At 60.1% G+C, this 136,010-nt stretch overlaps 5 protein-coding genes and 1 long non-coding RNA gene across 13 annotated transcripts in view; 4 read left to right on the top strand and 2 right to left on the bottom strand.

Annotated features, from left to right (window-relative positions):
- Positions 1-5,197: 5,197 nt before the first annotated feature.
- LOC116798136 (digestive cysteine proteinase 1-like) lies at positions 5,198-8,792 on the bottom strand. Its single transcript, XM_032710307.1, has 10 exons — positions 8,762-8,792; positions 8,533-8,625; positions 8,228-8,400; positions 7,715-7,969; positions 6,984-7,177; positions 6,519-6,712; positions 6,326-6,417; positions 6,079-6,240; positions 5,674-5,863; positions 5,198-5,543 (listed from the first exon to the last, which is right to left on the bottom strand). The coding sequence occupies exons 1-10, from the start codon at positions 8,790-8,792 to the stop codon at positions 5,356-5,358; spliced, it is 1,572 nt and encodes a 523-aa protein (XP_032566198.1). The 3' UTR covers positions 5,198-5,355.
- Positions 8,793-11,231: 2,439 nt separating this feature from the next.
- Positions 11,232-17,642, bottom strand: LOC116798089 (digestive cysteine proteinase 1-like). The gene is given in 13 exon segments (XM_032710219.1): positions 11,232-11,676; positions 12,320-12,509; positions 13,052-13,213; positions 13,299-13,390; positions 14,033-14,226; positions 14,328-14,520; positions 14,632-14,875; positions 15,740-15,912; positions 16,002-16,094; positions 16,327-16,386; positions 17,459-17,543; positions 17,545-17,621; positions 17,624-17,642. Coding segments are annotated over 13 exon segments (1,764 nt in total). The 5' UTR covers positions 17,637-17,642; the 3' UTR covers positions 11,232-11,488.
- A 1,620-nt stretch (positions 17,643-19,262) lies between these two features.
- Positions 19,263-30,896, top strand: FGR (FGR proto-oncogene, Src family tyrosine kinase). 3 transcript variants are annotated; one of them, XM_032710217.1, is made up of 14 exons: positions 19,263-19,279; positions 19,390-19,437; positions 24,248-24,308; positions 24,509-24,761; positions 24,868-24,970; positions 25,261-25,359; positions 25,493-25,596; positions 25,667-25,816; positions 26,252-26,416; positions 27,924-28,103; positions 28,248-28,324; positions 28,410-28,563; positions 29,455-29,586; positions 29,733-30,896. In XM_032710217.1, the coding sequence occupies exons 4-14, from the start codon at positions 24,521-24,523 to the stop codon at positions 29,939-29,941; spliced, it is 1,614 nt and encodes a 537-aa protein (XP_032566108.1). In that variant the 5' UTR covers positions 19,263-19,279; positions 19,390-19,437; positions 24,248-24,308; positions 24,509-24,520; the 3' UTR covers positions 29,942-30,896. The 3 variants fall into 3 exon arrangements, with proteins under 3 accessions (XP_032566108.1, XP_032566107.1, XP_032566109.1); XM_032710216.1 differs by lacking the exons at positions 19,263-19,279; positions 19,390-19,437 and adding an exon at positions 20,143-20,264; XM_032710218.1 differs by lacking the exons at positions 19,263-19,279; positions 19,390-19,437; positions 26,252-26,416 and adding exons at positions 20,143-20,264; positions 26,843-26,998.
- A 6,405-nt stretch (positions 30,897-37,301) lies between these two features.
- AHDC1 (AT-hook DNA binding motif containing 1) lies at positions 37,302-88,487 on the top strand. 4 transcript variants are annotated; one of them, XM_032709957.1, is made up of 6 exons: positions 37,302-37,403; positions 37,917-38,037; positions 81,593-81,755; positions 82,587-82,627; positions 83,192-88,252; positions 88,380-88,487. In XM_032709957.1, exon 5 carries the CDS (start codon positions 83,269-83,271, stop codon positions 88,207-88,209), a length of 4,941 nt encoding a protein of 1,646 aa, XP_032565848.1. In that variant the 5' UTR covers positions 37,302-37,403; positions 37,917-38,037; positions 81,593-81,755; positions 82,587-82,627; positions 83,192-83,268; the 3' UTR covers positions 88,210-88,252; positions 88,380-88,487. The 4 variants fall into 4 exon arrangements, with proteins under 4 accessions (XP_032565848.1, XP_032565849.1, XP_032565847.1 ...); XM_032709958.1 differs by lacking the exon at positions 37,302-37,403 and adding an exon at positions 37,475-37,577; XM_032709956.1 differs by lacking the exon at positions 37,302-37,403 and having other exon boundaries at positions 37,864-38,037.
- Positions 88,488-89,031: 544 nt separating this feature from the next.
- LOC116797945 lies at positions 89,032-90,512 on the top strand. Its single transcript, XR_004360788.1, has 3 exons — positions 89,032-90,013; positions 90,288-90,377; positions 90,469-90,512. It is a non-coding gene; the product is annotated as an uncharacterized LOC116797945 (long non-coding RNA).
- Positions 90,513-104,782: 14,270 nt separating this feature from the next.
- WASF2 (WASP family member 2) overlaps positions 104,783-136,010 on the top strand; it is a 32,191-nt gene continuing 963 nt past the window's right edge. Inside the window, exons 1-9 of one of the 3 annotated variants that reach the window (XM_032710068.1) lie at positions 104,783-104,896; positions 121,770-121,923; positions 125,748-125,882; positions 126,378-126,531; positions 127,624-127,741; positions 128,524-128,654; positions 130,057-130,212; positions 131,974-132,494; positions 132,939-136,010. The exon at positions 132,939-136,010 is cut by the window's right edge and continues 963 nt beyond it. In XM_032710068.1, the coding sequence (XP_032565959.1) occupies positions 121,794-121,923; positions 125,748-125,882; positions 126,378-126,531; positions 127,624-127,741; positions 128,524-128,654; positions 130,057-130,212; positions 131,974-132,494; positions 132,939-133,096 (1,503 nt within the window). In that variant the 5' untranslated portion in view covers positions 104,783-104,896; positions 121,770-121,793 and the 3' untranslated portion in view covers positions 133,097-136,010. Of the gene's footprint in view, positions 104,897-121,376; positions 121,474-121,769; positions 121,924-125,747; positions 125,883-126,377; positions 126,532-127,623; positions 127,742-128,523; positions 128,655-130,056; positions 130,213-131,973; positions 132,495-132,938 lie in introns of those variants that run through there. The other 2 variants (XM_032710070.1, XM_032710069.1) reach the window with 2 other exon arrangements.

The raw sequence follows: 136,010 nt of genomic DNA on the forward strand, positions 1-136,010 counted from the left end.
GAGTGTGGGGAGGGTGGGGAGGAGGAGGAGATTTCTCCACCTTTAGGGGGAGCAGAGCCACGAGGAGACAGGGGCAGGGCAGAGGGAAAACTGTGGCTGGAGGGGTTGAGAGAAAGAGAATTGGAGGAAGAGGAAGGGAGAACGAGGCAGGAGGTGGTGTCTGCAGAGAGAGGAAAACCTCCACCTGAACTTGCTTCCCCCTTTGCTCTGGCTCCAGCAGCTGCAGCTGCTCACCCACCAGTCCCAGGCACAGCCAAGGCTGGGATTCCAGGGGTGGATCTGCCCCTGCTGTGGGGAAGGGTCGGAGCAAACTGCAGCTCCCTGTGTTTGCAGCTTGGCAGCAGCTCCAGGTGGGAGCACGGGGGGAGATTTGGCCCTGTTTCATTTCTGGAGTGGGGTTGGACTCACTGCAGCCAGGGCAGGTCACATGCTGCACACACACAATAAATGCTCATTTTTCTCATCCAGTAATTGTCATTTTGACACAGGGGAGGTGCTGTGAGCCCACAGCCCGAAGGAATGGGGGAATTACAGCATTTTGGAGTTAAAAACTCACTCTAAAGCCAAGACAGAGTGAGCAAAAGGCTACTCACTACTCACACACTACTCACAGTTGTGTTAATAAACCCACAGTGTGATCTGCTCCCTGTGCTCCTGCACCCTTCCCTCTCTCAGGCATTCAGGGATACCTTGGAATCTTTGGGAAACTTCTATCCTTATCTTTTTTTTTTTTCCCTTACACCAGATGACAGAGTATTCCCAGTCCTGGCTGGTGCACTTGGAAGCTGAAATCTGAGCTGCTCAGGCTTTCCCAGGAAGGACCGGGGGAGTGTCTTGGGTTTTTAGCTTGGCTGCGTGGGTGTGCATAATAAACCCGGCTTCTGCTGTGCTTGGCTACCTCGGGGACTCGTTCTAATCACCGGGCAAATGTGCTGTGTGTAGGAGAAATGCTTAATTTCATGAAATTAGCCGCATTGTGCTGGATGCCGGGCGCTGATTGGGAAACATCCCGGCGGTGGGAAGCGGGAGGCAGAGCTTGGCAGAGGCGGGGGATGGCTGGGAACAAACCCCGCCTCGCTGCTCAGGGGCTGCCGCGCTCCCGGGAAGGGTTTTGGGGGGCGAGGAGGAGGCGGAGGGTTGGGGCCGCCCGGGTTTTGGGGTTTGACAGCGCACCTGGAGGAGGGAACCGCCCGCGATCTGTTACAGGAAATCCTGGAATGATTTGGGCTGGAAGGGACCTTAAAGCTCATGTTATTCCACCCTCCTGCCGTGGGCAGGGACACCTTCCACTAGCCCAGGTTGCTCCAAGCCCCGTCCAACTTGGCCTTGGACACTTCCAGGGATGGGGCAGCCACAGCTTCTCTGGGAAACCTTTTCCAGTACCTCACCACCCTCTGAGTAAAGAATTCCTCCCCAATACCCAACCTAACCCTGCCCTCTTTTAATTTGAATCTGTTCCCTCTTATCCTACCAAATAAAGCCTAAAAGTCAGGGGGTGGGGGTGTGTGAAGTGGCAAAATACCTCGGGCTGAAAGGAGAGGGAATGGTTTGGTTTGAGCCCGTGAACAACAGACCTGCCAGAGCAGGCGCCAAGGGAGAAACATTTGGCTGAGGGAGAGCGTTTGTAAAGCTGCTACTGAGGGAAGTGTGAGAAGGAACCTTTAGGAAGCCGCTGCCTCGGTGATTTTCCAGGAGAGCTGTGCTGGCAGCAAAGAGGCTCCGAGCTTTGCAGAGCTTGGAAGGCTGCTCAGATTAATTGGATGCACCATTTCATCATGGAACAGTTTGGGCTGGAAGGGATCTTAAAGATTAGCTCATTCCACGCCCCTGCCATGGGCAGGGACACTTCTTTGTGCCCCAAAGCCCTCTGGCTACCGTGTAAGACAGCAAAAGTGATGTGGGGTCCCCTGGATTGTGGTCTTTGCCATCCTAAAGGCTCAGGGTTTTAGGTAAAACACATCCTTCCCCTCTGTGAATCACCTGCTCTGTCCTGGGGAGATCCAGCCCCCCCTGGAACCCCTTCCCCAGGGTGTAGGAGTGTTATTGGGAGCTCTCCATCAACCTCTCCAACTCCCCCCCCCCCCAGGTTGTCTGGAGCATTTGGGAGCCAAGAAGTTGCCAAGGCAAGTTTGATTCAGCCCCTGTTCCCTGACACCGTCTGTGGTTCTCTGTAAATCACTAACAGATAATAATTTCATATTCTGGCTCTGCGTGTCCCCTGCCTGCTGAATAATTACCTTGTTTTGTGCGAGCCGTGAGAGGTTTTCACAGATAATTCATCCAGCGGGGAGAGGCAGCCAGATTTTGGGCTGGAGCACATTTTCTGGCCACCTGGCATTGCTGCACAAAGGTCTGTGCTGGAGCACAGCTGCCTCCGGAGGGAAGTGCCGTATCCAGGACAGCCGAGGGCAGGGCGAAGAACCAAACCCGGCTGAAATCCCAGCCGCCCTCCCTCGGAGGATAATTTAGCTTGGCAAGCCCAGCCCACCCTGAATTGCTGGATGTGTGGACAGATTGATCCCACAGATCTGGATGCTCTCAGCCGCAGAGAGGCCGTTTCACTGGAAACAGGATTCCTCCCAGGAGCGGTTTGGGATGGTGAGCTCCGTCTGGGCTCGCTCCCCACGGCCTGGCCGGGGCTGGGGGGGGGGGGTTGGAGCCCACTGTGGAGCTGGGATTGCCTCAAGGTTCCCATCCCCATGCCAGGGGTGATTTGATGCGGGGCAGGAGGAGAAGGGATCATCCCTGTGCCTGTATCCTGGAGGCTCCCAGAAGCAGGGGGATTGCTGGTGTCACTGTGCTGAGGGGGCTCCAGTCACGGAATCACTGAGGTTGGAAAAGAACGCCGAGATCATCGAGTCCAACCTGTGCCCCATCCCCACCTTGTCACCCAGCCCAGAGCACTGAGAGCCACCTCCAGTCTTTCCTTAAACACCTCCAGGGGTGGGGACTCCACCCCCTCCAAGGCCTCACCTTTTTGTGAAGAATGAGACATCTCAGCCCTGTCCTTCACCCCCTTCACCCGACAGAGAGCACAGTGTCCTCTTTAACACAGACTCCATCCCATCACAAGGACATTGTTGAGTTGAAGCCACACCTCACCGTGACTGACAGCCCTTTGCTGAGCATCTTCGTGAATCAATTCCCAGAGAAGCATCAGGAGAGCATCAGGCAGGACAAACAAGCTGTTTGGAGGCTCAGGAGAGCTCGTGAGGTGGCCAAACAGGCTCCCACCTCCAGCACAAGCCACCACCAGCTTGGACTTTCTCCAGAGGGATTGGTGTGCAGGCAGACACCTCCTCTGCCTGGTTTAAGCACTGGAGCACCAACCTGAAGGAGAAGTTGAGGGTCTCAAGTGGATGTGTGGGAGGTGGGTGCCAAATCCTCTCACCTTTCACTGTCTGGGCAATGCTTGCTCCCCTAAAGCACCAACCTCGGCTGATATTTCCTCGTCAAGGCATCAAATTTGGGGAGTTTCCTGCTGCTCTGCAGGCAAGGTGCCTCTTCCAAAAGCAGCCTTAAATGCAGACCTTCAGGCCAGCTTTGCTTCCAATAAACAGCAGGGTTTGGAGTGGTTGTGCTTTGCTGTGCTCTGCAAAACCTGGAGCCACTCTGAGGTTTGGGTGCCCAGGGAAGTCTGGAGGTCACAGCTCAGCCGGGCTGGGAGCCAGAACCCACGGCTGGCTCTGCAAACCTCCCTCCAGGTATGTCCTTTCTTGTTTTTCTCCCTTTTCAAATATCATAAATGGCTTTTTTTTTTTTTTTTTTTTTTTTAAGTTCCCAGCCATCCTGAACTACCCACGCTCGGAACTGCAATATCCCTCCTGCCACAAATGCAGAATTTCAGTAAATGCTTCCTTGGGGGTGCAAAACCTCCAGCTCTCAAAGCCACTTGCGTGTTCCGCAGCAAATTCAGGACATCACCTCTCCAAAGGGAGCCTGAAAGTCACGGTCCCCTGAAAGTCAAAGCATGTTTTATTGACTGCAGTCAAGAGAATCAAAGATCTGGAGACCTGGACTCCCACGGAATAAACCACATTAGTCCTGTGCAGGGATCATTCCTCTCCCAGACGTGAATTCCAGTCAGCCTCCCCTGCTGGGAATGATTAAAGACCCCTTTAGCAATCAGCAAAGTGTCATATAAGCAGGTGAACAAGTGAAAGAAAACAAGGGGAAGTGTTGACCTGCCCCCCTCTGCTGGGAGCAGTCACATTGCCGGGATGGAAGTGCAGCTCCCTGGGTGCTGCCGGCTGTTTGCTGTACAAAATTGGGATGCAGCCACGGGGGATGGCACTTCTCAACTACCAAACCCTCATTCTGGGGGAAGGCACAGCCTGTGCAGATGCAGACACAAGCCAGGGGTGATTTTTCCCCTCTCCTAGGCTCCCTTCCCCAGCTGCTAGCCGGGCTCAGGCTGGGAAGGCAAACTGGGAAGCTCTCACTGGGAGCTCTAGGCTGCCCACTAGAGCTGCCAGCTTGGCTCCAGTCCCAGGTTGGACATCAGTAGGGAGCCCAAACCCCAAGAATGAACCTTCACACCACACTGATCTCCAGCCTGGACACCCCAAGAGCAGCACCACCCTCACCAAACCCTCGGCTTATGGTGAGGTTTCACCTGGCCACGAAGTTTTGGGGTGAAGCTCTGGAGCAAGGAGAGATGGAAGGAGCACAATAGCTCTAGAGTGGCATCTGAGCCTGGCTGAGCCCCAGGATCCCCAGGCAGCCCTCCCTGAAGTGTCCTGGGTGAAATGACTCCTTTGGGTCCATCTGGGCTCCCTCCACCCAAGGGACCCTCAGGAGCTCTGCCTTCCCCCCGGCAGGTGGGGAAACGGAGTTCACTGGGTGCTGATCTGTGGGGGAGCCTGGAGAGAGGCTGAGCAGAGGACCCAGGAGTCTCTCTCTTCCCAACACGACACCAACTGCTGGGATGGGGCGGAATCCTGTTGGGAACTGGAGTCTGAGCCAAGCCCAGCTTCTGAGAGAGGATTCAGGCTCCTTCCCACTGCTGGGGAAGGGAGTGATGGCACTCCTGGGGGTGGCACTGACAACCCTGGGGTTAAGGCACGTGTAACCCAGACAGGGCTGAGCACAGGGTGGAACTCATCACACAGAGGCTGCAGAGTCAGTCACAGCCAGGGCTGTGGTTAGTGGCAGATGGGTTGAGACTGGTTGAAGACACCCCAGCAGGACACAGAATCACTTCTACAGCTTTTTATTGCTAAAATGGTTAAATACCTCTGCAGAGGGCTGGGAGCATCCTCCGACCTCCCAGCTGAGCTGCCCCACAATCACCTCCCGGTGCCCCACCTCCCTCTGCCAGCTCTGCATCCATCTGGAGCTGCCCAGGAGGGGACATCAGGCCAGGATGGGGAAGGAGGCGGCAGTGGCCACGCCGCAGTTGTTGTCCTTCATGGCCATGAGGATGTAGCCGTCGTTGCCCCAGTAGGTGGACCAGGAGTTCTTGATGAGCCAGTAGCCCTTGCCATGCAGGACCCCGTAGCCCACGGCCAGCACCGCGTGGTCCAGTGCCCACGTCTCGTTTCCTGGACGGAAGAGAGAAGAAAACAAAGCCAACTCAGTCCCTGTCTCGGAGCTAAATCCCACCCTACAAATATTTGTGCTTATCCCAGTGGCAATGAGCAGGGTATGGAGCCTCCAGGGGCCGGGACTCACCGCAGAGGGGCTCCTCGTAGACACCGTTGGCGTAGAAGGCGAAGGACTTGTGGGAGGCATCGATGTTGACGGCCACGGGGCCGTGCTTGACCAGCGCAGCCTTCAGGGCCACGGCACTGCCCGGTGCCACGCGGGCGTAGCCAGCCAGGGGGGCCACCAGCTCCGACTGGTTACAGTGACAGTAGCCATTCTGGAGTGGGAGCAGGGAAAGCTGAGGTGGCACCAGGGTCCCGGGGCAGGTTGGGGTGGTGAGGAGGTGGGAGGGAGTGGGGCAGCTCGGATGGAGCATCCAAAGCGGAGCCATCCGCTGCCAAAGGGCAGATGGCTGGTTTGGGAGAGCCTGGAGGGAAGGACTGGGGAGGGGGGTGGCACTGCACCCTCACTGAGTGGCACTGCCACCCTCACCTGCCCCAGGTAGGGCCCGTAGGACTCGGTGCTGGCGATGCCACCGTGTTTCTTGATCCACTCGTAGGCTCTCCACTCCTCCCCCCCGTCACAGGCGTAGTTCCCGAAGCCCCAGGAGCAGTCGATGAGGACTTGTTGGGACAGGGGGGTCAGCACGCCGGTCTGTGGGGGGGACACGCTGCAGGAATGGAGACAGGCACCCTGCAGGCACCCTGTCCACCCCGGTGGGGCACAGCCCCGCTCCCACCTTGAGGAACAGGGCACCTTCCATGGCCCCCGTGGTGGCAAAGCTCCAGCACGACCCGCAGACAGCCTGGTCCTTCACGGGGGTGACGGCGCCTGGGGACAGCGGGGTGGGGACACGTGACCAACTGGGCTGCTGGCTGTCCCCACACGGACCCCAGCGTGCACAGCTCTGGTGTCACCAGCCCCCTCCTCACCATAGAGCCGCCAGTCGAGGCTCTCAGGCAGGGTGAGGCCGGTGTAGAGGTGGGTGGGGAAGGGCTGCCCGTTGTTGGGGTCCCCGCTGCGCCGGCGGCCCCGCAGGGCTGCCAGTTCCTGGGGCGTGCGGTCGGCCAGGTGGTTCAGGGCCAGCGTGTAGGAGAGCGCGGCGCGGTTCCGGGAGTGCACGAACCTGGGGCACGGCGGGAGGGGAGTGGGGAACCCCCTCCCTGAACCCCCCCCCAGCACATCCCCTGGCACCCTGTGCCGCAGGGGTGTGAGAGGGGAGTGAAGACCCCATCCCTGATCCCCCCCCAGCCCATACCTTGTCATCCTATACCACCTGCCAAGAGGTGAGTGGAGATCCCATTCCTGACCCCCCAGCCTGTCCCCTGACAGTGTCTGTGAGAGGGGAGCAGGGTACCCCATCCCTGACCCCCCCCAGCCCCCCTGCCCTCCCGTACCTCATGTTGTGGATGAAGGTGTGCCTGCGGTGCTCGTGCTCCTCCTCGCTGCCGTAGCTCTTCCCAAACTGCTCCTTGTAGCGGTGGAAGAGGTGGTGGTGGACGTGGTCTGTGTCCGGCCCCCTCCCCACAAACTCCTGCATGGGGTTGGCCACGAGGAGGTGCTCGGGGCTGCCCGTGGGCCACTGCTCACACTGCACCCCTGCCACAAGACATGGGCGGTGCTGGTGCCTCCTGGGCTGGGCTGGGCTCTCCTGGACCCCCAAAACCATCGGGGCTGCCCGTCCCATCCAGGGGGGATCTGCATCCACACATCCTTCCAGAGCCATCTCTTGAGCTCCCACCATCCCACGTGGCACCCTGAGCATCAGGGGAGCACCCACATCACCCCAGCTCTCATCCTGCTTTTTTCCCAGGCGAACCAATTCACCAAAATTATCAGGCTCATAGAATCCTGGAATGGTTTGGACTGGAAGGGACCTTAAAGCTCATCTTGTTCCACCCCCTTGCCATGCGCAGGGACATCTTCCACTAACCCAGGTTGCTCCAAGCCCCATCCCACCTGGCCATGGACACTTCCAGGGATCCAGGGGCAGCCAGAGCTTCTCTGGGCAACCTGTGCCAGGGCCTCCCCACCCTCACAGGGAAGAATTTCCTCCTAATATCCAATCTAAACCCTCCCAAAAGCCCAAATTTAAGACTGTTTAGGTGTCAGCACCGGCCGTGGGTGCCCAGGGATGCTCACCCTCGGGGAGCTGGAAGACGCCGGGCGGGAAGCGGTGGCTGAAGGAGGAATAGTCGATCTCGTACTTGTCGTAGTGGGAGCCCAGGAGGCTGTTGAAGCCCCTCACCTCGTAGTGCAGGGGCACGGGGCCGTGGGCAGAGCTGCCCACCCGCAGCGTGTACACGTTCTTCTTGTGCCCCCAGTAGGAGACGTTCTGCCACACGGCGCAGCGCTGCCCTCGGAACCGCTCCTCCCGCACGCGCTGGGGACACACGGCAGGGACCAGGGTGCCACCCCAGCATGAGCTGGGGCACCCCACGGTGATGCCACCCCTGCCCTGCATCCTGCCACGCCGAACGCAACCCCCCCAATCCATCACCCACGGCCACATCCAGCCGTGTGTTCACCAATTCCCACCTCGCGGGGAGGTACCCCCCAGACACCCCTCACCCACGCAGTGCCCTCGTCCCTCCCTTTGCCTGCCCCATCCCACATCCTGGGGGGCCGTTCCCGGGCTCACCCTGAAGTTCTCCAGGCTGGGGAAGACGCTCTGGGGGGCGATGAGGGCCCCGATGGTGCCGTTGATGCGGAAGCACTTGCGGACGTTGAGCTCCGTCTCCGTGGTCTCCGGGGTCACCTTGAAGCTGGCGCCGAAGGGCTCCATGGAGCCAAACTGGTAGGTGACCACTTGGCCTGCGGGCAGGGAATGTCAAGCCTGGCACAGTGATGCCTCTCGGGGCTCTCCTGGTGTTTTCCCCAGAGGTGCTGGGGCAGAAGGAAGGGGATGCTGAGGGGTCGGGGGACTGGACCCCCTTCTGCACCCACCACCGTAGTACTCGATGCGGCTCTTCCCCCCCGTGAGGTTGTACCAGGCTTCAAAAGGCTCCCTGATCTCTGCATAGGGCAGGCTGATGATTCCTGTGGGCACAGAGAGGTAGGACTCGGGGGCTGTGGGGGATGCTGAGCCTCAGGGGCATCCTCTGTCCCCCTTCCCTGACCCTCTGGAGCACCCTGGAGTCCTGCAGCATCACCCCATGGTCACCCTCAGCAGTACCCCACAGCTCCGAGCACCCCAACTCCGGCATTCCTGGGGGAATTGGAGCCTCCTGGCTCAGGCATGTCAGGTGGGAGCCGGTGGCTGGAGGTGCAGGACCCCCTTGGGCTGAGCACCCTGTCCCTGAGCAGTACCTGTGACATGGTAGATGTCCCCAAATGTGGGTGTCTCCAAAGGACCTCTGCACTCTGCTCCTGCAAGAAAAACAGAAACAAACCCCAAACCCCCTGATTTCCCATCTCCCCACTATAGGGGTTGGCAGCAGTGCTGGCCCTTGGCCTGCTGTCCCTCAGGAGAGGGGGACAGACCCAGGGGAGCCTGTGCTGGTGGCAAGGCAGGGCAGACACTGGGGGTCCCCAAGCCAGGGGTCCCCACTCCTCCACCCACCCTCTGGCTGACCGAGAGTCCCCCCAGCACATCTCCAATCTCCCTGGGGCTGTGACCAGCTCAGAGGCACCCCAAAGCCCCCCCTGCACACCCCAAATATACACCCCCATATGGAACACTGCCCACTGCCCTGCCACAGCTCCAGGAATGGGGACAGGGACAGAGCAACCTCTTCCCAGGGCAAAGACCCTCAGCGGCCCAGGATCCACCACAGTGCCCAGGGTGAGGGGCACGATGGCATCACCCCGGGATGGGGGCAGAGCACCCACTGCCCCCCCGAGCCCAGCCAGGGCAGGGGCTCACCCAGCAGCACAGCAGCCCCCAGCACCAGCAGCCCCCCCAGCCCCTCCATCCTGCCCGTGCTGCTGCCCTGCACCCACGGGTGATTAAATACCACTGGCGGGTGGGCAGGGAGCTGCGGGCAGCCAACGGGCACAGCCCCCCCTTCCCCGGGCTGGGATGAGTCCAGGGGGAAGGCGGGGCTTTGTCTTGCCCCCCTGTCCCACCACGGGCACTCCCCCATCCCTTCCCACCCACACCAGAGTGGGTGCCGATGCCGTGTGCTGGTGGGGCTTGGGGAGGGGGGGTCAGGGTGGGACCCCGGCCCCCGTGGGTGCCCCATGGATTGGGGGTTTGGGGATGGGTGCTGGGGGTGTCCCTGTGCCCCCACCCATCCCCGGTGTGGCAGTTTGCCAGCCAGGATCTGCTGCGAGCAGGGGGAGCATCTGCAGCAACGGGGGGGGCAACGGGGTGCAGTGACACCCACCCAGGCACCCCAGAGCCCCCCTGGGGTGGGACAGGAGCCAAGGTGACCCCACCAAAGGGGAGGCAGAAAGATGGGGAGGTGGGGGCTGTTTGCACCCCTGCATCCTTACGGATACACCATCAGGGCGAGGCCAGGACTGCGATTAGAGGGGGTTTCATTGGAAAAAGGGGGGAAAAAGTGCAGATGAAATGTCGGGAGCAAGATGGCAAAACAGCCCCGGGGAGGAGCGCGGTGCAGAGTGACCTTCACCCCTCCCACTTGCCGCGTGTCCAGCTGGCCCCCGGCCCAAGGTGACAACCAGCTCCAAACAAAGCTGATAAGGGCTTGGCGGGGTCTTGTTGGGCTGGACTGGGCTGCACCCCGGGGTGCAGGGCTGGGCTGGTGCCCCCCGGGCTGCAGCACCTCCCCAGGGACCCGTGGAGGTTTAAGTGCTGAAGGCAAAACAAGAGATAAAGTGCCTGAGCGCTGACCCTCCGAATGACTGGCTGGGATGATGCATCCCAATCATTCCTGGACAGTGATGAACAGCTTTTGAAGTCGTGATACCAAGCCTGACTCAAGCAGGTCTTCCAAAATGTTATCCAAGTGCAAGTTATTGTTTTGCTTCCCCCTCCCCCATGTTTTTGTTTTTGTTTTTTAATTATCTAGTTTTTCTCTGGGAGGGATATTCAGGTTATACTGGAGAATATCCAGGATATTCAGGAATATTCAGGAGATACTCAGGTTATACTGGAGAGAAGCCTAGGAAATTTAATGATCTGGCCTGAAAAAGCTGTGAAAAAACTGAAATCTATGAAAAGCCTGAAAAACCATCACAGCCCACCACTGCAGACATGCATCCTGCCCCGAGGATGCGCCAGCAAAGATGGGAGACCACCAGGCTGAGGGCAGGGAGAACTTCCCACCCTGTTTTAGTATCCTCATGCACTGATCCTGCTCTCCAGGATGGGTTGATCCCAAACTAGGAGCTCCCAGCTGAGCCATGGCCATGGGGTAAAGGGGGAGCAGCCCCAGGGGGTGAAGGGTGACACTGGCAAACACCCTGGTGATGTCCCCACCCACAGCCACAACAGGGACTGGGGCAGTGGGGCAGAGGGTGGATGCCTTCCCCCCTCCTTAACACCCCATGCCAGGAATTTCTCATCTCAGCAGAAATCCCTGGGGTTGTTTGTGCTCCACCTCAGAGACAGAGCTGGAAAAGCCGCTCCCCTCGCCCCGGGTGTCTGGGACGGGCTGTGAGAGCCAGCTGGCTCTGCCAGGCAGGTCCCCTCCCTGGGAGGCCCCTGGGGACCCACAGGACCAAGAAAAACCAGCCTGGGGGCAGGATGTGTCACGGGGGTCTGCACAGGGGGCACAGCTGGGTGGGCAGCAGTTGAATCCCTCCTGTAGAAGCCATCCAGTATTTTTCCAGTGTCTTTATTGGCAAGCCCACTGCTGGGTCCCCATCCTGCCCCGTGTCCAGCACCCCGTGGCCCTGTCCTGCTTCCTGCTGCTGGGGGCTCCACCAAAGGGGCTGATCCAGGGCTGGGTGCCCAGAGTGTCACCGAGGGCTGTCCCCACAGAGCCGGGGTGGCTCAGGCCAGGATGGGGTAGGTGGCCTCGGTGGCCACGCCGCAGTTGTTGTCCTTCATGGCCATGAGGATGTAGCCGTCGTTGCCCCAGTAGGTGGACCAGGAGTTCTTGATGAGCCAGTAGGTCTCTCCCTGCAGGACCCCGTAGCCCACGGCCAGCACTGCATGGTCCAGAGATCCTGGTGTGTTGTCTGCAGGGAATGACGTGGGAGAGGGTTCATTTGGAGAGTATTCCTGTTCAGAGAGCATCCCTGTCTGGAGAGCATCCCTGACCTAAGAGCATCCCTGTCTGGAGAACATCCCTGTACAGTGATTATCCTTGTCAGAGAGCATCCTTATCCAATGAGCATCCCTGTTTGGACACCACCTGTATCCAGAGAACATCTCTATCCAGAGAGCACCCCAGACCTAAGAGCATCCCTGTCCAGAGACCATTACTGTCTGGTGACCATCCCTGTCTAGTGGGCATTCCTGTCTGAAGACCATCCCTGTGTGGAGAGGATCCCTGTCTGGAGAGCAACCCTGTATGGACAGTATCCTTACCCATAGAGAGAGATCCTGACCTGAGAGCATCCTGAGAGCACCCCTGACCTAAGAGCATCCCTGTCCAGAGACCATTCCTGCCTGGTGACCTCCCTGCCTGGAGAGGATCCCTGTCCAGCGAACATCCCACCCTGGAGAGCACCCCTGCTCCCAGGGCTGCCCCCAGTGCTGCAGAGCACCGCAGGGCCGGGCCCCTCCACCCTTCCCTGGACTGCCAGGATGGGAGCTGGCTGTCCTGGCAATTCCCTGGGCACCCAGGTCCTGCCGTGCCCCGTGTGCCGCCCGACTCACCGCACTTGGGCTCGTAGTAGATGCCGTTGGAGTAGAAGGAGAAGCTCTTGTGGGAGGCGTCGATGCTCACGGCCACGGGGCCGTGCTTGTAGATGGCGGCTTTGACGGCCGTGATGTTGCCCGAGGTGACGTTGACGTAGCCCGTGATCTTGGCCAGCATCTCCGACTGGTTGTAGTGGCACAAGCCATTCTACACACACCCAGGGGACACACACACTGTCAGCAGCACGCTCTGGTCCCCCTCCCCGTGCCCACCCTGCCTGCTCCCCGTGGAGCTCTTCCCAGCGATCCGGGGTTTGGGCTGTGACAGCGTTCCCGCTGTCCTCCCAAGCCAAGGGTGGTGGGGATGTTTTCCCAGTTGCACAGGGAGCTGGCTCTGCACCCCAAGCCCCGGGGGGACTGTTGCCTGTGTCATGCAGCCACATCCCTGTCCCCAGGCAGCTTTGCTCCATCCCTGCTCCCCAGGGTACGGAGTGACCCACGGCACCACCCATGGGTGGAGGAGCCTTGTCCCTGTTTTGCAAGAAGAGAAACTGAGGCACACAGTGATGAAACTGCCCAGCTGAGCCCTGGGGCTTGGCTTTGAACCACAGGAGCCTGCTGCCTTGGGGGCGAGGTGACATCCACACCTCCAGAGCCTGCTAGTGCTTTTGACCCATCGGGGTGGGTCCCACCGTGGCTTTAAGCTCCAAGACATTGGGAACTCTGTCAAGGACATGGAGCCACCCCTACCTGTCCCTTGTAGGTGCCGTAGGACTCGGTGCTGGCGATGCCACCGTGTTTCTTGATCCACTCATAGGCTCTCCACTCCTCCCCCCCGTCACAGGCGTAGTTCCCGAAGCCCCAGGAGCAGTCGATGAGGACTTGTTGGGACAGGGGGGTCAGCACACCGGTCTGTGGGGGGGACACGCTGCAGGAATGGGGACAGGCACCCTGCAGGCACCCCGTCCACCCCTGTGGGGCACAGCCCCGCTCCCACCTTGAGGAACAGGGCACCTTCCATGGCCCCCGTGGTGGCGAAGCTCCAGCACGACCCGCAGACAGCCTGGTCCTTCACGGGGGTGACGGCGCCTGGGGACAGTGGGTGGGGGGTGAGAAACTGGGGGGGCACCCAGGGATGGGGGCAGGTGGGAGGGAAACTGAGGCAGGAGGTGAGTTCCACAGACAGGGCTTGGTGTTAATCAGGAAAGGTGGGGAATGCACCAGCAAAACTGGGATCCCCGCCCTTGGGCTGGGGCAAGCTCTGGGGGAGTCACTCCCAGCTGATGGAGCTGTGAGAGAAGGATGTGGCTTCAGATGTCACATCTGTCCCTGAAGCACCAGACTGAATGAGGGTCAAGTGCTGACCCAGCTGCCTTTAATCACAGAATCCCAAAATGGACTGGGCTGGAAGGGACCTTAAAGCTCATCCTGTTCCACCCCCTGCCATGGCCAGGGACACCTTCCACTAGACCAGATTGCTCCAAGCCCCATCCAACCTGGCCTTGAACACTTCCAGGGATGAGGCATCTCTGTACAGCCCATCCCAGTGCCTCAGCACCCTCACAGAGCCCGGCTTAAACCCAGCTTTGATCCAGCTGCTGAGCAGAGCAGGGACCACGGGGAGATGTGGACCCCCAGAGGCAGCAAAGCCCCACAGGCTCCTCAGTGCAGTGACAGGGAGCAGGGGGGTCTCAGCTGGACCGGGTTGGGTCCAACCGACCCCACACCTACCGTACATGCGCCAGTCGAGGCTCTCTGGCAGGATGAGGCCAGTGTAGAGGTGGGTGGGGAAGGGCTGCCCGTTGTTGGGGTCCCCGCTGCGCCGGCGGCCCCGCAGGGCTGCCAGTTCCTGGGGCGTGCGGTCGGCCAGGTGGTTCAGGGCCAGCGTGTAGGAGAGCGCGGCGCGGTTCCGGGAGTGCACGAACCTGGGGCACGGCGGGGACAGCACAGGCTGGCACTGCCACCTCCTCCTCGGGGTGAGGAGCACCCCCAGAGAGCCATCACCCACTCCCCCGCCCGCCTATACCTCATGTTGTGCACGAAGACGCTCTGCCTGTGCTCCAGCTCCCGCACGGAGCTGTACCGCCGCCCCATCCGCCGCCGGTACTCGTGGAAAGCCTGGTGTGCCCAGGGCTGGTGCTGCCCCACCAGGTCCTCCATGGGGTTTGCCAGCACCCGGTGCTCCGCCGCGGCCCCCGGCAGCACCCCGCACGTGGTCACTGGGGACAGGGAGGGGACACCGTCAGCCCGAGCCCCGCGGGCAGGGCAGGGCAGGGCAGGGCAGGGCAGGGCAGGGCAGGGCAGGGCAGGGGGGGCCCTCCCTGGCTCACCATTGGGGGGGAGGTCGAACACGGAGGGGGGGTAGCTGTTGTCGAAGTCGGTGTAGTCGATCTCGTACTTGTCGTAGTGCGAGCCCAGCAGGCTGTTGTAGCCCCGCATCTCGTAGTGCACGGGGGCCACCCCGCAGCTGGAGTTGGTGACCCACAGGGTGTAGACGTTCTTCTTCTGCGCCCAGCGGGTGCTGTTCTGCCACACGGCGCAGTACCGGCCCTGGTAGTACTCCTCCCGCAGGAACTGGGGGGGACACGGCGTCAGGGAGGGGTCCCCAACCCCCCCGAGGCGTCCCCCTCCCCACCCAGCCCCTTTGCACAGCCCAGTGCTCCCAGCACACACACTGGCTGGATCCAGAGGCTCCATGGACATAAGCACATGCTTGGGATGGAAACTGGGACAAGGATTTGGGGAGACCCCCCCCCCGTTTGGCTCAGTGGTGCTCCCAGTGCTCACACAGCCCAGTGCTCCCAGTGCACACACCGGGCTCTCCACCTGGATCCGGAGGCTCCATGGCCATGAGCACACACCCACGAGTGGGATGCAAACCGTGGGCAAGGATTTGGGGTGCCACACAGGACCCTCTTCCCCCCCCCTGTCTGGCTCAGCGGTGCCCTGGGGACACCCCCCCGTGCAGAGCACTCTGTGTGCACCCACAGCGGGAGGTCTGGCTTCCAAAGGCTAAAGAGCTTCCAGGTTTTTCCTGAGTGTTTCCAAGCTCTCTCCCTGCGGGCAGTGCCCAGCTGGGTGACAGCCTGCTGTCCCCACCGCTCACGGGCTGTGCCCAGCCCTGTCAGAACCTGGGGCCAGCGGGAGCTGAGCCGCCCTGCACAGACTTGCCCAAACGGTGCCGAAACGCCGGCGTTTGTGTGGGATGTGGCACGTCCTGACACGGCTGCTGGAGTTGGGAAAGGAGCCGGCGGTCCGGCCCCAATCCAGGTGGGGAAGTGACCCTCCCTGCGCCCTGGGGTGTGTGTGGGGGGCACGTCCTGGCCTGTCCCAGCACCCTGCACCCCTCGGACGGAGAGGAGCATCTCCCAGCACCCCTTCCCACAGCCAGCACGTGCTCCGGGCAGCGGGTCGGATCCGGGCTCTGGCATTTCCCACCTTAAAGCCTTTCATGTTGGGGAAGACGCTCTGAGCCTTCACCACATCCTCCTTGGAGCCGGGCAGCTGGAAGCATTTCCTGGCGTTCACCTCCTTCTCGGTGGTCTCTGGGGTGATCTTGTACCTCATGCCATAGGGCTTCACCCCCGCCAGCTGGTAGGTGATCACCTGCCCTGTGCCCGTGGGGACGGGAAGCTGAGGCAGGGCGGTCCTGCCAGCGCAGGGTGGGCGCAGCTGGAGCAGGTGGGTGCCCACCTCTTACCTCCGTAATACTGGATCCGGCTCTTGTTCCCCGTCAGGTTGTACCAGGCTTCGAAGGGCTCCTCGATCTCAGCATAGGGCAGCTTAATGACCCCTGTGAGCCCCCCCAGACAGGTCAGCCCCAAAGCCTCAGCACCCTGACGTCCCTCCCTGGGCCCCCCAAGAGCCTGCAGCTCACCAAGCCACTGTCCCCACGGGCGATAGGACAGGGAGAGGCACTTGGCTGTGGAAAGCTGCCCCAGTCTGGCACTGGGACAGCCTGGTCCTGCCCAGTGCTGAGCATCCTCTGCTCCCCCCCAGCAAAGGGGGCTGTGTGGTCCCGTTACCTCGGACGTGGTAGATGGAGCCGAACTGAGGGGGTGGGCGGGAGAGCACATAGTCCTGTCCTGGAAGGCAGAGAGGGGCAGGGGTGAGGGGGGCTCTGTGTGTCCCCCCAAGCTGAGTTGGGGACAGGAGATGTCCTGAGCCAGTGTCTCCTTCCCTGCAACCTGGGGCCCCCCTGCTTGGCCAAAAGAACTCCCCGAGCCCACCGGTGGCACATCCACGGGACACCAAGGCACTGACACCTTCCCAGAGCCAGATCCAGGGTCACCACCATGCCACAACCTGCCACGACACTGGGGTGAGCCCCGCGCTGTTGCACCCCCAGGGAACCCCAGTTCCTGGGATGACTGTTGGGGTGATGCCCCGGTGTCACCCCCAGCGTTGGGTGATGTTTCCAAGGGGAGACACAGCCAAGCTGTCCCCAACACACAGGGCACGGTTGAGGGGTGCCAGGGAGCTGACTGGTCCCGCCTGGCATCTCCCAGTGACCTCCCCAACCTCCCTGAGGGTTCCCAGCTTGTGCAACCCCAAGCCACGCTAACACACCCGCCACTGGGAATGGGCCCTTCCCTCCATCAGCATCTTCCTCCTCGACGGGAGCAACCGGCAGCACCTGCCCCGGGACCAACCCCAAACCCCAAACCAGGACCAGGCAGCCCCCCCAGTGCACCCCAGGCTGTCCCGTGGGTGCCCATCACACCCTGTACTCGGGCACCCACAGAGAGTGCCCGGGGTGGGGGGAGCAGTGAGTCCAGTGACCCCACAACCCTGCTTACAGCCACACAGAAAGGGGGTCCCACAGGGGCACAGTCCCCTGTCACCCCCGTCCCCTCTCCCCTGCTTGCTTGGGTTAAACACCTTGGGTTAAAGCCACAATTTAGCCATGTTTTCTCACCCTCACCAAGCCCTCAAGGCACGTCCCCCCCTCTTTGCCACCCCACCCCAACTCTGCCTCGGAGGAACCGCAAACTTTAGGACCCAACGAGCAGCAAAACCACTTCCCAAATCTCCAGCCTACCCCGCCGCGCAGCGCGGGGTGGGGGGAACGAACCTGTTGGGGTGCCCCCACCTCCCTCCCACCCCCGTGGTGCCCCCAGTGGGGACAGTGCCATGAGAGAGGGGGTCCAGACTCACCCCAGATGAAGATGCAGAGCGCAGAGGCCACGAGCCAGCGGAGAAAACCCATCCTCACCTCCCCGGCTTGCCCGGCGCCGACTCCTCAGCTTTAATCCGGAGCCGGCGGCAGCGAAACCCGCCGGAGCCAATGCAGGAGTCCGGGCCCTCCCCGGAGGAGGGAAGGAACCGGCATCATGTGGTGCCTGGCGGGGGGACGGGCACCCTCGGGGTGCTCGGCGGGGAGAGCGTGTCCCGGCAGGGCGGATGGAACAACGCCGGGTGCTTCAGGGGATGGGAGGTGCAGGAGGGGCCCCCAAAACACCTCCAGCAGCACGTGGGGGGTGCAGGCTGGATGGATCCGTGGGGACCCTCTGGCTTGGGGTCAACCAGGCTTCCTTCCAGATTTGATGTTGACTCGATGGTTAAAGCACTGGCTGCTTTATTTTATGTGTTGATACATTCAAACAGGTTGAAATCAGCCTCGAGATCCCAAATACCCCGCACAGAAAGTAAGGAGTGGGTTAGCCACAGGCTCTTCTTTCCTGCAAACAGCAAGGGCTCCTGGTGACTGTAATATCACCAGGATCTCCAAGCAGAAAAATCGGTTGAAAGCAGAAACACCTTCTTCTTACAAACCTTTTTTCAAGTACTGCCTCATCCCACCTAATGCAGAATATACGAATTAGTAAAACTGGGTTTTCATCAAAACAGGTTTCCTTCCCCTTAAGGGTGGGTTGTCACAGCTGGTCCCTTCTTCTGCATCTGGGTGGGAGAAATGGAGAGCAAAGTGGGGTGCTCAGGGCTGTGTGTCCCCTCCTGGGCTGCAAAAGGAGACCTCCTTGGGGTCTTTGCCAAGTAGCCCTGATGCCAGGGTGAGGGGCAAGGGGCAGCACCTACAGCACAGGGTCAGGGCTGATCCCGAGGCAGATCCTGGGACTGGGAGCACTGGGAACTCTTTTTGGGGGGGATTCTGAGCCAATCACGGGGCGCAGGGGGATGTAGGAACCCCACAGCCAGCCCCAAGGGGAGAGGGGAGGGTTCTGGGAGGCTGAAGGGGCTCATGGCCCCACGGGTGAGCAATCCCTGTCCCTGCTGTTTCCATCCCCTCCCAGGGACACTGACAGGGCTGTTTCCATCCTTAGCGGGGTCTGAATCCCTCCTCAGCAAGTCCCAGAGCCCCCAAATCCAAGATTAAAGGGGAGCTGTGCTCCCAGGATGAGGTGGGAGGTGACAAGGTGAGGGTGCCACCAGTCTGGGGGGGCAGGTCCCCATCCTGGCGGGCACCCAGGACCTCCACCAGCCCCGGCCCCTCTGTGAGAACAGGAAACATCAGGGCCAGACTTAGTGTCACAGAGGAAAGAGGTCACTCTGTGAGGGTTAACCACAGGACAAGGAGGAGGAAGAGGAGGAGGAGGAGGAGGAGGAGGAGGAAGGCTCTGGAGAGATGGGGAAGGACCCCTCTCCAGCTCAGCTGTGTGGGGAAATAGGGTGGCAGAGCCAGGATGCAGCAGCTCCAGGCTGGAGCGTGACCAGAGCCCCCATCCCACTCCGTGCACCCTCACCCCCCCTTGGGAGCACGGCCCCACACCGGAAACTGCAGCAGGGGGACACCCAAAAATACCCCTGTCCCCTGTGGTGGGGGGAGGGAGGGCTGGGGGGTGTGCAGGGTGGGACTCGGTGGAGCTGGGGAGGGTATTTCCATCCGGGGAGGTTCTGATTTGGAGGGGCAGCTTCCCTGCACCCCTGGTTTGCACAGGGTGTTCCCCCAGTGAGGGGCCCCATCGAGAACCCCTCGATCTGGGGGTCAGGGTGCCAAAGGCCTGAAGTGCTCTCTTCCAGGTGGGTGCCTCAGTGATCTGGGCTGGGATCCTGAGGGGGTTTCAGACAGGGTGCTGGGGGTCTCCTCCCCTCTCCCAGAGCTCACTGAGGTTTGTGGCTTGGTGTGACAGCTGCCAAATCTTGGGGTCATCCCACCAGCAGCTTCATCTGGAGAAGGGGTAAGTAAGGGGGGTGATGTCTGGTGGGCTGTCGATGGCCACAGCACTGGCTTGAGTCAGCTGGGGGCCGGTCCCCATCTTTGGGGGACAGTAGGACCCCCTCTGGAACACAGTGCCCGGGCAGGGTGGGCTCTGCCCTGCCCCGAGAGCCCCTGTGCCAGGTGGTTGTGTGGCTGCTGTGTGTGTTCTGCCACCAGATGGGCACCTTGTCCCTGTCCCTCGCAGGGACACAGCCCCCCGTGTGCAATCTGTGTGCCTTGCCTGGCTCGGGGGCTCAGGGAAGCCATGCCAGGCTCTCTGGGGATGAGTGCAGGCAGCCCCCCACCCTGGCACAGGCTGGATCCCCACACACATCCCATAAATCCCATAAGGCAGAGCCAGGGGATCCATGCCACTGTCCCCTTGTGCTGCTGGGGACCAGGGACACCCCAGTGCCAGTGTGTGTCCTGCTGTACCACCCCCACGGGTCCTCAGCGAGTGTGCCGGAGGGTGATCCAGGGGGCGATCCAGGTGATCCGGAGGGCGATCCCGCCGGTGATCCAGCGGCCGCCCCGGCCGGGCTGGCTGGTACAATGAACCATCGCCGGGAGCGCGGGGAGGAAGGGGGGGCGAGGGGAGGGGAAGCTCTTGCTCGGCTGCCAGAGCCGCCGAAGAGACACGGGAAGCACACGGCCGGGCGCTCTCCCGCTCTCCCACGGCCCCCGCCTCGACACCACGGCCCCCGGCGCCGGGAGAAGCGGGTGCTGCCGTGGCACCCCGGCCGGGGGTCCCGTCGGGAGCAGCTCGGGAGCGGGGGGTCCATGCCAGGCGGAGCGGGAGCGCTGACGGTAGGGGAGGATGCGTGGGGGGCACGGTGCAGGGTGGTGGGGGGCTCACCCCTGTAAAGTGGGGGGTCTCTTAATCTCCTTGCTGTGTGTTTGGGGGGGTGCTGAGGGATGATCCCCTCAGGTGTGGGTGGCTCTGGATCCCGGGTGGGACGGGCACCGAGCTTTGGGGATGGAGAACCCCGTGACCTCCGTGCGGGGCTTTTGGGGGCCCTGCCTGCGCTCTGCCCTCACTGCTCCCCCCAGGCAATGCCTGGGGGCGGGAGGAGACCCCCGTCCTCGCCGTGCTGGGGGGCAGCGGGTCAGCGGGGACTGTGGCGTGGGGAGGGCTGGAGGCACCCGCCGGCTCCAGCTCGCTGTGCCGGCACTGATGGCTGTGACACCGCGTCGGGGACCCTGCGGGGACACGCGGTGCCTTCACCCGCGCCGGACCCCCGCGCTGGGGAGGGGACAGGTCACGGAACTCCGGGACAGCGGGATGGGGGGACACACCTGTGCCCTCAGCCCCGCGGGTGTCCGTGGGTTGCCAGCCCAGCCAGCGCTCCGGGAGGCTGAGCAATCCCTGGCTGGGGCTGCGGGAACAGTGAGGGGCTCAGGCTCCGGCCGGAGCGGGTGCTCCCCCCGCTCCCTGCAGCTCTGCCTCGTCCCAGGTCCTTGGTGTGTCCCAAGGAGGGACAGGAACTCGCCGCTTCCTGCCCTGCACAATTCCCTCCCCACCCCGCTCCTCCCGGGACATTGTATTTGGAGCCCTGGCCGGCTCTCTCCCTCCGCCCCTGCAGCCCCTTGGATCCGGGAATTGCTCTTCTTCCAGCGGAAATCCTGCTTTCCCGGCCAGCGATGGGGCTGGGAGGCTGGGGTAGGGGGGTTGCCTCACTCCTGGGCATCTCCTCCTTGGCAGGGGGCAAGGAGACCCCCCTGCCCTTGGCCTGGTGGGTAGGCTTGTGCAGCAGATCACTTCTGGGGGGTTGCCTCTTTTACCCCAGGGAATGGCCCTGCCACCTCCTGGGGCTGGCACGGGGTGATGCTGGCCAAGCACTACTGGTCAGGCCTGGCCAGCACAGCAGGTTTTGGGGGGCAGCTTCGAGCCCTGTCCTTCTCGTGGGCGTGCAGGGGACGGGGTGTCATCCCTCCTTGCACCCCTTGTTCTCAAGGAACCTGCTCCCACTGGGAGCCACAGGGGACTCACCAGGCCCTGAGTGAACTGGGAGGGCTGGAGCAGGAGCAGGGCTCCTGCTCTGGGATGCAGGGCTGGACCTGGGGCTGGGGGCAGTGGGAAAGGAGCTGGGGGCAGTGGGGAAGGGGCAGGGACACACCACCATCTGCTACCACACCAGGATGAGGAGCAGACAGTCGAGGCAGATGTATCCTCTCATCCCCTCCCCAGGTCTGTGGGGTCATGGACACGGGCTGGGAACGTGTCTCAGACTCCTGTGTCCTAAAAAGAGGCACCTTCCCCTTCTGGGCTGCAGCTGCCTCGTGCCTCAGTCTCCCCCCTGGGACCAGGCACCTCCAGAGCCGTGAGGTGACAGAGGAACCCCAGCTGGGCTCTGCAGCCCTCTCGGTTCCTCTTCCCTGGGAACAGGTTGTGAGAGCCACCGGAATGTGGGGGCTGTGCAGGGTGAGGGGGTGGGTCAGGGCATGGGGCACTGGGTACCCAAAAGGCTGCAGCCCCGCTGTGGTTCCTGCCTGGCCCCCCCAGCTGCCACCGTCCCCAAGGCCTGGGGTCCTGCCAGCCCTGAGGTTCCCCTTGGCTGCCCCTCCTCCCCCGTGCCGGGCTCCTGCAGCTTCCTCTTCCCGCTGTGTAGGTGCCATGGGAGTTCCTCTGGCAGCTGCCCCCGTGCCCGGGGCAGGGGGGGTCATGGCACCCTCAGCCTGGCCAATGCCACCCTGGCTTGTCCCCAAGCACGGGCCGTGTGACATTCCCTGCTCCACGCAGCTGCCTCCCCTCGGAGCCTGAGCCCTCCTTCACAAGGGGATGGAGGTGACATCATGGGTCACAGGGGCCACACTGGCGCGTGCAGGGGACATTCTGCCCCGTCCAGGAGCTGAGGATGGGGCTGAGCCGCCCCGTGTCCCATGGGGCCAGGGAGCAGATGGATGGGCAGCCAGGGATGCTGCTGCTCCGTGCCCAGCCGTGCCCTGCGGGACGGGGGGTGACGAGTTGGCCGGGTCTCAGCTCAGGGCGGGAGCTGGGACCGGTGCCGGTGGAGCCGGGGTGGGAAGGGCTCAGTTGCCATCTGCTCCCGGGCTCCGAGCAGCTCCTTTTCGGGAGAGCTGGAGCCAGGTGCCAGCGCAGAGCCACCGGACACGGCGCCAGCTGCGTCCCCTCCCCACGGACAGCGCGGGGGGACGGCTCTGGGACACACTGGGACGGGCTCGGGGGGCTGTGGGAGCCCATGGAAGGGGAAGAGTGGGTGCAACGCTGCTGCAGAGCACCTGAAACCTCGCTGCTGTGATACTGGGGGCTTGTGCTTCACCTGGAAGATGCTCCTTGCCAGCCCCATCCCTGCTGGCAGCTCTGGCAGCTCTGAGCCACCCGCTCAGCGCCGAAATTCGGCGAAATGGGAAGTTTCTGAGCGTGGTGGGTGGGTGATTCCCACACAGAAGGGACAAGGTTTGTGAGAACCAGGGGTGTTCCTCAGCTGAAACAACCACTAATAGCGAGCAAGAATGAAATCCCCAACCAGCTGAGCGCTCTCGGATTTGGCAACATTGCCCCGTCGGCAACGGTCATGGCCTTGCCACACCAACAGTGTTGAAAGTGGAGGTGGAAGGGGAGAGCTGGGACTCTTTCCACCCCCACTGAGAGAGAGAAAAGGAAATCAGTGGCCGTGATGAGGGAAACCCGCCTGAAACGTCTCATCCACCCCAAAACCTTCATCTCCTCCTGCCCTCTGGAGCTCAGGGAACAGGGCACCTTCCTGCTCCTCCCCTCCACTCTCAGCTGGAGCTCTGCCAGATTGCAGAGTGGAAAGCTCTGCCCAGTGCAAACTGGACAGACTGGTGTGGGTGTTCAGCACCCAGGGGAGTGACAGAGCTGGGGACAGACCGTGTCCTCACAGCCATGGCAGGAGAGGTTTAATTTCCTCCTCCCCTGTGACACCTTCGTGGCCGGAAGGGCACTGCAGGGACCTTCCTCCCCAAAACACCTCCTCCCTGCTGAGCAGAGGGTGTGGGGTCAGGGACACTTCAGAGGCTCCTCCCCACCCACCCTGGCTCCCTCCAGCCTCGGGGGGCAGCCAGGGACACAGCTGCTCTTGAAGGGAGGTGAGCGGTGTGGTGAGGACACAGTGAGAGAAAAACCCGCTCGAGGATGTGGTTTCAGCCTGTGCTGGGGTGTCGCAGCCCTTGGAGGAGGGCTGCAGCCTCTGTGGGGGTGTTGCAGATCATGTAGATCATTTTAACTCATGCAGGGGGGGGGGTTGTAGTCTGTGCAGGGGTGTTTTAGCTCGTGCAGGGGTATATCACAGCCCGTGCAGGGGTGCTTTGGTCCGTGCAAGGGTGTTTCAGCTCGTGCAGGGGTGCTTCAGGCCATGCAGGGCTGTTGTAACCCATGCAGGGGTGTGATAACCCATGACAGAGGTGTTACAGCCCAAAGCAGGGGTGTTGCATCCTGTTCAGAGGTGTTCCAGCCTATGCAGGGGTAATTCAACCCATGCAAGGGTGTTTCAGCACATACAGGGGTATTTTAGCCCATGACAGGAGTGTCTGAGCCCAAGGCAGGGATGTTTCAGCCCATGCAGGGGTGTTACAGCTCATGGCAGGGGGATTTCTACTCTTGTAGTGGTGTTGCAGCCCATGGTAGGGGGATTTCTGCTCTTGTAGTGGTGTTGCAGCCCATGGTAGGGGTGTTACAGCCCTTGGTGGGGTGTTGCAGCTCTTGGATGGGGTGTTTCAGCTTTGATGGGGTGTTTTAGCCCTTGCAGAGGCATTTCAGCCCGTGCAAAACTCTTGCCCTCTGCCAACACCCTCCCTGGTGCCCACAGGTGCCTCTTCCCCTCCCTGAGGTGACATGGAGCAGCTGAAGTGACCCGAGGAGCCCTCGCAGTGAGTGGAGCCACCACGGAGCCCCCCCCCGGGTGCTGGGGGGGACATGGGGACCCCCGGGCAGCAGAGCACCCCGGTGTCCCCATGTCACCCAGTGCATCGTGCCGGGGGGGGTGGCAGGAAGGACCCTGCTCCTCCTGGGGCCGGCAGGGTGCCCCCCGGTGCCCCCAATCCTGTGTCACGGGCCCTCTGTCCCACAGGCGGTGCCCAGGATGGGCTGCGTGCCCTGCAAGGAGAAAGGGGCTGGCAAAGGGCAGGGGGGGGGCGAGGGGGGCTTCTCCCTGCCCCCCCCCTCCCAGTACGACCCCGACCCCACCCAGCCCGGGGCCAGCTTCACCTGCATCCCCGACTTCAACAACTTCCAGGGGCCGGCGGTGCCCTCGGCCCCGTCCCTGGCGGGGCCGGGCGTGTTCAGCTCCAACACGCTGCAGATGAGGAGCGGGGGCATCGCAGGTCAGCGGCAGGGCTGGGTGGCTGGGTGGTGGGAAGGGGGTCCAGCTGCACCCTGGGCAGTGCAGGGGACCCGGGGGCTCACTGTGGTCCCCTGTGCGTGGTGCAGGTGGGGGGGTGACGCTCTTCATCGCCCTGTACGACTACGAGGCCCGGACGGAGGATGACCTGACGTTCCAGAAAGGGGAGAAATTCCACATCATCAACAACACGTGAGCCCTCCCGGACCCCCTGCCGCTCCCAGGGCCCCCCTGCCACCCCAGGGAGGGGCCTCCATGCCATGGGTACCCCCCGCAGGACCCAGGCTGGGGACACAAGCTCTGTCTTGGCTTTGATGTTGGATACCAGGGCCACGTGTGTCACGAGCTGGGTGGGCTCAGCAGAGATGGGTGGGGCAGAGCGGGGTCTGGGGGTGCTGTGTGAAGGGTGAGGGGATGCAGGATGGCCAGATCTGTCTGTCTATCCCCCCTCCTCCTCCTCACTCTCTGTTCCTCTGCCCCAGGGAGGGGGACTGGTGGGAGGCCAGGTCGCTGAGCTCGGGCGCCACGGGCTACATCCCCAGCAACTACGTGGCCCCTGTGGATTCCATCCAGGCAGAGGAGTGAGTAGAGGGACAGGGGTGGGGGCAGACCCCGACCCCACCTGGGTGTCCCGGTGAGCCCCGGCAGCGCCGCGGTGCCGGTGGGGGTCCCCCTGGGTGCCCCTGGGTGGTCCCGAGCCCGTCCCCGTGGCAGGTGGTACTTCGGGAAGATCGGGCGCAAGGACGCGGAGCGGCAGCTCCTGTGCCACGGCAACTGCAGGGGCACCTTCCTCATCCGGGAGAGCGAGACCACCAAAGGTACGGGCACAGGGATGGGGACACTGACGGGTGTGCCCTGGGTCCCTCCCTGACCTGTGCCCCCACGCAGGGGCCTACTCGCTCTCCATCCGGGACTGGGATGAGGCCAAGGGAGACCACGTGAAGCACTATAAGATTCGGAAGCTGGACAGTGGGGGGTACTACATCACCACCCGCGCCCAGTTCGACACCGTCCAGCAGCTGGTCCAGCACTATATAGGTAGGGTGGGATGGGGGGCAAGGGGGGGGCGATGGGAGGGGTAGGGAAAGCCCAGGAGAGCCTTTGGTAAGAGACTGGCTGGGCAAATTGGGTGGAACTGGAGAAGGAGGGGGCTGTTGCGGTGGTGGCATTCGGGGATTCCCTGAGGGTCTCCCCCTTTTCCATGTCCTGGGTACAGGGAGCACCCAATGACGGTCTGGGCGGGCCTCACCCACTCCCTGGGCACGGCTGGGGGGGGGTTGGAGGTCCAGCCCAGCTGAGGAGGTGCGGGGCTGTCCCGGGGGAGGCAAAAGGGGGTGCACCCCATTTTTGTACGTGGATGCTGGGGCGTGACTGGATGATGCAGGATCCTGGGCGATGCCCGGGGTGGTGGAAGGTGGGCAGGGGGCTGGTGGGGGTCTGTGCCCACACCGACCCCCTGCCCCGGTGCCGCAGAGCGGGCGGCCGGGCTGTGCTGCCGCCTGGCCGTGCCGTGCCACAAGGGCACCCCAAAGCTGGCTGACCTGTCGGTCAAAACCAAAGACGTGTGGGAGATCCCCCGGGAGTCCCTCCAGCTCCTCAAGAAGCTGGGGAACGGGCAGTTCGGGGAAGTCTGGATGGGTAGGGCCCGACGGGCAAGTCAGGGCGAGCAGCGGGGGGGACAGGGGGGTACCCCCAGGCCTGGCACCCACCTTGGAAAAGCTCCTGCCTGCTGGGACAGGCTGAGCCAGACCGATTTGTCAGCATGGGGAAATATCCCATGTCCTCTGGGATCATAATGGGTATCCCAAGATGCTCCTTGATATATGGGCAAGCAGCCCCCCCCCATTTCAGATGGGACCACAAGACCAGGCTGGGGGGTCCCACCTTCGTCCCCCTCTTCCTGCAGTGCCCTGTGCTCCCCCCGCTCGGCGTGCATGCTCCATTCATCCCATCCTCCATTCCATCCCCCATCCTCTCCATCCCCATGCTCCATTCATCCCATTGCACCCCCTCCCTCCCTCCTCCTCCTCCTCCTTCCCTGCCTGCCCCCCTCACCCCCTGCAGAGTATAACGACGGGTTGTGCCATCTGCTCACCCACCCGTGCCCCGCTATGAAGCCCCAGACCCTGGGATTAGCTAAGGATGCCTGGGAGATAGAGCGGGAATCCATCACCCTGGACAAGAAACTCGGCATGGGATGTTTTGGAGACGTGTGGATGGGTAAGGCTGGCCCAGCTGGCCAGGGCAGGGGGGCACAGGGTGGGCAGGAGAAGCCCAGTCCTGCCCTGGCAGGGAGAGTCACGAGGTGCCAGGTGGTACCCACTGGTGTGGGGGAGATGGCAGCTTGGCACAGGATCCCCCATGGATGGACGGGGAATGGGGTGAGGTATCAGAAGATGAGCCTTGGGGTGAGTGGGACCCCTTGTCCTGGGTGGGGTGTGGTGGGATCATGGCCCTTCCTTGCCTTGCCCTGATTCCTGGCTCCTCCATCCATCCATCCATCCACCCAAGCATGCATCCACTCACCCCTCCATCCACACACCCTCCATCCACTCACCCCTCCATCCACACACCCCTCCATCCACTCATCCCTCCATCCACTCACCCCTCCATCCACACACCCTCCATCCACTCACCCCTCCATCCACACACCCCTCCATCCACTCATCCCTCCGTCCACACACCCTCCATCCACTCACCCCTCCATCCACTCACCCCTCCATCCACACACCCTCCATCCACACACCCTCCATCCACACACCCTTCCATCCACACACCCTCCATCCACTCACCCCTCCATCCACACACCCTCCATCCACTCACCCCTCCATCCACACACCCCTCCATCCACTCATCCCTCCGTCCACACACCCTCCATCCACTCGCCCCTCCATCCACTCACCCCTCCATCCACACACCCTCCATCCACACACCCTCCATCCACACACCCTTCCATCCACAGACCCCTCCATCCACACACCCTTCCATCCACAGACCCCTCCATCCACACACCCCTCCATCCACACACCCTTCCATCCACACACCCTCCATCCACTCACCCCTCCATCCACACATCCCTCCATCCCAGCCCTGCCGGGGCTGGCTGTCCCCCGGGCTCTTGCTGACCCCGTGCCCCCAAACCCAGGCACATGGAACGGCACCACGAAGGTGGCAGTGAAGACGCTGAAGCCGGGGACCATGTCCCCCGAGGCCTTCCTGGAGGAGGCTCAGATCATGAAGCGGCTGCGGCACGACAAGCTGGTGCAGCTCTACGCCGTGGTGTCCGAGGAGCCCATCTACATCGTCACCGAGTTCATGAGCCAGGGTGAGCCTGGGGCGCTGCCCGGGGGACCCACCACCTCTCCTGCAAGCCTCACCCTGCTTGGCTACAGTCCCGGGGAGGGGGGCTCGCAGGGGAGGGCGCCCTTGGGTTTTGGGGTGTTGTGACCGGGCCCCCCTCTGCCCGCAGGCAGCCTGTTGGATTTCCTGAAGGACGGGGACGGTCGCTACCTGAAGCTGCCCCAGCTGGTGGACATGGCAGCCCAGGTACTGGGGGGGGGGGCTGGCACGGGGTGGGGGGGGGGCCCTGAGGGTGTTTTTGGGGGGTTTTCACTGCTTTCCCTCCGCTCAGATCGCGGCGGGCATGGCGTACATCGAGCGCATGAACTACATCCACCGGGATCTGCGCGCCGCCAACATCCTGGTGGGGGACAACCTGGTGTGCAAGATCGCTGACTTCGGCCTCGCCCGCCTCATCGAGGATGACGAGTACACGGCACGGCAGGGTGGGGACCCCTGACCTGCCCCCTCCCTGCTGGGTCCCACCCTCAGCCTGGAAGTGGTCACCCCCCAGGGCTGGGTGGCCTGGGCAGTGGGTGCCCCAAATAATGGGTACCCAGGGGGGTGGGTATCCTGGGTGATGGACATCCCAAATAATGGGTACCCAGGGGGGTGGGTATCCTGGGTGATGGGTATCCCAGGGGATGGGTGTCCTGGGTGATGGACACCCCAAATAATGGGTACCCAGGGGGGTGGGTATCCTGGTGATGGACACCCCAAATAATGAGTATCCTAGGGGGATAGGTGTCCTGGGTGATGGGTATCCCAGGGGATGGGTGTCCTGGGTGATGGACACCCCAGATAATGGGTGCCCCAGGAAATGGGTATTTTTGGTGATGGATAACTTGGATGATGGGTACCCCAGGGAGTGGGTGTACCTGGTGATGGACACCCCAAAAGATGGGTGCCTCAGGGGATGGGTATTTTAGGTGATCATGCCTCAGATGATGGGTAATACCCCAGTGGATTGGCATCCTAGGGTATGGGTGACCCAGGGAATGGATATCATGGGTGAAGGACACCCCAAATTACAAGTACCCCAGTTTATGGGTGTCCCAGGGGATGGGTGCCCCAGATGCAGGGTGTCCCCAGTGCAGGGTGCCTTGGGTGCTGGGTGCCCCATGTGTGGAGTGCCCCAGGCTGAGGGTTTCACGGGTGCTGGGTGCCCCCAGTTCAGGGTACCGTGAGTTCAGGACACCCCCAGTACAGGGAGCTCCATGTGCAGGATGTCCAGGGTGTGGGGGTTGTCCAGGGTGTGAGGTGTCCCCAGACCTGGGTGCCGTGGGTGTGGGTGCAGGGGGGTGCCCCAGCCATGGCTCTCCCGCCTCTCCCTGCAGGTGCCAAGTTCCCCATCAAGTGGACGGCTCCGGAGGCCGCGCTTTTTGGGAAGTTCACCATCAAGTCGGACGTCTGGTCCTTCGGCATCCTCCTGACGGAGCTGGTGACCAAAGGCCGGGTGCCCTACCCAGGTATGGCCCCCCCGGGGCAGTGGGCACCCCCGGGGTGCAGACAGGGGCTGATCTCCCTTGGCAAGGGGTGCCCTGCGCCTCGGTTTCCCCGCCGGCTGGTCCCGTGGGGGTGCTGCTCGCTGAGCAGGGCTGTCCCTGTCACGCAGGGATGAACAACAGGGAGGTGCTGGAGCAGGTGGAGCGGGGGTACCGCATGCAGTGCCCGGGGAGCTGCCCCTCGTCCCTGCACGAGGTGATGGTGCAGTGCTGGAAGCGGGAGCCCGAGGAACGCCCCACCTTCGAGTACCTCCAGTCCTTCCTCGAGGACTATTTCACCGCCACCGAGCCCCAGTACCAGCCTGGGGACAACCAGTGACCCCCAGGAGGCTTTGGGGTGGCTTTGGGGGTGAATCTCCCCATTTTTTTAGGGGTCTTTTTGCTCCACCCCCCAAACACCTGTTGGGAGTGCTCAGGGTGCCCCAGGAAGGACGTGGGGCTTTGCACAAGGATGTTGGACTCAGAGAGGAGCCCCTCCCTTCCCCACCCCCCTTTGTTGCCTTCACACCCAGCTTTGAACTTGAGAAGGGCTTTGGCTGGGGGGGAGGAGTGTGGGGGACCCCCCTCTGCCCCCCTCCCGACAAACCTAGACTCACAGCAGCAGAGGGCTCGGGGGGGGCTCTCCCCGTGCCAACCCCAGTCTCCTCTGGTAATGCATCTGGGGGGTTCAGCCCCCAAAATCCTGGCACTGACCTGGGGAAGGCCACCTCAGTTCCCCCCCCACCCCGACCCCCACTTCTATCTTCTTTAATTTATGAGATTTTACATCCCTCACCCCAGCAGCCATCATCCCCCACCCCAAGGGATCCTGATATTTTGGGGGATTCCCTTGTCCCCCCCTTTTTATCCCCTCTGCTTATAGTAGGGCCAACTCCTGAGAGCCATAAACCTCTGCTTGCACTGGGGGGGGCACAGGGAGTCCTGGGGGGGTACAAGGAGTCCTGGGGGGATGACAAGGGGTGCAGGCAGGGTGGGGGGCAGCTCTGCCCCAGGAGCTGTTCCCTACTGTCCCGTGGGGGGCAGGAGGGGGTTATGGGATGGGGTCACCCCCCATGGCACTCATGGGGGTCCTGGTGGCAGCTTGGCTGAACCCCCTGTGGCATTGAGGGGGGGGGGGCTTTGGGGGTCAATGTGAATGTGATGGCACTGCCAGCTGGTTCCTGGGGTCCCACTTTCCCCCTGGGCCCCCCCATTCCTGAGTGGGGTCCCAGGCTTGGCCCCATGGTCAGGAGCCCCCTGTGCACCCACGGGGCAGGGCTGTGGGTGAACAGTGCCACGGGGGGGGGGTGGAGGGGGAGGGAGGGAAGGGGAGGGATTTGTTGTTTATTTTTTTTAATGAAGTCTGTAAATAGAGAGAAATAAAAGCTTTCTAATGAGCTGGGGGGGGGAGGCCTGGGTCCTTCTGCCCCTCCTTCCCAAGGGAGAGGGGGAGATGGTCACCCTGCAGGGTGGGCTGGGGGGTGGTTAAGGCCTGGGGGAACAGTAAGATTTGGGGTGGGGGCACCCATGCCTGGGCAGGGGGGGCTCCCAGGTTCAGCCAAGCCAGAACTGAGTGATGAACCCTCACCCCCTCCAACCCCAGGGCACACAGGCTTGGGGGGCTCCATGGGGGTGAGCAAAGAAAGCCCCCCCTGCCCTCCCAGGCTGTGTGGGGAAGGGACACACCAGCTTCCCTTGCAAATAAAAGCCTGGATTGGGAAGCACTGGGAAGCAAAGCCCCCCAGCACCCCATGAGAGGGGACCATCCTCTTCTGCCAGCTGTGACAGTGGGGGGGATCCCAGGCTTGGGAGGCTGGGCAGGAAGAGGTTAATTCTCCTTGCAACTTGGCCTCCCCAGCAGGGCCCAGCTGTGGCCAGTTAATGAATTCCCCAGCACTGGTGGGAAGAGGGGACTGGCCCTGGGCTTGGGGGGGGGTGTCAGGCTAGGGGAGGAGGCCCTGGGCAGGTGGGGAGGGGGGCACAGGGCCAAGGTCAGTGGGTTTGGGGACATGCCAGGGAGCTTGGGGGACATACCAGGGGGGTTTGGGGACATACCAGAGGGCTTGAGTGGCATACCAGAGGTTTGGGGAACATGTCAGGGGAGGTTGGGGATATACAAGGGGACTTGGGGACATGCTGAGGTGTTTAGGGACATACAAGGGGGCTTATGGGATGTAACAAGAGGTCCGGGGACATAGCAGGGCTTGGGGACATGCCAGTGGGGCTGTGGACATACCAGGGGGTTTGGGGACATATCAGAGGGGTTGGGGACATGACAGAGGGGTTGGGGACGTATCAGAGGCTTGGGGACACACCAAGGGGTTGGGGACATACCAGGGGGTTTGGGGACACACCACCATCCCTGGATACCTCTGGACATCTCCCAGCTCCTGCTTTGCCCCCAGGCTGTGGATCCCTGGGCACAAGGTCGTGGAGCAGAGGAGGGCTGGACACGCCTCCCCCCCCTTCCCCATCCCAGGGAAGAATCCCCGGGGAAGGGCCAGGCCCCCGGCCAGGCCTGGCTGGGCAGGGTGGCAGCCTGCCCGGGGCCGGGGGGGAAGGGGGGAGCAGATTGCGGGGCAGGGCCAGGACTCGGCTGGCACCGGGTGGCCACGGGCACGGCCCGGTGCCAGATTGTGGCCATCGGCTCTGGCCACCCCACGCCTGGGGCTGGACACCGGAGGACACTTCCAGGGGCACCCCACTGTCACCAGCACCCCCTGGCATTTGGCACACACAGCTGAGACCCAGCCCTGACTCCGTCCCTGTTCCCGCCCATTCCTGCTCGTTCCTGCCTGTTCCTGCCTGCTTCTGGCCTATTCCCTTCTGGTTCCTGCCCATTCCTGCCTTGTTACTGCCTGTTCCTACCCAGCCCTGCCTGTTCCTACCCATTCCCTCCTGGTTCCTGCCCATTCCTGCCTTGTTACTGCCTGTTCTTACCCATTCCTGCCTATTCCTGCCCATTCCCTCCTGGTTCCTGCCCATTCCTGCCTTGTTACTGTCCATTCCTGCCTGTTTCCTGCCAGTTCCTGCCTGTTTCCTGCCAGTTCCTGCCCACTCCTGCCCAACCCTGCCCGTTCCTGCCTGCTTGGGCATTCAGAGGGGCTGATCCCACCCTCCTCTGTCCAGCTCCCGACTGGAAGCGGTGCCACCCTGCCATGTCCCCAGCCAAGGTCCCTTGTCCCCAGCAGTCCCGGTGGCAGGAGCGGGTCAGGGCGGAGGCAGAGGGCTTGTGCTGACCCTGCCGTGCCCCGGGGATCCACGTGGATTCAGCCACGTGCTTTTCCATGCGGTTGTGCCACCACAATCGCCCTGTTACCACGGTCATGTCACCAGAGCCTGTCCCCAGTTTTCCCCTTCGGTGTCGTGAGTGTGAAAGCTCTCGGGGACGGCGGGTGGGGCCCAAGGTTGCAGGGACCTGCATGGACGGGCTGAAGGGAGGGACCCCCATCCTGTCCCTCCCCCCTCTCCCTGTGTGGGTGCCCCAGGAGGGGCGAAGGGGTTAAAGGGTTTTGCTGCGGGGTGACTGCAGGCTGGGCAGGGGAGGGGGCATCGATTTTATGTTAATGCTGGGCTGCATCGATCCGGGTGGAGGGACAACTGCTGGGGGGCACGGCCACACCCCCACTCCCGGGGTCACCCTTCACAGAGCCCCTGCAGCTCCCAACAGGGTCAGCCCTGGAGCCGGGAGCGATGGGGAGGTGGGGAAGGAGGCTGGGACACCCCTGGAGGTGCTGCAGGCTCATTTTTGCTGCACAGCTCGGCCTGGGGGCTTAATGGGAAGGCGGCTGTGGGTGCTGGGGGAGGGCAAAGCTGGGGGGGCTCTTCCCCTCCTGGCTGCATCCCTGTGGCGTCACAGCTGCAGCATTTTCAGAGAGGAGCCAGAGCAGCTCAGCACCGCCTTCCCTGCCCCCGGGGGTTGATCCAGCGTCACCAGGTCCCCTCCTGCTCCCCAGGACCCCCATCCCCGTGGTGCCCAGCTCCGGACGGCTGCTCTGCCAGCACCGTGCCAGGCCGGGCCCACGGCGGGGGCTCCCGGCGGGGGGCTCTGGATCCAGCGTGCCCACCCCGTGCCAGGAGCGCGGTGGGCGCAGCTGCGAGCCCGCCGCAGATGGCCGGCGCCGCAGACCCTGGCACGGGGGAGCCGCGGCACTGCCACCCCTCCCCGGGGGTCCCCTCGACCCCGAGGTGCTGCTGGGGACCCTCGTGGCTGTGCCTACCCGCAGCAGGGCGGGGGTTTGCCCCTGTCCCCCTCGGCCCCGGCTCCCCGGGGACTGGCAGAGCCCGCAGAGCTCCTGGGTCGTGGATCGGAGCCACGTCTCCGCGGCAGCGATGGCCAGACAACAGTGGAAAATGGCCAAAAATGTGGGTTTAGGCTTGACCAGGCTTGAGCCTGCTGGTCCAGGCCTGCAGGGGCTGTGTCCCCAGAGAGGAAACTGAGGCACAGATGGGTTTTTCTGCAGTCACCCAGCAGCTCAGCACCAGTCGCTGGGAGGGGACACCTTTTTTTCCCGTGGAAAAACAACAGATAATTGGGAAGAGCTGTGCTCCGACAACAGCAGCATCTGTGACAGCAGTGGGGAAGCAGCAGGATTTGGGGACGGAGGTTTCTTAGGCGTGGGGACGGTCAGGTGACAGCGCAGACACAGGCGATGGGGAGGGGGCACAGCGGGAGCCCTGCTCTGCCGGGCACGGGGCTGCTCGGAAATTGCTTTATTGGGAGAAATCTGGGATGGTTTTGCTGCTGCTCCGGGGCAGCCTGAGGCTGGAATTCAGGGATAAATGGGGCTCTTCTGCTGCAATTACATTTACGGAGGTAAAATCTGTCTGGCTGAAACCCTTCACAGATGTCGGGGGGCAGGATCCCACCCTCCCCAAATCCCATTGGGGTCCCTGGACGGTGTAACTCCTGTATCCCAGCAAAGCATCAAACACCTTTCGCTGTACCCTCGGCCCCCTGTCCCCGCGCACCCCAGATCTCCCCCACACCACCCCACTGCCCCCAAACCCCCTACTCCCACCCCGGGGAGCTGGTGGCTTTTCGGGTGACAACTGCCACCACCCTCCAGCCAAGCCAACCCCAGCTTTGAGGGGACAAACCCAGGCAGGTCCTCCTGATCCTGGCCACGGGGGTGGCTTCGCCCCTCGGGTTTGGGAAGGGGGGTGGGTCGCGGGGTGCGGGGACACGGGCTGAGCCGGGGACAGCGGTGGCCCCGGCTCGGCAAAGCAGCCACTAGATGGTAGCGTAAGTCCACGCCAACGCTGCTGACACAGCACTTGGCTGGGAGAGGGGACAGGGTGCCCGGGTGACCCGGGTGGCCCTGGGGACCCGCCTCTGCCACCCACCTCCCCAGCTGCAAAGCGATGCTGGCAGGGCTGAGCACCCGCGGGGTTGTGACACGAGAGGCACGGGCACAGCTCACCCACCCCCCGTGTCCCCTGCCATGGCCACGAGCCACCTGTGCCCACGGGGATGCATGGGGGACCCCACTCCCAACCCCATCACACCCATCTCTACCCCAAATCCAGATCCCAAAAACAACCCCAAAGACACCGCAGGGCACAAGCCTGACTTGAGGGGGGACAAACCCAGGCCTCGGGACCCACAGGGGGTGACCCACAAGGTACCCAGGTAAGCCTGGGGGTGCTGGGCACCCACAGGAGCCTGGCAGAGGTGGAGTGGGGGTGTCCATCCCACTGTGAAGAGCCTCATTTTCCTCCTCATCCTCCTCCAGCCCTGCCCAGGGCTCCATGCCAGACTGATATATATATTTTATGATAACTATAGAGATGCACTTCAAACCTGACAAAGGACTTTGACAGTTTTAAGCATCTCTTTGATTAATACATGACCTTTTAATGCTTCGGATTAAATTAATAAATCTTTTACATTCTAACCCATTCCGCTTGCAATGTCATGTTTTTTGCACGACCTCTCTCTCTTCCCTGCCCCGTCCCTCTGTCCCACTCCCCTCATCCCTGCACAGGTACAGTGATCCACAGCCTTGCAATATTCATGGGGCTCAGAGCCCTGCAAGGCGAGAAGGGAGGGATCCTCCTCGGTGGTTTTTTTTTTTTTTTTTCTTTGAACCGTCCCTAAAAATAGCAAGAAAATTCAAAGCTGACATTCAGGGCGAGGGGACGAGGAAGCCTGCAAAGTTGCTCACTCAGCCACCAGCAATTGCAGCGATCCTGTCTGCGTGTGCAGATTCCTCTGCTGACCGGGCTGGAGCCCAGGCCTCCTCTCTGCTCCGCTCCCAGGAGCGATGCAGTCCATGCCCCATCCTTATCCGGGGTGTGCAGAGTCCAGCCAGTCCCAAATCCAGTCCCAGATCCAGTCCCAAATCCAGCCCCGCCAATCCCGCTGGGGCGCGTGGAGGGGACGGAGCTGACGCCTTTCCAGCTGCAGCAGGTCCCTGCTGGAAGGCCACTCTCAGCTTGACCCCAGCTCACCACTTCCTCCCGTTCCAGCAGTGAAACTGGGGTGCCCAGGATGCACCCAGGGCATGGATTCCTCCCTGGCTGCCTGTTGATCCAAAAACACACGTCCAAGCCCAAGCTGCCCCACGCAGGCAGAGGGCTGCTGTGGAGCCAGGTGCTGTGTCTCTCCCTGCACCCATGTGTTATTCCATCGATGACTCACGTGTTATTAGCAGCCAGGCAAAATTCCCAATTCCCTGGAGTTAACCCTTCACTCGTCACTCACAAAAACACGATGTCATAACAAACATCACCGGTATTATCTGCTTTAATTATATTGTATCTACCCGGCTCCGGGAACATTAACAGCGACGGAGACTTGATGCCGGGGGGGGGGGATGCTCCGTGGAGCCATGGGGAGGGAGGTTATGGGGTGATCAAGGAGCTGGGGGGGCAGCTCCCTGCTCTGCCACCGTGTCCTGAGTGGTCTTGGTCACCACCTTCCCTCCTGGCATTCCCTCTGGGACAGGGCCAAGAGGGGACGCAGCACTGCATCCCAAATAAACTGGAGGAGCAGGGTGTCAGCAAACAGCAGAGATGTTTCCAGGCCTCAGACAGAGCTTTAGTTTAAAAAAAAAAAAAAAAAAAAAAAAAAAGAGGGGAGGGGGGGGCAAAGGAAAACAGGAGGTGCTTGGCTCCCTGGGGATACCTGGCTCCCTAGGGGTGCGTGAGGGCTCAGGGGTGCTGAGTTGGAGAGGGTGATGAGGCGCACCCCGGACTGTGAGGGGGGGCCGCAGAGGGGGGGGGGAGGGGGGTGTATCCCCAAATCCTGCATCCCTAAGAAGGGGGTGCGCAGTGCGGGTGCAACCCGGGAGAGGGCAGCAATGCCCCGCGCATCCCACTGGGACCTCGGGGGAGGGGGGTGGGGGGCAGCCCCGGGGGTGGGGGGTGTTACCCTCCCGTCGGGGTACCCCCCACCAAACTCTCCCCTCTCTGTAAGTATCCCCCCCCCTCCTCTCCCAGCGCGGCGCGCAACGGCCGCGCGCCCATTTGCGCCCCTCCCTGCGCGCTTCGCAGCGACTGGGAGGAGAGAGGAAAAAAAAAAAAAAAAAAAAAAAAGGGGGTGGGGGGGGAGAGAAAAGGAAGGAGGGGAAAAAAAAGAGGGGGGGGAAAAAGGAAGGACTACAAGGCCCGGCATGCCCCGGCGGTGCTGCACGGCTCCCCGGGGTGCCGGATGCTGGCCGTGCCGCTGACAGCGGAGCGAAGCGGAGCCGCGGTCCCCGCCGCGCACGGAGAGAGGAGCGAGGGGCTGGGCGCGCCTGGCCGCCGGCTCTGCTCCCCCCCTTTTATCCCAGCCCCCACAAAGCCGGGAGCGGCAGAAGGCAAGAGAGAGGGAGGAGGTGGTGGAGGAGGAGGAGGAGGAGGAGGAGGAGGGAGGAGGAGGAGGAGGAGGAGGAGGAGGAGGAAGGGGGGAGGCAGCGGCAAGCCAGGGCTCTGCTGCGCTGTGTCTTTCTTTGCTTTCCGCAGGCGGCGAGCGGCGGAGGCGCAGAGGGGAGGTCGGTTCCCCTCCGCCTCCCGCTCCGCTGCCTTTTGTGTGTGTGTGAGAGGCGAAGGGGGGGGGAGAGAGAGAAAAAAAAAAGAGGAGGAAAAAAAAAAGGGGGAAAAAAAGGGGGAAAAATAGGGGGAGAGAAAAAAAGGGGGAAAAAAAGGGAAAAAAAATAAGCTGAGCGGTAGAGGGGAGAGAAAATCCCGGAAAAAATAAAATAGAGGGGTGGAGGGGGGGGAGAGGGAAGGAGGAAAGAGCAGGCAGGGGACGGAGGAGGGGGCGGGCTGGCAGGAGCGGAGTTGCCTGGGGAGAATGTGAGCAGGAGGCGCTGGAAATGCTCTCGTTGAAGGTGGCGAGCGGTGCCGAGGGCTCCGGGACCCCCGCGGCCGGTCAGGACGCAGCCCCGGCGGGCGGCAGGAGCCTCCCCAAGCGGGCGGGCTCCGAGGGGCGCGGAGCGCAGGAGCCGGCGGGTGAGTACCGGGGACCCCCGCCTTTGTGTGGGGCTGGGAGGGGGGAGGACACACGGGACACCCCCTTTGGGCAGAGCGGGAGGAGGGGGGGGGAAGGAGGCGGCGTGTCGCGTGTGTGTGTCCCCCCCGCGCCGTCCCCTCCGCTGAAGTTGCGCGGCGAGTTGGTGCCAAATTGCCGGAGTTTAATGGCACTTGGGGCGGGGAGGGGCGTGCGGGGGGGGAGGGGGGGAGCCCGGGGCGAGCCCCCCATTGCAAGGGGGGCTGCCATGTCCACGAGTTCGGCCGCCTCCCCCTGGACAACCCCCCCCGCCTCTTCACCCCCCCCGGGTGCGAGCGGTGAGTGACAGCTGTCAGAGCCGGCTCCGGCCACTAGAAGGCAGAGCCTGTCAACAGCGCTGGGGGTTAGGGGGGCTCCCCGGGGGACATGGGGACCCCCCGGGGCACGGCATCCCACCCCCTTCCCCTGGCAGCCTGGCCCCGGGAGCGGCGGGCTGGCCCTCGAGGGGCAGCCCCGGGGGGGGTGGGGGGTGAGGGGGACGCGTGAGGCGCGGGGGGCTCCCCCCCAGCCCCGCCGGTGAAGTTGCGAGGTCTGTGGCGCGGGGCTCGGCGAGCGGTTGTCACTCCGGTGCCTGTCATCCCCCCTCTGATTTGTTTTTATCGATCAGCTGATTTAACACCACCACCACCACCCCCCCCCCGCGCGGCCCCTCGGTGCTTGTGATGGGGACCGCGGGGGACCGCGATGGCTTTGGCGGGGGCTGGAGTCGCCCCGCGGGGGTCACGGTGACGCCAGACCCTCTGCCCACCTTGGGGATGTGTTTGGTGTCCCCAAGGCCCTCGCAGGTGGAGACACCTGGGTCCCTGCTTGTTTACGTGCTGTGGGGGGGACGACGTGGCCGTGCCCACGACCGAGTGGCCTCGTGCATCCAGCCCCCTCGGCCCGTGGCTGCCAGGAGAGCCCCCCAAAAGCGGCGGGGTGAGCTCATTGTGTGCCACAGCGCGCGGTGGAGTCACTCCAGATTTATCCTGGCGTGACAGAGAGCAGAAGCGAACCCCCGGGGCGGCGGGCACGGATCCTGCCCCGCTCGCTTGCCCACCCTGGCGCCGGCGTGGTCCGAACCGGGGGAGGGGGGCGCGTGGTCCGAACTGGGGCCCCGTGGTCTGAGTCGGGGGCCCCCCTCCCAAGCCTCCCCGCCTTTCCTCGCCCCCCCAGGTGTCCCCTTACACTGGCTTCTCCTGCTGGGCTGTGGAATTTGCAGGGGAGGGTGGTGGTGGTGGTGGGGAGCGCGGGGGGAAGAGGAGGGCGGAGTGGGGGTGGGGGGGGGGGCTGGAGAAGGGATGGCGCGGCGCCAAATTCCGCTCTGCCATGTCTCTGTAACCTGAATAGGCCAACTCCATCCCCGGTGCGAGTCCCCCGGGGCTCCGCCGCGCTCCGATGCAGTCAGGCGGGAGGTGGCTTTCGCCCGGGTTGCTGCCGTGTCCCCCCCGCTGACAGCCCGGCAACCCCAGCCCCGGTTCCCTCCCGGGCACCGGCCGGAGCCACCGCGCGCCCGCCGGGAGCCGGTCGGGCAGGAGGCGGAGATGGTTTGGGGGAGAAAGGTTGGCACCGTGGCAGGGACGGGGTAGCCAAGGACACGCCGGGAGCGGGGCTGGCCGGCGGAGGAGAAGCCATGGAAGCCCATGGAAGGTTACGGGAAGCCTGGGGGGGCCGGCGCTGCCCTGGCCTCCTTAGAGGAGGCAGCAGAGACCCGGGGCAGGCTATTTCTGCTGAGATCCCGAGGAAAGCTCTGGGAGAATTGTGGGCTTCTATAAATAGTGTGTGTCAGCCGAGTGGAAACAGGGCCTTGAAATGCTCCTGCTATTCTCCCGAGTGCTTGGAACCAGCTCTTGGTAAACAGGGCAGCGGTGGGGAGGGCTGTTTCCTTCTTCCGGGCTCGGTAACAGGAGCGGGAGGGATGTGGGGGGGATTTTTTTGCCTGGCGATATGGCAGCGTTCCCCCCCGGGGCCGGCCGGCTGGATGCCGGCCTGTGGCCGGGCTGCCCGGATGCGGGATGGCCCCTGAATGCGTCGCAGATGTGTGTCGTCCCCCCCCCGCCTCCGCTGCCGTCCCCTCCCCAACCCCGCCGCCAGCCAAACTTCGGGGCCGGGATGCGCCGTGTGGTCCGGACATGGTCCTCGGGGAGCCGGCGGTGCCGGGGGTGGTTCTGGGGGCGCCGGGGCTCAGCTCGGGCCGGGGGATGCTCGGCACACCCCCTCCTCTCACCGGCCCGGGGGTCTGTGGGGTCACAGCCCGGCTGCCCCGCTCTCCACCGCGCATCCGTCCGGGCTGGAGTGGTTCCCGCTCTGCCTCGGGGCACATGCTGAGCGCTGCCTTGCGCGTGCTGGAGGGCAGGGATTTGATCCCGTGGGACCTTCCCAGGCATGTCTGGACAGCCAGGGTGCTGCGGACCTCCTTCCTCGGGGGGGTTCTAAATGCGGAGGGGACGTGGTGACATGTTCCCAGGGTGTTTGCTGGCTCCAGGGTGCATCCTGGCAGTCCCAAGTGCCGTGGTGAGCGCTCGGCTTCCCATGACGACCCGGCACCGCGCTCGGTGTGACCTCCCCTCACGCCCGCACCCCAATGCTCACCCTGTGCCGCAGACAGTGGCTCAAAAGCTGCCTTAACGTTATTTCCCTTAAAAAATAACACAGAAGGGAAGCAACTGGGCTGCGCTCAGCTCCCCAGTGGGAGTTTTCAGGGTGATGTGCAGCAGGCTGTGCGGTGAGAGGGATCCAGCGCGCTCCTGGTGGGATTTGGTGCTGGACTCGGAGTTCACCGGGGTGTCACAGGCCTGGGGGGCTCACCCTGTCCCCATGTGCTGCCTGCCTGGGTGCTCAGTGCCAGCACAGCAGAGCGTGCCCTCAGCGTGGGTGGGAAGGGGCGAGCGCCAGTCCGGTGGTGTTTTTTTTCCTCTTCCCTCTCCATCTTTCTTTTTCTTTTTTTTTTTTTTTCCCCTTTTTTCTTTCTTCTTTTTTTTTTTTTTTCTTTTTTTTTTTTTTCCCCTCCCTCTCTGTGGGTTGAGCGTTGGGGCGACAGACAGGGAAAGTCTGAGCAATGGTCTCCGTGCTGGTGCTGTCTTCAATCACCGCGTCCCAGAATCCCTCGCTCTGGGCCTTCTAGGCACAAGGGCTTACAGCGAAAATCGGCAGCTGCAGCTGCGAGTGAAAGCACAAGAGCCCGGCTGGGTCTTTGGCATCGGCAGGAGAGCAAAAAAAAGCTGGGGGAGGCGAGGAGGGAAGGGAAAAGGAAGGGGGATGGGGGGGGGGGAGGAAAATGTGCCCTGTGGTTTTTTTCCAGGCTTTGCCACCGAGGGTTGTGTTTCAGAGCATCGGTTCCCGGGCGCGGGAAGAGGCGGGAGGATGGGGGGGTGCGGAGCGATGCCTCCGGGGAGCTCATTAAAATCTGTCGGCTCCCCCCTTTCTCCGGCCGAGGGAGGCTGGATATGGAGGGAAGGAGGGGAGGGACGTGCTGGGAAGGAACATGCCGGCAAACCGGCTGCCCGGTGGGGACAGTTGCCGGCCCAGGCAGGAACGCTGCCCCCGGGGCTCACCTGTCGGAGCACGCCGGGCGCGCCGTGCCAGCGAGGCCGTGACAGGGGCTGGCGTGTGCCGCCACGCCGGGGACTCCCTCGGCACCCGGGAGAAACTCCCCGGACACCCAGCCGGGCCCAGGAGCGGGGATGAGCTGCCACGGTGCCAGGGTGGCGGTGGGTGGGTCATGGGGGTGTTTGGGGGGTGCAGGGGGTCAGCGGGGTGAGCGCAGGGAGAGGGGGTGTGAGCGGGAGCTGTTGGCACGTGCGTGGGCAGCGTTTGGTGCGCAGGGAGAGTTTGGGTGTGCGGGCATCGTTTGGTGTACAGGCAGAGCTTCCTGTGCAGGTAGGGCGTGTGGACAGGTTTGGTGTGCAGGCAGGGTTTGGTGTGCAGGCAGGGTTTGGTGTGCAGGCAAGGTTTGCTGTGCAGGGTTTGGTGTACAGACAGGGTTTGGTGTACAGGCAAGGTTTGGTGTGCCGGGTTGGATGTGCAGGGTTTGGTATAACCAACAAGGTTTGGTGTGCAGGGTATGGTGCACAGGCAGAGTTTGGTGTGCAGGAAGGGATTGGTGTGTAAGGACTGGTGTACAGGCAGGGTTTGGTGTGCAGGCAGGGATTGATGTGCAGGGTTTGGTGTGCACAGAAGGGATTTGGTGTGCACAGAAGGGATTTGGTGTGCACAGAAGGGATTTGGTGTGCAGGCAGGGCTTGGTGTGCAGGGTTTGGTGCATGGACAGGGACTGGTGTGCAGGGGTTGGTGTGCAGGTTTTGGTGTGCTGGCAGGGTTTGATGTACAGGGTTTGGTGTGTGGACAGGGACTGGTGTTGGTGTGCAGGGTTTGATGTACAGGGATGAGGCTGCCATGCAGATCCCAGGAGTTAAGGTAGGTCTGTGCAGGTGTTGGCAGGGGACACTCCGCCCTGGTGAAAGCACCTTCTTCCCCTCCCAGTGAAGGGGACAGACAGTGTTGGGGATCCTCTCCCTGTTCCAAATCCCACTGTGCTGGTGGGTGAGCGCTGGTGCAGCCTGGCCTGGCACGAGGCGGGGAGACAGGGGAGTGGCAAAATGTGGTATTGATCCTCTGGGAGGGAGTGCAAAGCAGCTCTGGCATCCGCCAGCTCCAACCTCTGCCCTTCCCACAGCTAAACCAGCTCCAGGCAGAGGGAGCAGCACACCACTCCATGCCATGCCATGCCATGCCATGCCATGCCATGCCATGCCATGCCATCCCATCCCATGCCATCCCATCCCATCCCATCCCATCCCATCCCATCCCTGTGTCGCCGCTGCCGCCCCCGGGGCCCTGAGCCCCACATACACTCTTCTCTCTTCCCTCTTCTCTCTTCCCTCTTCCCTCTTCCCTCCTCGCTCTTCGCCTCCTGCTGACTTCAGCGCATCGGCTTGGGCTCGGCGCCTGAACATTCCTCGCAAAACCTGGGCCTAAAATATCTGGAGGAGGATGGAGCGCCTTGGGCGAGGGAGATGAGCTCCTCAGCTGCGGGAAAGAGGGAGGCTGCTGGGCTGGAGGCAGCAGGGACTCTCTGCTCCCCGCCAGCTGCCAGCCCCGCTGGCCCCCCGGGAATTCGCCGGGAATAAATCTTGCCTGGCAAAGTCAGTGGTTTGGTTTGGGGTGGATGTGCCCGGGCAGAAGCAGGGGCGGGAGGGGAGTGTGGTGCCTTGTGCAGCGCTGGATGAGGGGCATGGGGAGCAGGGATGGCGTTGGGAAGGGGTGACAGGAGGGCACGGTGGCAGGGAGTAGGGTGACAGGGGAACAGGGTCAAAGAGTAGGGTCAGAGGGGAACAGGGTGGCAGGGAGTGGAGTGGCAGGGAACGAGGGTGACAGTAGAGCAGGGTTGCAGAGGAGCAGGGTGACAGTGGAACAGGGTGACAGTGGAGCAGGGTGACAGTGGAGCAGGGTGGCAGAGGAGCAGGGTGGCAGTGGAACAGGGTGACAGTGGAGCAGGGTGACAGTGGAGCAGGGTGACAGTAGAGCAGGGTTGCAGAGGAGCAGGGTGACAGTGGAACAGGGTGACAGTGGAGCAGGGTGGCAGAGGAGCAGGGTGGCAGTGGAACAGGGTGACAGTGGAACAGGGTGGTGGGGAGCAGGGTGACAGTGGAACAGGGTGGCAGGGAGCAGGGTGGCTGAGGAGCAGGGTGGCAGTGGAACAGGGTGGCAGGGAGACAGCAGAGCAGGGTGGCAGGGAGAGAGCTGGGTCCCGGTGGCTGAGGAGGGACAATAACTGCTGGGAGGGAGGTGCTAGGCGGGAGCTGTGTGAGAACCAGTTTGCGAGGTCCAGATTGGCAGCAGATCCTGAACCAGGAGGAGCTGAGCATCCATACGGCCCCTGCCGAGATCAGACGCGACGACAGCGACTCGGTTTGGGGGAAGAAATTGGAGGCGGGGGAAGCTTTTTTGCTGAAATGAAATTTGAACCCCAAAGTGGGAGGGAAGTGGAGGTGGGGGGCACGGCTCTCTCCACATGGTTATTACTGCTGTTTTCCACCCAGCTGAAAGGAGAATGTAGCTTAATATGGACCCGCGGGGAGGAGAAGCACTCGGGAGCGGGGATTTGGCAGGAGGGAGCTGGGAAACAGCGAGAGGAACGTAGAGGTGAGAGTGGCCAGGGCTTTGCCCAGGGAGGAGAGGACGGAGCCGGGCTGGAACAAGGCGCTATTGTTCTTGGCGAGCGGGGGGCCGGCCGCGGCCCCCCCAGACCCGCAGAGCTGGCGCGGATGTGGGGAAGGTTTTTGGGACCGGTTTTTCCCGGCGGATTGTTGGCTGGGGAGCGGGAAGAGCTCACGGTGTTCGGGGGGCACCGAAGGGAGCGGGTGAAGCGCCCGCGGAGGCGAAGGGGGGAGCGTGGCGTGCGATGGGGAGGTGACAGCAGGTGAGAGGACAGGGGCGAGCCGGGGGAGTGTTTGGGAGCAGGAAGGGGGAGTGGGGGTGGTGGGGCAGGGGCTCTGCGGCCGGGGGACGGCGTGGGGACGGGGTGAAACCCAGCGTCCCGCGTTGTGCCGCCACAGCGGCTCCTCCTCGGCGCATCTGTGGGGCTGGGGTGGGAAAGCCGGAGGGCCTTCTCCCCTGCCTGCTCTGGGGAGCCCTGTCACCCTGTGATCTGTGTCCTGCTGCGATCCCCTCGGGGCTGTTGGCGTCTCCCCGGTGGTCCCCAGCCCTTCTATCCCGCATGTCCCCTCGGTCCCTCGCCTGCCATCGCCGCCCCCGGCACAGCACCTCTGCCATCGGCGTCACGTGCCACGTTGCCACAGCCGCTGGCTGTCCCCTGGGCCACCACGGTGCTTGGGGACACCCCATGGTGCTGACGAGTGGGAGTGTGGGGAACTGGCGAGGCGCAGAGGGGCTGGAGGAAGAGGAGGAGGAGAAGGAGGAGGAGGAGGAGGATGGAAAGATGTGTCCCATGGGGTCTAAGGGCTGTGGCTGGGGAGGGGGCAGTGAGCCAGGGGCCAGGCTTAGGGCAAAGCTGAGCTTGTCCCAGCCCTTCCTGTGCTCCGCGTGCCTTGGCCCTCCCAGCCCAACTGGAAAAGAGAGACACCCCCCTTACAGCAAATCCCTGGCATTTGCTCCCCATCCCCCCAGTTCCCACCTCTCCAGTGCTTCCAACGAAGCGATGCCCTAAAGGCAGCAGAAGCACCTTCGCAAGTGCACACTAAATATTTGAACACGCTTGGGTGGCTCTGGCGTCGCTGCTGCTTTTGCCCTTCCCCACTCCCTTCCCCGGCCTCTCTGGATCCCCCCAAATTTAGGGGGTTACCCGCGGGGGCTCCTCCTTTCCTCCCAGACAGGGGTGTGATATTTTCTCAGCAGCTCTTGCCTGGAATTATTTGCTCCAGCCGAGCTGGCGTGGGGCTCTGCATGGCTGTGTCACCCCTGGGGGTGTGTGTCACCATGTGTCCCCCCCCCTTCCCCAGCCCACCCGCTGCCAGCCCCGGCCGCACGTGGTGGCACCGCGGCATCCGCGCGACGCCCGCCTCCCCATCCTTCATCCCTCCTCTTCCTCCCAGCCCCAGCACCCTGCAGCCGGGCTGGGCGCCCAACGGGGCGGGAAAGGGGGGGGAGCAGAGTTCCCCTCCCCTCCCCGGCATTCCTTGGGAGTGAAACACAAGAGCTGGCAGGGCACTCCTGCTTTCTCTGGCCTCCGCTCCTCTGGTGCCTGAACAAAGCCCTCCTGCCTCTCCCGGGAACCCGGGGTTTGAAACAGGAGAGGCGGCTGGTGCTGCGTGGCAATGTCCTCCTCCAGCTGGTTTTGGAGTCTCTGGTGGGTGGGGGACAGGGGTGGGCACGGTCCCTGTGAGGGACAGCTCTGGATGGGTACCCCAGGGTACCCGGGAGGACTGTGCCCCCTGCGAGGACTGTTGGCATCCTCCCCAACCCGGGCTTTGCGTCCCCACCATGTCACTGCCATCATATTGCTATGGAAACTGAGCCCTGGAGGGTACCACTTCAACCCCAGTTTGCCCCCAGTTTGGTCCCGGTTTGGCCCTGGCTCCCATGCACAACCCATCCGTGGTAACACAGCTTGGTGTATCCTTCATCCCACGGTCTGGGATGATGCATCCCAGAGGGAATGCATGCTCCGGCCCCCTTCCAAAAGTCCAACACCCCCCTCCTCGCCAAACAAAGCCCCCCCCTACCCTCCCCACCGCCCCCGGTGAAACAGGCCCCTGTCGGAGCGCAGTCCCCGACAGCGAAGGTTATTTTAATGGATGCATTACTTTAAACGAACCCTCCGCCATCTGTTCCACCCCCTAATTACGCATGCAAAAAAAAGCCCATCTCACAGCCAGTGCAGGAGAAAGTAAAGATATAAGTGATTTAAATGCATGTATCCGCAGCTCCGCCGGCAGCTGGGCTGGGCTGTGCTCCTCGGCTGCCTGGCGAGCCGGGCAACTTGGAGGCAAGGAGGGGAAAAAAGGGATGGTTCTCCTGCATCCACCTTGGGAAGGTGGCTGGGCGGATGGCGGGCGCAGCAGGGGCTGGAGCGTGGTGGCCGTATCCATCCATCCCTGCATCCCTCCACCCCTCCATCCCGCAGTCGCCTCTCCCCGTCACCCCCTGAAGGTTAGCTCTGCCCGCCGGCTGCCAGGCTCGGCGTGGCGGCTGAGCCTTCAAAGCGCGGGGACACGCCACCGTCCCCGGGCTGCCGCGGTGCATGGCGGGGCTGTGGGGGGGAGCACCCCCCGGGCTTGGCCGGGCTCCTCGTCCTGACGCTGTCCCAGGGGGTCCCGCGGGGGTGGGGATGGGCGTGCACGGCCCCCGGGTGACGCTGGGCCCGTGTCCCCCGAGAGAGGGGCTGAGGAGGAGGGGGTTTCCCCCCCACGCTGCTTTTCCCAAGCCGTGTTTCCATGAGCCGTCCCGAAACCCAGGGATCTCGGACTCTTGGGTGCTTGCTGGGGGCCTGTCCGCTGGGGCTGCGGAAAGTGAGGGTGGAGTCTGAACGAGCTCCCCCTCAGAGAGGCAGAGCTCATAGGTGATGGAAAACCCCCGTTTTTAAATCAACCTCCTGCTCTGGGGAGTCCCAGCGGGGACAGGGGGGTGACAACAGTGCAGGGGCTGCATCCGTCCCTGCTTTCCCCTGTGACTCAGTTTCCCCCGTCCCCAGCACAAACCACCCACGGGGATGGGATGGGTGAGCGCCGTGGCTTTGGGTGACCCCACGGTGACAGCGCAGCACCGCGACCACCATAGCAGGGCCACCGCCTGGCGCCAGAGCCACGGCGGTCCTGGGTGCCCGTCGTCCCCCCCTCTCCCTCCGTCTCCTTCTCTCCGTGCCTGACTGCAGCAGATGCGCCAGCTCTGCAGGAAGAGGGAATTAAGTTGGGCTGGAGGAATTTTAAAGATTGCTGCAGGCCTGAGGGTCTTAGATCCCCCCGCGGAGATGGGCAGTCATGCAGAATTAATCCTATCGGCAGCCTGGCTCGGCTTCAGCCGGTGCAGAGCTCCGGGAGAGCGCGCGGGAGCGCGGGGGGCGATGCTGGGGGCGGCTGAGCGAGCCCCGGCGCCTCTCGGCGTCGATGGGAAATTAATAATGAAAAATTAAAAGCCCCAATTCAGCCTTCCTCTCTCCCCCCCCCCCCCTCCCCGCTCCCTGCTCCTTCCTTCTCCCCATCAGCCTGGAGGTGGGACTCGTAGGGGGGAAGGAGGTGGGTGGATTCTGCAAAGCTTAAGGAAAACCTGTTTGCCGTAGCCAGCGGAGCCCGCGGTGGGAGAAAGCGCCAGGGACGCATCCTGCTCCTGGTGAACGGAGCTGTGGCACAGCTGGGGCTCGGCTGTGTGCCACGGGGGGCTGGCTGGGTCTGGGGTGGGGGCACCTCTTTGCTGCCGTCACCCAGCCCCCTCTGCAATGGGGTCATGCAGTGGTAGGAGGCAGGTTACGGTGACAGGAGGCAGGTTGGGGTGACAGGAGGGAGGTCGAGGTGGCGAGAGGGAGGTTGGAGTGGCAGGAGGATGGCTGGAGTGACAGAAAGGAGGTCGAGGTAGCAGGAGCAGGTTGGGATGACAACAGGCAGTTCATGGTGGCAGTAGCTGGTTGAAGTGGCACGAGGCAGGTTGAGGTGGCAGGAGGCGGGTTGGGGTGGCAGGAGCAGGCTGGGGTGACAGGAGGGAGGCTGAGGTGGCAGGAGGCAGGTTGAGGTGGCACAAGGCAGTTGGGGTGCTGTGCCAGTGCAGGGGACACAGTGACACACCGGACACCCCCACGTGCTGCACCAGCCACCCACCACATCCAAGGGGACGCCAGGATGGCATCTGGGCGCCCCGTGGCTCTGCCAGCCCTGCGGGCAGCCTCGTCCCCATTGTCCCTCCTGTCTGCGGGGCCGTGGTGCCACCGTGCCAGCGGGCTCGGTGGCTGCGTGACGCCGGGCAGGGTGGCCCGTGAGGGCTCTGCAGCTGCTGCCGAGCCCTCTGCTCCTCCGGTTTATAAATAATGCAGCACCGAGGCGTGTTGGCAGCGCCCGCACACGCCTGCAGCCCTGGCCCGGCGGCGGGCGCTCCGGGGGCGAGCGGCGGGTGCTGTCACCCTGGCTGGGTGACACTGAGCCATGTCACCCCGGTGGGGAGGTGGCGAACCCCAGTGTGTGTGTGTGTGTGTGTGTGTCTGCGTGTGTGTGTCTGCGTGTGTGTGTCCCTTGCTCCCCACGCTGTCCCCCAGCCCCACGCGCCCGGGGCGGGTGGTTGGCGGCGGTGGGTGCCCGCGGTGGGTGGTGGGTGCCCGCGGTGACCCCACGCGTGGGGACGTCCCCGAGCCTCGCGACGGTGGCGCGGATGGCGACGGCGCAGCTTGCAGGGTTGCCATGGCGATGTGCTGGCGCTAACGAACCCGAGTAAACATTAACGAGGGAGAGCCCCACGCGGGTGGGTGCGAGGGTGGGGACCAGGCGTCCTGCGGGGCTGGGGACTGCGGCGGGGGCCGTGGCATGGCCCCTGCGTGGGTGGGGGTGCACCCGGGAGATTCCCCCCAGAGGGTCCCCTCCAGGTGCCGTGTGAGGCTGTGCCTTAATGGTCTGACTGGGAGCTCTGGGCGCATCCTGGGGGACAGGTTGTCAGTCCCCTGCCCAGTTTGGGGCACCCACAGTGGGAAGGTCACCACCTTGAGGTCCCAGGTGTCCTGCTGTGCCCTGGCACCGGTGCTGCTACCCCGCGCGGGCCACTGTCACCCTCTCCCTGCAGCACCGGTGGGTGCTGGATGGGCAAGGGGGAGGATGAGCCCCCGCGATGCCCCCCGGGTAGCTCAGGGTGTTCCTGGCAGCAGCTGCCACCACCTCTGCAGTTGTCACCATGACTCAACTCGCTGTGTCCCTCCCTTTCCCATGGCCACGCCAGCCCAGGACCCGCCCCGGGGTTTGGGTGGGGGTCAGGGTGGGGGTCAGCCCCCCGCGCCGGCACCCGCACCGTGCCCAAGGTCCCCTCCAGCATTTAATGGCGCTGCAGCTCATTAAACGGAGGTGCAGGTGCCCCCGGTACCTTCATCCTCCCGGAGGGCTCTTAATGAGCGGCTGCTAACGAGCGCTCCCGCTCCCCTTCCAGCCCCGGGAAGAGGCTGATTGGCGAGAGGCACCCGGGAGCAACGCACGGGCTCCTTTCGGGGGCTTCGAGGGGTCCAGTGACCCCTTTGCCGTGCTGCAGACGTGCCCGTTGCACCGTGGAGGAGGGTCCCTGTCACAGTCACCGTGCCGGTGTCATATCTCTCCCCGGCTCCTCGGGGTGTTGTGTCATGGGCACCTGGTGCCCTGTGCCTCAGTTTCCCCTCCTGGGGGTACAGCACCCTGGGAACAGGCACTGGGGCTTGCAGACATGCAGAGATGTGGTTTGAGGCTCCTGCTGGTGCCCCCAGCCCCATTTTTGTCCCCAGAGTCACACTGCACAAGGCCACCCAAGCCTTGGGAAGCCCTTCTTGGGTCTGTCTGTGCAGGGGGGCTCCAGTGGGTTCAGCCAAGGGTCTGTGGCTCCTGTGCACCCCAAAACCATCCCAGAGGCTCTGATGCAGTGCAGGGTGGTGGGTACCCAGAGGAGGGGGGCTGGGGGGCTGCCTGGCTCGGAGGGGCTCTTAGGCTTGTCCTCCTCTTTTGGGGGCTGCAGAGGGGGATGGCCCACCCTGCACAGAGCCATCGACCCACGCCAGGGCCGGGTCCCCCAGCTCCCTGCCAAAGGGAGTCCTAATCCTCGGTGACATGGTGCCCGGCCCCGCGGTGGCTAATTGCAGTGTCCCCAGCTGAGGATTATGGTTTAAAGCAGGGAAGGAGCAGCAGGAGCAGATGAGCTCCTGAGCAACAAAGCTCCTGTTCCCCTGCAAAGCGACTTTTATTAGGGGTATAATTAAAAGCTGACAGGAGGGGAAAATCACAGGGATGGTCGGGGTGAGGGATGAAGCCACCTGAAGGTCCCTGTGCCCCCAGCCCAGGCGTCCCACCCACCAGCCCCCTGCTCTGACCACAGCGTTTCTGGCAGGGCAGGAGGCAGCGAGGTGCTGGGTTGGTGGAGGAAATCCAAACTCGGCCCCTATGAAAGGGGCTTTGTGTGCCCGGGAAGGAGCAGCCCTCCTCCTTCTCCTCCTCCTCCTCCTCCTTCTCCCCTGGCTGCGGGGCCACTTTCCCGCCTGGGGGTGGCCTTGATGTGGGTGCCAGAGGGAAACTGAGGCACAGGGTGGTGTTGCAGCCCTGTGGCCTCCTGCCCTGCTCAGACTCCCGAGCTTTTCCCTGTCACTTGTACCTGTGGCTGTGGGTGAGCCAGTCCCTGGGGACGGGCTGGGGTCCCCCATGGGTGCCCCAGCCGGTGTCACCCCTGCAGGGTCCCTGTGGTGGGGCCTCCCTGCCAGGGCTGGCCAAGGAGCTGGCAGTGGAGAAGGAGTTGCAGGAACAGAGGCACATCATGGGGACAGAGGGACATTTTCCCCTGTCCCCTTCATGCCACCCAGATTGCCCTTTCCCAACATCACCTGCCTCAGTTTCCCTTTCCCACCTCGTGAGTGCTGTGGCTGCCCTCTGGCATGGCAGGACCCCGGATCACCCTGGGGGGATGCCAGCCCTCCTTGGTGACCCTGACTTTCCCCACGGGCATGGCTGATGTCCCCTGGGAAGGGGGCACTTTGCAGCACCCACTGCTTGGCACCTCGCTGGGCTTCTGCTCGTGGGAACATCGCTCCGGTGCCGGTCCGGTCCCGTGGCAGGGAGGAGGGTGGGGGCAGGCAGGGACCCCCAGCGGGGAGCTGGGCACTGGTCACCTTGCCCTGGCCCAGCCCCAGCCCTGGTGGGCGGCGGGGGGCTTGTTCTCAGCCTGGACAGGAAGATGAATGAATTCCATTACGGGATCGCGATTTTATTCCACGTGTCAGGGAGCCTGAGATTAACTTGCTCACCAGGCTGTGACAAACCCAGACACCCGCGCGCTCGGGCACAGGGGCTTCGCACACTCACCGGGCATGGAGCTGCTGAGACCCCAGCGTGGCCCTCAGGGTGTGCAGAGCCAGGCCCATCCGCACTGATTCCAGCTGGGAACCCTCCGGCACCCGGGGAGGGTGACACAGGCCAAGATGGGGGGTCTGGCACTGCCACCGTGTTGTCCCATGTCCTGGAGGCCCTTCAGCCACCCAAGGGCATGTGTCTTGCTGCTGGGCAAGAGGCAAAGTATCGTCCTGGCACAGCTCTGGGAGGCCAAAAATCCAGGCTGGGAGGGAGGCAGGAAGTGGAGCATAGAAGGCTGGAGGCCTGGCGCGATAGCTGGTGGCACTGGGGACATGGCAGGGCCAGTGGGCCGCTCTCATCTCACCCCATCCGGGTGGCTGCCCACCTTGGGAGAGTGTCGGGGCCGAGCTGTGCCGTGCTGTGCCGGGCTTTGCCGTGCTGTTCTGTGCCGTGCTGTGCCACGGGGCCGGCTGCTCTCCCCTCGCCGCCCCCCCTGCGCGGGCGCAGGCAGCTGGCTCTGTTTGCTGGAGGCTTTGCGCATTCCAGTTCGTGGGTCACTCGCCTTCGAAACCTCTCCGGGGACGGAGGCAGTTGGGAGCCGTAACAAACAACCCAAGGGCTCCGATGACGCCCGCGCCCGGCACTGCCTGCCAGCACTGGGGTGGGGGGTGGGCTTGGGAGTCGGCCCCCCTGGGGGGGGAGAGCTTTGGGGTGATGCTGGGAAGTCCCAGGACAAATAACCGGGGAGGAGGGACGTTCCGAGCGGGCTTCCTGGCGGGAGGTGGGAGTCGTTGCTTTTTTGGGGACCTGTGGGGACCACAGGAGGGATGCTGTGGTCACATCTAAGTCAGGGATGGGGTGCAGAGCGGGCTGCTGGCATGGGGTATCATCCAGGATCCATATGGGAAGGGGTGGTGGAGCTGGCCAGGCGTAGTATGAGCAAGAGGACAACACAGGCAGCAAGTTTAGGGTGGCTCAGGGCTGGTTACAGTGTCCTGGAATGTGCATCGGAGCCATCCCGAGGAGACCCCGGGTCTGGAGGGGCAGTGGGAGCACGGTGGGAGTGCAGTGGGAGCGCAGTGTGGCTCGGGGAGGCTGGGTGGTGTGGGGAAGGTCAGCCTTGGCCAGATGCAGCCACTCCACCCTCCTCCAGTGCTTTGCACATTAATGCAAATGCACTGGCCTGAGTGGTTCATTAGCAGCATGTGGAATGGAATAATGCATCCGCATCCCATTAGCCTAATGAAAAAAAGGGAGCCGGCACCTGGAACAAAGCTGCCGACTCTTGGCTAGTGCTCTGGCTCAGCCATGCTGGGCCGTGGGGCCTCCCCTCCCTTCCCATCCCTTCCCCTCCCTTCCCCTCCCTTCCCTCCGCTGCCCCGGCCATTGCCTGCCCGGTTCTCTGAGCATCCTTGTGCCCAGTGCCATGGAAGGGAACCCCATCCCCAGGGTGTCTCTACAGACCCCATCCCCAGGGTGTCACCACAGACCCCATCCCCAGGGTGTCTCTACAGACCCCATCCCCAGGGTGTCACCACAGACCCCATCCCCAGGGTGTCACCCCGGCGGGGTGCAGCCCCAGGAGGACTCCAAGGTGGTCCCAGCATCACCCCTCTTCATCCCAGGCTGGAAGAGGGATCCAAGCCAGGAGTGCCGCAGAGGCACTGGCTGGGTGTCGAGATGTCCCCATGTCCCTGGGGCTGGGAGTGAGGAGCCTGAAGGATTCAGAGAGACCCCAGGGTGGGCAGAGCCGGTTGCAGCATCACCCCTCTGCATCCCCGGGTGGGAGGGGGTCCAAGCTGGGAGTGCCGCAGTGGCGCTGGCCGGGTGTCGAGATGTCCCCATGTCCCTGGGGCTGAGAGCGCGGAGCCTGAAGGATTAGAGGAAACATTGCCAAACAAACCAGGCTGTGCCGGAACCAATTAGCCTCCAGCAGGCAGAGTTTCAGATGCTGTTATTTCTGCCTCTTCTCTTTTCTCTCCCTCCTTCTGTCTCCCCCTTTCCCCCTCCCCGGCCCTCCCCAGCCCCTCCTGCCCGCCCCCAGCATCCCTGCTCTCGCCATTCCTCTCCGTGTCGGAGCTTGTTTTGGGCACTGGCTCTGGAGTGAGTCATGCCGCGCGTAGGGGATTTTAAAAGCTTTCTGCTGTCGCTGGGAAGCCGGTTTGGGCTGCTCCGACACTGGGGGTGGAGCGCCAAAGCCTCACAGACAACCCTCGTCTGGGGAACCCGAAAAAATCCCCCACCCCGGTGCCCCGAACCCCTGGGATTCCATGGGCCTCCTCTTTGCGGGGGTCGGCTTGGTGACCCCAGCCAGCGGCTGAGTCACAGGCGAAACTTTCGAGCCGTTGGAGCTTCCTCCACCGGGGCCCCTCTCCGAGGAAGTGGTCTGCCGGGGCGTCGAGCCCGGCGGGGCGGTTGCCCCGTCCCGGTGGGTGCAGCACGCAGGCGCTGGCGGCCAGCGCTGGAGCTCAAAGCGTGGGAGATTTTTTTTTTTTTTCCACCCCCCCTTTCCCTCCCTCCTTCCCTCCACCACCGCCTCCGCCGGCCCCGCTGCCAAACCCGGGGTGGGGACCCTCCGGCACGACCCTCCCGCCGGTCCGCAGCTGGCCACGGTCCCCCCCCCTTCATCCTCCTCCTCCTCCTCCTCCTCCTCCTCCTCCTCCTTGCCTTGAGCTGTGCTGCTGAGGGACTGCAGCTCCCGTGGATCAGGAGGAGATTTAGGTCAAGCGCTCGACTGAGTCGAAACAGCCATCTGTGTGCGGAGGAAACCGGCCACCCAGAGCCCCCAGCGTGGCTGGCCCGGCATGGCCACCGGTCCCGGCACTGCCGGCACCCCCCAGACCCCGCGCCTGGGCACACGGCCTGCCTTTGTCTCCAGCAAGGGGCGAAAAAACCCACCCAACGAATAAACAAACAGGGGAGGGAAACCCCCTTCCTGGCGGTCAGTCGCCCCCGGCTGTGCCGTGGGCACCGCCGGGAAGTTTGGCACGGAGCGGCCGCGGCAGCGCTCCAAGGTCGCCCTGACACGCGGTGGGAAGGTGTGCGCCGGCGGGAACCGGGCACGGATGCGGGTGCGAGGGCCGGAGCCGGCCGCGGGCGCCCGTGGAGCAGGCAGGGCGGGAGGTGCAGGCAGGAGGGAGGCTCTGGCTGCCTGCCCGGAGCCCGGACTCCTGGGTTCCTGCAGGAACAGGGTGGAGTGGGAGGAGGATGGGGAGCTGGTGTCATCCCGGCCGCGGCGGGGGGGGAGCATTTCCCTCCCCGGGCTGGCGGGGGGGTCCACATGGCCACCGTGCCTCGGTTTCCCTGGGTGATGGGAGTGGAGCAGCCCAGTGCTGGCAGCACCCTGGCAGGGTGGGGACCCCCGGATGCCCTCTTGCACCCCGTGCCATGGCGGAGGTGACCTCAGCCCCTCCTTGCTCTCCACCTGTCGGCTTCTTCTTTGCTTTCTCCATTTCCTTCCGGAGCCTTTTCTCACCCGCCCGTGTCGGTGCCGCTGCGCCTGTGCACACGCCGGGCGCGGGGGAGAGGAAACGCCACCGGTGCCGTGGCAGGGCTGGCGTGCACTGGGTGGGCCTTCCCGCCCTGGTTGGGTTTGGCACGCCCCAAACCGTGTGAGGAGTTTTGCCTGGCCTCAGGCCGGAGCTTGGCCGGGCAGGGGGATGCTCCTTGGCACCTCACCCCGTCCGCTGCCCACCCCACGCCCCGCCCGTACCCCGCCGGGCCCCTGGGGAGCCCCTCGACCCGCCCGTCCTGCCTGGTAAGGAGCTTTGTCCGGCTGCACAGCCAGTTTGCACAGTAATCCTTCCTCGGCCGGGGGGGATTATGTGTGGGGAGAGCTGTGGGGGGCCTGGGGCACCCAGGCAGATGGGTTCTGGAAGGCCGGGTTTCCCTCAGTGCAGCGGGTTTTGGCCGGGAGGGTGGCAGGGACATCCTTGTGCCTTGTGCATCCCCACCGATGGGGGACCAAGGGGCAAGGCCAGCAGGAGTTCAGTGTCCCTGCAGAGCCCTGTGCCAGGGCTGGGGCTGGTGCTTCCCACTGGGATGGTGTGGAACATCCCTGCATCCTCCTCCAGCATCCTTCCCTCCCAGTATGGCAGCATCAGGCACGTGCAGGCAGCAGCGAGGAGAGGCAGCTGCCAGGAGGTTTGGGTCCCATCCTGGGTCCCATCCCAAGGTCTCATTCCAGGGTCCCATCCCAGCTTCCCCACAGCACTGGGTCCCCGGGCGGGCTCGGAGGGGACCGGTGGATGCCGGGAGCTCAGCGGTTCTTTATGGTCTCAGAGGGCTCCATTAATTCTTTAAATATCCAGCCTTTCCAGGTGGGTTTTGTTGAAAATTAATTTCCGGAGCTATTTTAATTTTGCTGTATTTAATTTGCTGTTTATTTTAATTAATTAACGTCGGGAAAATCTCTTCTCCCCAGCATCCTGCAGCCGTCTGGGGTGGCTGCACCCGGGAGGTGAGAGCAAGGGGGTGTCACGCGTGTGAGGGGCGCGAGCAGAGAGGGTGCCCGGCCCCCAGGGTGCCCACCCGGCTCCATCCCACCTGCCCCAGGTGACAGGATTGGCACGGGGAGGCAGCGAGCTGGTTCTCCTCCCGGCTCCATCCCCACTCCAGGGCTCATCCCAGGGTTTGCTGCTGGCTCCACGGGATGTTCATTGCATCTCCTGGTGGGAGACAGCTCAGGTAGTGCTTGCAACCACCTTCCTCCTCCTCCTCCCACTGATCGCTGGGGACCTGGGGGTCTGGCATCTGTGAGGCTACTGTACCATGCTGTGCCAAGCAGTAGAGCCCTGGTTTAATAGCCCAGCATGGACCCACACCCATACAGAGGGATGCGGGGCTGATCTCAACCTCCTGCTCCCATCCCTGCGTCCCTCCTGGTGCTCCATGCTCGATTCTGGCCGGACCCCAGCGACGGGGTCCCTGTGGGGAAGGCGGGCAAGGAGAGGGGGAAGGGATGGAGCCGCCTTCCTCCAGATCAAGGCCTCTGGTCTCTCGCATGTCTAGACGCTGCCACACACACCTAATGTGGTTCTTGGCAGGAGCCGCGGCTGCTCTCTCGAGGTTAATTGCTGTGCATGGAGCTCTGCAGAGAGATAACCCGGCTCCATGCTGCCCCTGGACCCCTGCCTCGCCCAGCCCTGCCTTGGCTGCAGTCCCCAGGGGATGCTCAGACCCCTCAAGGGCTGCTCAGGCCCCCCCGGCATGGAGAAGCAGGCAGGGAAGCAGAGGGGGTGATGCTGTGCCCAGTCGGGTGGGTTGGGATGAAGCACTGAGCAGTGAGAGGGGGTCTCCCGGTTTGGGGGAGCAGGCAGGGATGGAGGAGAGGTGCTGGTGGGGCTTAGCAAGGGGTGACAGCAGCCTGGAGGGCTCTGGGGCGGGAGGAGGAGAAGAGAAGGGCCTCGCCAGCCCGGCGCTGCCGCCATCCTCCTGCCTGCTCTTGGCAAGGCGGCCGGGCCAGATAAGGGAAGCGCGGTGGGGGGAGCCGGACAAAGGCTCAGCCTTATTCAGCCTGCGTGGCCGGATCCAGGCTCCGGAACGGGAGCTGCAGAGAGACGCGGCGGGGACTGGGGTGGGAAGAGCCGTTTCATCCTCCAGCCCCAACATCTGGTGGAAAGAGGGGATGGGAGGGGGGAATGCCGGGCGGGTTGCAGGGGTGAGCCCCGGGGCTTGGCTGCATCCGGACTCCCTGGGATGGGCTGGATGAGGCCATTCCCAGTGACTGCTCTTGCGAAGGAGCCTGGAGGTCTCTGGCTTCCACAGGGAGCTCAGGACAGCCAGGCACTGGCACCTTCCCACGAGCACTGGGAGCGAACGCTGCCATAATGCCACACTTGGAGCCACTAGCACCTCGATCCCTGTCCCTGCCTGGCCTCATCCATAGGGACCTACTTCCCCATGGACAAACTTGTGCCTTGCCAGGCCTGGTGATGGTTCCCAGGTGCTGTTGCTGAGGCAGGGTGGTGCAGAGCAGGGCTGGGAAGTGGTACATTCCAAGGTGGGAATCACGTTGGGTTGCTGGAGGGATCCCCAAACCATGACATCCCCTCACCTCACACGTGGCTGGTGCTGGCGCTGGGGTCCAGGCTCGGCCCCATGTCCTGGGGCCGTGTGAGGGTGATCCCCAGCCCTGGGCCCAGCCCCACATGGGATCCCCGGGGAATCGGGTGAAGGTTTCAGCCCAAGCTGTGTTTTGGTTTGGGGTTTCGTCATGATTTCATGGCAGGGAATTTCCGTTCGTAACCAAAGACAAGAACAGAAAAAAAAAAAAAAAAAGAAAAAAGAAAAGGCAAAACCAAAAGAAAAAAAAAACCCAACCCTGCCTTGAATTTTTGCCAACAAAATGGGATGTTTCCATTCTTGTTTTGGCTTTTGGCAGCCCCAAACTGCAGCCAGTGGAAGAAAATATCCATGTGGAAACGCTGCTGGCCTCCTCCCGCAGTGCAATGGCCGGGCTGGAGCTCCTGCCCCGCGGCCGCACGGCATCAGGGGATTTTGGGTGCAGAGGGAGGAGAAGGAGCATGGCCCCCCCTGGAGAGTGGCACTGTGCTCCCCTCCCTATGCTCTTTGCAGAGGACATTGCCATGAGAACGGGCTCGTTGTTTTGTGGGGAGCATCGAGTTGGAGCAGGCGAGAGGCTGCAAGGACACCGGTGGCACGCGGAGCTCGCGCTTCCCACTTGTCCTTGCAGCGGGTCGCTCTCTCCTCCCCAGCTGGCAGCAGAGCCACGTTCGGCTCTGGTGTGTTCTGTGCCACGCCATCCTCCCTCTGGGCATTGCCTTCCCTCCTGGCATCACCCCCCTGCCCCCCGCTTCACCCCCCCCCCCCAGTTTTTGGGGGACCCTCTGTGGGGGCCACGACGCTGCGGATGCTGAGGGTGGGAGGAGCGGCCGCTGCGATGCTTAAATGAGGTTGGGTTTTTTCCCACAAATCCCCCCCCTCCCTTCCATCCATGCTAGGAAGAATTACAGTCGCCCAGGCATCTGTTCTGGCAGAGTCGAGCTAAAGAGCTTGTCCTGGGCTTGGCAAACCAGCCGGCGCAGCCGACAGCTTTTCCAAGGGCAGCCTTGGATGCGGAGCAGCAGGTTGACATTGCAGGGAGAGGAGCCTTGTGCTGCAGGCACCGGTGCTGTGTCCCCCTGATCCTGCCTGGATGGGATTTGGTGGGGGGGTCCTATGGGGAGGGTGCAAACCCCCTCCCCAAAAAGCAGCGTCCTCTGGCAGGTCTTTGTTTGGAGCTGAGAAGAGGGCGGATGGTGCCAGTGCATCCCGGGGTCCTCATCCCTGTGGGGGGAGGATGGTGAGTGGCACCCTGCAAGGGACCACCACCAGAAAAAACCCTGTTATATGTTCCTTCAACCCAGAGAGGCCCCTCTGTGTCCTCAGGCTGTGCAGTGTCCCCAGTCACTGCCACCTTGTCCCCATTGGGCACACCATGGGTGTCACCCACAGTCCCCCAGAGCACTGTGGATGGGTACAGTGGTGACACCAGGAGGTGCCAGGAGCACAACTGCCCCTTGTGCCACTGGCACCGTGCACAGGCCATATCCATGTCCTGACCTGTCGATGGTCGAGGCAGGGGGAGATGAGTTGGAGAGGCTGGACAGGGAGGTGTGGGAGCCCTGCTGGAACACCAGGCTCGGAGCTGGAGCGTGTCAGGCACAGATGGGATCGTTAGTGGTGGTAAAAATTATCCAGCCCCTCTTAAAAACCCAGGCGCAGCAACCTGACCCCGCAGGCTCCGGTGGTGGCAATTCCCACCGGAGCAGTGTCGGTGTTTGCTTCCCCTGCCATTACCATCCAGCCCTGAGATACAGGGCCACAGCCACACATCACGTGCCACCATGTCCCCAAAGCCTCGTCCCCTCTGCAGTGCTGGGGTGTGGGGTCTTTCCTTACCCCCTTCCCAGGGACGGGCACCCTGACCCCTCACCCGTCTCAGTGCTGCCGGTTCTGGGTGAGCCCCATCCTCACCCCCTCTGTACCATTTCCTATTTCTTTTTTAATGCGCCCAAACCTCCTGTTTGCTTTTTTAACTGCAGTAACCACAAGAGGGAAGTTTTGGAGCGGTACAAGCCCGTCTCCATCGGGAAGGGAGAGCCACCACTACTCTGTGCCCATCACCGCAGCGCTGCGCCCGGGGGCTTCGCCGCCACGGTCCAGCGCCTGGTGGCCGTTGTGCTCTCCATCCCCCTCTTCCTGCTGCTCATCCTCAGCCCCTTTTCTCTTGGAAGTGGGGAATTGGAAGCTGGTTTGGCGTCGCCGAAGGGCCCCGGGCCCCCCCAGCGCCGATCGATCGTTCCGCGCGCTCCTGCTCCCTGTTTTTTTCTGTTTGTTTGCAGCCGCTTGAGGGCTCTTGTGATGAATCCAGCCTGGACAGAATTCAACAACAGCTGAAACACAGCCCGGGGTGGGGGTGGGAGTGGGAGGGCAGCGGGGCCGGCCAGCACCGGAATGCGAAATGGGGCAGCGGGCAGCGGGACGGGATCGCGCCGGGTCCTGCCCCAGGAGCGCAGAGGGACGGGGAGCGCCGCCAGCACCACCCCAAAACTGTGGGTGCTGTGGGTTGGCAGCGTGAGGACCCACTGGGCTGAGCAGGGCGAGGATTCGGGGTGTCTTCCTGCCTCTCCCTGCTGCCCGGGAGCTGGGCCGTGCTCCCAGCCAGCCCATAATGGCACCGGCGAAGGGCTGGTCCCACTGGCCGGGCTGTGCCAGGGCTCGGGGTCACACCTGAGGGGGCCGTGCCAGGTGCCGCCCGTCCCCCGTCACCCCCCGGCCTTCCTCCCATCGCCGTAAAATGGCGGGTTTTAATCCAGAAGGAGACATTCCCCAAAACCCGCAGCCCGAGGAGGGGGGTGAGCACCACCCCGCTGCCCCCCGCCCACGGGGGCAAGGACAGCAAAGCGGGGTTCGCGGCCCCGGGGGGGGCCCAGGGGGAGAACCGGGACCCTGGAGGGGACAGTCCCTGGCAGAGGCGGTGCCGGCTGGCACGGTGGCCGCCGTGGCGGTGCTGGGTGCCGGGGCTGGCTGGGATTTTGCAGCTGTGGCTCCGGGAGGGAGCGGGGCCGCGGCTGCGCGGCGGCGTGCGAGGGGTGCGCGCAGGCGGGAGGAATAATTAGTTCCTACTATAGCACTTCTCAGTCAAAGTGCTTTTTAAAAGCCTCCATTCATTAGTCTTCACGGCTCCCCCGAGGTGTCGTGTCCTGGTTCTCTTCCCCCCCCACTCTCTCTCCGACTCCCCACCTTCCCCGGAGCAGTTGGGGATCCTGGGCTGGGGAAGGGGAGGGCGACGGTGGTGGTGATGATGTTGGGTCCTTGGAAAATGCGGGGATGGGGTGTCAGGGGTGGGGACAGCCTCAGTGTCCCCTGTCCCAGTGGGGCTGGTGGGGTGTCATGGGCGCATAGGCATTGTTGGGAAGTTCCTGTTGAGGCTGAGCTGTGCCAGGTTTGGAGCACCAGGGAGGAGAGCGGGATAGCAGGGAAGGGCTGTGGGTCCAGTGGGTGCCACCACCAGCTCTCCACCCTCACCAGGGTGCCAGGGAGTGGCACTGTGGTCTCAGTTCCCAAACTACCCAGTGTGTGCCGGGTTCCCAGGGGTCACCAGGTGGAAGGATGGAGGGTGCCAGAGGGTTCCAGGGGGTGCCGGTGAGGCTCAGCCCCCAAACCTGAGCATCACTGCTGGGCACAGGAGCAGGAAATGCCCGTGCTCGTGCCCCCAGCAGGGCTGACAGGGCACGGAGGCGGGCTGGCGCTGGCAGTGGGCCTCTGCTGCAAACCCTAACCTTATTTTCCCAGGTCCGACGCCAGTTTCCATGGAAACAGCCGGGAGCAGAAACGGGAACCAGAATCCAGAAATGCGAAGCCTTGAGCTCCAGTTCGCCTTCCTGGATCCTGCTCCCTGTGACCCTGTCTGGGTGCTGGCACCCACACTGCTCCCACCATGTCAAGGGTGCAGGGCTAGCCCATCTGGGCACCCTGTGGGGTTGGGGTGCTCCTGTGTCTGTGCACTCTGCAGCATCTGTAGGCACGGTGTGTGGGGATGGCATGGGGTGCCAGCAGGGATGTGCAGTGGGCAGGGGGTACTGTGGGAAGGGAACACTGCAGGCAGGGGACACTGCAGGCAGGGGATATTGCAGGCACAGATGAGTTCAGACAACACTGCACACACCTGTGGTGGTGGCAAGGGTGGCTGTGATGGATGTGCACATGTGGTCCTGCATGGACATATGTGTTTTACAGGTGTAACGAGTGTAGACATGGTATGGATCAATATGTAGTCTGTATGTTACTGGTTTGCACTGGGAAGACCCCAGTCCTGCAGTGTTTCCCTGCCCTGGTGTCCCCATCCCCAGGGTGCAGCGGGGACAGGGGTCCCCATAGCCTGGAGAGGGGCAGCATCAGACCTACCAGCAGGGCCCTGGGTGCTGCCCCAATTCCAGGTCTATGTGTATGACTTGGGGGGGCCCTGCTTGGTCTCCTGGGGCTGGGAGATCCCCAGAGGGCTCTGGGCAGCTCCAGCCAAAGTGGAGCCTTGTGGGACACATCTGTGTCCTGCAAAGCTGAGCCCTGAGCCCTGTGCCAAGTTGTGTCCACCCAACCTGTGCCACGCCGTGTCTTTCCAACCTGTGCCGTGCCCATCCAGCCCATGCCATGCCACGTCCATCCATCCCGTGCCGTGCCATCCAACCTGCACCATCATGCTCATCCAGCCTGTGCCACGCCGTGCCCATCCACTCTGTGCCGTGTCTGTCCAGCCTGTGCCATGTCCATCCAACCTGTGCCGTGCCCCTCCAGCCCGTGCAGTGCCCTGTCCATCCACCCTGTGCCTTCCCTGCTACCCACTGGCCTCCCGTGGTCCCTCAGGTGTGCGGTGACACATCCCATTCCTGTGTGAGCTTGTAGGAGCCAGCTTTGCTGTCCCCAGGGTGGGACATCGGTGTCCCCCAGTGCCAGGGATCACTCAGCCATCCCAGTGCCAGCTGTCCCCATTCCCTGTGCAGCACCCCGCTGCTCCCCACGTGCCCATTCCACCACGGTGACACACCGGAGCGGCTCATGGCTCCCAGATCCCATCCCCATCCCTCTCTCCTGTCCCCCATCCCCACAGCACACCTTGGGGGTGACGCCAGCACCGTCACAACGCCACCTCCCCCTTGGCAGCACACAGAGCTGTGGGTGCGGGCACCGTAATACATCATTTACAGACGGACAGGTATTAAGATACATTATGGATAACTCACGGAGAGAGACGCTATTAATAATACAGACACATACAGAGGGAAGAAAGTGCACACTTGATTTCCATGTTGCTACCAGGAGTTGTGAGGCTGGCTCTGGCTGCCTCTTCCCACACGTGACTGCAACACAGTGGGTAGCTGACAGCCCAGAGAGCCTGGCTTGGGGCCAGGAAAAAGCAGAAAACACAATGTCTGTGCATATCCTCTCTCTTAAAATAACACTCCAACACCGTCTGAGACGAATTAAAATAAGATCAGGAGCGGTCTCGCGAAGAGAGGAAGACGAAGAGGGAAAAGCCAGGCAGGGGAATGGCCGGAGCTGGGCGGCTTCAGCTCCCCCCCCCCAGGCAGGGATGGAGAAGGGGGTGTTTTGCAGGGTTAGAGTCGAAAATAATTAAGGGAGGGGGGAGGAAAAAAAGAGCCGCGGGAGAAAGAGCAGGCGGAGAGGGAGAAGTAAATCCCGTTTTTGGGAGGGGAGCGATGGCGGCGGCGCTGGTTTGTCCGGCACATGGCTGTCCTTTGGAGGGGAGCCGGGCAGGGCGGGGGATGCGAGCGCAGGCTGCATGATGGAGAGCATCAGGAATTTCCTGCAGCTGAGGAACACACCAAATACCAGAATGCAAGAGCAGAGCGGAGGAGAGCAGGGTGCCGGGAGGGAATGGGGAGGAGGAGGAGGAGGAGGGGGGGGGGGGATGCAGAGGGCTCGAAACAACCGGCGGGGAGAGCAGCGAGGGCAGGGGGCAGCGGGTGGGGGGGACGTGGTGCTTTGGGGCTTTTTCCAGCTCTTCTCCTGGATTTTTTTTTTTTTTTTGCTTGTTTTTCTGCACCCCGCGGTGCTGCCGGTGCCTGAGCAGGGGGGTTGGGGTATGGGGGGGGGGGAGGTTGGGGTATTTTATGTGTCTCCTCTCTTCTTTCCCCACTTCTTCCCCTGGTTATCTGGGGTCAGCCATGGTGGGGTGCGGGGGTCCCACAGACCCCTGCCTGTGCCTTGGGCTTAGATCTGGGCTCAGGGAGCGAGGAGCAACCTGGAGAACGGGCATGTCCCTGCAGGATGGTGTCCTGGGAGAGCAGGGGGCCCTTTGGGGAGACCTGCTGTGCAGGCAGTGAGGCCGAAGGCTGCCCCAGGAGCCACGGCAGCACCTCCCACACACGCAATGAGTTTTCCAGGCACCCTCTGACCACGCTCCTGCTTCTCCCTGGGCCAGGCTGGGTTAAACACAACAACCCAAGCCCCTCGAGGCTGGTCTTGCATCCAGGTGCAGCCCGACCTCTCCCTCCTCCTCCTCCTCCTCCTCCTCCTCCTCCTCGGCCACCCCCGGCTCCCCCCTGCATCCCGCTCCTGGCTGCATCCAACCCTGGCTCCCCCGGGGATGCTGGGGGGCCGGAGGGGAGGGGGGATCAGAGGGGGCATCTTGCAGTGCCGGATCCAGGTAGCCAGAAGGTCGCACTGAAAATCTGGAAGTGGAGTTTGGAGCTCAACAGAGCAGTGAAATCCGTCTGGCTTTAGGGCAGAGAGGAGGAGGAGGAGGGAGGAAGATGCAGCAGAGGGAGCAGGAGGGAGAGGGGCTGCGTCCCCCCCATGTCGGGGTGCTGGGTGTCCCCAGGTCGATGCCGTGTCCCAGCTGGGGCTCTGCCAAGCCTCTCCATGAACCAGATTGGGGATATTTTGGGGGGACAGATGGGTGACGAAGAGGAGGCAGCAGAGCTTGAGCGAGCGCTGGAGCCCATCCAGGCGATGCCAAAGGCTCTGCAGCCCCCTTACCGGGTACTTCCCGTTTCCACCGATCCAGACCAGGGCGTCCCTGCCATCCCAGGGCGAGTGGTGACCCACACCTGCCAGGGCCACCCGGGACCGGGATGCTGGGAAAGGGTCGAGCTCATTAGCAGGCTCCAGCCTCCCCGCACAGGGGGTCAGGGAGCAGCAGCCGGGGGGCATGGGGACAGGCTGGAGGGGCTTTGTGTGGGCTGGCGGCCCTCACTGTCCCTCTTAAAGGCCCCAGTGAGCCATCCCAGCTCCTGGAGGTCTGGGGGAGCAGCATTGCTGGATGGGGATCTGACAGGCACACTGTTGGGGGGCTCCCCAGGGGCTCCCCCTGCCCAGTGCTGCATCCTGCTGTGTTTTTTCCTTCCCTTCCCCACCAAATTACCCCATCTCCTTCACTGCAGACCATGAGCCTTGTTCTGGGTACAGGGGGGTGCCCGTCCCTCCCCTGCATGCCACTGCCCTGTCCCTCCCTGCCCACACGGAGCAGGGTCTCTCAGCCGGGTGCGTGCCAGGAATCCCTCCAGCATCCCTTTGATCTCCAGCCCAGAGGGGTGAGAGGGCGTGAGGGGCCCCACTGAGGTGCAGAGAGACAGGGCTGCAGCCTCAGTGGGGTCTGGCACCCTGGGACCTCTCCCTGGGCAATGAACCTGGGGGCGAGGGGCTGCCATGCCCGGTGTCACTCTGCCTGGGTGGGAGATGCGAAGCCTATGCACCCCCAAAAATTGGGGTGTTTGTCATTAGGTGTCAACTAATTGCCCCCTGTGCAATGGGGGAAGGTCCCTTCCCCGGGTGTGTCCCAAATCGTCCAGTTTTGCCTGCTTGGCACAGGACAGTGCCCCCCATCACTGTGGGTGGGTGCTCACGGGGGATGTGGCACCTTCACTCACACCGCGGGGCCCAGGGGTGGGGTCCCAGGGGGTCCAAGCCCCCCCCCGGCAGGGGACACGCTGGGTGCTGGCACATCGGGATGGGGACATGGTGGCATTTCACCCCACCAGCAGATCACAGGGTGCCCCACTCCCCCCATCTCCCCCTGCCCACCCTGCCCCCCCTCCCTGCCTGCACATGCCTTTGCGCAGGGGCCGGAGGCAGGCGGTGTGGGGGGGTGGGAATACTGGCTGGAGCGAGTCTGAACCTGGCATCTGTCGAATGTCACCTTACCCAGACAGTCTGTGCTTCCCTGTCTCCATATCAACCGTTCTGCTCCAGCCACCTGCGGGGGGGTGGCAGGGAGTGCCTTTGGGAGGAGGAGAGCTCGCCCGCCGCTCCCCTCGCTCCCTGCAGCCTCCCTTTCCTTCCCTGCTTCCCCCCCCCCTCCCAGAATGCCAGACCCCGGGCCATAAATCGTGGGTGACGCTCCTCCAGCCACCTGGGATGTGCCTGGGAGATGGGGGTGACCCTGGCACCGGCAGTTTCCCAACCCCACCTCACTGTCTGGCCCCGCCGTGCCTCAGTTTCCCCTCCCCGGTGCAGCTGCGGCACAGGAGGGGTGCTGGGGCTCGTTCCACCCCAGCCGCGGCTGCGAGGGCCTCTTCCAACAGCTCGGCATTTTTCCCTGGACTTGTCCCTCTTCCCTGCGACCAGATGTTCTCACCCTCCTCCCCCCAGCGGGGTCCGGGCCAGCGCCGGGACGGCAAACGCCTGCCGGGATCCCTCCTCCTGCTGCTGGATCCCTCCTCCTGCCCTGCACCTGGACGGCAGCCGGGACAGGGGACGGGACACATTTAGTGGTGCCCTCTGGCTGTGTGTCCTGGCTCCCGGGGCTCCCCCAGTGTCAACCCCTCCCCGCCCCAGTTGGGCTGTGACAGCCCCAAAGGCAGTGGGGAGCTGAGCCCAGGGCATGGTATTGGGGGTAGGATTGAGTGTTTGAGGGGATGCTGGAGCATTTGGGGGAGTGCTGGAGCACTTGAGTGGATGCTACAGCATTTATGGAGACACTGGAGCATTTGTTGTGGGGGTGCTGGGGTATTTGGGGGGATGTTGGAGTATTTGGGGTGGGGTACTGGAGTATTTGGGAGGATGCTGGCACATTGGGGGGGTATTGGAGCATTTGGGGTGGGGATACTGGAGTATTGGGGCGATACTGGAGGACTTGGAGAAATGCTGGAGCTTTAAGGAGGATGCTGAAATATTTGGGGTGGCACTTTAGCATTTGGGGTGGGAGGTACTGGAGCATTTCAGGGGTTGCTGGAGCATTTGGGGAGGTGTTGGAGGACTTGGGGAGATGCTGGGATGAGGCATCCATGTGCATGCTGGGCCCTCGTGGGTGAATGGGCGTGTGCAACATGAGCCACGTGGGATGAGATGCCGGGATGCACAGACACTGCTCGTGGAGCTCATGGATGCAGCTCATGGGGTTCATGGATGCAGCTCATGGGGTTCATGGATGCAGCTCATGGGGTTCATGGATGCAGCTCGTGGGATTGATTCATGGATGTTGCTTGTGGGGTTTGTGTATGCAGCTCATGGGATTCATGGATGCAGCTTGTGGGATTGATTCATGGATGTTGCTTGTGGGGTTTGTGTATGCAGCTCATGGGATTCATGGATGCCACTTGTGGGGTTCATGGGTGCAGCTCATGGGGTTCATGGATGCTGCTTGTGGGGTTCGTGGATGCTGCTTGTGGGGTTCATGGATGCAGCTCATGGGATTCATGGATACTGCTTGTGGGGTTCGTGGATGCTGCTTGTGGGGTTCAGGGATGCAGCTAATGGGATTCATGGATGCAGCTCATGGGATTCATGGATACTGCTTGTGGGGTTCATGGATGCAGCTCATGGGATTCATGGATGCCACTCGTGGGATTCATGGATGCCACTCATGGGGTTCGTGGATGCTGCTTGTGGGGTTCAGGGATGCAGCTCATGGGTTTCATGGATGCTGTTCCTGGGCCATAGGGATGCTGCTCGTGCTCAGGGTGCCTCGGGGAGGCTCGGGGCGCACAGCAGGTGGGGATGGACGGACAGACAGCCGAGGACAGACACAAGCACTGCTCCCTCCTCTCCCAGCCATGCGCAGCGGCTCCTGTGAGTGTGTAATTTCACCACAGTGCCTAAACGAGGGACAGAAGTAAATTGACCTTTTCACCCGTTTTCCTACCAGGGGGATTATAGCCTGTTTCCTGTTAAATCTCTCCAAGAACTGGCTCCATCCTGCTTGTGGAGCAGGGTGGGGAGGGAGGGACACCCACCCAGAGCAGGGGCTTTAATTTCCCTCCTCGTCCCCCCCCCTGTGCCACGCCTTTCCCACCCCATCCCATCGCCCAGCTCCTCCACCTCTCGTCTCATTAAAGTCTTCGGGGTGATTTCACCAACCCCGGGCAAAACCAACGTGGAAAAAATTGCTGGGAGGAAGGAACCGAAGGCGGGGAGTGATAAATATTGAAAGGGTGGGATTTCGATGTAGGCTGCAACAGCTGTGCCGGTTACAGTGTCACACTATCTCTCCACAGGTTTACTGACCCATTTCCATTCACACGGCTGCCAGTATCTTAGCAACTGCAACAGTCCCCCAAGAACAGGCATATTGCCTGCTATTAGTGACTGCTGCAACTGTGTCAAGGTTAGCTCTCTCCCTCCAAGCGCTGCCGGGTTTGTTTTTCGCCCAAAGCCATCACAGGATGTTTGGTGACATGTCCCCCGGCAACCGTCTTGGGTTTTGGGTGTTCATCCCTGCCATGGAAAATGCCAGGGATGGTGGGATGGTGACGTGGGGTTGGGTGATGGATGGGATGCAGGTTTGGGTGGTGGGATGGAGCAGGATGCGGGGTTGGGCGCGCTGGGAGATGCTGTGGGGTGTCGGTGATGGTGTAGGTGCGTAATACGTCCCCAAAAATAGGAGTGTTGTCATCTGGTTGGGTGTCACTGTCGCCCCTGCGCTGCACTGAGCCCCAAAAAGTCACCCAGAGAGGGTTGGGAGCTGCGCTGATCCCACTTGGGTGCTGGGTGTTCATCCTTCCATGAAGGTCATCAGAGGGCTGGAGTGGTTGGTGGGATGGGTGGGATGTGGGGTTGTGTGGTGGGATGGTGCAGGATGCAGGATTAGGTGGTGGGATAAAGAAGGATGCAGGGTTGGGTAGTGGGATGGAGCAGGATGCAGCACTGGGTGGTAGGATGGATGGGGATGCAGGGTTGGATGGTGGGATGGAGCAGGATGTGGGGTTGGGTGCTCTGGGAGATGCTGTGGGGTGTCGGTGATGGTGTTGAGTGCATAATGCATCCCCAAAAATAGGAATGCTGTTACCCAGCTGGGTGTCACCGTCACCCCTGTGCAGCACCAAGCCCAGGAAGTCACCCAGAGGGAGTTGGGAGCTGCACTGATCCCACTTGGGCGTCCCTCTGCCAGAGTTGGTTTCTGCCCAAAGGCAGCACAGGCCTTTCAGTGAGTGACGTGTCCCCCACCAACCATCCTGGGCATCGTGTGTTCATCCCTGCCATGGGAAATGCCATTGGGGATGGAATGGCTGATGGGGTGATGGGATGGGTGAGATGTGGAGGTGAGTGTCCCGTGGGATGCCACAGGGTGTTGGTGATGGCATGGGTTCTCCAAAAACAGGAGTGTCATCACCCAACTGGATGTCACTGTCATCCCAGCCCCAGGAAGTCACTTGGAGGGGGCTGGAGGCTGCACTCATCCCACATGGGTGTCACAAGCAGGGCTGGCCTCATCCTGCACCCTCAGGGGCTCAGCCCTTGGCTGGGCATGGGCAGGGGATGGCGCATGTCCCTGGGGTCTGTGGTGGCACCGGGGGGGTCTGGAGGACAAGACACGTGTCTGGCTGGCACCACCATGTGCCAGGTGGGGACAGAAGTGCCACATGGGTGACATCCACTGTCACCACCTCTGTTCTCACTGCTCTCAACCCTGAGGGGAATGGAGTGAGAGAAGGGACTTGTGCTCCCCCCCCAAAACACAGCGATGTTGGGGTGACCGGAGCAGGGAGAGGGCGAGCAGACCCCAAAACACCCCCGGGCAGGGAGGGAAACTGAGGCACGGGCAGGCAGAGCCCCCCCCACCCATCCTATGGGGGCTGAGGGGCAGCGAGGTGGGTGCTGGGGCGGGCAGGGTGCCACCCCCTCCCCGGCAGTGCTGCAGACAGCAGGCTCCACACCGGCACGGCCGCGGGGACGGCGGCGAGGGAAGCCACAAAAATGATTTAAGGGGCTGGCGGGATTGATTTATTAAGAACAATTAAAAGCGCTAAATACGCTTAGCTCAGCCAGACACCGAGCAGGGAGCCTGGGGGGGAGAGACCTGTCTGCCGGCTCCGGAGGGCGAGGCTGGAGGCGGGGGGGACTGGTGGCACCGGGCTGGGCTGGGGCAGCTGGGGGAGGAGAGGGCGGTGGAATGGGGGGCAGCACCCTGGAGCTGGGTTTGCATCCAGGAGTGGGTTTGGGACCAGGGATGGGTTTGCATCCGGGGATAAATTCTCAGTCGAGGTGGATTTTCACCCAGGTGTGGCTTTGCGCCCTGCGGTGGGATGGATTTGCACCCACGGATGGATTTGCACCCAGGAGAGGGTTTGCATCCAGGGATGGGTTTGTTGTCCAGGTTTGAATATTCACCCAGGGATGAGTTTGTATTCAGGGGTGTGTTTGCATCCAGGGGGGGTTTCACCCAGGTGTGGCTTTGCACCCTGTAGTGGGATGGGTTTGCACCCAGGGATGGGTTTGCACCTAGGGATAAGTTTGCATCCAGGGGTGGGTTTGCACCCCAGCTGGAGGGAGCATGGTGGGATGTTGGGGGCCAGGAGGATTAGGTTGAAATGGGGAACTGTTTAGAGCCAGTGCCAGCTGCAGGATGCCCAGTATAACCAACAGGCAGTACTGGGCAGGGTGTTGCTGTCCCAGTCTGGCAGTGCTACCCTGGGACCTTTGGAAAAGGGAGGCCACAGGTGCATCCCACGGGATCCCCATCAGTGGGCACCCACGGGGCTGATGTGTGCATGGGGCTGAGGAGCTCATGGAGCAGAAATCCCGGAGTGTTGTGACATCCACAAACCCGCATCCAGCACAGGAAATCCCAGCCGAAAGTCCTTGGGGGCTGGGAGAGTCCCTGGACATGCTCAGACCTGCCCAGCCCTGCTCCTCCCAGGCACCAGTGGTGGCTGTGGGGGGACAGGGAGAGCTGGGGTCACTCCTGGGGTCCCTGCTGTTGTCACCCTGAGGGATGGGCTTCACCCAGGGGTGTCAGGTCAGTGTCCCTGTGTGCTGCTGGGGTGTTGGGATACCAGGAATGGGGGCAGAGGGCTGTGCCCTGTGTCCTCCCAGTTCCAGTGGCTGCTGGCAGTGGGAACACTGGTTTTGTACCCATTTTCCAGTGCCGTGCAGGATCCATCCCCTTCGCTGGGCTCAGCAGGCTGTCTGTGCTTTGAGGTAGAAGTGAGGATCCAGGAATATCAGGGACACAGGGATGCAGTGCTGCCTTCCTCCCCTCACCCTCTCCCAGTGCTATTGGGGGATCAGGTTTTGGGATTCATGTTCAGATCCCCCACACAGAGGCCCCACCACCTCCCCTAGTCACCCCACCTGGGGGCTGGATGCGCCCACATTCCCATCACCACACAGGTCCTTGTGCCATGACCCAAATTGGGCACCTCCTGCTCACCAAAACCCGCAGTACTGGAGGGGCCCCCTGCCCTGGCCCCAGGATAGAAGCCCTGGGAGCAGGGAGGTGCTGGGAAAGGTGCTGAATGGGAACAAAAGGTCTGTGGGGCGGCTGGCAGGGCCGAGCAGAGCCGGAGGCTTTCTGCTGACCCCGCTCTGGCTGCCCCGGCCCCGGCCTCCCCCCGCCACCCCCACCCGCTCCTGCCGACGTCAGCGCTTCCCAGCAGCACTCTCAGGCCTACCTGGAGCTGGCTGAGAGGTGGGAAAGCCATTTCTGCCTCTGCCCTGGCGCTCACACCTCCACCAGCCGTGGCCAAAGCCTCCTGGGACAGGGTGGGTGCTCGTGCCTTGTGCCCAAGCGCCACCGCGGGGCCACGTGCCCTTTTCCCTGAGGATGGAGCCGTGGTGAGGTGTGGAGAGTGGCACGGGTTGGGTGGTGGCTGTGGTGTGGGTGCTGTGTCCTCCTCCGTGCCCCACTGGGTGCGTCTGTGGGGACAGTGGCCCGGGATGGAGATGGATGGAGGTGACCAGGGATGGATGTGGCCAGGGCTGGAGGTGGAGGAGGTGACCAGGGGCGCAGGTGGCCAGGGATGCAGATGGATGGATGTGACCAGGGATGAAGGTGGCCAGGGATGGAGATGGATGGAAGCGACCAAGAATGGAGGTGGCCATTGGTGGAGGTGAACAGGGATGGACATAGATGGAGATGACCAGGGATGGAGGTGACCAGGGATGGAGGTGACCAGGGATGGAGGTCACCCTGCCCTGGTGGCCCTGGCACTACCAGCATTTTCCTCCATGCTCCTGCTTGTCCAAGGGCTGTCACAACCACAGGCAGTGGGGACAACACCAGAGCCCACGGGACAAGGAAAGGGGCTGCCCAGGGTCACCAGCTGGATGTCCCAGCAGCCACCCTGGGGGAAGGTGTGTGCAGTGACCCACCCAGGGCTGTGCAGGCGGGGCAGTGGCAGAGCTGGCACTGCCCCAGGGCGCTCAGCAACGGGGTCCCGGGGCGCCCCCACAGCCTCGGCAGCGCTCCCGCCGCCGGCTGCCCAAGGGTTAACGAGAGTTTGCTGCTCCTGCAGACAATTAGTGACATCTTTGCTGACAACGCCACACTGAGCCTCTGCCGCCTCCCCGGCAGCACCAGCCTGGCCGCCCCCGCGCCCCATGCGGCCCCCGCTCCACCCGCCTGCCTTCGCCACCGTGGCCCCGCCACGGTCCAGCCCCGGCACCGCGCCCCGACACCTCACCCCGGCGGCGTTTCGGCAGCGCCGGCAGGATTGCAATCCCAAGCGGAGCAGCCGGCTCCCCTCACTGCCCTCTGACCCGCTGTTGCTGTGGAAACTGCATCCCACGTAGGATTATGGAGCCGGAATCCGCAGGCTCCAAACTCCCCTCGAAATCCAGACGGTCACCGGGGTCCTCCCCCCCCCGCCCGCCGCGCCAGCCCCCCCCCGTGCCCGCGGTGCCCACGGGGTGCCCACAGGGTGTCTGATGTCCCCAACGGGGCGGCAGTTGAGTGCTGGAGGAGGTGGCAGCAGCACTTCTGTGTGCCCTGCTTTGCAGCCACCGGCTGGTGACGCTGCCGAGGGTGCCACGGTGTCACCACGAGGTCATCGGTGACCTCTGGCACGTCTGCTCCCCTGTGCCATGGCCTGAGCGTCGCCTCCCAGCATGTGTGTGCCATCCCTGCACCCCAGAGAGGACGTGGGGTGGGGTGCCAGCAGGACCCCCACCCTTAAACAGCACCCCAGGAAGGTGGGTCCACCCCCAAGGACACATCCCCAGCACCTCCAGGGCAGCAGCAGGAGCCAGACACCCACCAGAGCCCCCCCACATCCACAGGGACCGGCAGCGTGGGTCCCCCACAGGGGGAAGGGTGGGCACGGGGGAGAGAGGAGCCTGTTTGGGGAGCTCTGTGGGCTGCGCTTGTGTCTCAGCATCTCTCCTGCCACCCGGGGAGGTAGGAGCTGAATTAATCGCGATCAATTAGTGCTGCTTGCAGTCCCCAGCTCCCTCCCTGCACCAGCTTTGTCGCACCCAGCGAGGGGGGCCCCGGTGTCCCCAGCACCACCCAGGTGCCGTGAGGGACCGCAGCCCCTCCAGACCCCCAAATAGGGATGGGGAACAAGCAGGGTGTCCCCCAGCCCACGTGGACACGAGAAACATCCACGCCATCAAATCTGGCAGAAGAGGACGAGGAGGGGGGGACTCATGAGCCCCTGGAGCTGCCTCTGCCAGCCCAGAGTGGGGTGACGGGGTGTCTGGAGCGAGGGCCCAGATCCTGCAGGATACTGCAGCAAATGCCCTGCAATCTGCAGCCGGATGAATCCCACCTTCCTTCCCCCGCAACGTGCTGCCCTGGGCTACAGCTAATCTATTGTGCGCTGGGCTGCAGCCAGCACAAGCTGCAATACAGTAAATCCTTCTGCAGTATCCTGCAAGGGGACCGAGCCCAGCCGCAGCCGCCCGCCGCCGCCAGACAAAGCCGGGGGGCCCCCGCGGGGATGGGGCGCAGGGGACGGGGGCACCGGAGGGTGCCAGGCACCCCTGGCGTCGTGCCGGCGAGGCCGGGAGGATGCAGCCCTTGAGCAGGGTGGGAAGTTCTCCGGGGAGTTTTGGGTGGTGCTGGGAATCCCCTCTGCCCCCCCAAATCTGCGGGCAGGGAGACGCTCCGTCATCCGGATCCACCACGGGGTTGTCCCTAAATGTTGTCGCCGCAGCGTTGCCCTCCATGGTGCCGGTGTTTCCATCCCCTCCTTCTCCCTGTGCCTGGTGCAACCTCCCCCTGTGCCTCAGTTTCCCCACCGGTGCATTGCCCAGCGAGCCCCTCACCCCCCTCCCTCGAGCGGGCTCCATCACATGTGAGCCCCGCTGCCCTTTGCCGAGGGGTTTTGCTTGGATACTGTCATTATGGTTATTATTACTATTATTATTATTATTATTGGGATGTTGGTGGGGCTCTGCGGCTCTGCTGGACCCGTCTTTGGCGAGCGAGGCATCCTTCAAAGGGAAGGCGCTCCGTCACCGCCCCACAGCAGCTGCGTTCTCCTCAATTAGAAGAGGTAATGAAGCAATTTATGGGCATCTACAAAGTGATGTGTGAGTGACAGGCTGTGTACGATCCGCGCCGGGGCTCTGCCGGCAAGTTGTGTTCTTCCAATTTTAATGGAAAGCTCCCCGGCGAGGGGGGAGAGCGAAAATCGGTGTGTCTGTAGGTGTGTGTGCTCCGACGGGGGTGGACTGGTGGTGCTGGTGGGTCATGGATGGGTGCAGGGAGACCTGTGTGCTCCAAAGCCCCGTCCCCAGGGAGCCTGTTCCGCAGTGGTAACTGGAGCTGGGGGGCAGCTGGGTGGGATCAGGGTGGGGGGCTGGGGTGTCACAGGACTCCTGGATCCTCTGGGATAGTTGGCTGCATCTCCCTGTTTCCATCAGCACCTCAGGCACCCTGCTCCTGCCTCAGTTTCCCCATACCTATCCATGCATATCACTGCCAGACCCCTTCCATTCACCTCCAGCTTTGGGGGGCCACCATGACCTCTCAAAGGGGAGGGAGAGCCGTGTTTTGGGGTCAAACTCCAGTGTCGCCCTTGGCAGTGCTGCCAGCAGGGTGTGGGATGGGGGTCTGCAGCGCTGGGCTGGTGTTTTGGGGGTTCCCTGGAGCCCATGGGCATTGTACCCCCCGAGTGGGTGTGATCCTGAGCGTGCACAGAGCTGGGAGTGTGCACATCCCTCTGTGTGTGTACCTGTGACACCCGTGTGCACCCGTCCATGTCCTCACCGCTGTCCGTGCGTGTTCCTGCGCCTGTGTGTGCACCCACACCTGTGCAGGTGTGCGTGTGCACCTGCACCATGCTTGCCACACGTGTGTGCACCCACCTGTGCCCACTCTGGTGGCCACACGTGTTCCTGTACCTGCGTGTCCACCTGCACCCGTGAAGGTGTGCGTGGGCACACCTGTACTGTGTTTGTCTTCATGTCTGCACACGTGTGTGCACAGTCCTCCCCCCACGCGTGCACACACCTGTGTGGGAGCCTGTTAGTGGGTGCATCCCCTCCATGCCCCCCTATCTAGGGGGTGCCAGGTCACTGGTGTGACAGGGCAGGGCCCCCCCCATCCCCGCACCCCTGCCCCGTCACGCTGCCATTGGCATCGTCCCCAGTGGCTCCCACACCCCAGCTCGGCCCCAACCGGCCGCATCTCCCAGGAAACAGGATCCACAGCCAGGAGTTTCCGCTCAACTCATGTGTGCCTCCCACAAAAAAAAAAAAAAAAAAAAAAAAAAAGAAGAGAAAAAAAAAAAAAGAAAAAGAAAAAAAAACCCACCCTGACACCAAGCCCGGCCGTTAATCCTGCCCGGCTCATTCTGCTTTTCTTGTCTAGCCAGTTTCTAAAATTGGCCAAGGGAGGCAACTGGCTGCTCTCCCCCCACCCAGACCCCCCCTCGGTCCCCACCTGGTCACCCCTGTGCACTGTCAGCACCTGGGCCCCAGCACCCCATTCCCTGTGCGAGCAATGGGGGCGGTGCCCAGCGTGGGGGGTGGGTGGGCTCTGGCTGACCCGGGACCCCGGTGGGCTCACGGTCAGCATCCCCCCATCCCGGCGGGCGCCCCTTTGGCTCCCTGGGCACCCCCCCAGCCCCAGCGCCGGGGGAGCATGGCTGTGCCGAGCGAGCCTTCGGCATGGGCACGCGTCCATCTGGCGCCTTCCAAATGTTACTGGCCTCGCAGGATCCCGGCTCCGCTTGGCGTTAACCCGCAGCGCACCGGCGGGGAGCGGGGGGAGAGCTGGGCATCTCCGCTGTGACCCCCTCGGGGTGCCCCCGGCGGGGTGCTGGGGGGGCTGTGGGGCCCAAGGTGCCACGTGCTGCGGGTGAGGGGCGGCGTGGGCAGCCAGCAGAGCCCCCTCTGCGCCGCCGCGGCCGCGGGTGTTACATGACCCGGCGTGGCCGGCGCTGGGCAGGGACACACCGGGGCTGTGACTCATGCTGTGGCTATAACAGGGAGCTCAGAAAGGGGGGCTGTGGCCATCTGCGCAGCCTCAGGCCTGCCAGCACATTTGAGGGGGCCCTGGGGGGGCACTCGCCACACCGGGGCAGGGCACCCCATGGCACCGCCAGGAATGGCCGTCGCGTGGGGATGTGTGAACAAACACAGCCGGCACCCCGAGGAGCGCCTGGCACCCCGGGCTGGCACCCCGAGGGAGCGGGGCTGGGGTGCCCCGTGTTCCCCCTGGCAGGGAGAGGGCAGAGGAGGGGGCCCGGCGGCTGCTCTCCTCCTGCGCCGGCTCGACGGGGCGGGGGAACAAAGCTGGCACCGAGGGAAGAGCTAAATTTAGCCCGTTTCCCTGCTAGCTCTGAACTGCGGCGCTGGGCTCCAGCCGGCCGAGGTGCCACCATCGCCGCAGTCCATCTGTCGAGCTGTTCCCCAGCCCCCCCAGGGCCCCCCAGGCCGGGGAGGGGGGTCAGAGCCCTCCGGGGCCAAGGGGGTTGGGGGCTGTGTCCGTGCCGGGCGATGCTGCTGAGGGCAGCTGGGCACCCCCTCACAGCCCTGGGGGGCTGCAGGCACCCACATCTCTGGTGTGGGAGGGGAGGGTCCTCACACGGGGTAAGGGGTTCTTGAGGGGGGGATAATTGAGGGGGAAATGGTCACTGCAGGGGGGGGTGGTCATTGTGGGGGAGGTGGCTTTTGGGGGAGATGGACATTATGGGGAGATAGTCTTTGAGAGGGAAATGATCACTGAGGGGGAGATGGACATTATGGGGAGATGGTCTTTGAGGGGGAGATGATCCCTGAGGGGGAGATGGTTGCAGGGGAGACGGTTTTGTGTTGGGGAGATGATTCTTGCAGGGAAGATGGTCCTTGAAGGGGAGGTGGATCTTGCAGGGGAGATGATCCTTGCAGGAAGAATGGCTCTTGCAGGGGGGGTGGTTTCTTGTGAGGGAGATGGTTCTTGCAGGGTAGGTGGCTTTTGCAGGGCAGATGGCTTCTTATGGTCATTGCAGGGGAGATGGTCAGTGGTCATTGCAGGTGAGGTGGCTCTTCGTAGGAGGTGGTTTTTTGCAGGGAAGCTGGTCCTTGCATGGGAGGTGGTCATTTCAGGACAGTTGGTTTCCCCTGGGGTAGATGGTCCTTGAGGGGAAGATGGTCCTTGCAGGGGAGGTGGTTTCTTGCAGCAGCAGGAATAGGGACCTGACCAGGCATCCCCATCCCTGCCCACCTCGAGGGCACTGTGCCACGTTCTGGTGCTGAGGGCTGAACCCACCAAGAGTCCCACCAGCCTTGGGACCACCAGGCCTGGAGGATGCAGGAGACCCCAGTGGCAGCAGCACAGCTGGGACCAGGCCCAGGAGAAGGGCTGTGTCCCCAGCTCAGCATTGTCCCAGCAGTGTGGGAGTGTCCACAGGGTCCCTGCTGCCCCAGGCCAGTGGGTTTGCAGGGCAATGAGCTCCCCAGCCACCTTCCTGCAGCGCCGGGTGATGAGGGGATGCCGAGACCTTTGGACACCCCCTGCTTATAGCCCAGCAGTCCAGGACCCCCATTCCCAGTGCCAGGGCGGGTGCCTGAGCCTGCCCTGGGGATGTGACACCCTGAGGTGACGTGAGAGGGCGGATCCCAGGTGTGTTTGCCCCGTGTGCCAGCCAAGCCCTTCCTGGCACCGTCGTCTCCTCCCACAGCAGCACCACATCCCCACACCACCTTGGAGGGTCGTGTTCCCCCACCAGCTCCCTGCTTGGGGGGGGAGCACCCCAAAAATCCTCTGATGGCTCCTCAAAGGGAACTGGCGGCCAAGCAGCTCGTCTGGACCCGTTACCTAAGATGAAACCCAGGCGCCATCTGCTCTGTCTCCTAATTACGAGCATGGCAGAGGACTCAGGGCTGCGGGGGGACGTGGTGACAGCGGGGTTCCAGCCACGGGGTGACAGCTAGAGGAGGGGTCAGGGCTGCTTGCAGGCACCCTGTGCCTCAGCACCCATCTGTGCCCACCCTTCTGGACCCCTGAAGGCTGTCCTGCTCCCAGTCTCAGGGTGGTGGGCCCCCAGGGTGGGTGGGTGCCCTGGGAGCTGCCAGTGGTACCCAAGGGGGACTCGAAATCTCCCCTGGTGCTGCTGGGGTGGCCCTACTGCACAGGAGGGCAGGGTGCTGGCAGGGGATGAGGTGTGGGGAGGAAGGGGAGGGAGCGGGACCCACGTGCTTTGGGGTCTGTGATGCTGAATTGGGGGTGACATGGAGGTTGGGGTGGAGGGGGAGGAGGCACAGGGACCCCCCGCGTGGCTCCGGGAGGAGGTGGCCGGGGCGGGGGGGCTGGCAGGGGAACACGGAAACCCTCGGCAAGCGCCTGCCAGGAAGCTGTCACTGGAGGGGATTTTCCATTGGTGTCAGCAGGAGCAGGACGGGCTGGTGGGGGACTCGTGGGGAGGAGGGGGCCGAGGCCCTGGGAGGGGACCAGGGGGGTGCGGGGGTGTGCAAGGGGTGGGGCACAGAGGGGACAACCTCCCCGATGCCCCATGAGGGAGGGGTGTAAGGCAGCTGCACCCCTTTGGTGCCCCCAGATGTGTGGAAGCAGGGGAGGAAAACCTCCACGGTGCTGTGTGTGTGTGAGTGTGTGAGGGAGAGGCATCACCACAGCATCCCCAGGCTTGGGGGACATGAGTGGGGCACCCCCCGATGCTACTCGTGTGTGTTTGTGTTTGTGTGCAAGGGAGGGGGGCACCTCTGCAGTGCCCCAGATGTGTCAGGGCACACACAAGCCAGGACACGGGGGATGGGGGTGTCTGGAGACCCCCCCACACACCCATATGGGGGTACTTAGGGCCACCCCAACCCCTCCCAGTGCCCCGTGGTGCCCAGGGACCCCCGAGGACCCCCCGTCCCCGCTGCCGTGGCCGCGGGCGGCTGGGCACGGTGCCCCGGCGGGGTGGGAGGCGTCGGGCCAGCGTGTCCCCATCTGTGTGGCGGCTGTGTCCCTGCCGCCTGCCTGTCTCCTGGTGGCATCTCCGGCCCCACCCTGACGTCTGGGTGGCCTCGGAGCCGGGCACCAAACCATGTCCGTGCCCTGCGGGGCCATCCCTCCATCCCCCCGCTGCCACGCCGGTGCCAAGCCAGCCCCTCCGTGCCCCCCATTTCCAGCACCGGGGGTCAGGGCCGGGTGCCAGCGGGCTCTGGGGGCTTGGGGGTGGGTCTGCAACTCCCTGCACCCTCGTGGTGCCACCACACAGCACCCCTGCCACCCAAAGGGGACCCTGACTCGGTGGAGGGGGTGAGGTGGGGGAATGTTTCGCCCCCTGTGAGGTTGGACGGGGCTTGGAGCAACCTGGTCCAGTGGAAGGTGTCCCTGCCCGTGGCCGGGGGGTGGAATGAGATGAGCTTTAAGGTCCCTTCCAACCCAAACCATTCCATGATTCTGATTCCTCTCGCCGCCAACCTCCGTCAAGCCTGAAACCGTTAAACTAATTAAAGCTTTGCAGCAGCAGGATTAAGCCCGGGCAGGGGAGGTGGGAGCCCAGGTAGTCGATTAGTTCACCAGGCGAGGATATTGGATTTCTGCGAGGCGAGTCAGCAGTCTTCAGGGGCTGTTATCTTTGCAGGGCTGCGGGGTCAGGAGGTGGGAAGCGGAGGTGACTGCAATCTCGCCCGCTTCATCCCCCCCTCCTCCTCATCCTCACCCCTCCAGCCCCCCCACCCCACCCCCCAGCACCCAGCCTCGCTGCCTCTCCCCCGCCCCAGGCGCCCATCTCTATCTTTCCTTCTCCCTCTGTCCCTCCTCGCTTGTGTGGTCTCGGCTGGTGTTTTGTAACTAGCGCGGAGAGACAAAAAAAAAAATTTAAAAAAAAAAAAGGGAAAAAAAGGGAAAGAAAAAAAAAAAAAAAAAGAAGGAAAAAGGCCCTACCCCTGGCGAGGAAGCCAGGAATGGTGAGGTCCGGAGAGCATAATGGGAAACATGTGGCGGCTGCCTGGGGCTGAGCGGGGAGGTGAAAGTGAGCGCGGCAGCGCCGTGAACATCCCGGTGCGCCCCGCTGTCCCCCCGGGCACCCCACTGCCCCTCTGGGGCCCCCTCCCCACCGCAGCCCCCTCCCCACCAGTGCTGCCGGGCCCCCACCTGCGCCCTGTGCCATGGTGGGCAGTGGGGTGGGATGGTGGGCACTGCCCGGCCCTGAGGTGGGTGGGGGGTACAGGTGGTCCCCGCTGTGTGGGGTGGTGGTTTGGCTGAGGTGAGGGAGGAGTCTTGGCACAGGGAGGGTCCCCTGGTGTCACCGGACATGTGGCCCCGGTGGGGCCCAGGGCAGGAGCCAGACACTGGTGGTGTGGGTCAGAGCCGGGGGATGTTCCCAGGGGCACGCCTGGGGGGTGAACGTGGGCAGTGGGGAACACGCAGAACATGGGTGATGGGGTGTCCAGAGACACCACACACCCTGGCGAGGACCCCACGGGCATCCCAAAAGCAAGCCAAAGCATCCACAGCTCCATGTGCCATGGATACATGGCGGCACTGTGGCACAGAGCTGGGGGGCTGCGCCCCACCACCCCCTGGCACCTCTCGACCCCCCGCTCCTCCCCATCCAGCCGCGCGCAGCGTGTGCGGCGGGGACCAGCTCCCGGCGGCTGTTCTGGAAAACCTCCCGTTTGCTTCCTTCCTGCCTGCCTGCCTCCCCTCCGACAGCTCCCTGGGCACACCAGCAGCCTCAGCAGAGACAGAGACCGGTCTTTCTAGCACATATTTTCCTGCCGCACATCGCCCTTGGTGTAACTTTACACCGAGGTGCCCGCATCTCCGCGGTGCCAGCGCTGCGCCCAGAGCCTGGCGGGGAGACAGGGGAAAGGGGGGGATGCGGATGGACTGACAGGTTTGAATTCTCTTTCCCTGCCTTGTTGATAAGTTGTCACGCTAATCCAGACACCGGGAAGAGCCTGGATCACGCCGAGCGGCTGCGTGTGAGTGTGTGTGTGTGTGTGTGTGTGTGTGTGTGTCTGCGGGTGTGTGCTGGGGGAGGGAGCCAACCCGGCGGGGATTCACACGCGGAGCTGGGGAGGGAAAATAGGCGGACATGCTGGCACAGGGGGACTGGGAGGGGTCGGGGGGCTCCACCGTGCCCTCCTGTGCCACATGGGCAGCAGCTGTAGGTGCCCTGACCTCACGCAAGGGAGTGGGGGGGCCGGATCTGTGTGAACACGCGTGTGCAACATCCGTGTGGAGATTCCCACAGCCTGGTGGGGAGATGCCCCTCGCCTCATATGGGCAGCCCCCGGCTCAAGGCACGGCCAGGGTGAGGAGGAAAGGTGTGTCCTGCCCCGGAACACCACCCTGGGTGTCCCGTGGTGGGGCGGAGGGCACAGGGTGGGTGTTCCCTGGGATGTGGCTTCAAGGGGGAGGGCGTCCGCGGGTGTCCCCATGCTCAGGGGGTGCTCCATGGGGAGGGGGCCGCCGGGCTGACGCGTGGGGGTCTCTCTCGAGCAGATGGGAGCTCGGTCGCCTGCCAGCCCCTCGCACTGGAGAACGGTGCCAGCCCGCCAGCCGAGTGGTTCCCGCGTGCCCAGGGCTCCGGCCCCCGCCAGCCCGGCAGCGACGGCGACGGCAGGAGCTTCCGAGTGAACCTGCACTGCAAACACCCCCGGAACAGGTACCGGGGGGGGGGCTCACCCCAAAAATGAGGAGCAGGGGGTGCACCGAGGAGGGGTTTGGCAGCACATCTTGCTGCCAATGTTCTGCCCGTCCCTGTCTGGGCATCCCTGGAGACGGAGAGGGGATGCCCCATGGCTTTGCAAAGCCTCTTGGCTTGGGGTTTTGGGGCTGCAGCCCCCCATGGGGCGCAGGGTGGGCTGTGCAGTGGGCACACGACGCCCAGCACCCACCCGTGGGTGTCTGCGCCACGCACCCCGCCCAACCCTCGCTGTACCCCATTGCCAGCGAGGGGAAACTGAGGCAGGCACCACACAAGGAGGGTCCTGGCAAGGGGGAACGGGGTCTGCTGGCACCGGGCAGTGTCACCACGGGGGGGGGGGGGTTGGAACTGTGCGTGGGGTGTCCATGAGCGAGTGGGAGCCGGGGTGGGATGTGGGGGGGTGGGATTTGCTGAGCCACTTCCTCGGGCGAAGACCCCCCCCCCGCGTGTCCGGAGCGCGGCTCGCCGGGGACACCTAGTGGCAGAGCCACCAAAGGACCCCCGCCACCCCCCCGAGCCCCCCCAGCCCCACGGAAGGGTTGGTGGTGGTGGTGGGGATGGGAGGGGGGTGTAAACCTGTCCCCTCTGTCCCCCAGATCAGAGGCAGCCTCCCCCCTCTTTCCTCCCCCCCCAACCCCCGCAGCCCCGATGCCACGGTGATGGGCGGCCGTGGGAGCTCGGGAGGATCAGCCCCTGGTATGGCCCATGGAGGGACTGGCATGGGGGTGGTGGGCACCCAAGTGTCCCCTCTCCACGTGGGGTTAACCCTGCACACCCCTTCCTTTGCAGAGAGCTCAAGTGCAATAGCAGGAGCAGCAGCAAAGCCGAAGGTAAGTCCCAGCCCTGACACCTTGACCTCCTCCAGCCCCCCAAAATCTGTCCCTTGGCAGAATGGGGCAGCCCAGACCTTGGAGGGGGCTCTGTGCCAGGGGCTGGCACAGGTGGTCCTGGGGTGGGGAGGGTATCCAGCCCCCCTGAGCTGGGAAAGGCATTCAGCCCCTTTTGAACTGGAGAGAGGGCCAGACTCCCTGAGCTGGGGAGATCATCCAGCCCCCCTTGGGCTGGGGAGGATGTCCCAACCCCTTTGAGCTGTGGGAAGGTGGGCAGACCCCTGAGTTGAGGAGGTCATCCAGCTCCCCTTGAGCTGGGAAGGATGTCCAGACCCCTGTGAGTTGCAGTGGGCAGACCTCTGAGCTGGGGAGGGGGGAAGCCCCCATTTTCCCATCTGGAGACAGTGGGGACATATTCCCACAGGTTCTCACTGGTGACAGGGCAGGGATGAGCTGGGGGATGGATGTGGGGCCCCATCCCTGAGAACAGCGGGGATGGAGCGAGGCTGCTTTCAGCCGGCAGCGCCCACAGAGCCTCACTGTCCCCTTCTCTGCCGCCCACAGGTCCCGGTGTCACCTTCCCTGACCCCCATGTCAGCAACTGCCTGGCCAAGCGGCACGCGGGGGAGGAGGAGGTCAGGATGCGCGTGAAGCCCCCGGGCCCAGTGGTAACGACCAGCGTTGTGCGTGGCTCGCCCGACTACGTCCGAGAGCCCAAATTCTACCCACCGGGACACCCGGCGCAGCAGCCCGCAGCCTGCCCGGCCGAGAAGGCGTTGTCCTGCAGCGTGCTCAGCTTCCCTGAGGGGTCGTGCCCCGCGCTCGGCCGGGAGCACCAGGCGGGCTCGCTGCTGCACGGCGACCCGGCCGACCGCTGCCAGAGCGTCCACGGCGGCACCAAGGCGGCGGAGGACCTGCTGGGCTGTGCCGGGGAGCCCCGGATCCTGGGGGGCAGCGCGGAGGAGGCACCCGCCTGCGACCGGGCGCCCAAAACCTTCCCCAACGCGACGCTGGCCTCGGGCCGCTGCAACGTCGACGGCATCCTCGCCTTGCTCCGGAGCAAGTGCGGCAACGGGCACATCAACCTCCACCCCGTGGTGCAGCTCATCGACATCATGAAGGACCTCAACCGCCTCTCCGAGGACCTCAAGAACAGTGGGGTGCACCTGGACTGTGGCAGCCTCCGCGGCGGCGGCGGGGGCCACGAGGACAGCCGCCTCCTGCCCGCCGACCGCGACCTCCAGTACAGCTTCTTCTCCTCGCCCTCCCTGGCCAACAGCATCCGCAGCCCCGAGGAGCGGGGGGTGCTCCTCAAGTCCGACCCGCCGCGGCACCCCCGGCCCCCGGCGCGCGATGGAGAAGCTGATGGAGGCGGGGGGAGCGCCCCGCAGCCCCCCGGACACAGTGGGGGCGTGGGGGGGGTCTCCAAAGTGCCGGCAGAGGAAGCCGGTTGCTCCCAGCCTGATGCCGGCGATTACTCGGAGCTGGCAGAGGCGGACATCCTGAACGAGCTGGCCTCCCTGGCGTGCCCAGGGACGCAGCTGCTGGAGTCGCAGGCGATGGAGCCGCAGCCCCAGTTGCTGCCAGCACAAGAGCTGGACTCCCAATCCCGGCTGTTGGATTCCCAGTCCCTGGAGTCACAGCCCCAGCTGCTCGATTCGCAGAGCCTGGAGCCTCTGCCAGAGTCGCTGGAGCTGCAAAACCTGGAGCCGTTGGGGCTGCAGTCGCTGGAGCCGCTCTCTGAGTCGCTGGAGCTGCAGTCGCTGGAGCCTCTGTCTGAGTCGCTGGAGCTGCAGTCGCTGGAGCCGCTGGCGGAGCCGCTGGGGCTGCAGACCCTGGAGCCGCTGCCTGGAGCACTGGAGCCCCCACTGCTGCCCACCGAGCCCTCGCTGCTGGAACCGCAGCCGCTGGGAACCGTCTCGGAGCTGCTGGAGGCACAGCCGGGCACCGGGGACCCGCTGCGGCCCCACGGGCTGCAGCCCAGGCTCGGGGGGTGCCCCCTGAGCACGATGGTGAAGCGGGGTCCCTGCGGGGGCCGGGGGGCCGGGCGGTGCGGCGAGGACCACCGCAAGTACGCCCTGCGCCGGACAGACAAGCCAAAGATGCTGTGCCGCCGGAGGAGGGCGGGGCGAGGGCGCCGGGTGGACGTCACCCCCGAAACCCGCGTCCTGTCCCCCCTCGCCCTGCCTGCCGAGGTGCCCCCCGGGCCCGAGGAGCCCGACACCCCACTGCTGAGCCCCCCGCCGCCGCCGCCGCCCCCCGCCACGCTGGACCCTGACGAGATGCCCAAGGCCCCCGTGGCAGGGAAAAAGAGCAAGTGCCGGGGGGTGAGGAAGATGGTGGTGAAGATGGCCAAGATCCCTGTGTCCCTGGGGAGGAGGAACAAGACCACCTACAAGGTGTCATCGCTCAGCAGCAACTTGAACCTGGAGGGGAAGGAGCTGGCGGCCAGCACCTCCATGGAGCCCACGCCGCTGCTCAAGATGAAGAACAACGGGCGCAACGTGGTGGTGGTCTTCCCCCCCGGAGAGATGCCCATCATCCTGAAGCGCAAGCGGGGCCGGCCTCCCAAAAACCTGCTGCTGGGCCAGGCCAAGCCCAAGGAGCCCACTCCTGAGGTGAAGAAGAGGAGGAGGAGGAAGCAGAAGCTGGCGTCACCCCAGCCCTCCTACATCGCTGACACCAACGACAGCAAAGCCGACTACTCGGATGTGTTGGCCAAGCTGGCCTTCCTCAACCGGCAGAGCCAGTGCTCGGGGCGCTGCTCGCCGCCCCGCTGCTGGACCCCCAGCGAGCCCGAGTCCATCCACCAAGCCCCCGACACCCAGAGCATCTCTCATTTCCTGCACCGCGTCCAGGGCTTCCGCCGGCGCGGCGGCAAGGCGGGGGGCTTCGGCGGGCGCGGCGGGGGCCACGCCGCCCGCGCCGCGCGCTGCTCCTTCAGCGACTTCTTCGAGGGCATCGGGAAGAAGAAGAAAGCCCCCACCGCCCTCCACGCCGACCCCGTGCACCCGCGCAAGCGTGGCCGGCCGGAGCCCGATCCCGTGGGAAAACCCAAGAGGAAGCGGCGGGCGCGCAAGAACGGGGCGCTCTTCCCTGAACCCAACTCTGGGCAGAGCTTCAGTGACGGCCCCGCCGGAGAGTGGGGAGGTGGGGAGAAGGGCAGCCCCTGGGCCCCCCACCACGGCCACCCTGGCGGCCAGGCTGGACGCAACGGTGGCTACCAAGGGGCCGAGGCGAGACCCTTCCACGCCGCGGGGCTGGAGTCGGGCTCCTCCGGCCGCGCCGGCTTCTACGCTGGGAGTGCGCCGTCCTCGCAGACGGAGGCCGGTCCGGAGCGGCACAGCCTCTTCACCGGATACTTCCGCTCCTTGCTGGACTCGGACGACTCCTCTGACCTGCTGGACTTCGCCCTCTCCGCATCCCGCTCCGAGTCCCGTAAATCAGCGGCCGCCTACACGGCCCCCCCGGCCGCGCTGCCCGGCCAGCGGGGCATGGCCGCCTACACGGCCAGGGGTGGCAAGGTGGCAACGGCCACCCCTGGAGCTGAAGCCGCCTTCCACGCGGCCATGCAGGGCCGGCCGGCATTCCCACCCGGCCGCGCCGCTGCCGGCTATGGGGTGACCCAAGGGTCGTCAGAGTGCCGGGGCGCCGAGTCCTTCCCCAAATTGGCACCACCATCAGCCGTGTCCCGGTCTCCCACAGCTCACCCGGCAGCCAGCGGCACCCCCGGCTACTCCCCTTATGGCAGCTATGGCAGCGCCGGGCAGAGCGTGGCACCCACCAGCGTGTTCCCACCGGGAAAGCAGTACCCACCGGCACAGGACTGCCCCAACAGCAAGGACTGCAGCTTCGCCTACGGCAGCGGCAGCAGCCTCCCGTCCTCGCCCAGCAGCGCCCACAGCGCCGGGTACGCGCCACCGACAGCCGGGCCCAGTTTGCCGCTGGGAAAAGCCGCCTTCTTCAACAGCGCCGAGCAGGGGGGGCAGTTCTCCAGCGCCGCGCACACCCCCCTGCGCTGCGACAGCCGCGCCAGCACCGTCTCGCCCGGCGGCTACATGGTGCCCAAGGGGTCGGCGTCCTTCCAGCCCTCACCTGAAAACTGCCGGCAGTTCCCCAGCGCTGCGCCGTGGGCTTTCCGGCAGGGCTATGGCGGGTTGGATTGGAGCTCGGAAGCCTTCAGCCAGCTCTACAACCCGGGCTTCGAGTGCCACCTCAACGAGCCCAATGTCATCCTGGACATCTCCAACTACACCCCGCAGAAAGCCAAGCAGCAGACAGTCTCCGAGACCTTCTCCGAGTCCTCCTCCGACAGCACCCAGTTCAACCAGCCGGCCGGTTACCGGCGCGCCAACAGCGAGGCATCTTCCAGCGAGGGCCAGTCCAGTCTCTCCAGCCTGGAGAAGCTGATGATGGACTGGAACGAGGCGTCCTCCGCCCCCGGCTACAACTGGAACCAGAGCGTCCTCTTCCAGAGCAACTCCAAGCCCGGTCGAGGCCGACGGAAGAAGGTGGATATGTTCGACACCTCCCACCTGAGCTTCTCCTCCTCTTCCTCCTCCTCGTCCGTGTACCCCGCCAAGAGGAACACGGGACCCCGGCAGCCCCGGGGTTCCCGGGGGGCTTGTGCCTCCAAGAAGGAGAGGGGGACGGGCAAGGCCAAGTTCCCCACTAAGTCGCAGGCAGTGAACCCCCTCTTCCAGGAGAGCACGGACCTGGGCTTGGACTACTACAGCGGGGACAGCAGCATGTCCCCCCTGCCCTCCCAGTCCCGGGGCTTCGGGGTGGGCGAGCGGGAGCCCTGTGACTACGCCGGCCCCTACTCCATGAACCCCTCCACCCCCTCGGACGGGACCTTCGTCCAGGGGTTCCAGAGCGACTCCCCCGGCTTGGGGCAGCCGGATTTGGAGAGCAAGCACTTCCCTGCCCTCCCGCACCAGCTGGCGGCCCCCGGCCAGCAGACTGTCTTCGAGGCTGGCTTGCAGAAAGCCTTCTCGCCCAACTGCTCCCCGACCTTGGCCTTCAAGGAGGACCTCCGGGCGGGCAGCATCCGGAAGCTGCCGGCCTGCGACTCGCTCAAACACAGCATGCAGGGGGGGGCCCTGCCGCACGCCCCCCACCTGGCCTGCCGCGACCTCCCCATGCCTCAACCGCACTACGACTCCCCCAGCTGCAAAAACCCCCCGTACTGGTATTCCCCCAACGCCAGCACCCGGAGCCCTTCGTACGACGGCAAAGCGGGGGCCGGGATGCTGGTGGACTTCATGGGCAGGACGGACCCCCCGTGTCTGAACCCCCACTTGAGCAGCCCGAGCGGCACCCACCCCTCCAAGGGCGAGAAGGAGCCCTTGGAGATGTCCCGGGCTCACCACCGAGGACCCTACGCTTGTCCCCTGATCAATGACTTGAACATCTCCCCCGTACCGAGAGACTCAATGCTGCAGCTGCAGGACAACTACAGGTACCCCAGTTTTGCACCCCAAGGGCACCCCGTCATGGCCCCCACCCAGAAGAGCGGGTTTTTGGGACCCATGGTAGAGCAACAACACCCTGAGGACACTTTTACGGTCACCTCATTGTAGTGTCTGCTGACGTGCCAACCGGACAACGAGGTTTTGTTACAGGGTAGGTGGGGGAGAACCTGGGGGTGAGGGTGGGGGGTGGCAGAGGGGGACACAGGGGGATGCCCTCAGGGCCATTCTCACCATGTGTCCCCCCCCCTCTTTCTCTCCGTGTTGTGTTTCTCTTTCAGAGGTAATTTAGCCAGCACTTTTTTCTGGAACACTTTTCAAGTTCTGTATTTAACTGGGATTGGAACCGTTTGTTTGTTTTCTAAAAAAAAAAAAAAAAAAAAAAAAAAGAAGCAGAATGGGAAAAAGGGAAAAAAAAAGAAAAAAAAAGAGGCGAAAAAAAAAAGAAAAAAAAAAATGGAAACGAAAGGGAAAAAATTAATAATAACGGACGAAGAGAGAAACCCACCCCCCGTTTTTCCCCCTCCGCACTCAAATCCGCCCCGCCTGCCGAACCGCCCGGCTCTGCTTTCCGGACTGCCGACCCCCCGCCCCGCAGCAGGACAATCGGATGGACGGATGGACGGACAGCACAGGCTCCCGCCGAGCCCGGGGCAGGGGCACAGGCAGGGAGGGCAGGAGGGGGGTCAGCGGCTGGGTGCCCCCTGCCCGCAGCCCGGCCGGGGTGTGGGGGCGCGGGGACCCCCTTGGCCGCCCCCGGGGAGGCTCTTTGGGGATTCTTTTCTTTTTCTGGTCCCTCCCCGTCCGCTCGCTCGCCCCGAGGGTTGTTCCTGCCGGATGGAGGCCGATGGGTGTTGGGAAGCGCTGACCCCCCCACCAGGCTCTGGCAGCGTCGCCAGCGGGGCTCGGAGACGCCACCACCACCAGGTAAGTGCCAGCCGAGCCCCCCACCCGATGCTGGTGCCCTCCAGGAGGGGGGTTGAGGGGCATCAGGGGCGGGCTGGGTGCTCTGTGCTTTCCCAGGGGTTCCGTAACCCAATTGCACCCACCCTCTGGGTGCCCCCAGCGCCTTCTGGGCTGTGGGAATTTGCCCCAGGTGTTGCCCCACCAAGCATCAAACTGGGGACCCCATTGGCCCCGATGTCTGGGGGGTGGCTGGACCCTGGGTGTGCCAGAGTTAGGGGGCTGTGGGATGGCCCAGAGTCCTGGGTGTGTGGGTGCCAGATGGGGGTGAGCAGGGCCCCAAACCCCTGGGTATATGATGCAGGATAAGGAGTGGCCAGACCCCCAAAGCCCTGAGTACGTAGGTGGCCAGATTTGGGGTCATCAGAGCATCAAACCCCTGGAACATGGGTGTCGGATCGAGGGTGGGCAGGAGCCAGGACCCCCAAGTATGTGGTTTTTGCATGAGGGTGGACAGGACCCCAAACCCCTGGGTTTGTGGGTGCCATGTGGGAGGTCAGCAAGACCCGAAACCCCTGGGTATGTGGGTGTCAGATGAGGATGAACAGGATCCCAAATCCCTGGATAGGTGGGTTCTGGATGGAGGGTGGGCAGGGCCCCAAATTCCTGGGTACTTGGGTGCCAGATGGCGAGTAGACAGGACCCCAGACCCCTGGTTATGTGAGTTCTGGGTAGGGGGTGGAGAGGACCCCAGACCCCTGGACATCTGGGTGCCAAACCCCTGGGTCTGTGGGTGCTGGATGGGGGTGAGGAGGACCCCAGACCCCTGGATGCCAGACCCCTTGGCCCGTGGGTGCTGGATGAGGGATGGGCAGGACCCCAAATCCCAGAGTCTGTGAGTGCTGGATGAGGGTGGGCAAGACCCCAAACCCCTGACGATCTGGATGCCAGACCCCTGGGCCCATGGGTGCTGGATGCGGATGGGCAGGACCCCAAGTCCCAGGGTCTGTGGGTGCTGGATGGGAGGTGGACAGGACCCCAAGTCCCAGGGTCTGTGGGTGCTGGATGGGAGGTGGACAGGACCCCAAGTCCCAGGGTCTGTGGGTGCTGGATGGGAGGTGGACAGGACCCCAAGTCCCAGGGTCTGTGGGTGCTGGATGGGAGGTGGACAGGACCCCAAGTCCCAGGGTCTGTGGGTGCTGGATGGCAGGTGGACAGGACCCCAAGTCCCAGGGTCTGTGGGTGCTGGATGGGGGTGGGGAGGATCCCAAATCCCAGTCTCTGAGTGCTGGATAAGGGTGAGCAGGACCCCAAATCCCAGAGTCTATGGGTGCTGGATGAGGGATGGGCAGGACCCCAGATCCCAGAGTCTGTGGGTGTCAGATGGGAGGTGGACAGGATCCCAAATCCCAGTGTATATGAGTAGTGAGTGGGGGTGGGCAGGACCCTAAATCCCAGAGTCTGTAGGTGCTGGATGGGGGTGGGCAGGACCCCAAATCCCAGGGTCTGTGGGTGTCAGTCCCAGGGTCTGTCGGTGATGGGAAGTGGGCAGGACCCCAAACCCCTGGGTGCCACACCCTTGGGCCCGTGGGTGCTGGATGGGGATGGGCAGGACCCCAAATCCCAGGGTCTGTGGGTGTTGGATGGGAGGTGGACAGGACCCCAAATCCCAGTGTATATGAGTGCTGAGTACGGGTGGGCAGGACCCCAAATCCCAGAGTCTGTGGGTGCTGGGTGGGAATGGGCAGGACCCCAAATCCCAGAGTCTGTGGGTGCTGGATGGGGGTGGGCAGGACCCCAAATCCCAGAGTCTGTGGGTGCTGGATGAGGGATGGGCAGGACCCCAGACCCCTGGGTGCCACACCCATGGGCCCGTGGGTGCTGGATGGGGATGGGCAGGACCCCAAATCCCAGGGTCTGTGGGTGTTGGATGGGAGGTGGACAGGACCCAAAATCCCAGTGTATATGAGTGCTGAGTAGGGGTGGGCAGGACCCCAAATCCCAGAGTCTGTAGGTGCTGGATGGGGATGGGCAGGACCCCAAATCTCAGAGTCTGTGGGTGTCAGATGGGAGGTGGGCAGGACCCCCAATCCTGGAGTCTGTGGGTGCTGGATGAGGGTGGGCAGGACCCCAAATCCCATAGTCTGTAGGTGCTGGGTGGGAATGGGCAGGACCCCAAATCCCATAGTCAGTGGGTACTGGATAAGGGTGAGCAGGACCCCAAATCCCAGAGTCTGTGGGTGCTGGATGAGGGATGGGCAGGACCCCAGGCCCCTGGGTGCCACACCCTTGGGCCTGTGGGTGCTGGATGGGGATGGGCAGGACCCCAAATCCCAGAGTCTGTAGGTGCTGGGTGGGAATGGGCAGGACCCCAGATCCCAGAGTCTGTAGGTGCTGGATGGGGGTGGGCAGGACCCCAAATCCCAGTGTATATGAGTGCTAAATGGGGGTGGGCAGGACCCCAAATCCCAGAGTCTGTGGGTGCTGGATGGGGATGTGCAGGAGCCCTCAGGGTGGGACACTCACCCCTCTCTCCCTCTCCCACCAGCCACAGCACCCTCGGCCCTGCGCCCCCCACCCACCTCGGCCGCCGGAGCAGAGAGGAGAGGAGGGGGCCACCACCCCCGGGGGCACCCTGGCCCCGTTGCCCCCCGCTTCGCCCCCCGGCCCCCGCCTCGGCCGTGGCGCCGGCGCCGCGTTCCCTCTCTCTTTCTCTCTCTCTCTCTCTCTTTCCTCCCAGCCAGAAGCAGAGGGACTCTTTAATTTTTATTTTTTATTTGATTAATTTTCATTTTCTGCACAAAACCAGCAATTGTAAATACTTTTGAAGAAAAGAAGTTAAAGAAAAGAAAAAAAAAAAAAAAGTTTAAGGATTAAAAAAAAAAATAAAATAATAATAATAATAATTAAAAAAAAAAAATAAAATTTTAAAAAAGCCGAAAAATCACACACGCGGAGAAAAAAAAAATAAATGAAATAAGAGAGAGGCACGCACCGGAGGGAGAATCCAAAAAAAAAAATGATGGAGAACAGACCTAAAGCATCCAAGAGGTGAATATGCAGCAGAAAAGAGCAAAAACCCCCCCAGTATGCACTGAGAAAAAAAATTTATTTACAGATCGAGCGACAAAAAAAAGAAAAAAAATGAAAAAAAAAAAAAGAAAAAAGTAACAATAACCTATTTATTGTATATAATGTTTTATTATAAATCGTGTCTTGTATATTGCATTCTGTACATCTGCTGTGGTTTTGTGGTGTGCAACTTCCGCATGGGTTCCTTGGGTTTCCGTTGCCTTTTTTTTTAATGATTTGATGATGATTTGGGTTTTATTTTTATTATTATTCCGAAGAACGAAGGCGGGTTTTTGGTTTTTGGTTTTTGGGGTTTTTTTTCGGTTGGGTTTTTTTCTTTTTTTTTTTTTGGCAGTACACACCCAAAGATCCAAAATTTGTATAAAAACAAAAAGGAGTTTAAAAAGAAAAGAAAAAAAAAAAAACAACAAAAAACACACACACAAAAAAAAAAGACAAAAAAAAGGAAGAAAAATTAAAAAAAAAAAAAGAAAAAAAAAGGAATAAATCAATCACAGACCCTCTTGGTGGGAAGGGGGGACTGGGGGGGACTGGGAAGGGGGGGCCACTGGCGGCGATGAGCTCAGGGTGTGGGTGCGTGTGTGGGTGCCAGGGGGGGCTTTGGGGTCCTCTCCCCCCCCAGTCCCCTGCGTGTGTCCCCCCCCCTCAAGAATTCGGCAACCTCTGTACAGCTTTGTGCAAAAACCGAGGAAACACTCACACAAAAAGAGAGGAAAACCACCCTGAAGCGGATAAAAAAGGCAGAATTCAAAAAAAGAAAAAAGGGAAAAATACCCCAAATTGGTCAGAACAGCCCCTCCTTCCCCCTTCCCCCCCCCCCCAGCTGCCCTGCGCAGTGTTTGTGCTGCCCTGGCCGGAGGGGCCCCCCCAATGAGCCCCCCCCTCCCGGCTCCCCCCCCCGCTTTGCCCCTCAAACGGTCTTTTTGTGTTATTTAGGAAGGAATTTTTAATAGGCACTTTTTTTATATTAAAAAGAAACCTATATATTGAGCGATGCCCGCTGCTTTCTTACTTCTCTTTTTTTTTTTTTTTTTTTTTTTGGGGGGGGGGGCACGGCCTGGCTGTGCCATAGCGGGGAGGGGGCTGCTGGAGGGATGCCGACCCTCCCTGAATTTAGGGAGGATGCCAGGATGCGGCTCTAAGGTGGGAATTGCAGCAAGAAAGCTGAGTTTTGGTACTAATTAGGGGTGTGGTGTGACACCGGGGGGGGGCCCCTCTGCTGCTCCCCTGGGGATGGGGTGGCAGCAGGGGGTCCCGGGGGGACAATGCAAGGGGCTGGTGGCACCTTGGGTGGCACCTCGGCTTTCCAGGCAGGATGATTGCCCACCCCTCCCTGGCACCAATGCGGCGTGGGGGGGGGGGAAGACACACACAGGGATACAGGCGCTGATGGATGAGAAAAGCATCAACACCAGAAAGGAGCGGGAAAAAAAAAAAAGGGAGCAAAATAAAGACGAAACAAATAAAATTCAAAACCACACCAACTTCCAGCCTGGGAAAACGAAGGCGGCAGCATCCTCCGGGCGAGGAGAGGGGAGGGGGGATGTTGTCGCGGGGTGGGGAGGGGAGGACCAGCTACCTGTGGGTGGGAGAGGTGAGCGATGCCGGCGGGGTCAGGGCTGCGGCAGCCGCGGGTTTGGGGGGACCGGGGGGGAGCAGGGGGGTTGCTATGGAGAGGAACACACGGCGCATACTGATGGATGGGGGGGGGGAGCGGGACTGCCAGCGCTGCAGCAGCTTAATGGGGTGTGGGAGGGGTGCTGGGGGACCCCCTCTTTGCTGGGCTGGGGGAGCAGCAAAGCCCACCCCAAGCTGGGAGGAGCACGGTCCAACGCAGCCCCCCCATTAGGGGTGAACTGAGCACTCAGATGGGCTCACAGGACCCCCCCCACACACCTCGGGGGTACTGAAAGGGAGGGGGGGCACCTGCCCGTCCCTGTGCCCCCGGTGAAGGTGGTTGGGAGTTTGTGGGGAGGGGTTATTTCCACTCCTCCACCCCAAGGGTTGCAGGGTGGGGATTTGGGGGGTTTAGTGGATCATGGACCCCCCCAAAATCTGGCTGGGGGTGTTGCAGCAGGGCCATATATGTGCATGGGAATGAGATGTACCCCTTGGTGCAACCACATCCCCTCAGGGGCCAAACGGGGGGGGGAGGGCTTGCTCCTCTGTGCCCCCCACGAAGAACCCCACGAGACCCTCAGGGTGAGCTGGGGGGGTGATGGAAGAGGGCTGGGTGCTGGAGTCCCTCTTCCCACCATCCTCAGGCAGAGTGACAGGGCTGGGGGGAAAGGGGACCCCTCGGGGGGGGCAACCCCAACGTGTATCCTGGTGCCCTGGTGGGCACCAAATGTCCCCTGACTGTGACATTGCTCAGTGGGGAGACTGAGGCACGTGAGAAGCCGGGGGGTCCGGCCATTCCTGCTCCTGTGCTCGCATCCCACAGGTGCTGAACCCCCCCACTGGATCCCACACAGCCCCTCCTGGGGGGTCCTTTGGGGGTCCATGACTGCTCATTCCCACCTTGCCTCCCACACAATGCTTCCCACAAGGATCAAATTTCCTCTTTCCCGCCCCATTTTTTCTCTCTTTCATTTCAGGTCACAACAAGCAGCACCAAAAGAGGATGAAATCCTTCCCCCTCAGGAGGTAAATCCCACTGGGAAGCATCACCTGGCATGGCCAGGCTGCTCGGACCACAGCTGGATTTTACTTATTTTATTATTTTGTATCTTTCTTTCAACCCTCAGTTGTGTCTCTCAAGCAGCAAGAGCAGCTCCAGAGCCTGAAAAACCTCGTGATGGGGCTGATTGCTGGGGGTTGATCAGCACAGCCCAGTGACTGGGGGGAAAGGAGAAAAGACCTCCAGATTTGAGGGAGAAATGGTTGTTTTGCTATTTCTTTATTTTTCTGACACGGATTTGTTGAAGGTTTCTGGGAGTTGCTTGTGAGGGCACCCAGGGCAAGCCCTGCACAGCCAGGCAGTGCCAGGGGCTGTGGGATGAGCCAGGTCCTGGTGCCTGGCTGTACCTCGGGATGGAAATGATGATTTTAATTAAGCAGCTCTGCTGGGAGGAGGGTTCTGGCCTCTCAGGATGCTGGATCTCAAAGCCCGGGGATGCTACAGGATCATGGGATGAGGGGATGCTTCACGTCAGGGGCGTCCAGGGCTGGAGCACTGCAGAGCCAGAGCGTTGCCCACTCGATCCGTGGGGAACGCGGATGCTCAGAGCGCTGTGCCAGGACCCGGCATGCACCTGGCAAAGACAGCTCTGCCGCCATTTCCACTCTTCTCCATCCCCTTGGAAACACGGCAGGAATTTGCCCTCCTGCCCTTTCCTCCGGCCCATCACCTGGGGATGGAGCCAGGGGAATTCCCTGCTCCCGGGACGATGTGCCGGGGCGGAGGATGGTGTGAGTGGATGCACACGTGTTGCACACCCCTGTGCACCGCCACCCCCGCACGGGAAGCACACGGGATGCCCGTGCCAGTGCCAAACTCACCCCGGTACCCGCACCGGGAGCGGGGAGAGGGCCGTGTCCCCCAGCCCGGCCGGGGCAGCAGCAGGACCTGCCCTCAGCCCGCAGCGCCGGGGGCCAGCGGAGCCACCGGGAGCTGCCGCGAGGTTTGGACACCCCCTTCTCCTTCAAATTAATGGCTGTGCCGCGAAGAAAATTGAAGCCATTATTCTTCGCTCGCATCCTTTATACCCACCAACTTCAACCACTTGACATGCTAATCACAAGCTAACGAGGGAGGGAGGCGATTTCCCACGTCAGACCTGCAATCCGGCGCATCTGGCAGCCGGGGTGGGGAGCACCTCCATGTGGGGGGCACTGGCACCCCAACAGCAGCACCTCGTCCCCAGCACCAGTCCTTCCCACCAGCAGCACCCCAAAAAACAGCCCCTTCAGCCCACTTGAAGCCCCCCGTGGCTGGTGTCACCCCAGGCTGTCCTTGTCCCCCATTCCCAGACAGGGAAATGGTGTGGGGAGCATCTCGGTGCTGGCACCCAATACCATCACCCCTGCTGCTGTATGGTCCCTTCCCACCAGCAGCACCCCAACAAACAGCCCCTTTAGCCCAGTTGAAGCCCCTCGTGGCTGGTGTCACCACAGTTGTCATTGTCTCCCACTCTGGAGCAGGCAGGGTGGGGAGCAAATTGGTGTCAGAGGCCAATGACACCCCAATACTGCCATCCCTGCTGCCACACTGGCCCTTCCCTGATGCTGCACCAGCCCTTCCCACTGGCAGGGCTCTGAAAACAGCCCCTTCAGCCCAGCTGAAGGCCCCCCATGGCTGGTGTCACCCCAACTGTCCTTGTCCCCCACTCTGCCATGCCAGGGAGCATCTTGGTGTCAGGGGCACTGACACCCCAATACTGCACTGCTGCTGCCACACCGGCCCTTCCCACCAGCAAGCACCCCAACAAACACCCCCTTTAAACATTGTTGAAACCCCCCGTGGCTGATGTCACCCCAGACTGTCCTTGTCCTCCACTCTGGGACAGACAGGGTGGGTAGCAGCCACCAACACCCCAGTGCCATCACCCCCGATGCCACACTGGCCCTTCCCTCCAGCAAACAGCCCCTTTTAGCCCCACTGAAGCCCCCCCATGGCTGGCATGACCCCAGACTGTCCTTGTCCCCCACCCCAGGACAGCCGGGGTGGGGGCACAGGGCAATGCCAACGCCCCCCAGGGCCACCCCTCCACGGGCAGCCCGTGCTGTGCCACGTCCCCACCGCAGGATCAGCCTCAGCGCCGGCAGCGGGGGCGGTTGGAGCCCAGCTGGAGCACCAGACCACCCCTGCTTTTCCCAGAGGAACAGCCAGGCCCTTGGAAGATATTTCCACACACTCCCCCTCTATTTATGTGTCGTTCCCCCCCCCCCCATCCTCCTTCCGCTCCACCATGTGCTCCAGGGTCCAGCTGAGCCCTGACGCACTCATTGCACCCCCCCTGCCCATCCAGGGCTGGATCCATCCCAGCCGCCAGCCGGGCAGAAAGCTCTGGAGTCCATTAACATTCCCCGGAGCGATCTAATCCCCCTCTCTGCCCTGGTTCTGGTTTTCACTTGGTTTTAATCAAGCCCAGCCTGGCGCCTCTTAAATAAGGGGGGCGGATGGCACCCAGCTCCCCCGCGTGGCACATGGGTGCTGCTGGCCCTGGGGTGGGTGCCAGGGAGGAGTGGGCAGCCGAGGGCAGGGTGTTCACAGGGGTCTCCACTCTCTGGTAATTTTAAAAGGCGTTTTGGAGCCGGAGGAGCTGAGCTCAGCAGAGCTGGGGCCAGCAAAGCCAGGGAATAAAAGCACAGGCGGCTGCAGGGTTGTTATTAATATTTGCTGGATGGTGATGGGAAGGGGGGCTCGGCACCGAGGGGAAAAGGCAGGCTGGGATCCCTGGAAAGGGAGGGGGGATTCAGCAGCTGGGTGTCTGGGTTCCTTCCTGGCACCCCAGTGATGGGTGGGAGGTGCAGGATCAGTGCCAGAACTCCTGGGGTGCCGGTGGGGTGGGAGGTGAGGTTTCCCACACTGACACCCCTAAAGCAAAGCACTGAGGCTCAGCTGGGGCATCCTGGGGGGAGGCAGGACCCTCCCTCCCCCCCGGGGTGGGGGCACACAGGGCATCTCCCCTGGAGACCAGGAGGGCGCAGGGAGGACACCCAGGACAAGGAAGTGCAGGGTGGGCACCCAGGACAAGGAGGATGCAGGATGGGCACCACCCAGGATCAGGATGGTGCAGGGTGGGCACCCAGGACAAGGAGGATGCAGGGTGGGCACTCAGGACCAGGATGGTGTAGGGAGGACACCCAGAGCATCTCCTCTGGGGACCAGAAGGTGCAGGGGGGACACCTGAGTGACTCAGCTTCCAGGGGCTTCTCCACATCCCTGCTGCAAAGGGAGCAGGAGCTGAGAGGGCAGAGGCCCTGTGGGGGTCCTGGATGGGATCCCCCTGGGAAAGGGGATGTTGGCCCCCCCAACTGGGATGGGGAGCTCCATGGGGTCACAGTGGCCTTGCCCAGCGGGAAGGAGCCTGGAGCGATGCCGGATTCCCCCCAGGCTGGCAGTGGGGCTGGATGGGAGGGTCTGGGAATGCTGGGAGGGGAGCTACGAGGCAGCACATGGAATTTTGGGGGGCAACGTGTGATCCGAAGCGTTTGTTTTTTCCGGGGGCCCCGGGTGCGAGTTATCAGCGGCGGCAGAAGCGCGGTGCTTCCCGGCCGGGAGTGCGCGCCGGCTCCTCGGGGAGGGATTAAGGGGATTATATTATTATTTGTTATCACTGAGGGGGGGAGGAAAAAAAAAGAAGAAACCTCCATTGCTGGGAACTCTGCCTAATCGGAGCACAGATTAGCTTCCTGCCTCCACCCGGCCGGGGCGGGGGCCCAGGGGGGCTCCCCGGTGTCTGTCCCACTGGGATTGGGAGCACAGCGGGGTCACACGGGGCCGTGGGGTCCCCAAGGAGCTGCCTCGCCCTCGAGCCACATGTGGGACCAGTTTTTGGATGTGCCAGTTCCTGCCCAAAGCAGCTGGCAGAGGGAGTGGCAGTTCCTTTTCCAGTCTCCCTTGGGACTGGGGGGATCATCACCCTCATCCAGGCACAGTGTCACCCCGTCCTGGGTGATGTCCCCGTGGTTCAGTGCAGGGTGAGGCAGGAGGGATGCTCTGCCCAGGGGATGGTGAGAGCCACCTCAAAGGCTCCTGGTGAGGGACAGCTCATGGCCACGGCTCTCCATCTCCTCCAGCCATGCTGGGGGGATCTTGGAAGGTTTGGGGGGATCTTGGGAGGTTTGGGGGGATCTTGGGAGGTTTGGGGGGATCTTGGGAGGTTTAGAGGGGGCTGGAGCTCAGCTGGAGGCAGCACAGGCAGGGGGTTTGTGCCTCCCTCAGCGCTGGGATGAGGGTGACTGCCCCCAGTGACATCCCAGCATCCCCAGAGGACAGGGACAAGCTCAGCCCTGCCTGGCTCAGACTCAGGGGGAGTGATGGGGAAAGGGGTGGCTCCATGGGGTGACATGCCATGGGGTGACGTGCCATGGGGTGACATGTCATGTGGATGCAGGGGATGGAGGCTGGGCTGGGGTGTCACAGGGCACGCTGGCACGTGAGGACACAAGTGACACCCATCCAATCAGCCCCAGTTCGGGCTGGCAGAGGGGCAGGAGGATGAGGGGGGTCCAGCTGACCCACATACCCATGAACAGCAAATTTTGGGGTTCCCCTCTGACAGTGGGGTCATGAACCCCATCCTATCCCTGCGTGTCCTGTGCTGCTCCCTGCCCATCCTGAGCATCCCCTGCCCAGGGCTCTCTGGTGGGCTGGGGATGGAGATGCCTTGGAATACCTGGCACAGAGGTGCCACCCCTGCCCTGCTCCATGGATCCAGGGTGTCACACTCAGGGCAGACATGTGGGACCACCCTGAGTGCTCCAGGAGCCAGTGCAGCCATCTCAGTACATCCAGCTGGCTTTTTCCCCCTCTTTTAAGCCCCCATCTCCATCTGCAGGGCCAGGAGCCCCCCAAGACCAGCCTTGCACAGGCACATCTTGAATTTTCCTTGCCAGAACCCCCAGTTCCCAGCAAGCAGAGGCCCAGCCAGGTTCAAACGTGGGGTGCAGGTGCTGGGGCAGCCCCTCTCCCATTTTCCCTTGCCTGGAGTGAGGCTGAAGCCACCACCCCACCTCAGAGAGCCCGTCATTAGAGCCCCTTCCACACCCCCATCCGCTGATGGACCCACGATTTCCTTTAGTCTTTTATTTACACTTTATTGCTCTTGTTTTTGCACCGGCAAAGCGCTGCTGGAGAGCACAGAAATCCTTCAGATCTCGGCTGGCAGCAGAGCTCTGCCTAATCATAGTCATTATCTGGAAGCAGGTAATGGGCATCTTTCCCATGTTAATTTGAAAACAGAATCAGCGAGAGCAGGACACCGGGGACGGAGCGTGTTCCCGGCACCCACTGCTCCCTCTGGATGGTTTTTGGGTGGCTCCTGCAGATGCTGGGAGGGGGTGGGTTTGGGATGGGGGAACACACCAACCCCAGGCACAACCACGTGCCAAGCCTCGTGGCTCAATAAATCAGCCAGGAAAAGGGCTGCTGGCCGGAATCCCGCACGGATGGAGCCTGTCCTTGCTGCCACAGCAATAAAATCCCCCGGCCTTGTTTTTTTGGCGCCGAGGAGGATGATGGTGGCTCTCCCTCCTCCCCGCGCCGCCGTCAGAACTTGCCCCCGTGGCTGGGTCCTTCGCTAACAAGGACTCGTCCCTTTTATCCCCAGCGGCAGGAGGGGATGGGGATGGAGGTGAGAGGCGAGGATTTCTCCCGGGGCCGGGAGGGGAAGGCTGGGTGGCGTTGGAGTTTCGTTTGCTGAGATACCATTAACGAGTGAGCAAAGGTTGCGGAGTCTCCATGGAGACAAGACAGCAAGAGAAGGGAGCGGGTGTGCGCTGGGTGAGAGCTGATTAGTAAATGTCAGCGGCGCAGCCACTGCCCGCGCCACGCTGGCGCGGGGACCCGGCGGGCAGCGGGTGCCCCCGGAGCACCCCCCACTCCCCGGGCACCTCCTGTGCATCCCAGACACCCTGGGCGCCCCGGCCATCCCGTGTACCCCCGGTATTCCATGTATCCTGCCCGTCCTGTGTGCCCTGTCGCATCCCGGGTTACCCTGGGTGTCCCAGGTACCCCATTTATCCTGTGTGCCCCCTTGCATCCCGGGTGTCCTGTGCATCCCCTGTGTCGTGGGCACCCCAGGCACTCCGTGTGTCCTTGCATCCCAGTCACCCTGGGCACCCCATCCATCCTGTGTGCACCACTTCATCCTGGGCATCCCGTGTGTCCTGGGCATCCCAGGTACCCTGGGCACTCCATGTGTCTTGTGTATCCCAGGCACTCTGGGCACCCCATTCCTCCCCTGTGCCCCATTCCATCCCAGGTATCCCGTGCATCCCAAGTGCCTTGTGCATCCCAGGCACCCCGTCCATCCTGTTGGCCCCATTCCATCCCAGGTATCCCACGTGTCCTGTGCATCCCAGATAACCTGACCACTCTGTTCATCCCGTGTCCCCCATTGCATTCCAGGTATCCCATGAATCCCAGACACCCTGGTCATCCCATGTGTCCTGTGCATCACAGGTACCACACACATCCCACACATCCCTGGGCGCTCCATGTGCACTGTGAATCCCTGGTACCCTGAGCATTCCATGCATCCCTGTGGCCCCACTGCATCCCAGGTACCCCATGTATCCCATGTGTCCTGTGCATCCCAGGTACCCTGGGCATTCCATCCATCCCTGTGGCCCCGTTGCATCCCAGGTACTCCATGCACTCCTGGCCACCACGAGTGTCCTGGGTATGGCAGGTACCCCGTGCATCCCATGCATCCCATTTGCCCTCTGTATCCTGGGAACCCTGTTCATCCCACGTGCCCCACTGCATCCTTGTGCACCCTGCATCCCGGGCACCTTGGATACCCCGTGTACCCAGTGCATCCCACGTGCCCCACACATCCCTGGGGCCCAGCCAGGTGCCCCACACACCCTGTGCATCCCACGCACCCAGGTCCATGGGAAGCAGGGATGGAAGAGAAGCCTGAGAGCGTGTTTCCAAAGCATCCTCACAGCTCTGGTGCTGACAGCCCTGGCTCCTTTCCCGCAGGGAGCAGGGATGCAGCTGTGCCTGCCGGGATAGGGGCAGTTGGCCAGGGAAGGGACATCCAAGGCTGCAACAAGCTGCCATCTCCTCCCTCCCCGTGGAGAATGTCCCCTCTCCATCCCCGCATCACACAGAGAAAGGATGAAGCTGGACCTGCTGGATCCCACCTCGTTTTTGGCAGAATCCAAGCCCAGGTTGAGGGAAGCGGGACTGGGGTGAGGCACCAATTTGTGCCAGGGTCTGTCTGGGGTTATCAGAGGCTTGGACACGGCTGGAGCCCACCTGGGAGGGAGGCAGGAGGCAGGAGCAGCCTGGCTGCCCTTCCCCATGCCCTGGGGAATCATTTACCTCCAGCAAAACGCAGGGAAGCACCTGGCAGGCGGGAGCATCAGGGAAAAAGGTGTCGGGGGGCACCGTGGTGGGGAGGGGGGGCTGGATCCTGCAGTTTAGCAGGTTTTATTCGGCAGCTATAAACAGAGCAGGAGAGATAAAGGTTGCAGTGCAGATACAGATTAGGTGGGTCCCTTGAGGCTGTGACACCTTGAGATAGAGGCAGATCTTCTTCAAGGGAACAGGCTTGCTGGCAGCTTGGAAAACATGGAGCTGAGCGGCCTCCAGCAGCACCTCGGCCCCTGGTCTGCACCCACAGGGGAGAACTGGGGGTGCTGGGGCAGTATAGGGGTGCTGGGGCAGCATCCCATATACCCCATTCGTCCCTTGTGCCCCTCTGCATCCCAGGTACCACATGCATCAATTGTGTCCTGTGTATCCTGAGTACCCCGGGCACCCTCTCCCTCCTGTGTGCACAGTTTCATCCCGGGTATCCTGTGCATCCCAGGCACCCCAGGCACCCCATGTGCCCTGTGAATTCCAGATACCCCATGCATCCCATGTGTCCTCTGAATCCCAGGCACCCCATGCATCCCATGCACCCCAGGTACTCCATGTGTCCATGCATCCCAGGCAGCCTCTGTGTCCCATTTCATCCTGCTGGGATGCAGCAGGATGGGGGCACCAGGAAGTGCTGAGCATCACACCCAGGTGGTCGTGCACGGAGGGAATGATGCAAAACGGGCAAGAAATGGCAGTTTCAACACGTGTGCGTGTCCATCTCTCCCAGGGGGATCCAAAAGGAGGGTGGCAGTGGCAGAGAGAGCCCCAGAGCGGGCACAGGCTGTGCCACAGGGCAGATAGCACGGACAGGACGGGCAGGGACCCCTGGGATGCTGGCTGTGCCATCACAGCTCTGACATGGATTTGTTTGCTTCCCAGCAGGTGATTTACTCCCTGTGGTTTGGTTTAAAGTAGGAGCACAGAGCACAGGACAGACAGATGTCCATGCCCTTCATCCTGCTCCCTCTTCCGCCTCTGTGGGTAGAAAGGAACCCGATGCTCCGGGTGGATGATCAGGCAGAGAGGAAGGATTTGGTGTGCCAGGTGTGCCAGGGGAGGCGTGGAATGCTGTGTGGTGGGATTTCTGATCAAACCTCTGCTCCTGCACTCCCTGGAGGGGGGCATTTGCATCACCCCAGCTCTGCTGAGGGCCAGGATGAGCCACAGGATGCTCCTGCCCCATCCCTGGGAGTGTTCAAGGCCAGGTTGGACAGGGCTCGGAGCCATCTGGGCTGGTGGAAGGTGAAGGGAGGGTGGAACAAGATGAGCTTTAAGATCCCTTCCAACCCAAGCCATTCCAGGATCCTGATTCTGTGCTGCCGAGGTCACCTCAGCTCAGGGCCGGGCAGGGAACGGGGCTTTTCTGAGCCCTGGTGTGACCCCCACCTGCTGCAATGGCCCTGTGGGATTGGGATGCAGGGTGGTAGGACCTGGCCCCATGTCCCCACCAGCCCTGGTCGTTAATCCAGGCTCCTTTAATCCCCGATTCCAGGCCGTGGGGGAAATCCAGGCAGGAGTCAAAATCAGCGTCACCCGGATGCTTCCAGTGGCCATCGCCCCTGCCTGGGCACACAGGAGGGCAGGGGGGGCTGTCCCCATGGCCCTCAGCTCTGGGGACCCCCAGGATGGGGATCCCCACATCCTGGTTTGGGAGCTGGAGGTGGCTGGGAACCCCCACCCTCCTCCAGGGGCTGGAGATGGATGAGGGGCTGGGGACAACCATCCTCATTTGGGGACTGGAAGTGGATGGGGGGGCTAGAGACCCCCGGGGCTGGGAACCCCTCCACCCTCATCAGGGGGCTGGAGGTCAATAAGGGGCTGGGGACCCCCCATCCTCATTTGGGGGCTGGAGGTGGATGGGGGGCTGGAGACCCCCAGGGCTCAGGACCCCCCTCCCTCATCAGAGGGTGGTAGGTGGGCGAAGGGCTGCAGACTCCCCGGGTTTGCAGCCGCCAGGCTCCCCTCCCACTGCCCACCCCAGCACTGTCCCCATTCCTTGCACCCCCTGCCACCCCCCCACCTCTCCCCAAGCCCCCCCCCGAACCCCCCATCCCTCCACCCCTTCTCCTGCCCCTGCAGCCCCGTCCCCTAGTTCCCTCCTCACACTCCTGACCCCACGGCTCCCGCCCCATATTCCAAATCCCCAATCCCAGACCCCCCCCCCCCCCCTCCCTGTGGCCCCGCCCTGGAGTGACACCCCCGCTCCCCCAGGTGGAACTTTCCTCGCAGGGCGGGAGACCATAGAGGCGAGAGGCGACACCAACGGAGAGCCCTCTGAGGGGGGTGCGGAAGACACACACATCCCTTTCCTCCAACGAGACCTGTAAGGATACTGAGCTCTGTCCAGACACAAACAAACATTTTTAAAACGTTGCGGCTGTGCGCAGTGCCGCGATTCTCTCCTCCTCCTCTGGAAATTGTCCCCAAGCCGCCCGGGGCTCCCCCCGCCTCTCCCCCTTCATGGTCCGCCCCTCCCTGTTTACTCTCTTTGCGCGGCCACCCTGGGTGCGGTTCCTGGGCTGCGCCAATAGCGTACGCAAATGGCGTAAGGCGGCTTTGATGGACAGGCGCGCTCGGCCAATAGCGCGGCAGCATCACCAAGCGCTCAGCCAATGGCGCGGCGTTCCGGCGGCCCGGGGGAGGCGGGGCGAGGCTCCGCCAGGGAAGGGAGGGGGAGCCGTGGAATGGCGGACGGGCGGGCCGGGCCGCCCTGGTGGTAGCGAGCCCGGGAGCCTCGAGAGGACAGCCGCGGACAGGGTGAGTGCAAGAGAGGCGAGCGGCGCCTCGCCGAGCCCCCTGGGCTTCCTCTTGCCCGGGGGAGAGAGGCAGAGGCTCTGGGGTGGGCCGCTAGGCCCTTGCCAAATAGTGAGCTATCGGGGTGAGGCGGGCAGTGTTTCCTGCCACATAGTGAGCCCTGCCTGCTGTGGTCGCGGGCGGGGGGTTTTGGAGGGTCTGTCCCGGTCTGGGGCTCCATCCCCGCGCTGACACTTATGCAGCCCCTCCCGGGGGCCGTGCCTGGCTGCGGGGTGTGTGCCCCGGCCGGGTTGTAGGGGTGCTGGGGTGTAGCGGGGGTCCTGCCCCGCCGGTGGGCAGAGCCCGGTACTGAGTGAGGGAAGTGCCGCCGGCGGGGCTCTCCCCAGGCCTGGCCGGTGTCTGCTGTCCTGGGGCCGGCACAGAGCTCTGGCATAGCCGGCAATGCCCGGGGACTCGGGGGGCAAGGGGGTGCCACCGGGCCCCCTCTGTAGGGGAGCAGCTGTGCCGGGGGAGCAGAGGGGGGGTCCCTCTCTTCCAGGCGTTTGCTGCCGGGGTTTGACATCGCTGCTGCTGCAAACGTGTGTGTGCCGGTGTGCAAAGTCTGCCGGGGTTGGACCTGCGTGCCCTTGTTGGTGCCAGTTCTGGTGGTCGCACTCAAAGGTGTTGCTGGGAAGGAAGCTTCTCCTTCCTCCTGCCTGTCCTCCTGCCCCAGTCCTGGGTGCACCCCTGGGTCTGTCTGGGAATGCCTTAAGGATGTGTCCAAGCCCCTTGGGTGTTAACCATCCACACAGCACTTAAAACCTTAAACTGCTTGGGGTGACACCCTGTGGGTGCTGGAGAATGCTTTGGGAAATGTTTGGTTGTTGGGTTTTTTTCCTGAAAAAAGGCTTGGGATATAGTTGGTTAGTTTGATCAAGTGCACCAACCTCTTAGTGACCTCAACTCATATTTCTGGAAAGAAATAAGTTATTAGGGAATGTCCTTGGGGTTGTAACTCACCAGCATTTTAAGTGTGCTGGGGTTACTTTGGGATACAAATAATCTGGAGAAAGGTAAAGATTGCAGCTTCTCCTTGTTAGCTGTTATTTGACCTCTAGGACCTTCCTGCAGCAGCATTTTTTATTTCCCTGTCAGTGTTTCACATTTGGCCCTTGCTGTTTTACTTTCTTTAGTAGCAACAACAAGAATTGGGCACCTCTGAGTGGGTCAGAGCACTGGTGGGGCTGTTTGATGTCTTAATGCCAGGAGTTCAGCACAAGGAAACACTGGAAGTCTTAAATCTCTCGGCACTGCAGGTGTTGGTGGACATGAAATTATATTAATAATGATAAAAAACCCCCAAAAACTTCTAGTAAGTACATCAGCTGCAGGCAGGGTCATAATTGATGGAGCCCTCTGTAACCCTCACCCTGGTGTGTCCTTCGTGAGGTGAAGAAGTTGAAATCAAAAGATGTTGGAAGCCAGTTGGGGGGGGGGTGTGTGGGTGGGTGGGTGCTTCCCTGAGGTAAAACTGATGCAAAACGTTGCTTTTATAGAATCATGGAATGGTTTGGGTTGGAAGGGACCTTCAAGCCCATCTCATTCCACCCCCTGCCGTGGGCAGGGGCAGCTTCCACGAGACCAGTACTTCCCATAAAGTGGGATTTCCCTGAAGCTCGGTGCACTCGGTCGCGTGAGGGGGGGGAATGGTGGTGCAGTTATGTTTTCCACCCGTTTTCAACATCTGCAGAATCAGTTTCTGCTCGAACACTGCAGGAATCCCAAACCCTGCCTTGCGACACTTTTCCGTTCCCGGTTTGTCCCCTGCTGACCTTGAGCGGGGCTTTGCCATAGAAACCGACTCGGAGTTTAATCCCAAACTGAGTTAAAAACAAACCAGGGCCAACATCTCCCCACGGAAAACACAACCAGAGTGTCCGTGGAGAGGCTTTGAAACCCCCCCCTCACACCCACAGCCAGGGAGGGGCTTTATCCAAGCAGTGGGGGGCACGAAGTTCTGTGCCCTTTTTTGGGGGGGGTTTGTTTCGTTGTTAAGGAACGTGCTTGAAAACGTGAAGTTTGAGTGACAGAGCGTGACCTGAGCTTTCAAGAGCTGCCTAACGCTGATCTTGGCTTAAACTGGGGTTGTCAGGGACCAAACTTCCTGGGATTTACCTTCCAAAGCATCGATTTCTGCTTGGCTAAAAGCCTGGAGGAGCGGGTTTAGCAGCTCCCCGGGCAGCCCACCTGAGACAAGGTGAAGCCTTGCTGTGCTTTATAATTGTGATTTGTAAGAGGATAAACTTCCAGGGGTGAACTCAATGTCAACTTTTTTCTTAAACTCTGTATTTTCACTGATATTTCTTTATCTGTCTGGTAACAAGCTCAAAAAGCAAATGCCCCAAATTCCTTTTTTTTTTTTTTTATTATTTAAAGCAATAAAACCTTTCTGATGGCCCATGCTGGTGTAAAACTGCTTTCCCTATGAATAACGTGACACACCACCCAGAAATGGTGTAGTTTTTTTTTTTTTTTTTAAGTTACAGCTCAGAAGGTATTTGCAGGCAGTGATTCATGACAGAGAATACAACCTTTCTGATCAGTCCCAACCCAGTTTCTCAGCGTGCTTTGAATATATCTCATTCTTCAGGGCTGGTCTAGGAAAAGTTGATTTCATTCACCAAGGTTAGATAATCGTGGCGTGTGGGTGGAGGGGTTAAAACTTCAGTGGTTGCATAAAGTTACAGCAACAAATCCCTCCCCTGGGTTTATTTATTTATTTTTTTTTTAAATTTTTGACGTGCTAGAAGAACAAAGAAAGCTGGTGGGATTAGTGTTTTTCACAAAAATCAGGTTTTCTTTTGACAGATTATAACAAGGAAGATTTCAGCAAGTGTAAGGCTGGGCTTTAATCCTTTCAGATAGTTTCTCTCTGTGGGTTTTCTGGACTCAAAATGTTTAATAACTTTAAATGCAGGGGTTTTGGGTTTGCCTCCGCTGGGTTGGATGATAATGCTGAGCCCTTGGTCATTCAGCTGAGCGAAATACGTTGCTCATGAGTCAGTCACAAACCAGGAAAGGGATTGAATAGGGATTGTGTTCACATGTGCTGGGGATAAAGTTCCTGCTGTCCCAGTACAGAATGGGACACTGGCAAAAAACCCTTCCAAGAGCTCCCTCTGAGGGTTCCAACAGCCACAACGGGCCCTGTCCGATGGCTCAGCGCTGCCCTCGCTCCTTTGTACGGTTTCTAAAGCACAGGAGACGAACCAAAAGTGACACTTCCACTGTGTGGAAACCCAGGAAAGCAAAATGCAACTATTTTTTTTTTCCCCCAGCCTGTCTTCTGGTGTGTTGCTGTTTTCAGCAACGCTCTCTCGCTGAAACGGGATCTGTAGTAAGAAATTTGTGTATTTGAGTGTTTATTCTCACTGTGCAAGGATAAATATTTGTGAGATCAGGGCCTTAGTTACCGCAGATTAACATTTATTTAAATACTTTAGGTATTTATAAACACAGGATTTAAAAAAAGGCATGTGGCAGTGGCTTCTGGGTAATAAGCAAATGACTGCTCAGAACAGAACCACCCCGGTGACATTTACTTCCTTTTGTATTTTTTGCAACTCTGTGTAATAAAAAGACATGCTGCTTCTTTTTTTGGGGAGGGGAAGCAGATCAGGCTTCACTGCAAAGGATGTGCTTGCTAGAAGGTGATCAGCTCCCGGCCTGATTCTCATTTATGTAACATTTCTTCTTCCATCTGAAGGCCTGCAGGATACTTTTTTCCCCTGCCTGGGAGGCGGTGGGAGGGGAGGGCCCTTCCCAAAAGAACTGAAATGTACATTTCCATGTGTTTGGGTTTTTTTTTTTTTGGTTGAGGCCGTGCAAAGTGTTAATCACATTCTCCATCCCAAGCTCGCCTTCCCCGCAGTAATGAGCCTGGGAAATAGCTCCTCTAGATCCTACCCTAATTCCTGGAATCGCAGGAAAGCTTTCTGGTGTTAGGTTGCTGCTGGAGAAGTGGTGGAGCTCAAATATCTCAAGTATGCATCTGCCAGGGGCTTTGATGAAGGAATTTAAAGCACCAAGGAATCTCGATGGGTCTCTCACAAATGGCTCAGTGGTGACCTGCTCTGTTCCTTCAGTGCCTTCCCTGTCCCCTCCTGTCCCACAGCAGTGTCCCAGACTCTTTTTGGGGAGAAGTGGTGGTTTAAGGGATTTTGTGATGCCTGTGGGGCAGCAGCAGTTGATGTTTGTTCTTGAGGGCTCTGAAAGTTCTGCCTGGGAGGCTGTTGCTGCACCACTGCTTCAGGTGAGCTGTTCCCAAATCTCTGGGGATTTGGGAGATTTGGGTTCTCCTGCGCTGGAGTTTGTGAGGTTGGATTCTCCTTCCTGTCGGAAGCTGTGCAGGGTCCAGAATGGCTTGGACACAAAGAATTGGTCACTAAAAAAGTTTGTTCTTCCTGCTGCCGTAAATCAAACCCTAAACCATGAGTTTATTAGTTTGGTTTCTGCTAAAAGTGCTCCGTGAGAACCGGGAGCCTCTGTTGTGTTTGATCACAGAATCCCAGAACGGTTTGGGTTGGGAAAAACCTCAAAGCCCATCTTTTCCAACCCCCTGCCATGGGCAGGGACACCTTCCACTAGCCCAGGTTGCTCCAAGCCCCCTCCAACCTGGCCTTCAAGATGCAACCTGATGATAACCTTCTGAGAAAGGCTTGTTTCATATGAATGGTGATAAACTTATTGAACAGCCCCCTTATGCAGGAAAGCCACACGTAGATTTGAGATTAAAATCCCCTAATTGTCAAGTGAAGGGCATAAAATGAAGCATCTTTTCCCTAGCATGTGATAAAAAATGGGATTTGCTGCCCCAGGATCTCACGGGTGCACTGTTAGGTGAGTTCAGGAATTGAGGAGACCAGTTTATGGAAGTTAAATCCGTAAAGGACAATTAAATGAGAGTGTTTGTTTCCACATGGTCTTGAGGTGCAGTGGGATGCTGCAGCATGGAGCAGGAGAGCGGGGAGAGCTGTGCTTGCCTTGTTCCCATGCTCATTTCTTGGTGCATCTGATCCCTGGCCACAGTGGAGAGAGGACTCTGGATTATCTGGAGGCTGGATGACCCAGTGTGGATGTCCTTTAATTCCTGTGACTTGTCTCGTTCATTCATTTCCGATGACCTGCCTCTTCCGAGCCTCCATTTCTCCCCACTCATCAAACTGGGCTAATGACTCTGACCTTTTGTTTGGAAAGCAAAAGGAAAAGGATCAACAAAATACTGGAGCTTATTTACTATCATTACTGAAATGATGAGCAATGCCACTTTGCGGCACTTCAAAGAGGCTGCGCTCATAAGATGCTGGAAATCCCTTGAGAGAGAAGATGTTTCAGATGGAAAAGGAGGAGGGGGGAATATTCCTCACGTTCTCCTCTCTCCTAAGTGTGCTCTCCTGCAAGGCATGGAGGTAAAAATGTCCCTCCAACCCTCTCCCCTCCCAGCTGGGCTGTTTAAAATAGCGCTGACAAAATTTGCTGGTTTCGGTGAAAGCCAGACTCGTTTGTGTCACTGCTCCGAGTTCTGCATAAATTGTTCCCATGCTGTGGAGTTGTGCAAAGCACTTTTGTTGACCTATTGTATTACCCCTAATAAGATTGAATGTGGTTTTAATTTCTCATTTCCTCTTTCTCTGGATGCCCTTTTCCTACTGCTCAGAGTCTTGCTTCGAGTCTCTCTATAGCGAAAGTCTCTTTCTGTCGCTCAAAGAATGAGCGATGCTTTGCTTTTCAGAGCTCTCCACACTGGAGGGCTTTAAGTGGCATTCAGAGGAGACTATCAGCCACAATATCTGATGTATTGGTGTGGCTGCGGTTCATGCATGGAGTGCAAAAAATGGGATTTAATTGGGAGGGAGGGGGAATAGCGGCCTTGGCTGAATGGATGGGTGAAAGTTCCCCGACCACCCCTTAGCCCAGCAAATAGTTGGTTGAGTGCTTGCCAGAGCGGAAGCGAGTTCCCTTTCAGGCACCCTGCCTTTGTCACCGTAAGAAAAAGCACACACACTCTCATGGGTTTGGCCTTGCAGCTGCAAAAAAAAAAAAAAAAAACAACAAAAAAAACCCCAACAACCCAACCAGGCAAGAGAGAACCGAGCACACACCCAGATCCTGTTCTTTCAATACCAGCAGCTGCAGAGCCGGTGCTTTGCTGGAGGAAGGCATAGAGCTGTAAACACAGCTTGTGGAAAACCTTTACCTTCTGTCTAGGGCAGCATGAAATCACTGGCCGCTTCCCTTCTGGAAGCTAAATTAAAAACGGCTGTAATTAACTTAGACAAAATAGCCTTTTGGTTGCTATTGAGGATTCAATATTGTATCAAGGAGGTTACATCTAGGGGCTGGCTCCACATGAGAGGTTTCCATAAAGCAGCTTATTATAGACCTTGTGGTAAGCTCGGATAGAAGGGGCTGCATCCATAGAATCCCTAATATGATCTAATCTCTCTTCTCCCCAGAAGATCAGTTTGGTAGAGAGATGATTCCCCCTCTACTCCAGTACCTAGAGTATTTCATCCAGCTCTGGGGTCCCAAACACAAGAAGTATGTGGAGCTGCAGGAGAGAGTCCAGAGGAGGCCATGGAGATGCTCCAAGGATTGGAGCACCTCTGCTCTGGAGCCAGGCTGGGAGAGCTGGGGGGGTTCACCTGGAGGAGAGAAGGCTCCAGGGAGAGCTGAGAGACCCTTGCAGGGCCTAAAGGGGCTCCAGGAGAGCTGGAGAGGGACTTGGGATAAGGAATGGAGGGACAGGACACAGGGAATGGCTTCCCACTGTCAGAGAGCAGGGTTAGATGGGATATTGGAAAGGAATTGTTCCCTGGGAGGGTGGGGAGGCCCTGGCACAGGTTTCCCAGAGAAGCTGTGGCTGCTCCTGTATCCCTGGAAGTGTCCAAGGCCAGGTTGGACAGGACTTGGAGCAACCTGGGCTAGTGGAAGGTGTCCCTGCCCATGGCAGGGATGGAACAAGATGGGCTTTAAGGTCCCTTCCAGGCAAAACCATTCTGGGATTTTGTGGTTTCAAACACCCTGAAATAGTTTTGGACGGTTCAGAGCCCGGAGTTTGCACTGGAGATTACATAAGGTGAGATCACTACTGGGCTCAGAACATGCAAAATGGAAACAACTACAGCTTAAACCGAGTATTTTTCTGCCTGTCCCAGGGAGATTTCACAGGCATCTGTCACCACAGCCAAGCTGAAACCTGACCCTGCTCTGTCAGACCAGGGGGGCCGATCGAAACAGCGGGGCCTTGCTGGAGTCTGCTGGAAGGTTGTTCGGTCCCGCTGGCTGCAGGGATGGAGAAAGTGAGTCCAAGGATTGTCATGCTGTTGAGCAAAACCAGAGGGGAGCTACTCACAGCTTCCTGCAGCTCTGCCTGCAAATCCCAAATGGCAGCCCGGGATCATGTGCCGAGCCCGCGCGTTGCACAGATGGTGTGTGCACACACCGGCGCCGGATTTGGGATTTTTGTGGGATCGCCTCACTGGGCACCCCCATGAAGGAGCTGGGGAATCCCAGACATGGAGCAGGCCCCTTCTCCCCCAGGCCTGCATCCTCTTGCCACATTTGGACAGGACAAATTGTAGGCACGGGGAAGAACTGCCTGGAAAACCCCAGATACGTGGTGACTTTGGTACTGGTGTGGTGGGATCCCAGTAGTGCCACTTGACTCCTGAGATCCAGGATGGATCCCAGAAGCGTATTCAGGCTCTTTATATGGCATCATGTGTATATATTTATTTATTCCCTCCACAATAGAAAACCTCTGTGTTATTTTGACTTTATAAAAACCACTCATAACCATTTCAATTTAAGCGCCCAAGGCTACTCTCTTGTTTTTTGTGACTGAAATCCCAGCAGATATAACACTTCTGGAAAATATCAGGGAGTCAATGTCTTTTTTTTTTTTTCCTCCCCTCATGTCAAAGGTTAACTTAAAATATTAATGCTGCAAAGATTCATTTAAGATATGAGAACTGTTCAGGCAAGAATACATGTACATATTGTAATTACTTCCTTTTTCTTACAATTAAAGTAATTGGATTATATTTAATGAGCTATTTACATTTAATAATTAAGAAAAGACTTATCTTTCCAGTATTCCCCAAGTGCAGCAGAAGGGTGGGGGCACTCAGAGCTGTGATATAATTATCTAGGCGTGAGTGGAAACCGAAAGAGCAGTTGAGCTCTATAGAAAACACTTGGAACTGGTTTGTTCCTACTCTTTCATTAATCAAAATAGTTTAGTGTGTGGCAAAGAAGGGAAGGCTGAGCTTAGCTGCAAATGAGACAGAGTTTATCTGCTGAAAAGGAAGGTTAAAATATGCTCGAACTTAAGGGATAAGTCATTTGGGGGGGGGAAAAAACCACCCCGCTCCCTCTCTTTCCGTATTAATTACTGAGCGCTGCCCGGGGATGGGAATGTGCTGATGTATTGTGAGTTGTGCTTTGTTAGTGCGACAGGCACAAGCCTTCCCTCGCTGAGGAGGCTGCTGGGAAGGAGAGGAGGCAAACCCGCTCTCCTCATTAGCGGGAATTCAGCCCGGGATCGAGCCACTCAGTGCTGTTTGCTCCGGGAGCTGGGCCGTGGGTCTGCGCAGGCATTCTCACAGCCAGAGGGCTGAATTTTCCTGCAGGACCTCCACAGGGGGCCATGGGGAAGGACACAGCTTGTCTTCTCCACCTAAATTGTGTCCTTCTCCTCAAGACCTTTTTGAAGTGAATTCGGTGCTGTTACGGACTTTAAGCCTTGGAAAATTCTGCTCCGCTCAGGTGAGCCCCACCTGCAGAGCTACCTCCAGCTCGGCACAGGAAGGACATGGAGCTGCTGGAGTGAGCCCAGAGGAGGCCATGGAGATGCTCCCAGGGCTGGAGCCCCTCTGCTGTGGAGCCAGGCTGGGAGAGCTGGGGGTGTTCACCTGGAGAAGAGAAGGCTCCAGGGAGAGCTGAGAGCCCCTTCCAGTGCCTAAAGGGGCTCCAGGAGAGCTGGAGAGGGACTGGGGACAAGGGATGGAGGGACAGGACAAGGGGCAATGGCTTCAAACTGAAGGAGTAGGTTTGAGTTAAATTTTGGGAAGGAATTGTTCCCTGTGAGGGTGGGGAGGCCCTGGCACAGGTTTCCCAGAGAAGCTGTGGCTGCCCCTGTATCCCTGGAAATGTGCAAGGCCAGGTTGGACAGGACTTGGAGCAACCTGGGCTAGTGGAAGGTGTCCTTGCCCATGGCAGGAGGATGGAACAAGATGAGCTTTAGTGTCCTTTCAAACTGAAACCATTCCAGGATTCTAGGACTGAAACCTACCCACTGCCCAGGCATCTCCCCACCTACTCCTGAAACATTTTAGAACCTCTCACGGTTTTTCCGTGTCTGAGTACATCCAAGCTACCTGTTGATTGACGCTCGTGATGCCACTCTGCGTTGTCACTGCCCTTGTATCCTTGCCCAAATTATTCACAGGTTTAGCAGAGAGCATTCTGCTCCCTTTGCTGCTCCTGTTTCCTAGGAAGCAACAAAGCCAGAGCTCTTGTGGCGCTGAAGGAGCCCTGCCTCTCTCTGCTGATGTACACCCTCACGGCAAAGACCTTGAAACCTTTCTGTTCCGGAGCTTTAATTCCTGTTTAATCAATAGTTCTGTATTCTGAGAATCAAATCCCTGTGACAGCTCTCTTTAATTGAGCTAAACTGCCTTTCTCTTGTCACATCTCTTCTAGAGTTTTATTTAAATGCATTTGTTCTGCCTGTATCCTAGTCAGGTATTGATAGGAACACCAGGTGACCCTCTTTGTTTAACTTGTTTTTCAGCTAAATGAATGGAAACATTAATTAGTGCAACGGTGTGTTTTTTAGGGATTAAAAAAAAAATAAAAGTCCAGGTCAAACTGCTGGCTGTATTAGCACTCCAGCAGAAGCCAGGAGGATCTGTACGTTCCCCATTAGTGACACCCCCATCCTTCCACCCCCAGCTTGATTTCTGCCAACAGCTCCAAGCGAGTCCCTCTCCAGGAGAGCAGCCTGGTATTTATTCCGGCAAGATCATCTTCAGCAAAGCCGATAACAAAAAAGTTTAAAAGGAAGAGCCAAATTTTCAGTCACACCTGTGCAATCCCCTTGAGGGCAGTAAATGATGATGATAATGCATGAGCCAGACAAAAAAAAAAAAAAAAGGGGCGGAAAATGGCTTTCTGAGCCTCTTTTGCATTTTTCAGAGCCAGCAGACTGGAGAGGGGAAAAAAAAAGGGTGTTTTTACTCCGGGAACGGAGCGGGCTGGGTGTTTGTTGTCTCAAGGACTCCGCGGTGTGCTGTACAATGGCTCGTTATGCCGCGGGATCAGGGCTGATGTTCCCCGTCCCCCCCCCTCGGTGTGTCGGAACATCGCTGTGGAAATGGGCAGCGGCTGCTCTTGCCCCACGTTGTTGCCCAAACAGCCTCTTTCGTAAGGCTGGCAGATCTTATCTGCAGAGTTCTGCTCCCGGCGATCGGAGGGGGTTGGTAAGGCACGGAGGGGTTGTGGAGGCCGGTTTTTGGGATCAGCTCGGTGTGTTCCCCTGAAAGCCCCCCCGGGTTTTTGCTGGATCCTGCTCCAGGAGGGCTTTTGTGCAATGGTGGGTGAGAACACAGCACGGCCTTCCCATCCCACCGGCTGGTGAGGGATGGTGGGCAGCGTGTTCCCTGGTGCCCTAGGGGGTTTTTACCCGTCCATCTCCCCGTGGTTTTTTGGGAGAATAGCCCACTGTGAAAGGAAGCAGCCCTGCAGCTGCCCTTCACTGCTGACTCCTGCTCAGCTGTTGGCAGGCAGGGCTGGTAATGACAGATGAGCCTGTGACGCGTTTTTGGGAATGAATACTTGTTACAGCTGGCGGGATGGAGTAGTTTGTGGCATCACATGGCAGTTTGCTCTATAATTTCGCTCCCTATTGCTCGGATGCAGCACTGATTGCTGGGTCTCTCTCCGAGCGTGGAACTGGAGCATTTCTGATTGCTGCATCCCACTTCTCTGTGGCTGCATTGTGAGCTTGGATATAGCCCTGAGCACTCAGCAGAGCCTTCTGCTGATTTCCACCCCCCCCCCTCAGTTCTCCCTCTGTGTGTGTGTGTGTGTGGCTGCTGCTTCCCTTTCTGCAAGTCTTTTGGGGTTACATAAAAGCCAGTCTCTTTCTGGCCATTACAGCTACATGGGGGAGTAGTTACTGCTGAGAGAAGCTTGAAATTTGAAGCAGAGTTGTCACAGACATTAGAAAGAACAGTCGGTCTGCGTTGGCAAGCTACTGAGTTAAGTCTTATTTCATACTGATGGGAATTTCAGATCTGATTATCTCCTTTCTCCCTCATTCCCAAACCTGCTGGTGTGCCTAATCCCCTGATGGGCACTCCTAAAGGCAGCTCTCCAAGGGGCTTAGCTGAAGGCTTGGTCTCCTTGACTGTGCTGCTTGTTTGTGTCCAGGCAGAGGATTTTGTAAGGGTGGTTGGTCACCCTGACGTACTTGGAAATCAAGCCTAAATTCCCCTCCCCTTCCCCAAAAAAAGCTCCCTGCCCTCCTTAGGTGCTTTGTGCTACACCAGACACTATGACAGATGATCTCACTGCTGGGGTCCAGATTTATTTGCAGATGGTCCCTGATCTAAGAGGTTGTGTGTCACATTGAGCGGGGAATTACCCAGGTGACTCCCAGTAACGCTATGCTAACTGGTCAGATACCAGTGAGGAGAACCTGCCAGATCTCTCCCTCCAACTCACCTGTTATTTACAGCTCTGTGTGCATTGTTGGAGTCCTGCCTGCCTTCTCTGCACCACCACGGTGACTGTGCTATCCACAAAAAAAACCCCCCAAACCCGGGTCTGGTTCCTCCCTTGCTGTGCAGCGCTGTTTTCTGCTCGGCTCCAAAGTGCTTGTTAAGGAGTATTTGCTCCGAGTTGCTGCTTTCAGTTGACAGAACTCGCCTCAGAAAGCAAATACTCAACCCTAAAACAGCCCTGTATTGCTTCTCAATACTTGTAATCAAAGTCTGTCTCCTTCATTGTCCCTAACAATTGGCCAATTTTACTGTGCCAGCCCCATTTATTAAAAATAGTCAATAAGGCGCAGCTTTGTACGAGGGGCTTATAGACTGGCAGTTCTTGTTTGAAACAAACCAACTGTGCTTGACTCTAATCCAGAACTGGGATTCCTGAGTGATCTGCTGCAGCAGAGCTCATGGGGAGAGCGGTCGATGACTTGCTGATGGGAAATCTTGGAGCAGCACACTTATCTGGGATTTACCTCGGGCTTTGCTCAAAGCGCTGCATTCGGAAAGGCAAAAATTGCAAGTTGCATTTCCCCCCCTCCCCGCTACTTTTTGGGTGTGTTTTGGGCCATGCTCCTTCCCCAGTGCCCCAAGAGTATTTACAGAACTAATTGCCAGAGTCAGAATCCTCTTAAAAACTGGTGAGCAGGACGTTCAAGGTGAGAATTTATTGTGGAGGGAGCGAGGTGTGAGATGGGCAGCCATGGGAAGAAGCTCTACACACGGATCCTGCTTTCTCAGAGAAACACGAGGCATCCAAGACCACGATGAGTGCAGTGACAAAGCTCAGGAGTTGTCAGGAAGGGTGAACCCAGGAAACGAGGTGCCAGTTGTGGCTGGAAGATCAGTAGGAATGTAGGAGCGGTGAGTTCAGCTTCCAAGGGCTTTTGTCGTGCTCAGCAAACTTTTTTTCTCTGGGCTGGAGCGGGCCAGGGCTCGGCAGCGCCTGCGTAAGCGTTTTGGGAGAGGGGAAATTATGAGGAATCCTGGCAATGGCCAGCTGGAGGTGGGGAATGGAGCTGCGGGGCGAAGCCGGGCTTTTCACAGGGTTTGGCCTTTAGTCACTGCCGTCACAACAGGACTTGGAGCCTTCTGTGGTTCAAGTCGTGACTTGGAGGCTTCAGAGGAAATGCTTGGGAGCAGGTAGGAAGGGGCTGGTTCAAGTGAGAGTGGAAAATCATTTGTTAGTGTGTCAGAAGCCTTGTTTCTAAGAAGGTGTGAAGCGCAGTGGTTGGGAGGATGAGTCTTTTGAACATCATTGATGCAAGGTTTGTGGATTTTCCTTGTGGCTCTCCCAGCCAGCAGAGATCACTGAACTTCTTGCCTCGCACCATGTTGCAGTTTGAAGACTTCCTTAGTTTTCCATATTCATCAGGAATCTGTTGCAGACAGTTTTCTGTTTCTAAACGCAGTTTCCTTTTACTTTTAACATACTTGGTCTCCTCTCCCATTACACCATGATCAAGGCAGGTCCTCTGTGCCCATGTCGTTCTTGCAACTTCTTAAAAACAGTGTCCACACCCCAAAACTCTACTCCTGAAACAAATCTAATCTCCAGCGTTCATAAGCAAATGGAAACGCTTATCTTTGCCCCGAAGATAAGGATTTTCGGCCTTGCAATTCATTTAAGTTGCATGTGAATGGTAGGATTTAGTTATAATATATGGTGTGCGGTGGTTGTGTGACAGTGACTAATGCCTGATGACCAGGCTGGCCAGCCGGGGTGGAATTCTGCTGTGCTGTCATGCCCTGAGCACAGAAAGTGAAGCGCTTCTGGATGGCCCGTGCCTGGCACTGTGCTGTCAATCGGCTCCTTAATGACTCTCTTAAAGAATAAAAGCAGGAGCCTCCCGGAAAGCTCTTTTAACTCTGTCCCTTCTTTCATTTGCTGTGTCTCCTCCTTGTCCCCAGTTCATGCCTTGCGCTGGGCTCCAGTGTTTTGCTTCCTCTTCCTCCTCTCCCCTCTGCTCTCACACCTTGTGCTTTTCCACACCTGGTTTTCTGCCCTACCTGACTCCTGCTTTCGAAATACACCACTTATTTTCCAATCCACGCTATTAATCTTTGTCCCACCTACTCAGGAGGCATGAAGGTTTTACAGGAGCCCATTAGCTGTTATCTCTGTGCCTCCCCTCCGAACACTCTGGGGAAAAACAAGGTCTAACAGCATTCTTTTAGGGGGGCATCGACTGCTCTTTTTGCTCGTGTGGGTCCCAGATTTCCTTCCTAAAACCTTGAAGCTCCTTGTCCTGCTCGGAGGAGGGGAATTTTTGCTTTAAAACGCCTCTTACCCCCAGAAGCTGCTGGGAGAGCAGGGTGGTTGTCCACAGCCCATCCTGCCCTCCTTGCCTTGCTCCTCTCCAGTGCTCCAGAGGGTTAATCCCGTAGTTTGCTGGATCCTGGCTGGTTTTAGGGGCAGCAGGGCCGTCCCCCGTGGCCTTGGGAAGCCCGAGGAGGCTGTCGTGGGGATCACGAGGGCGAAACTCTCGGTTCTGCAGTGGAGTGTGGCTGTGCCCGGAGGGTGGGGGTGGCTGGCAGGATGAGCTGGGCTATGAAGGGAGTGTTTTTCTTAGCCCTTATCTCTGCTGCCTTGCACCGATGCAGATTGGTGCTGTACGGGTGCTCTACCATTGTTTTTCGTTTATAAACAGCAATTTTCCCCACTACTCCTTGCTTTTAGTTTCAAAGCATGCTTTGAAGGCAAACACTTTTGGGGTGGCTGTACATAGACAACGTATTCTGAGCCCTTTTTTTGTGGGTATTTGGGGCACTGCTCCGTTTTCTACCCCGTTTTCCCCCTCCTTGCAGGGATCAGTGCTACCTGTGTCTATCCGACCTCGCTACCCATCATCTTCAGGGGGCTTTTTTTGTCTCTTTTTGTACAGTGTGCTCACATCTCACCCCCCCACTTCCAGGCTTATTTTTCCTCTTGCTGTTTTCCTTCTGTCTGTCCTACACCTTGGAAGGTTTCCAGCCAGGCTGTCCACTCCAGCTCTGCAGATCCCACCGCGTGTGCTCCCTGGCCGAGCCCTGGGGAAGCACGGGGGAGAAAAGCTGGATGCAGGCAGCCTGCAAATGCTGCCTTGTTTATGAGAGCTGCTTCTTGGTGCAGACTGCAGTCTGGGGGGAGCTGGGAAAGTTTGTCTGGCATGAAGCACTAAAGCTGACAAAAGATTGTAGGGCTTGGGCTGGAATCGATAAAACACAGGGTGTTGGGAAGCGAAGGTCAGAGCCCTTCCTTAGTTCACCCTGTTCTTTAAATATCCTATGGTGGCTGTGGCAGTGCTTGGACACGGTGAAGAACAACGTGGACTTGATCCTCACAGGGTCTTGCTTTTATTTATTTGGATGCAGATCTCCCTGTTCTATGCAGTGTCTGGTTTCGGAGACCCTTTTCCGTGCAGCCTGTTCTAGTGGAAGGTGTCCCTGCCCAGGGCGTTGGAACGAGATGATCTCTAAGGTCCCTTCCAACCCAAACCATCCTGTGATTCTCTGATTCTGTGAAATCCCTCGTGTAGAGACGTTGCAAAATGGCAGCAACCTGCATCTGCTTGTCTGGGAGATATCCCAGCGGCCGGGTGCTGCGGCTCTTGAACTCCTCTGCCTTAATGGGTCAAATTTAGCAATTCAAAATCTGGCTGGTGAGGTAATTAGGAGGGATAATGCCCACTTCTTCCTCTTAACACCCTGATAGAAAAGCATCCAGGAAGGACTCCTGGACCTCAAAGATAAGCTGCCAGCTGCCACAGAGACTATCAAAGGGTGGCTCAAAGTCAAGAGCAAACAGCTGATTTTTTCTGGTTCTTGGGTTTTTGCTGGTGGTGACAGGAAGCCATGTTCCCCAAGCTGTTCGCTTCCTGTTTTATTTTTACACCCAACCCGAGCAGATCCGCATGCCTATCACATGGGAGCTGCCTGCTTCTCTTGGGTTGTTCCTCAGCTGACCTAGAAAAGTGATTCTTTCCCCTTCTAAATTAATCAAGAAGTTGGGATGTATTTGCTTTCACTTAGTCCTAAAGATTTCAGGCGTGTCTCATGCTCCTTGTAGTGAGCTGGTCACGCAGGATTCCTCCTCTCTCTTGGAGCTGGACGATCCAGGAGGGAGCTGTTTGTTGCTTCAGCGTTTGGGCCTGTTGGCAAAGGAGATTTTTGTGAGTTCAAGGCACTGACCTGCACATAAAAGCATTTTCTGTCCAAAGCGTAACTTCCGGACACTCCGTTTTCTTCAGGTTTTTTATTTTTTTTTTTTTTTTAATTTATTTTAAAGAACTGGAAGTTTGTCCTGCCTGTTGTACAATCAATCTTGACTTCTCTCTGAGCGCGCTCCAGTCCTGCATCCTGAGTAGAGCTCCCTCAGCCTTAAACTGCTCTAGCACGAAAACAATGGTCCAGTGTAAACCTCATCCCCGGGGGATTTCCCAAGGGAAGAGGGGTGCAGCCTGCAGGATAAGGAACAGTCACCAGAAAGTTTCCTGGTCAGCTGCAAGCGCTTCCTGTTGTTCCAGGAGGGCCCTGTCTGCTGCTCCAGGAGGGAGGCACCGCGTGTGCTTTGGTGTGCTGGGAAAAGCTGTTCTGTTCCTTTTTTTTTTTTTTTTCTTTTCTTTTCCTTTTTTTTTTTTTTTTTTTTAATAATAACATCTCCCATCTTCATCTCCTCGGTTTAAGCAACTATTGATTGCAAGTTTGAAATGTTTGTGAAGAAGAGCTCGTAAGAGTCACGCAGGAGGCTGCGCGTGAGCGCGGGAGGAAGGAGACCACGGATGGGTAGGAAGGGAAGGAACAAGGGCTGCGTGTGGGCGAAGATGTGGAGTTCTCCATCTCTGCCTCTGTACCTGAGCTGGTGGGGCTCTGCTGTCACTGCCAGTGAGAGAACAGCAGGATCTTTATTTCTGATGAACCAGTTTTCTCAGGGTGGGGAGCGAGGGGGGGGGGGCAGCAAAGGCTTATAAATAAAGCCATTCGAGAGCAGGAAAAACGAACACCACGGCTCTGGTGTGCCTGGAATTTGCGGTTGAGTAATCCTTTCCTGTTTCTTTTTTGGGTTGTTTTTCATCTTTCAGAACAGTGCCTGAAGCAGGTCCACCATGCCGTTAGTAACGAGGAACATTGAGCCAAGGCACCTGTGCCGTCAGACGTTGCCTAGCGTTCGGAGCGAGCTGGAATGCGTGACCAACATCACCCTGGCAAATGTCATTCGACAGCTGGGCAGCCTGAGTGAGTACCATGGCGAGCCTGCGCGTTGCCCTCAGGAGTCGCTACTGCTCTTTATTTAGCTCCCTTTCTACTCTCGTGTTCCTATTTCTCCCCCATCTGCCTTCCCTGGGTAATGCTAAAATGTTTTCCTGAAGAAATCCGATGCTAATTTCATATCCCCGGTCCCACTGCCTTCCTATCTGGGAGAAAATGGGGAGGGGGGGTGTGTGTGGATGTGTGGATGTGTGTGTTGTGTGAGAGAGAGAGAAGCTGCAGTGAAACTGCAGATGGAAGGATGGAGCACAACTCAGGCTTGTAAAATGGGAGGCTCTCGGAGCAGCCGGGATCTTGTGTCAGAGAACGTGCCTGTAATTGCACGAGCTACTAAATGGAGCTTGACTCTGTTGAATCTGCACCATGTCAGTAGTCTTATTTATAATGAAAGATAATTAAAGCCCCCACGCAGAAGCTCCCGTTTGCCCCTGCTGCTGTTTGTTGTGTCGTGAGACCCAAAGACCCTTCTGAGCCAAGCGGTGCCTCTGGAGCGTCGGGGGCTTGGGGCTGCTCTGAAATGGCAGCAGGAGCTGGAGCAATGCCTGGCTCAGCTCTCCAGTGGGCTGACCCATAGCCTTGGAAATGCTGGAGGGAAAACACGGGCCTACATGCCCTAGGAAAAATGAAGAGTTAATTGTGGTCTCTCCGGGATGACTCTGTACTCTGCTGAAATGCTCTGGGTTCTGATTAACCACCTTTGTCCTTGAAGCGAGACTTTGATAATCAAATTAATCTATTGTTTAGCTTCTCCGTGGTGTTTGCAAGCCCTTCTGCTTGCTCTGCAAAGCAGGCCCCTTGTTTTCCGCCATGTGGCAGGGAAAGTTTGGGTGCAGCCTCTTTCCAGCAGTGCAAACCATGGCTGTCACTGAAATCTGGGCCCGTGTTTGCTGCCAGTCTGTGTCACATTCTGTTGGGTTGGAGAAATGTCACTGCACAGGCGAGACCAGGCTCTGTGCTCGTGTTCAACTGGCCCTTGGTGTTCATTTGTTAGGTCTGGTAGCCAAGATGGTTGTGGAGTGTGAGTAAAATCCATCTCGTGCATGTGAAATGGTGAGGAAGGAGGCAGTAAAGCTGTGCAAATCCCAGCTGCAGGGAAAGCTTATCCCAGTCCAGAGACACTCCCTGGGTTAGTGTGACAGAGCCCTGCCCAGATCCTGCAGGTTTAGACCTTTGCACAGCTCAGATATTCAAAGCTTCTCTGCTTCTGAAGCGCTGGGAGCCAAATTGCAGCCTGGTTTCTCCCTGGGGAAGGTACCCTGGGAGCTGGGATGTGGGGAGGAGGTGGGAGCTGGTACCTGGAGGAGAAACTGTGGGAGAGGTGGCTCCTGCTGACACTCGGTGTGAGGGGGGAGCGAGGCAGGTGGGGAGGAAATACTGAGCACCATCCACTTCCCCAGGGTCAGCAGTAGTTTAAATAAAGCAATATTTAGCCTGCACTTGCACCCAAATGCCCAAACTCCTGCCCCCCACCCTTTCCTCTCTCTTCCGAAAAACAAACCCGCTCTTTCCTTGTACCTTGACTGTTACAGGAACGCAGAGCGGGTTCAGTAGGCTGTGACAGCCCTGTCAAGTGAATAATCAGCCATGCCTGGTGCACCACAGTCTCTTTACAAAGATGCAAACATAAATCTTGTCAAACTTTCATATTCCAGCGAGTTTACCCTTCGTTACTATCGCAGCTGGGAGCACTTTGTATAAGTCGACTGCGCGTTTTTGTGTGATTTTATAGAATCCACAAGCTAAAGATGGAAGGACCTATTAAATCATGCCGTCTGTCTTCCTACCAGTGCATGACAAAGATAATTCTGATTGTAAGCTGCGCTTTTGCAGTCAAAGTAACTAAACTAAAAAATTAATCTCTGTCTTGCCCCGTCTAAAAGTGTGTGTGAAGCACAGCCGGCGTGTGAGGTGCTGGGTGATAACTCCAGGTGCACTTACACAGGCAAGGGAACACAGACCATCCCTTCTTCTCCCTCCGGGGTCAAGACCAGTATATAAAATGCTGTTATATATTATTTTACACTTGAGAAATACTTTGCAAACCAAGGACTTCATTTTTCCCCCCCCCCGAGTGCTTTTTTGCAGTTCCTTGTGAAATTCAGAAAGTATTTTCACTTCTCATGAAAGTAGAAACCGAATTACAACTTTTCTTTTTTTGAGCTGTTACTGTAAGGTTTCAGATTTTCCCACAGATAAATTTTTACTCCCTTTGGTCAGATAGGAGAGCTGGTCTGTGCTGATGTTGAACATGGAGAGGGCAAGAGCTGCCTGGCCCTTGGGCCTCCAGAAATAAAATCCTTCTCATGAGTTTGGGGAAAGCTGCTTGGGCTTGTTAATGGTTCATCTGTGGAGTCTGTACTGTCTGGGAAGGTGGAAGGAAGAGGTCAGTTGAAGTTAACCTCCAGCATTTGCTTTCTACAAACACTTGGAGCTTGGCATTGCCACCAAAAGGGGTGGAGGAGGTTGAATTTTAACCTGGCCGGTTCCCTGTGCTTGGCAGTGTAAGGAGATCTCCTGGGAGCAGGAACAAGGAGCTCTGGGAGCAGGAACAGAGCTGATATGTTGGGTTAGATAGCTGGGAGTGTTTGTGCAACTGGGCTTTGGGGGATGCCCTCGCCTCGCCTTGTGCAAGGGGCGCTCATCTCTCTGATGGGACTCTGCAGACAACCGCATTTTCCAAAGTTAGACTTCCAACTGGTTCTCCTCTCCTGGATGTCGGCGAGGATCCTTGGGAGTAACAGATTCCAGAGCAAACTGTTGACCATGTGATGATGCACTTCAAAACCAGGCTGCTTATTGGGAGCAGCCTTGTACTCAGCAGCCGTGGCTGGAAATGTTTCCCATCAGTGGGAACGCCACGGGCCCATGTCTGCTGTCGGTGCCAAGCCTGTCCTCAGCGTGGTCAGGGCTCCCTGGCTTGGGTCGTGCCTGGGAGCAGAACAAAAAGACAGGAATCTTTGGAAGTGCTTGGTTTTCTTCCAGCTCTCCCACCTCTGTCTACCTGTGGCCATCCCTTGTCGTGTCTGTAGGTTTTTAACCTCCCTTTTAAACAGGGGCATCTTTTTGTGACGCCTGTGAGTGGTGCAGCGAGTTCCTGATCCAAACCCCCAGCCCAAACAATGGATGGTGTTTGTCATAGCAGCCCACTGGGCAATCCAAGCTGTTCCAGAGAGAATGGTCCCTGATTGAGAAGTTCCCCTTTGGTTTTGATTTAGAATCAACGTGAACGCATCAATTTTTCAGACACTGCCACCTGAAGGAACAACAGGGTCAGTGCTTTTGGCTGCGGTTACAGCTCCAGCTTTGGGATCAAGGACTGGGTCTGCTCTCTGCTTCCAGAGTGCTTTGAGCTTGTAAATATGTGCCAGTTCCCCTGGAGGCAGGTCTGCTGGAAACTAGGAGCCTTTGAGATTCTCCAGAGCAATAAAAATCTGACTGTATTTCCTTGTCTAATAAACAGAACAGCAGAGAATCTTAAAGGACCCTCAGACCCATCCAGACTCAGACCAGTGTAGTGTTGTCAGCCCTCTTTAGTTCTTTACTTAAATAGACTTTAAAGTATGTCTCAATTGTTTCCTTATTGCTTGAAGATCCCTTGGAAATGTCAGGTTTTGGTGGAACAAAGCGTTTTCTTCCTGGATGTTAAACTCAACCCTGACAAACTTGAAAAGAAGCACGGTTGGTTCTTTCTTCCTTTCTTCTTTCTTCAAGAAAACAAGCTGGGAGACTGAGTATGGTCTGGTGTGGCTCACAGGGGTGACGTGGGTGACGTGGACACTTTAATATTCCAGGTAAATCTGCAGAAGACATATTTGGAGAGTTGTTTACTCAAGCCAACACCTTTGCCTCTCGGGTGAGCGTTCTGGTCGAGAGGGTTGACCGCTTGCAAGTCAAAGTCACTCAGCTGGACCCCAAAGAGGAAGAAGGTAATGGAGTGGAGCACAGGGGTTCTTGTTGAGTCAGCAGGGTGGGCCCAGTGCCATAAAACCAGTGTGACGCTGCCATGGGGGCTGGAATGTCTTCTCTGGAACTGAGAGGGACTGTTTCCTTCCCTCACAAAAGGGAGCTGTTTCCTCAGGTGGACACAGCCTTTTTGGCCAGGTCTAGGTTTGCTCGTTGGTGAGTCTCCATGTGGGAACTCACTTTCCAGCAGCTGGATAGAGGTGGCTGAGCGGCCTGAGCTTGGTCACAGAGGTTCCAAACCTCTCGAGAGAGCTGTGTCGATACAGCAGCGGATCTTGGCACGGCACACTCTGAGATTTGATGGGTTTCCCAGGGGACCTGTGGGAAAAGGAACCTGACCTTAAGAAGTGCGAAGCATGCCAAGAACTCCAAGTGAAATCAGATGTTTGCTGCTTGGTCTTCAGTGTCACTGGCCTGGGTCAAGCTGCTCTTCACTTGCTCTCTCCTCTTCCTTACAGTCTCCCTGCAAGGCATTAACACCAGGAAGGCCTTTAAAAGCTCCACCACTCAGGACCAGAAACTCTTTGACAGAGATTCCCTCCCTGTGCCTGTCCTCGAAACCTACAGGGCCTGCAATACTCCTCCACCTCTCAACATCCTCTCACCGTACAGGTATGGCTGCAATACCTTCCTGTTCCCTTGCAGAGGAGATCCTCTTCCTCCCAATCCTGCTGGGGAGGTCCTTTCCCATCCCGTGCTGTGTTGAGGTGGCCATTTCCAATGGGCTATTGAGTTACTAAACTGAGATCCACCGGGAAATCTCCATCCTCTGGATTACATAAAACTTCGCTTTTGGGGTCGTACAAATGGATGCAGCTAGAAAATGATCTCTTTGGTTCCCTGCTGTCGCTTTTGTGACTGCCCTGGGGCAAGGCTTGGCTGGCACTGCAGAACCACGCTGGGCGTGCTGCAGAGGAGGCATTTTTCTTGTGCTTCTCCGTGGCCCCATGGCTCCTTTCCAAAGAGCTGCAGTGCAGAGCGTTCCCTTGGAAGTGGCTCTCACCCAGGTGGGCACAGCAACCTCCTGGAGACGCTTCCCGTGGCCTCCAGCACCGGGTCTGAGACGTCTGTTGGGACCTACACTGGCTGTGCAACCAGCTCTGAGCAGCCCCGCTCCGATTTCATCTTGTGGGTAGTAGAAGGAAAGGGGGTCAGAATCCAGAGACTTATCCCACATCCATAAATATCTTTTGAACAGGTAAAAAGTAATTACAGATAGCTGGAGGCAGCTGTCTCCTGCCAGACGCGGCTGCACTGCAAAGTGGGAGGAGAGGGAGTGTGTGTGTGTGTGAGTGTGTGTGTGTGCGCTCGCTCGGGAGCCTCAAGGACGTTCCTGGTCTGATTTAGGGTTCCTGAGCTGGAGAAGGAGGGTTTTTTCGCACCAAAAACACAACACAAACAAGAGGGAGTTGAAGTGAGAGACCTGCTGCTCTCTTGGCGATTGTTCAGAGCAGTTGAGCTCTTTGGGTGCTCAGGAATGGAGGGTCTGTGTGAGGGCAGAAGGGATGGGAGGTGGGAGAGGCCGGGATGAGGAAGGCTGGGGTCTGTTCCAGTCTGAAATGGGGGACAGAGACAAGACCAGCCCATTTGACCATCTCACTGCACTTTCAAACTGTCATCTGAGGTTGTGCCTGGTGTTTTCTTTGGGCTTCAAATGTGTGACTTGATCCCTTTCTATGTGTGGTTTTCCCCTCCCCGTTCCAGGGATGATGGCAAAGAGGCGCTTAAATTCTACACGGATCCTTCATATTTCTTCGACCTCTGGAAAGAGAAAATGCTTCAGGACACCAAGGATATCATGAAGGAGAAGAGGAAACATAGGGTGAGGAACTGGGAGTCATTGGCAGGGAGGAATAGGAGGTGGGAAGTGTTAATAAATCTTGGACTCCACAGTTGCCATCCAAAATTCAGGTTTACACTTTTAAACTCTTCAGGGATCAATTCAGTGAAGTTTTTACCTGGTTTACCCTCATCCTTGTTAATTAAACAAAGAAAATAAAGATACCCTTAATTGGTTTTTCCAAATGCCATCATCTTTGGGCCTTAATGTTAAATTATATCATACCATGAAAGATGTAGTTTTAACATACTTTATTTAGCTTCTGAGCAACTGGAGTATTAAATATCAAAACAGATGATGATTTTTTCAACTGAAATAAGAAAGGAGAGATTTAAGGTGTGTTAGAATGAAGAGTGAGGATAAAGCCCAATTTTTTGTGGGCAGGTGTCCATATTGCACCCCAAAACACTAAACACCATCAGGACGATGGTGAGGTTTGGAATTCTTGACACAGAGGCCAAAGTCTGAATTGATGTGGGAAACTGAGCTTTCACTGCCCTCAAGGTGGTTGTGCCAGGGGGTAATGATGGAATCATGTCTGGGCTGCACTGGGAAATCTGGTGTTGTCTGGCATTTTTTGTGTTATCTCTGCTCCAAATTTTCTGTATGGGAGGTCTCTGGAGCGTGCAGCAGTCAGGAAAGGAAACTGAAAATCCTCTTTGAGAATGTGTCTTCTTTTAGATGGCACAGGTCTGTCCTGTCCCTCCCCATGCCCAGTGAATTTAAAGCAAAATAAAGCTCGTGTTCGATTCCTCCACCCTTAGAAAGAGAAAAAGGAGAATCCGAACCGAGGAAATGTGAATCCGCGGAAAATCAAGACCCGGAAAGAAGAGTGGGAGAAGCTGAAAATGGGACAAGAATTTGTCGAGTCAAAGGACAAACACGGTCCTGCTGGGTAAGCAAGTCTGGGGCTGGTTGATTGGGATGCAGTTCACCCTGCTCTGCAGCTCCTCCGGATCCAGATCGATACCGCCACTAATCACATTCTCCAAAGTAAATCCGTCTGCTGATTTAAAATTTGCCAAATAAATCAGGGAGCTACACGGTTCGAACAAGGAGGTGGCAGGAGCAGCGAGGCTGCTCCCAGCTGCCTGTGGGCACGGAGGTGTCGGGAGCTTTGGCTCTGCCCTCCCCTCACACCCAGCCGAGGGTGGGATCTCGGTGGCATTGTGGGATCGCTTTGTTACATTTCACAAATGGCTCTTCACACCCCGAAGTTGGAGCGGGGGCCATCCCCATCCAAGTATTTCAAGCTACAGATCTCTCTTTAGCACTTCTGGCTTGGGAATTCATTTAACTTTTGACACCAGCAAGGCTGGAAGCAGACCGAATTCCCCACAATGCTCTTCTCCCTTGCAGCTTCCTTTCATATAAGAAAAAAAAAAAATCTCTCTTTAAATCACACTCTCCAGCTAAAAATAAAACTTGCCTTTAGTTTAATAGGAGAGCAGGTTTGGTTTCTAGCAGGGGAATTGAGCAGCACAACAGCACCATTTTCTTGCTCCTCTCTTTTTTTTGTGTGTGTGTGTTCGTGTGTTTGAATTCACTCAGGGTCCATATCCCCCAAAGATGGGGTGGTTCAACCACCCCACAGTGAAATGAGCTCACTGAGAGTCTCTTCCTTCAGTAGTATTCCAGCTTTGGATAGTTGTTTTAAAGGCATCACTGTTTCTGGGGTCCTTTTTGATATTCTATTCTCAAGCTTATTTTTTGGCATCTTTGAGTACCTCCTCTGCTTTTGCCACTGATGATACTCAGTGTAACTGCAAGTTCTTTAAGTCCAAGTTGGTCAAAACACTTCTAAGTGTTTTCACAAAATGAAATGTTGAGGAAAATCTGTTTATTTAGACATTTCCTTGTTTATTAAAATGTATACCAGTGCTGTTCTGGTGTGTGGCAGCAATAAACAAACAGGCAAAATCTGGGCAAATTTTAGCCAAAGAATTATGCAGAGCAAACTAATACAGGTGTATGTGGTTCTTTATGTGGGAATCTTTGAGAAGTAGAGGGTTTTTTTTTTTTAATGTTATAGAATCCTGGAATGGTTTGGGTTGGAAAGGACATTAAGGATTAAGGACATTAAGGATTAAGGACGTTAAGGATTAAGTTCCACCCCCTGCCATGGGCAGGGACACCTTCCACTAGCCCAGGTTGCTCCAAGCCCCGTCCAACCTGGCCTTGAACACCTCCAGGAATGGGGCACCCACAGCTTCTCCGGGCAAACTCTCTGAGGAAAAACAAGCTTTAGACATTGCCTTGAGCTCATTAAATAACCTGCTCATCCTGCTGTGGCCCAGGTACCCCTCCAACATGGTGTATCAGAACGGCAGCATCGGCTCCAACGAGAGCATGGATGGGAACTGCTACCCGCCACCGCCGCAGACTGACTCCATTGTGCCACCACCTCCTTCATTCCCAGATGACAGCCTGCCTCCACCCCCGGTGGAATTTAGGTAAGCCTACGGGATCCCTTCTGTCACCAAGGAGTAGTAGGTGGTGTAAAAGGATGACATGAGACGGGCTGAGATAGTTCAGCAGAACTTCCTGACGGGTGTTGTATGGGAACCAGAGTGCTCCTGTCTGGAGGGGAAGGGCAGCTGCAGGCAGGGGCAGAGGCGCAGGCAGCACAGCTCTCCATGAATCCCAGCCACTGCCCTCATTCCCAGGCAGAAGGGGAGAACTAAGAGCAGATTTATTCCACAGCAGGGTCCCAGTGAATGGTTTGGCTCCATTGCCTGGGTTTTCCAATGCAGTTGTTCCAGAGAGTGGACTCATGTTCCATTTGGACAACGCTCTCAGGCACATGGTGGCATTGTCGGGGTGTCCTGTGCAGGAGTTGGATTCGTAGATCCTTGTGGGTCCCTTCCAGCTCAGGATATTCCATGACTGAGCTTTGCAAAGAACAGCTTCTTTCACTTCTTGTTTTTTTTACCATTTGCCCCCTGATCTTTGGGAAATGCACTACGTGAGCACTGGAGGTGTAGATGTGGTTGAATTTCAAGGACTTGAGCACAGCAGCTGCCTCCTTCCCAGGGACTTGGGTGCAAGTTCAGGGCATTTACTTTGGATTGAATGAAATGGTGACTCCCAGGCACCTCTAGAGATGAGAGTTACGGTCCAGCAGTGGCTCAAGACACAAAGGGTGAAACAAGAGTAGACTTTTTGTTTTAAAGACAGTAAAACCGAGTCAAGAGTAACAAGAGCAAGTCTGTCTGATAGACAGGGCTGCTTGGCTTGTCTCCATCTTATCCAAAGGCAGCAGTGCTGCAGCAAAGGCTCTTCTGATGTGTCAGAGATACCCAGCACTGCTCTCTGCAGCCTGTGCCTCTCGGGCAGAGCAGACACGAGCTCTCAGATGAAGCTCACGCTGCCTTATGCGATTGCTTAGATCTCTGCCCAGCCACACAGATCTCCCCTCTCTGGTTTTGTTTTGGTGGTTGTTTTTATAATGAACCCTGGGTGCTTGGTTTGATCTCCAGGAGTCTGTTTTGGATCAGCACTGTTAGAAATTGTGACGTTTTTGTGCCAAATGTACCTTATTTCTCTGTCTCGCCATGGGAGGAGGTGTCAGTTCGGGGCTTACCTTACATGTAGAATTTTCTGGTATGAACACAGCCTCCATCATGGGAGATTCAGTCACTCATGCATCAGCAGCACTGGGTTTCCATGCCTTCCCCTTCTCTCCCCACGGCGAGCTGTGAGCCATGGCTGCTGCACTCCAGCTCCGAGCCGTGGAATCCGGTGAGGAGATCTGTTCCTAGCAGGTGTTCAGAGCATGTGCTTTCCTGGCTCCCCCACCCCTCCTCGTGCGATTTATCACGGCAGACATCCCTGCCTGGCGTGTCACGAGCCTGACCTCGGTGAGGAGGGGTGTTTTGCTGCAGGAGCTCTGGAGCCAGGAAGCTGCTCTGAGCTCGGAGAGGTGAGGTGGCGGGTGTTCTTGTCAGCCTGGGAGATGGGATGGAGGGATAGCATTCCTGCCCGTCCCTAGCAGCTTTCCTTTGTTCTGGAGGTGAAGGCCAAAAGAAACACTGCGAGGGAACTAAAACCAAGGAGCTGAGGTCTCATGGAAACACCAGTTAAAGCTGGAACTTGGATTTTTTTTTGGTCTGGGCTGCAGCAAACACACATGATTTGCATTAACATTGAAACTGTACAGTCTGATCTGGCCTCGCAGCTAATTCCTTGTTTCTCTCTCTCTCCTGTTGCCACAGCTATCCTGTAGACAACCAAAGAGGTTCTGGTTCTGGAGGGACCAAACGGTCCAGCCTGGTCAGCCCGAGCCACCCACCACCAGCTCCTCCGATCGGATCCCCCTCGGCAGCCAGGCCGGGCTTTGCTCCCCCTCCGGCTCCTCCTCCACCACCACCACTGATGGGAAACCCCCCCCCTCCACCACCTGCCATGGGCTTCCCCTCCCCAGGAACCCCACCACCACCCTCACCTCCTTCTTTCCCCCCTCACCCCGAGTTTGCTGCCCCTCCACCCCCCCCACCCCCTCCGGCAGTCGACTATTCCAGTGTGCTCCCACCTCCGCTGCCTCAGCCGGGCACTGGGAGTGCACCACCCCCCCCTCCACCCCCACCACCTCCTGGCCCACCTCCACTGGTTTCTGGGGGCCTGGATGGCCCCCCACCCCCTCCTCCACCCTCCGACACCTCCGCCTCCAAGCCCAAGTCATCCTTGCCCGCGGTTAGCGATGCCAGGAGTGATCTGCTTTCGGCTATTCGGCAAGGTGAGGTTCTGTTTCCATACCAGCATTCTCCTTTGGCTCTGGAAAACCCCACAGTTTCCCAATGGGAACATTTGGGAGCTGTCTCATGGAAGCTGTGTGACTGCCCTGGTGCTCGAGACCTGTCCCTTGGGGTCCCTCCTTGTCTGCCCACCTTCACGAGCACCTCGCTGGGTTTTATTCCCTCACCCTGCACCTTTGGAATGGCAATGCTGGAATTGGGGTGGTCCACGTTTTGTTGTGGATTTGCAGCAGTGGTGCAGCACAGAAAGGATTTGCTTCCCATTCCACCTCCCCACCCAGCCTGTCCTGGCTGTCATTCACCATCAGTGTTATCCCAATACTCCCGGCCCGCCTTGCTCAGGGGACTGTGACAAGGCTGCGTGGGAGATTCCAGTGCGACCAAAGCCTTTGCATGATCCCCCTCCGTTCCCTTTTTCCCTACAGGCTTCCAGCTGCGCAAGGTGGAGGAGCAGAGGGAGCAGGAGAAGCGGGACGTTGTAGGGAATGACGTGGCAACGATCCTGTCGCGCCGCATCGCTGTGGAATACAGCGACTCCGAGGACGACTCCTCCGAGTTCGACGAGGACGAGTGGTCGGATTAGGCACGGTCCCATCCCCTTCTCCCCCTCCCTCCTGGGTTCACTTCTTACAGAATCAGGTGGCCAAACCTTCCACCACATCCTTGTTCGTCCCGTAACCAAAGATGTGCCAAGGGTTTTCAGACAACCAGCAGCATATCTCCCCTCTCCCTTCCCCCTCCGGCTTTGGCAGGACTTTGTGCTCTGCCTTTCCAAAAGGTCTCCTCACGGACACTGAGGATGCGGCGTTGGGATTTAGCTGGAGGGGGTGTAACGGTTGCTTATTTAAAAGAGAGCTAAACCTCCAGATTCTCGATGCCACCAGGCAGAGCACATATAAACCCTCCATCCTGAGGGATTTTTAAAGTAAAGATGGATGATCCTGTTGCGGCCGCGTGGCCTTTTGGATGAAGGACATTTTCAGCTGGTTTTCTCAGTGCAACAGCAGACAGTTGATCTGATGGCTCTTCCTTTCCAGTGAATACTGGTAGTGCTGCAAGAAAATGGGCTTTAAATGTCAGTTCTCTGCTGCATCCCACTGTCAAATAATCAGGTTTTTGGCACTAGTGCACAATTCCTTCCCCTCTGACCCCTGAGTATTAATTCCAGACCACCCTGCATGGGGTGTGCTTCCTGACTCCAGGGCCGTGGAGTGCCTTGGGTGCAATGTAAGGAGGGACTTGTTTTATTTTAAAAGCTGCCTTTACCTTCCTCAGATCTCCTGGACTGCTTTGCCAAGAGGAGACTTGCACAGAGGGATGTAAAACCAGGGCAGGATGGTTGCTCAGCTTCCCACTTCTGGGAAAGCAGAGCCACTGCCCCACTGAGACACATCTGTGGTCGGCTCCGAGCGGGGGCCAGACCCCGCTGGGCTGATTTCTCCAATTCATGCTGAGACTGTGTTTAAAAATTCCAAATCCAGTGCCTAGAGCAGGGAGATGGGGTGGGGAGGGGTTCTCTGAACACCAGGCACTGTGGTGGTCTTTGGCCTGGCCAGAGCAGTTTGAGAGGTGCTTTTTTTAGTGGGATGACCATACTTTTAACACAGGGGCTTCAATGCTGGTATTACCTTTGCTTCTTCTCCCTTCCACTTAGGGAGGGGAGTTTGTGTGCCTAAAAACATCATGTGTGTGGACTGAGTTGCCCGTCAGTTACATCAGACCTAACCTACCCGAATTTTGCTACTATAATTCATTAGTTAATTTTAAGAGAACGTTTCTTCTCCTCACTAACCCTGCGAATTAATTCCCAGGCTGCTCACTACAGATCCAGTACTGGCAGGGGAAAATGGGGAATTTGAACTAGCTGACCTCGGTTTTATTGCTGTTTTATGTTACCGTACATAGAATATGAGCATATCTTAGAAATCTAACCCAAATACCCTCGGTGTGTATTTTAATTTGGACATGACTCGGTCAGGGTCATGCAAAAAGCAATTCCAAAGCCTTTTGGAGGTTATGGGTCCAGCTGTTGTGGGGTGTGTGTCCCACTAAGACCAGCTCTCCCACCTTTTTGCCTTTCCTAAAGTATTTCACCAGCCTGTGCCTGTTCTCTCTTCCCTGGTTCTCCTCTTTTAATGATGTTGCTGATACCTGGAACACCAGGCCCTGCCCGAGGCTTCCAGCGTGCTTGGGGTTTGATTGATGGCTTCAGCTTGTGCCATCGAGTTCTTACTGATTTCTTGTGTGTGTGCCTGTGCATTTTAATCCTGGCCAGAGCAGACAATGGCCTGGAGAGTGGGATTCAGGGTGTGGATCGAGCTGGGATCCAGTGAGACCCCCCGAGATTCCCTGGATCGCTGCACCGTCAGGTTTTGTCTGCAGCTCAGCTGCCAGGCAGGATGCAGAGGGCGTAGGCAGCGAGGCATCCCGATGGGCTGGGAACATCTGAGCAGCACTAGTTCCAGGTTCTGGAAGAGGGAACAAACCCCTGGAGTGCCAGTGAGCCGTGGTGCAGTGGAGAGGCTTGGAAATGCAAAGGGATGATTGCTGCAAGCTGAGTGGGGGGGTGAGAGGGTCGCTGCCTCTTGTTCTGCTGATGCTCTTCCTGGGAGCATCCTCCTCCGGGTTCCTGGGAAAAACAGACCCCTGTGCTCACCCCGGCTGACAGCAGTGTCACACAGGGGAGGAGGAGCTCACAAATGCCAAACCTGGGTTAATTTTAAATTGCCTTAACTAGACTTGGCCCCTGCTGGGGAAGGGGAGCGAGTCCTCCTGTCGCCTGAAATACAGAACAGTGCCATATTCCCTGTGCCCCGGGTGGATGGTCTGTCGGGCTGGGCCGTGCCTTGGGGTGCCCCCCACACTCTGCCTGTTGCACAAGGATGTTGCTGTGTGGGCGTCAGGGCTCAGCCCTGGGTGGAGGCGGCTCCTCTGGCCCTCCTGGCAGCGGGAAGGACGCTGCCTTGTCCCTGCAAGCCTGCTGCAACCACCCTCTGCTCCCAAATCCCATGCCAGGGTGGGAATCAAAACTGCAGGGTCAGGGTTGCAGGAACAGGTAGGGAAGGTTGGTTGGTTCGGGGTTTTTTTAAATCTCCTTTGATTCCTGCTTTTCTTTTAAATGTCTGGTTGCCAAGCGGGATGAGCCTGTGTGGGGATCCCTGAGAAACAGCTGCTGTAAAGGGACCATCTCTGAGTATCGTTGCAAAATCACAGAGTGCTGGGCCACCAAGTAAGCTCAGTATTTTTTGAAGCAGTAGGGGAGGAGGAGAGGTGCCAAAAACAACCTTTGCAAGACAGAGCAGCTGTGCTGTAACTGCAGGGCCGAGGGCACTGCCATCGCTGTCGTCATGTCGTGCTCACTTACTCCTTCCTCCCCTCTTCCCAGGCGAGGCTGGGGCGAACCTCAGACCATCTCACAGAGCCCAGAGCCCGTCCTCCCCACGAGGATCCCCCCCCCTACCCCCGCTTTCCATTTCATCCCGCTGGAAGCCGGAGCA

The sequence above is a fragment of the Chiroxiphia lanceolata genome, chromosome 24 (genome assembly GCF_009829145.1).
Source record: "Chiroxiphia lanceolata isolate bChiLan1 chromosome 24, bChiLan1.pri, whole genome shotgun sequence".
Classification (NCBI taxonomy): Eukaryota; Metazoa; Chordata; class Aves; order Passeriformes; family Pipridae; genus Chiroxiphia; species Chiroxiphia lanceolata.

Excerpts from the sequence above, each read along its gene's own strand:
- LOC116798136 (XM_032710307.1), bottom strand. The coding sequence starts at position 8,792 with ATGCCGGAGTTGGGGTGCTCGGAGCTGTGGG. Across the intron at positions 8,401-8,532 it reads CCGCATCGAGTACTACGGTG|GCCAAGTGGTCACCTACCAG; the intron begins GTGGGTGCAGAA and ends CCCTGCCCGCAG. Across the intron at positions 5,544-5,673 it reads CTACGAGGAGCCCCTCTGCG|GAAACGAGACGTGGGCACTG; the intron begins GTGAGTCCCGGC and ends TCTTCCGTCCAG.
- FGR (XM_032710217.1), top strand. The coding sequence starts at position 24,521 with ATGGGCTGCGTGCCCTGCAAGGAGAAAGGGGCTGGCAAAGGGCAGGGG. Across the intron at positions 24,971-25,260 it reads TTCCACATCATCAACAACAC|GGAGGGGGACTGGTGGGAGG; the intron begins GTGAGCCCTCCC and ends CCTCTGCCCCAG. Across the intron at positions 25,817-26,251 it reads GCTGGTCCAGCACTATATAG|AGCGGGCGGCCGGGCTGTGC; the intron begins GTAGGGTGGGAT and ends CCGGTGCCGCAG.
- AHDC1 (XM_032709955.1), top strand. The coding sequence starts at position 44,029 with ATGAAATTTGAACCCCAAAGTGGGAGGGAAGTGGAGGTGGGGGGCACG. Across the intron at positions 44,219-81,592 it reads ACAGCGAGAGGAACGTAGAG|ATGGGAGCTCGGTCGCCTGC; the intron begins GTGAGAGTGGCC and ends TCTCTCGAGCAG. Across the intron at positions 82,628-83,191 it reads GAGCAGCAGCAAAGCCGAAG|GTCCCGGTGTCACCTTCCCT; the intron begins GTAAGTCCCAGC and ends TGCCGCCCACAG.